At 41.9% G+C, this 144,179-nt stretch overlaps 2 protein-coding genes and 1 long non-coding RNA gene across 7 annotated transcripts; all 3 read left to right on the top strand.

Moving 5' to 3' along the window:
• Positions 1–2,314: 2,314 nt before the first annotated feature.
• On the top strand, positions 2,315–3,384 carry LOC131667391 (uncharacterized). The gene is made up of 3 exons (XR_009302193.1): positions 2,315–2,536; positions 2,666–2,764; positions 3,119–3,384. It is a non-coding gene; the product is annotated as an uncharacterized LOC131667391 (long non-coding RNA).
• Positions 3,385–5,050: 1,666 nt separating this feature from the next.
• On the top strand, positions 5,051–6,513 carry LOC131667385 (omega-conotoxin-like protein 1). Its single transcript, XM_058940766.1, has 3 exons — positions 5,051–5,185; positions 5,704–5,818; positions 6,194–6,513. Exons 2-3 carry the CDS (start codon positions 5,723–5,725, stop codon positions 6,332–6,334), a joined length of 237 nt encoding a protein of 78 aa, XP_058796749.1. The 5' UTR covers positions 5,051–5,185; positions 5,704–5,722; the 3' UTR covers positions 6,335–6,513.
• A 19,646-nt stretch (positions 6,514–26,159) lies between these two features.
• LOC131667345 (homeobox protein prospero-like) lies at positions 26,160–124,629 on the top strand. 5 transcript variants are annotated; one of them, XM_058940686.1, is made up of 8 exons: positions 26,160–26,891; positions 38,442–38,514; positions 55,567–55,606; positions 99,840–103,321; positions 103,446–103,922; positions 105,475–105,629; positions 120,608–120,752; positions 120,960–124,629. In XM_058940686.1, exons 4-8 carry the CDS (start codon positions 100,565–100,567, stop codon positions 121,137–121,139), a joined length of 3,714 nt encoding a protein of 1,237 aa, XP_058796669.1. In that variant the 5' UTR covers positions 26,160–26,891; positions 38,442–38,514; positions 55,567–55,606; positions 99,840–100,564; the 3' UTR covers positions 121,140–124,629. The 5 variants fall into 5 exon arrangements, with proteins under 5 accessions (XP_058796669.1, XP_058796668.1, XP_058796671.1 ...); XM_058940685.1 differs by having other exon boundaries at positions 120,608–120,764; XM_058940688.1 differs by having other exon boundaries at positions 103,434–103,872; positions 105,470–105,629; positions 120,608–120,764.
• The last annotated feature ends 19,550 nt before the right edge of the window (positions 124,630–144,179 follow it).

The raw sequence follows: 144,179 nt of genomic DNA, 5'->3' as shown, positions 1-144,179 counted from the left end.
TTATTTAAGGATCGTTCATAAACTATTTGTTTTTTTTACTAATCAAATTTTGAGTTGCAAGCTTCCAGGATTTATTATAAAATTTTCACACGTCTATACATACACTATCCATCAATCACTTTTACTATATCTATAACAAAATTAGCAGAACTATAAAGTTTTATATTAAAAAAATTATTAATTATTACAAAAAATTGTTATTATCGAATTTGAAGGTAATGGCAAAAGCTTTCGTTTAAAGTCAATAGATAATCAAGAGATAAAATTGTAGTTTTACGCCTAAAAAAATGAAGTCAAACATTTTTTTTTCTATCTCCATTCAACTCTACGTCAATTTAGACGCAGTGTAGATAGGACAAAAATTGCGACAGAAATTAAAAGGTATTTTCCTTCTCTTTCAAATGTCATCTTGCAGGTTCTCATGCGATTTTTTACTAGTTATGAACATTTTTGTAAAAAAATCATACTGTTTTAACTGTCTACATATCTTTAATATAATGGAATTTCAGAAAGAAATGTTGCTTTTTTGTTTGAAATATATGATAATAAAGAAATTTAAAAAAAATTTCAGTTTTCTAACAATTGAAAAAAAATAATCTATTTCTTTTTTCTTAATTTCATGAATAGCTGTTGAAAAATATTTTAAATAAATAAAGTGATGATGATAAACTATTGTATTAGAAACAACTTTTTAAATCTTTAGAAACAAATAATATTTATCTACATATATAGTGATACATATATTGGTTTCACTACACTCTCAACATTGGGATAATTAATTTGACACTTCTTTTTGTTATTCATCCAATACAAATTTGTATTACGAAAATTACAAACTCTTTTGTGGATTGGATTCTTCCATATAGCAGTGACTTTCATTTTTGGTGCAATGTTACTATTTTTGAACATTCTAATCATTTTCCTACAATAAGCGCATGTAATATTTGGTACCCAATCATATTCCTCACATTTTATTTTAAAGTCGAATAATTTTTCATGGAATATCAATATATTAGCAGATTACTGCTGGTCCTTGAAAAAAGATATACCATCAGAACTTAAAAAGAACGGAAGAGGAATCCACTTCGCAGATCACTTCACAACAACGTTGTTCAATATAAAAATAATCAACTTGAAGCAATTTTCTATAATTTCTAAAGGTGCAAATCTTCTTTATCGCTTGAAATACAGCTAAGTATGATACATTTTGAATATGTAATATTAATTTTGTTGTTGCTGTTATCACTCTTTGGATTCTGTGTTTTTATTTTGTCTGTACATGCCTATGTTAATGTATAAAAATATAATCCGTCCCTTGGCATAGCTTATGTGAGCACGTGTCCGACTATGTTTGTCTATTTATGTCGAAGACATTAAAATGAACTTAAAACTTACCCAATAATGAAACCGACTTCAAATACGAAATCAGCTATTCAAAAAACCTATAGATCCATTATTACAAGTTTTATTTAATAAATTATGTGTATTTGACTGTGAAATGACCTTGAACATGATGTTGAAGGGTTAAACTAACCCCGGATTCGGATTTAGCAACCCGAAAAACCTATATGCCTGCTATTTCAAGTTAGTTTTCATGAATTCTGTAGATTTGAACTTGAAATGACCTTAAACCAATTTTAGATTCAAAATCAACAACCTCGAAAACATATAGGTTTCTTTATATATTTTTTGGTACTTAAAATTTTTTTTTGTGAGGCTGTATTATTGACGATATCAGTGGGTTTTTTATGCTTCAATATTTAGATTTTAGAAGATATAATGTTGCATACCATTTGATTATAATCCATGAGCGGAATGGTCCTTCAACAGGTCCAGGTCTTGATGGTATCGTAGGTAAAAACAAATTATAAATTTAATGTAAATTTATCCAAAAAATATTTGTTTCTATCCATGTTCTACTAGATTGATTATATACCTTTTAACTATTATCTATCTTTTTTTTATATTTGTAATAATTTACTGATAAGAAATTTAATAAATCTTAAAGGTCTATAAGTACATTTTTATTTTTCAATTATACATGTGTCATTCATCATTCTAATAATACACTATTATATGTAACTCTATCTCACTTCACATTTACGTTTACAGTATTCAAAAAATTTTTAATTTTTATTGCACTGAATGATATAAGCGATCAAGCGTTACCGAAGCCGATAATCATGCCATGTAAAGATGGGAGAGTTGAATCGCAAGTGTTGTGCGACACACTGCTTTGGTATAAAAATATTATGCCACAATTTATATTCACAATGCTTTTATCTTTTAAAGAAATAATTTTATCTTTTGAAGCATCTGTTTGAATTGTATCGCAATAATATAAAATCTGATTGATATAGAGCTAAACTAAATCAATAAAGATAAATGTTTACTTCTTGAAACATGTATCTTTCTAATCAAAATGAGTTTATCTCGACAAATAACGTATATAAAAGGTGATCGGCAATCTTGAAATAGTCAGTTGTATTAATCTGAAGAAAACGTTTTGATCACATTAAGACGAATTGGAAATCATGTGAGTACAATGCATTAAAGGTTATATTATGTTAAAATTTTGTTGTAATTTTAGTACGCAACAATTGACAATAAGAATAATTATTGATCCTAAATTAGTTTTGATGATGAATATCGATTTCGTTTTCAGAAAAAAATGTCTAAAGTGATTGCATTTCTTTGCATTGCCTTTTTGGCAATTAATTTGATAATGGCTCAAGAGCCAGTTTGCAAACCGGGAGGTGTTGTGGTAAGTAAGCATTAAAATCGCAAAAATAGATAATTTATGTATTACTTTTACTCAATAATGATCCTACATTTTGTGTAAATTAATTTTCAAATTTCCAAACAGAAAAACTCAGAATATCTATATTAATAAAAATATATATAATAGCTACTGATCATTTTTATACAGTGATGTAACGAGTTTCGATTTACATATCATAAAAATAATAACGAATTAAATAATGTTGCATGTGATAGTTTTGAACGACTTGAATTCTCTTTCTCTGAAAATCGTGATTATAAATTAGAACAAAAACTGTATGTTTTATTTTATGTATGCATTAACATTAATTTGATTTTTATAAATTCCATATAATAGTGCAGCTCAACATCTGAATGCTGTACTGGACTTATCTGTAATCCTTGGGCTGGGCGTTGTACGAAACCTAAAGTAACAACTACGACTACTGATCCCGATAGTAGCGAAGAAATTTCTGCTACAACTGAAGAAGATCCAGAATAAACAATTTCTATCGGAGACATTCATGATGAAAAGAAAAATGAGATATTTATACAATTAAATTATATATAAACTCATTCATGCATGTACATAGACTATTAATAAATTTAAATTTTTCAATATAATTATTTTTTTGTATTTATTTATTGAATATAATTTATTTTGTTTGTGTTTTATATTTCCATAACACTAAATTCAATAATGTTTTAAAATTTATTCAATTGTAAATATTTTAAGATTATGTATACATAATTTTTTATGCATATTTATATCAAGCGAAAAATCGATAACCAACTTCCCTACATAATATTATGATTGTTAATTTTATAAAATTATAAAAAAATTAGTTGTATCAAGTAAAAGATATCTCAGTTTCCCAATCGAAAAGTTGTTCCATATGGATTACTGAATATTAGGTCATTTTATTATATCAAAAAAGTTTTAATTATTGTTTGTATTTACATTTAAAAATATATTTCTTGTTTAATTATAAGTGATAAGAATTAATTTAAATGATCATTATAATAGTATAATAGTCAAAAACTTATTTAATCGCTAACTGCTGATTACATGGAATTATTCATGCGTCAAACTATCCCCTCTACTCTCGGCTGAAACGAATCTCTTTTAAGTGCGAAACAATATAAGTAAAAAATAGCAATTACAAGAATATTTGTTTTTCTATTTAAAATATTTGTATTGTAAGAATACATGAATTTCGACATCGACTTGGAAAATCCATTCAATGAGCAAAATCTTTTTAATTTTTATTATTTTATCTATTATATTGTGTTAGAAGTTCATTGAAAAAATTTAATTTTTTTTTTAAATAATGCGACTGGGGATTCCAAATGATTTGATTTGGATTTTTTCAAACGCTTTATGTATGAATCGTACTTTTTATTCTAGATAAATATTACTGCGTAATATCAAAATCATAATATTTTTACATCCACCGCTCACAATAATGCTGTTGATAACGACTGTTATAGCTCAAGAGAAAACTAAGGAAAAATCTTGCTGTGCACGGTTAGGATATTTGAATATAAAAAATAATGCCATATAACTTATAATTTTTATTACTGAATGCACAGAGTTGTTTATACGATCACTGACAGTTTATATACACTCATAGTATACATAGAACGCTGGAGAGGTCCTAGGTACCTGTAGACATTAATCGTGGTTCCCTATAGTCATGAGTTTCTAGACCTATCTCCCTCACTGCTTTTAGATCGGTGCAGGAGGAAATTTTTACATACATCATGACTGGACCTATAGTTTAAGGGGTAATCCTAACCACTGACAAAATGTGTATCAATAAATGGCCTTCGAATCCCTAGTAAATATAAATGACCTATCGGGAATAGACCTTTTCTTCCAAAAATACAATATGATCTATGTAAAACCATAAGGCCTAATTTGATTGAAAATGTAATTAGATAGCTAATAAACTTTATATATATTGCGCATTCTTTGATAAAATAGAGTATTTACTGTATTTCTTTTAATTGTAATCTAAAAACTGGTTTTCATAGTAATTTTTATACTAGTTATACTAATACAATAACAATGTCTTATAATATTAAGCTACAGTTATCGATAAATTTTCTTAACCTTCGATCCAACTTAATAATTACATCGTCTATTTAACAAATACGATATTACTGTTGAATTAATGATGAATTAATCGTAAACAAAGATTTTTGTTAAAACATAAGTAAGTTCAGGTGTCAAATAAAACACGATACAGTTAATAATAATAACAAATAGCTGGATTCAGACTATAGACGCAGATGACAAAGCGTAAAACCCGGAACGAAGCCTTGATGGTATAAGAAGGAAAGATTCAACGCGAGAGATTCAGTTGAATACGAACTACTGTCGAGATAGTGTCTCATTTCTTTCGTTTTCACAGTTAAACTAGTGAGTACAAATTAATATATACAATTGCTACTTTAAAACTTGTGTAGGCAATGTAAGATGTATATTGACGTTGAATATGTTTATTCATTATCAAATCTTAACAAACGAATTAGTTTGTGAATAGTGTCATCTATATTTATGCCAATATATTACAACAGAAGATTTTGAAAGTTGAAAATAATAAATTGTTTTATAGCATAATACGTTACTCACTAAAAAAATATTCAGTTTTAGTATAATTGTGTTAATATACTAAATGTTTTTTTATATTCACCTTCAACGAGCGTGATTTTAACCTTCTTGTAGTATTTTTAGAAGTATTACGTGACTGTAGCATTTTAAAGTGCGCTGTAACTATACATTATTGGTACAAGTGATTCTCCCTCATAACTTAAGCAAAAAATATTTATTGTACTAATATAGTGTCTATTTTATAAATAATGTAGAAAAAAATATAATAATCAAATTCGTAATAATTTGTTTCTTTTTGTTATTAAAAACTTGATTATTTACTGTAGAATACTTACATCAAGCAAAATGTCGAAGTTCATGATGTTTGCATTGGTTTTCTTATTGACCACAACTCTTATCTCAGCAGCTAGCAAAGACAGATGTGGTAGACATGGTGATTCGGTAAGTAAACGCTATTTATTCAAATTAAAAATCGCCTCTTTTCGATAAGAATATTTCATAGCTCATGCATATTAACTAAGAAACAAAGTTTTGTTTGTGAAACCGAAATTCACGCTTTTTAAAATTGCATCAATTTTATATTATATGAATTTGGAGAGCGAAACATTGAGATAAAACTTTTTGCGTGTGCTAATAAAGTCATATCACGAAACGTATACGAGGCCAAGGACAAAAGTTTGAAAGTAAAATTGGTAAACAATGTCAATCTTAATTCGGAAAAATATTATTTAAACATATTAAATTTAAAAATTAAAGCTTTTTGAGCAGAAAAATAACGAATCCAAAAATTTTATAATATTATCTTGTTATTCACAGTGCATTACTGTTTCGGATTGTTGTCCAGTAAAGCAAATGGCTTGCAACCGTTTTGCCCACAGATGCCAAATTCAAATTACCGAGGACGAATTGATGGCTCAACGAGAGAAAATCCTCGGACGTAGAGGAAAAGACTATTAACGTTAAAGATCAACTCTAACCATGACAAAAATTCTATAAATATACAATCTAAATTTTTTCAACGATCTGTCCTAATTCAATAGACTGATGACTTTTATTTGTAAATGTTTTTTGCTTTTGTCAAGCAAATTTTTTAAAAAGTATATTAAGTAATAAATTTATAATTGAAACGAAAATAAGAGTATTTTATTAAAATTAAAACCTGGATTTGAATGACTCTTTAATTAACAATAGAGAGTTATTGAAAAGTTACAAAAGTGTTTACAGAGTAAATGAATATCCATAAATCATTTAATCAACTGTGATCTGACCGAACAAGATTATAGGTACGTAGATATTACAATAACAGTGATACACTTGTTTACAATGACTAATATGTCCTTGCCATATTCACACTTTCTCTGATTCGACATCATATGTTCGACAGAGGACGTCTCTTTTATCTGAACTCTGGCGATTGTAGTGTTTATTTCAACGCCTACAATTTAGTCGAGGCAGTCAGTCGCTCTATAAAAGTTTTTATTTTACGACTTTTATTCACACACACATACATGGCAATATAATTTTATGTAGCTAATGAGATATAATACACTAGATTATCAAAAAAACGGTTTTATACATGTTAGTGTCAGTAGCAACTAGAAGAAAAGTTTATTTTAAAAAGAATATTTTTCTCGTCAAAAAAACCTCCTGATTTGTAAGAATTTAAGTCCTCTTTACAAAGTCGTAGATCATAACTTATTGCCGGGTAATCTCTGTCACTTGTGAGTTTCTCGAGGTTTGTATAAAGCGCGACGGACGAACAAATTACAAGCGTCCATTCGGAAGTCTTTTTAAAGCGGAAAAGTAGCTGGACTTTAAAAGCAAAGACTAAAAGCTCCTTCCGTTGGGCAATCCTCTCTTACTCTTTCTCTGTCTTTTTTCTTTCCTCGTTTTTCGCTCTCATTAACGCCGGCTTAAGTTTAAGCGTGTCGCGTACAAATCTTTTTCCCTTTTGAGACTTGACCGTTGTGTCCTTCTACGCTTAACCGCTTGGCTATTAGTTTGCTCTTTCTCGCAGTCCTATGTACTACGTAAAATATTACTAAGCTCAAATGTACTCTTTCAGTATTCATGCGACCTTCTTTGACTCGTGCGTTCGCTCACGGAAACTCTGATTTCTTTGTCATTAATAGGCTGTGGACGTACTCACCTGTCTTACCTTACTTGTTTGTGGATGTTTTTATTATTAACTGTTTGAACGAGGAAACGGAAGGAGCTGATAGTAGATTTTCCCAACTGTTATATGCTTTGTTGAAAGTCTTTGGGAAAAACCAAAACAAACAATACGCAGATTGCAGTGTGTAATTAAGTGTTATCTAGGTGACACGTTTCGGAAATGCTAGTTGCCTAATAGTTCTATTGCCTTATCGAATTCTTTTTGTTCTTGGACACAAATGATAAATATTACATCATTCATCGACAACTGATTGGATACGAAAATTCATTCATTATTGTGAATTGTGTAATTATTATTGGTCAAATGACGACTCTAATTAATTGCTATTCTGTCTATAGTGTCTCCACTCTTAATAAATGCACTTGAAATAGGAATAATAGTTTTAAGGAAAAATATAACCAACGTTATCAAAATAAATTATTTTGTCTGAATTGTGTAAAGTTTAGAAAATAAAATAAAAAAATTAGTATTGTTTGTGTAAATTAATCGAATAAAAATGAATCCGTGCTAAAGTACTAAGATTTGACAAGTGAAGGTATGAAGACGCAATAAAAAGAGCAAGTAAGTGTGTCGCCTTAATTCGGCATGTAATTCCCGAGCAAAGCAACGCGTCAAGCGCGAAGTACGACGCGCTTTTAATCAGGAGAAAAAGCGCAGCAGCTCTTACAGGGCGGCTATTGTCACAGCCAGGGTCGCCATAAAGACAGTGAAGAGGCTCGCGGATGCGCCTCGAGAATCCGTCGTTTACGTCGCCGCATGCGCCAGACACGAAAGAGAGTGGCGCTAAGCGCGTTGCTCAAGTGGCATTCCTTTCAAGTTGGCGTGCGCTCGCTTGCAAGAGGGCTTTTAGAAGGCACGCGAAAGAGACACGCACGCACACACACACGCACACACACACACCTAAGTTACTCGAGCTGCTCGCAAAAGCTCGCAAGCTGAATGAACGACTGCAAAAAGAGAAGGAAAAATGCAATATGAAAACAGAGCAGAGCAGGGCGCGCAGAGTCTATATGTAAGCCGCGAGTCACACAGCAATGTGCTGAGAACGACGAAAAAAAAGGATGTGTTTGCTCGTCTGCGACGGAAAAAATACGCACTGTTTATGAGGTCATCCTGCGCCGCGCCGAGCTTCAATCCTTCTCCTAAAAGCAATTACGCGCACGACGTTCGTATTCAAGCTGAGTAGGGGCGCGAGCTGACATAAGCCAACCGGTCGGCCCCACGGATTTCGCGGGCTGCTTTTTTCGGCAACGATGCACGGTCTTGCCGCTCTCTCGTGTTTTTCCTGCTTTTTTCCTCTTTATGAGGCGGAGATTATGTTAGGACTTGATTTGCTTGTGTTCTTTTCTGCGAAAATGTTTCGCGAGACTTCTGGCAGGCTCTTCCTTTCTTTTGTTTTTTTCTGTGAATGAGCGCATGTTTGTTAACAGGGTCTTTTTGATTAGTTTACACTGCTGAAAAATGGGTTTACCGTACGTAAAATTTCTCTGATGCATCACGCTGTCAGCATGTTTACAGAAAAAAAGTAGGATGATAATTGCATTACGAAGGAATTTTTTGTTATGTTTGTATGGAATTTCAGCGTTGCGACATATAATGTACCTTGTTAAATTTTTGTAAATAAAGGAAAAAGCATGAATATTAAAAGTCACTATTACTTTGAGTTTTTTTTATTAAATAAGAAAATATCAGAGTATATTATGTAAATCGTATAAGAAAACAAACTATGATTGTACTACCCTGCACAAATGTTGTAATAGCGCAGTTAAAAATAACGATTTAGATTGCGTGCATCAAATTGCTGAAGCAAATGACTACTCTAGATCGATAACCGTGCAAGTATTTATGAATGTAGAACACTAATAAATTAATTTGGTACCCATAAAAATATTTTAATGTAACTTCCTATATCGTAATCCATTATAGAAAGAATGGTAAGAGAAACGATAAATTCCAATTGATCAGTGATAAAGAGACGTACGCGCTCACCACACGTTATATCCCACGTACAAGTCGTGAAGCTTTTGGGGAAGGGTATCGCTTGGCGATCAAGCAAAGGGTATTCGCTCGAAGAAAGGCCTCGGCAGAGTTGGTTAAGGCAAGCACACATATACATACACGAATAAGAGAGAAGGGGTTGGCTCCGATATCGGCCGCTGCGCCTGACAATGCAAATACCGAGTTACTTGAGTGAATGCGAGGGTGTGGTAGTAGTGAAACAAGGACAACCATTCCTGATTAAACGATATACCATAGTGCAGCTCTCTCTCCCTCTCTACCTCTGGTCACGCGATTGATCTTATCTCACGTTGACTTCTCTCTCCTAGCTGTATCTCTGTCTAGCTTACATGTTCAAGCACAACGCTTAGATTTTGCTGGACTATACTACGACATGTACGTACATGCCTGATTTGAACATGGTTTTGTTTTGCTCGATTTTGTGACGCAAACATTTTCTTATTAATTCAATATTAAGCTGACTTTCGTGCATATCATCAAATATTTCAAAACAGTATTTACAATTCGTAAACCGATCAGGGTAAACTGTTTGTTGAACTGATTGAAAAAAATTCAAGATCTTAGTCATTGAGAAAACATTAATGACTTGACCAAGGTTGATGTTATTCAATGAATAAGTAGTCGATTGAGTTCGGACGAGTCAACCACTTACAAGAATAAACTTTTGATATGTTAGGAAGTTGAATGAAAAGCTTTGTAGAATCCAGATGATATTTTTTTGCAGAAGTGAGGAACAATAAAATAAATACCTATGTACATTGCTCGAATTAATATAGAATAGATCTCTGCGGACTAGTATGAAGACTCAGTAGAAGTAAGCTCTACCCCTGGGCAAATAAGTAGACAACGGAGTCGCCGAAGAGACGAGAGAGAGTCTTATCATGATTAGCATAAATTCATAGTTTGCAAACCTCGGAGTATCTTAGAAATATATATACGTCCATTTTATTGACCAAGTTTCAAGGATTATAGTCTGCTCACGAGTTTATAGCTAGAAACGGAATCTTATTGTTTAATTGCAAAATAATTCGCTTACGGGATTGACGGCTAAAGAAAGAAGAAAAAAGATTCCACATATTTTTTACAATAGTTCCTCGAAGAATCTCGATAAGAAAAACATTAAATATCTTAAGTTCACGAGGAAAAACACTAGGCATTTATTGGGAGCATCGAGTGAGAGAGTTAGTCATCAAACGATTGCTATATCAATCATGGAAAGCGTGCAGCATTATCTACAATCCACTCATTACTTTAAATTACTCAATCGAATGCGGACTGCTTTATACATTCTTCTCGGAACTTATCAGTCATAATGTGCAAGTATATTTCCAACGCGCAACAGATAAATTTCTCAAGAAAATTGTTACGTCAAATACAAACCATTTTTCGTATGACATCAACATCATTTTTCGTCTCCATCACACCATCGACATGATAACGTTTCCTTTGTATCTAGAAAAACGAGAATTGACTTTGATCAAAGAACTGCGTTGACGAAATATTCAAGTGGCACTCAACTCAAAGTTAAAGATGCATATATATACGCATCGTGTAATTCAAGCGTCAAACCATTGCTTGTATTCGTCGTATTCGGTGATAGAGAGTCTGCGCGTGACCGCAATCGGTGCATTGGATCGAAAAACGCATGCGGCCACTGTAAATACGATAAATATTATTGATGATTGGTTGAACGTGTATATACACTCATGTTCCTATGGCAATTCCATTTGGCTTGGCTAGAGAAGCGCTTTTTTGTAATGTTTCCGCATCGAAAACCGTTTGATTGGTAAAAACAAATGAACTTTCAAACAGGACAACAATTTTTTTTGTTGTCTCCAAAATAATTTCATAATTTTTTTCGTATTCTATTTTCTTTCGTGTAATGATGCATTGATTTAACCGTTTTTTCCCTAATTTACTTACAAATTGCAGTTAAATCATAAAATAACATTTAAAAATCTACGGATTATCAATGCACACACTAAAGTAAAACAAAAACTGGACATAGTCAAAGTTTTTCGTAAAATTACCTCAAATATGATTACTCAGGAAAATTAATCAGAAAACTCACGATCGACTTCTAGTACAGCGCGACACTGCAATCTCTTTACCACCACGCGCAATGCGCGTCTACCCTCGCGAACTCGAATAAACAGCTCAGCGACGAATAAAAAAGAGAGAGAAAGAGCGAGAGAGTAAGAGGTAACGTTTCGATTTTTTTTTTTGGGGCCGGACTTTTGAAATCGGTCAGCCTGCTGAGTCTGCAGTCGATTGGCCAGCCCCTACGTCGTTTGATCTCGTTCTCATTAAATGAGCTTTGACGACGCTGCAGTCATTAGGTATGGATTCGAGAGAAAGAGACAGAGGGAGAATTAACAGCGAGAGGGATCAAGAGAGAAGGGGATAGCAGGTAGGCTGCGACTTTGCCACGGTCGCTTCTCTCTTATCCGCCGAAATTCGGACTGCAGCAGCAGCCGTATCGAGGGTGTGAGGGGAAGAGGAAGAGAGAAAGAGCGAGAGAGAGAAAGAGAGAGATGCAGTCGTCGCGGGGGTGCAACGGCGGCAGCAGCGCCGGTGCAGTCTATTGCCATGGTGACCCGCGCTGGACATCCTCGTCCGGCGGCGGCGGCGGCGGCGGCGGCGTCGGTGCTCTCTCTTCTCTTTCTCCTCTTTATCGCGCTGTCTTTCCCCTTTCGCTGCAAGCCGCCAGCAGCACCGCCAACGCCGCCAGCTTCCACCCCATGAAGCGATGATCCTGCAGCATCCGACCTCGCTGTAGCAGCAGCCTCGAGTTCTCTCTGTCACGGCTAAGCCGAGCCAAAAACACCGGTCTCTTATTAAGTCGCTAATCCCGCGAATTGTCTTCTACCAACTTGCTCTAATGCGTCCGCCTATACTCTCTCTCTCTCACACACGCACACACGTGCATATGCGCGTAAAGGGGCTCGCGACCGCGACCATGAATATGAGACTTGACTGCTACCGCTTCCCAACCACTTTTCTAACGACTTCTGCGGTCAAGATGTTTTCACGAGGATGGGATGTAAAACTGTCTCGTGCTCTCTTCTCGATTGCAGGATACTTTTTCTCCTATGCTGATTGCTCGACTACTCAATTCATTGATGCTTTATTTAGTTATGCAACTGACGAACTACCCTTGCTATCTCTACAAGCTTTATTATTAATGATTATTTACCTCACTATAATCACTGCTATGTGCTGTTAACGAGTATATGCTGATTGTTATGAAGCATTTTTTATTTTTTGACAATTATTGATAGGAATGTGTGTTAATAAATGAATAAATCACCTGTCATTTAAGTAATGTATATAAATATTAACAGTTTACAGATTAGAAATGATAAATAATAACGTTTATTCCTTAATATGATTAGAGCTTATGAATGAAACGCGTGTTCTAACAGTGCTTGTAGTTATAAATTTTATAAAGAAAAATAAATCTTTAATAAAAGTAAGCTATTTTCCCCTTTTTCTTGCGATCACATTCTTTTTAATTTACAATTTTTACCACAAAAATGGCTGATACCATATCTACGATAACAAATACCCTAACAGTTAAACTTTCGACTTAGAATTTATAATTCATGACACAGGCAAAATATATAAATTCTTTACTACTTTTCGCAGTTTTATAAATGGATGGTAAATTTTATATTAAAAAGGTAAAACTAGAATTAGTTTATATTCGTTAAAACAAGCAAATGTGACTCGTGTATTAAAATACCAAAAATAAACTAATATTTGAATGTCCATACAAAGTTATAATTTATTTGTCAATCAATTAAGAAGAAATGAGGCGCGGATCAGCTGAGAATATAATGCAAGTACATAATATTCAAGCCGATCGATGCCAAATCACACCCCTCGTCATTGTAACCCTTGGCAGAGTGAGAGTAGATTGATACTGCTGGCACAGTGACCATGGCAATGCTGAGGCCCTCCGCAAAACGGCCCGTTCACTCGCTCTCTCTCTCTCTCTCTCGCGTTCTCTCTCATGCGTATGCGCATCTGTGTGAATATATGTGCGAGCACGTGTACAGCGAGGTATAACAGATCGAATACCGAAGATTCTGAAGCGAGCGTTTGGATACGTATCCTCGCGCGGGACGCCTGTTGCTGTTACTATATGTATTCACACAAAACGATGTCCCATACAGAGAGAGAGAGAGAGAGAGAGAGAGAGAGAGAGAGAGAGAGAGAGATTTACCTGGTAAGCTAAGTATCGCAGAGATGGCTAAGTGGAATTATTAATCCGATAGTTACATCACCACGGTAAACATTAAGCAATGTTTAACATTGGGAAACGAACGGGAAAAAAGGGCTTTTCCAAGGGAACATTCAACCTTTTAAATTACGTAACAGTAGCGAGTATTTAACAAGCCTTAGTTTGATACATACATGTAGGAAAAATATTACGCTATATGCATAACTAGATGGACGGTTTAACACTTCAGTTAGTGATGCGCGATTACGTGAGCCACATCTATAAATAACGTCGTGCTAATGAGTGTCTTAACAAGGTGACGTAAGATCCCCAAGCGTTTGCTCGTGTGTACGGTCGCCTGTCGAATGTTATCCGGCTATGCATTGGCGCATGCGTGCGTCACGTAACTCAGGCACTTTCTGCACGGCCAATTGGAGCGTTCGCGTTATACAATGCAACTAATATGGCGAAGGTATAAATAGTTCTTTTTAAAACAGAGACACGCGTGCGGTCCCAGCCATAGTCGCAGTCGAAGTCAAATTTGGCGTATGGTTCCAAGTCCAAATTGGTGTAATGAAGTGGTGCAGTGCATGGCAATCAGTACACGGTAATCACATGCAATGCATTTACATGTACACGTGTAGCAGGGACCACTGTTTATTTTACAATCATACGATTCATAACGTTGTTATCGACGACGACTCGTCACCCTCGCGTGTACTGTATTCTGCCTTCAACAACCGCGTCGTGGTCATTACCACTGCTTGAACCCTTCCCCTTCGAACATGTAAATATGTGTATGTACCTGCGTTCTGAGTGACCCACTGTGACGACGTTGACTTTTGCTTGAAAGACTCACTATGTATCAGTCTGTATCCTGATTTTCTGGTAATTATGAAATTTTCATCTGACCAATAAAAAGATGAAAGTCAATTGTTCAATGCCATCATGTAGATCATTTTTATATCAATAAAAAGGCCTTTCAAAATAAATCGAACAAGCAAGGAGAGTTGGTTTATACAAAATGTTTATATGAGAAAAACTCACTCAACGAATGCCACGTATCACTCAAAAAATTATCTATTAGAACGCATAACGCAGTAATAATAAGTTTAATAAAAAAAGCCACGGTGATTCAATAATTGATCTTGGTAATCGTCGAAAGCTCTTTGGTATTAAAATATCGATGTGAAAAAAAAGTGGATTAAATACCTTTTGTAAAAAAGAGGGAGTACAAGGCAACCATACTCTGTGATTCTCATGTATACGCGCGAGTAGCTTACAGGCGTTGAGTATATTGAGTATATGTAGAGCGATAGGGAGGGGGAGAGAGAGAGAGCTTTGACTGGACGTGCGATACGCTGATGCGTTTGATTTATTGTGATGGTGCTCGGTTGTCGTTTGTAACTTGATTCCCATCAAGCGTTTTTCCAGGGAATCGAAACTGAATAAGGGGGCATTAATATCTCATTGTCCGAGTTGCAGGCAAATGTGTACATGCGCGTGTTGTCGACGCTTTTCTCGTCCAGCTTGCTCCGCTGGACTTGCCCATCGATCTGTTTCCGTCTCCATTGCTTTCTCTCTCTAACTAATTCTCGCGCTTTCCCTCGTTCCCTACGCTTTTCCACATCCCCATCCCTTTCTCTTCCTACCTATCAAACTTTACTTTTTTTTCTTACTTTATTTTTATTCCCGACCGATTAAAGTGAGTGCAGCTTTATCATGCCCAGACGAGACGCCCACACGTTATTCTCGCTCATCTCGAGAGCATAACGAAGAGTGCACATATTTTTCGTATTTCAAATTAAAATACGTTATCAACGCCCTCTCCGGTTGTATATACCTGCCCAGCGATCTTCCTGCTCCTTCTTTTTACCAAACGCCTATAATTTTATGCGTTATCAACTTATTTCCTTCCTAATTGAATGTTTCAGATTTCCTATCGGCGCGTATTCTTTTTACGCGAAATATTATTGAGCATTGTTCTCCAATGCTCTCCTTCTTTTTCAATTCATCGTATTACGAATGATCGACAGATATAAAGTTTATCTTTCGCTTTATATAATTGATCCAATTCTAGTACACAAGTTTATCCGAAGTGCAATAATACTCTGATAATAATTGCAAGATCCTCGAGCAGTTCGAGTTTATACATATACTGGATATGCTTGAGTAAGGGTGGAACGAAGCAAGAGGCCAAGATTTCAATCAAGATATGACGCTTCTCTAGAAGGACTAACGGCGAAGGTTGAGCAGTATCTTAGTATCGTGTTATCAATGTTTGGCCATCTTCCGTCTCAATAACCTGCGCTCGAGATTCGCCCACTGTTCATTGTTCATTTACGACTAACGAATGCACATGTACAACCAAGACAATGCCATTTATTTATATATTCTAGTTTCTTTAACTTTTTATGTTTCGATATATTACCTGCAAATTTATATTTTTTTATTGAATATTCCAACTTTATTTTCCAATTCATTTGCGTAACATCGTAGTATTTCGGGCCACATGTATATTCTTCACATTTTCACATGAATGACAATTAATTTTTTGAACGACTTTCAATCTTGACAAATGTTTTTCACGTTTTAATACAATAAATATCCCTAAGATAATCGCAAATGAAAGAGAAGACACCCAACCCACTAACTGACAAAAAGCCGAAGAGAGAGGGAGAAGGAGAAATGAGGATCCTTGCCAGATGATACGTGGACGTCAAACAGATAACAGCCTTGACCACGCGTTGAGAATCCAGGCTCGTTAATCGAAAAGGGCATTAAAAAACAGCATCACCTCGGAGAACGTATAATACACATAGCACGCTTGACACGATCTTTGATAGACTATCGGCCACTTAATGACTCACCACCCTCCATTGGTTGTGGGGTCGTCGTTAATACGAACACATACCTCTCTCCTGAAAGAGAGAGAGAGAGAGAGAGAGAGAGAGAGAGAGTGAGAGAGAGAGAGATGGAGGGGAGGAAGCTATAAACGGATGCCCAACGGTTTACTATGAGGATGAATTCTTCGCTCGCTTCACTTCGATGATGATGCACTTTTTTCTATTACACTTCTCAAAAGTTTGTCCATCTGTTTGACAGTTATAAATTTTAGCAAGAATACATATTTTTTACGCTGAAGAAGTTAATAATTGATTTTGTGAAATACCGATCGATTTTCGTTATTTCATATTATTCGAAAATCTAGTTTTGAATTAAAAATACAGAAAATAATTCTTTTCATTCGTAAAAATGAAGAGGCTGTTATTGAAAGTATATTTCATTGTTTGCAGTAAAACAGGTGCACTATTGAAGGAAACGAAATTTTAATAGTAGATAGAAAAAATTTTAATTGATTCAAATTTGCTATTTTTATTTAATTTTAAGATTTTTAGAGGTAATCGGTTTTAGAGCTAAGTTATTTTAAATCAAATAATATCTTTCATTTTTTTCGTGAAAACAAAACTAAAAACATTCAATATGAAAGTCGATGATGAAAAATTAATATCGTTGTTGAAGCTATTCAATATACGTCTTTCAGAAAAAAAGAAAGAATAAAGAAGAAAGAGATACAATCCGAAATAAGTGACAGTTATAGTTGAGAGAAACTAAAAAAATACCAGAAAATGAACGGGCGACGGTACATCCTTAAACGAAGATAAGGCAAGAAACCGTTGGGTATTGTACTTCGAGGGGGAACCTACGACGAAATTTTTCGTTAAGAAAATCATCGAGCCGTAAAAGTCCGCACGAGCCACGCACGCGAGCAAGTAAGGGGATTGACTACTACACCTGTAGGGGGGCCACTCGCACCGGAAATGAAAGGGGGCCCTCTAAGACGTCGAACTTGATTATTTAAAGTGCTCGTTTTCTTTACACAGTGAGCCTATACTTACTATACTTACACGCATACGCACAGGAAGAAGTACGTATACGATGTGTGGGCGATATGACTACCTAAGGTAAGGGGGCATCTGCCCGTTCTTTTCGGCGCTGTGAGCAGCAGTAGTTTCTTTAATGGCTTTTTTTGCTCCGTTTGCCTCGCCTATATACAGCAAGGGCGAACGTCACGCTTAAGCAACAGATGTGTATAGGGTGTTCGGGGTTTATTGTTTGACGTTCGATTGAAAAGTTTCATTGGACAGCGTGGAAGTAACGCTGGATGACACGATAAAGTTTCTAATGGAACTGGCCGGTCTCTGATAAAAAATATTGAACTTTTCTTGAAACGGCATTCGTATAAATGAATGGAGAGGAGAGCAGTTAGTTGTTCGCTGAAGAATTCAATGGTTTGCAATTGGATTTCTGATGTCCGGTGCGCGGGGTGGCGAAATCTAGCGGTGCGCGCACACAGTCATTTTCGTCGGAAGTTTGGGCGTCTCGAGCCTGGCAGCCCATTCGCGCTCAATGCGCAGCGTAACGTGTACGTATATACATGTGGCGTTGGCGCGAAATCGCTCGGTCAAGCCATTCGGGGAATGCACAGGTCTATGGGAGCGCGTCCACCATTGGATTCGGACACGCTATTACCGCAGTCATTGTCCGGCGGAAATCATTAAACTAAAATCCAACTGTGCCAGTCAATATTGTCGCGGTCGCCGACGCCGCTCGAGAATGCCTGGTCTATTCTGAAGCCATTCAACAAGCCGCCCACAATTTCAACGCCTCGGGCTTCGCGACCGTACATTACTCTTCATTTCTGTTAAGAAACGCTCTTCTGTCGGACTTGCATACGCGTGCTAAATTTTACCCTGTAACGTCAATAATTCAAGACAGTTCAAGTGTATATTGCAGTATATAACTTTCATCAGTCTTACACAATTCTTTTCCCTTTACTGGCTTTCAGATTTTAATATCTACAAAACTAACAAAGTTTCCACTGTTTTATATTACATTCATCTCCGCGAGTAATTCCATATATTTTCAAATTCCTAAATAACGTCTATCTTCACAATGAGACGTGGTACGTTTCTATAAACAAGCGATATTCCATAAAAATTATTTTTAATTCTCCGAAATGAGAAATTTTTTGCTATAGTACATACACAAAGTATTAACATTTGTGTAAAAAGGTTGGATATTAAATTTTCTTGTATGCATCAAATACGTAATAAGCGCGCGAAGTATAAAAACGAAATCATTCCTCATTTTTATCAAAACTTCATTAAAAAAATTTTCCGTGCGTATGCATCGCCTCGGAGCGAAAAAATTCGCACCCCCTGACAACAATTCCTTCAATTTGTTCTTATTACAAGGGAGAGAGATACTCTGTATCCAACGTGACAAAAACAAATTAATTAATTACTAGTAGAAAACAAACACAAATACCAAAACAGAGGCCTGTATGAGTGTACGAACATAACGGACCGCGCGAGCAGGCAGCTGGTTTTCGTCAATGGAAAAAAAATTTAATTAACTGAATAATGAATGCGCTCTATTTTGGCGCATCCTCATCCCCAGAATTTTCTGTATTTTAGTTGACCGTGTTATAATTTTTCTGAAAATGGAGCAGCCGCTTGGTGTAATAACAATATCGATAAAAAGAGAGAGAGAGAGAGAGAGAGAGGAAACCAAGTCATTCGCGTGCGTGCTAGTAAACAATGGAAAAAAATTGACCTCGACAAATCTTTTGAACACGGGACAGGAATAATAATAAGGAAAACTTGAGTTTATATCAAAGGGGCGCATGAGCGTCGGTAGAAAAAGGGAAGCAGGAGCGAACGCGTCAACGCCCCGGAAAGAATGAATTTTAATAACAAAATCCCGGGGACACAAGGAAATTGGCCATCAGTGATGCTTAAACGACTCCGGTGACTACGACGATGCCTTTGATTGCGTGCGCGGCTGAAAAACAGAGCGCTTGCGTATGAGTGTGTACTTTCTCATTTGGCGAGATTATTATTACGACTCGAGTGCCGCGCGTTATGTTCCGTACGAGGGGGTGAGAGAGGTTGCTAATACGCCGCCTGTCAGCAGCAGCAAGCCATTTTCTAACACACATGGAAAGAGGTACGCGATCGCGCGTCTTCGAACAATATTTCATCTATCTATAAATATGATCGGAGAGTGCAATTGTCTCATATGTGATGAGTGGACTCTCCGTTACTGTTGTTGCTACAATGAGTTTTGTATATTATGAGAAGTCGCTAATTTATTAGTTTTCAGTCAAACATATTCAACCGCACGCGATTGGCTTTTCACAAGTCGTAAATAATCAAGTTATAAGCGATGATCTTTATAGAATTTTCCAAAAGTTATCCCGCTAACCCAAATGTACATTCATTTCATTCCTAGCTGACACGTTGTTAAATTTTCAAATAATGTACTCAATTATTCGTAATGGTAGCGAAAATAGTAGCAATACATACGCGTATATTTTTTTTAATTTCCAATTTGCGGGAAAACCTAGTTACCTACATTAGAATAATTGCAACATTCTAGAGCAACCGTAAATTGACGTCAGCGTAATTGCTCCAACCAGCTTCTTAAAACCTTTCTCTGCAATTCAAACATTTGCGATCCAAATATACACGCACCTTATTAAAACATTCGCCATTGTTGCAACGCTAATTATAATAATAAAATTTTCGCGTGTAACGCGAGCAAACAGTATTCAAGTGAAGGTGAAACACACTCAGGTAAGTTTATATAGGGCCACGTGCATTTGATTATTACAGTAGAAATCCTCGATAATAGCAGGTCTTTGATTCAAGTCAAACGTCATATATTAAGTCACTGCCGCGTTTTACATAATCATAGTGTCGTTGTTACGCTCCGGCTCGCTTTCCTTCCTGATTGGGGTTGGGTGATCAGTTCCTTCCGTCTTGTAGCTTGATGCTTCTGACGCGTGCTCAGTCACGTGTCTCGCTTCTCCAACCGTCAGTTATTACTTCGACTTTATGTCGGGTTTTACCTTCATCCTCATATTTATTACTACACCGCGACTTCGACATTTTGGCATGTAAGTAGTTTATAAAATAGAAACATTAACTTATAATAGTTGTGTATGACATACTCGTAGCAAACTTTTTATTCGAGCACATTGATTTTCTATGAATCAACAACGAGAAGTTTTTTTATAGAATTTAATTGGGCCAAATATATCCGTAACGATACTGCAAAAAATATCAGCACGATGTGCTTACACAAGCAGTCGTCGATGGCCTCTCTAGAACAGTTGAAAGGACTGGCTCTGGGGGATTCAGTAGAATCGGTGTAGCGTCCACCGCCAAGCCAGTCTCAATCTATGGCAACTCAATGCTCGCAAATCAGTCTCGGTGCAGCTCTCTATCTTCTAGTACCTGTGCTTTTGCTTCACGCACGCGTGTACTCGTGAGAGACTGATGTGCACAGCCACACATAGATCAAGGGATATATATATAGAGATCTGGCATAACACGTCCTTAAATGCGTTCATTGCATGAGATATAGCCGTTATGCATTTGGATTGATTTGAATTCTAGTGTAAGCCTGTTAGTATCAGTTTCCTTCCGAATCAACTATCAAGCGCATCGTAATCAGCTCATATCTTTTCAAAGCGAATTCTTCCTAAAAAAACTGAAAAATTGGGAACTATTTTCATATACGGTTTGATTTATTTATAATACTATATTTAAAGCGCGAGTTTGTGGAGTCTTAACGCGTGTTCACGAGCACTCGAGGTTCTGCCCACCTATGCGCGAATTATTTACAGATACCCCATCGATACAGCGTCTGTGTACTATCGCGCATTCTGTTTTCATTTTTATTTCTAAGGGTTATACGCGCGCTCACGCACCTAGTACGCTCGTGTATATACAATGCGTCTGTCAAACATACATACTATGCAATAAAAATCTTTTTTTTTGCGCCTGTGTACACTGAGCGTCAAGCCACTACCACACCGCGATGTAAACTTGATGAACAAGTCAAATAGCTGCTAAAACTTCGTTACGATCCATTAGGAGCATTTATAAACAGCCAAATACGCGTTATATTTATGAGAAATTTTAGAAAAGAAATACCTGTTCATTATGCGTGAAGAAGAGAAATTTTATGAATCTGAAAATTCACAATTCAAATTCACGCGAGTATCTTGTGCTATAATTGTTGTCTATCTGGATAAATGCGCTCATTGAATCAAGATAAATTATAAAATATGATTGTATGTTAATTGAAATTGAATCAAATCTTTAGTATTTAATTGGAACTGAATCAGATTTAGAAAAATGAAAATTTTATCAAGTTTTCCATAATTATTCGTTATCCGTTGAAAATTAAATAAAAATTTGTAGCATTTGATATATTAGTACATAAACATGATTAAAGATTGTTAACCTGTTGTAATTTGAATAATAAACGCATTTAATAGAAAATTATACATATGTAAAAACTGCTGTGAAAAGGAAATCACGTCATAAAACGTCTTAAGATGAAGACAGTAATAGAATAAGTAACAAGAAAGTGAAAGCTCTAAGTAAATTAGAAAGGCACATTGCGAGACAAACAAACAATGCTCACGCACAACGCGTTTCAAAAAAGGGATAACATATTCGGTGCAGGGTCAGCGAAAGCTTAAAAACGACAACTAAAACAAAAACACAAAAATGCAAAAAGCCAAAAAGAAAGAGCTGAACAAGCAAATGAAAAAAGAAAGAAAAGGAGCATGAAAAAAGCCACAACGCGAAATCTGCGCGAGAGCAAGCGAAGGGCGCGAAAAAAAGTGACGCGCTGGTGGTGGTAGAAATGAAATCGACAGGGCGTTCACCTATCGGTCCAATGTGCTCTCTCGCTCTCTCTCTCTCTCTCTCTCTCTCTCTCTCTCTCTCTCTCTCTCTCTCTCTCTCCGCGTGGTGTGCTCTGGCCGATATATGTGCGTGCGACTGCCACTGTGCTGTGCTGTCTTTGTGTGTATGTGCGCGCGCAAGGCATATACGTGCAAGCGCTCGTCGACATAACTAAACAAGCAACAAGTGACCTTAAAATCTGCGAATAAAAATGTGTATGGACTTTGGGAGAAAGGGAGGGGGCAGAGGGATACCCGTCGATCGACTGTATTGGAGCGGTGTGTACTCGTGCGAATGTGAGCTGTAATATGTAATCTGAAGGCTCATCATTCGCTTACTATACCGAAATCTAAATTAGATTGTATATCAATATTTTTATACTTTTTTACCATTGCAAAATTTTTCCAAATTTTTCTTTATTTACTATTGGCAGATATTTTAATAAATACTATATTTGAATATTCACAATGCTATTTTTATTGTACTGTAATATATGTATCTGATATATTACAATTCATTTTTTCAAACGATCATCTCTTTTAATTATTCGGAAAGCTCAATTTTTAGTTTCAGAGCCAAATAAAATAGGGTAAATACAATTTATTTTGAAAAGGCTTGGCCATACATGTGCATTGTTAAATTAGAGTGTATTTATTTATTAGTTAATAAAATATTCGATATTATAAGTAAACAAATCTTGAAAATCTATATAAAATCTATCTACAATAATCATACTAGTAAATCATTCTGCTGCCATTTAATTACCGCGTCTCTGGAGGATAGTAAAACGATAAAACATACGAGCTCGGTTTAGGGTCGCGTGCGAACAGTATAAAAAAGGATGCTACTCGTTCTTTCACATGAGTGCCACAGAGCACACACAGCTTGAAAGAAAAGGCAACGAGCTCGCGCGCGCGCGAGAGAGAGAGAAAGAGAGAGAGAGAGAGAGAGAGAGAGGGGAGAGAGAAAGGAGCAAAGAGCCCGAGCGAGCAGATTAAAAAGCAACAAGTGACCTTAAAAAGTACGAAGGCGGGGATAAAAATAGCAGTGTCGGAAGGTACAGTCGATCGAGAGACGATTATACAGTCAGCAGAGCACAACCTACAGAGGTGGATATAAGGTGGCTTCTGTTTCTCTCTCGAAAGGTTGCGCGTGCTAAGAAAGGCTGCTTGAATTTTCTGGCTGAAGGGTGCAGCACGATCTTGAAGACGTATTTAGCAGTCTTTTCTTGATAGCTGGTACGATCTGACGATATTTTGTTGTTTAAAGCGAAAGCTTCTTATTAAGTTGAAAATATTATGTCGGAGTATAGCAAACAAAGTGATACGAAAAAAGAAAATAAGGAACACAATTGTGTATATGAATTAGAAAAATAATGGACGATTAAATATGAAATTGTAGGAAAGATTGTATTGTCAAGTCATAATACTGCAAGTACTCAAAAATTCGATGGATAGAGTCAAATAGGAAGTTGAAATAAATCCAGAATATGAATTCGAAACTGATATGATTTTTCTAGAGAAAAATTCACAACATGCATGATCAATCCGGTCTATTTCTTTATTTTTAGAGAGATATGGTTCTGCCTCCACCTCTGTTTTCTGTGAAAATTTGTGAATCCATTTTAAAATTTTTTATTGTACTATCCGAAAAATTGTATATGGCCATTTTTTGTATTTAACGCTCTTACACTATTAATATTCTACCCAATAAAGAATTGAAGCTTGCAAGTACCGTGTGCTATTGTTCATTTTTCTATCGATAAAATTTGGTAGAATCTATATTAAAATTTATTTCAAAGATTTTATACAAGTCCTAAAACTTTGAAACGAATAAGGAATTTGTAAGCATGAATGTGTTGCTAATTATTTATAAATAATAAAAAATAAAAAAATAAAATTGAAGCGCTGAAGCCGAATATTCACTGCAGTCGTATGGTCAAGGAATCTGGAGTCTAGTTCGTCAATTGGCCACCTAAGCAGCGAGCTCGCCACTGTCCGGCAACCCTTTTGCATCGTTACCCCTTTTGCGCGGGGTAGTAGTAGTAGCGCGCATACTCTTCAGATATACCACCACCAGTAAGCGGTGATTTTTCTTCGGGGTCACCAACACAAATTCACCGCTAGCCCCTTCACTACCACATGCGAGCGCTAAAATTTCCCCCGCCGCCCACCAATCTTTACCCCCTACATCGTGTTCTTACGTCGGCGCACGAGAGCAAAACGACAACCCATTCTCCGCGACCTTTGCGCATGATCGGAGTAAAGCGCGCATACATATGCGTGTGGGTGAGGATAGATGGCTTTTTCCTTTTTCGTCCGCGGTGATTCTTTTTTGTGTGCTTGGGGGTCAAGAAAAAGCGGAAATGAATGATTAAGGCCGTGGCTTTTTGTGAATGAATCATATGTGCGAGGGTTTTTTGATGCGAAACTTGCTGAGATTAATAGGTGGAAGGTTGAAAATTTTTCTCGTTTGCTTTCTTTGCATTATGTGATTTCTCGTGCTGTCTCTGTAGAACTCAGTTTTTGCGAAGAGATAAGAGGATTATTTTGTCATAGAAAAACCGAGATGCATTCGAAATAATGTGGCGAGCTTTGGAGTAAGTGTAGCTTTGTCATCCGCGAATTTCAAATAATATGTAACATTTAATTTTTGTACAAAACAACTTAGGTTTCATTTCTAATCCTAATACCAACATCCATGCAGTTTAATCGGTTTTCCGCGTAAAAATGCTTGATACTTTTTTTCTAACGAGGGAAAGTGAGTCAGGGTTTAGCCTTGAAACTCGAAGGTAGATCGTTCAAAGGCCGCAAAAAAAGCAAAAGAGGATCGCAGCTCCTCAGCCACGAAAAAAAGGAATAAAAGTAAGAGAGGATGGTAGGGCGAAGGGGTAGAATAGTTCTTATCGCTGGTCACGTCTTTCTCCGTCTCTCTCCCACTCAGGCGTCGCCGCGGATGCCCTTCGGCAACAAACAGGTAACAGCTAGAGTAGTAGGACGCATGCTGCCACCACCACTTACACCAGCGACGGAAGCAGCACTCCCAAAAACGTCGTGGCTGTTTCCTCGGGATCTCTTTACCAGCGCAGCGAGTTAGGGTTGGCACGTGTACGTACACGTGCCACCCCTTGCTCATCGAAAGCCGCACACTGGCTTACACGTGCACGTACACGCCAGGCTAGCTCGAGGAGGCGAAACCCCACTTCGCTGCTCTCTCAGACCCTTTCTTAGCTGGTCCGGTCAGCGTGCTGAGCAGTGTCGGCGGCAGCCCCCGCCACTTTCGCATGTAAGCTTGCTATGCGCGGCCGTCCGCTTTCTCTCCTCGTCGGACACACAGCTCACAGGCGGAGAGCTTGCGCGCTCGGTGTGCTGGAGGCGCCACTGTACGGGTCTGCGCGCGCTCCACGCGTGCTCGCTTTGGCTGCTACTACCGCTTTTACAGCGACGAGTGGCGGCAGCGGCGGCGGCAGCATCCGCGATCTTCTCTCCACGTCTCTCTCTCTCTCTCTCTCTCTCTGTCTCGCTCTCCGCCTACGCGGCTGCCGGCGGCGCCTGCACACCTCCGCCGCCAGTTGCGCGCCCGCAAGCCCGCAAGTTCACGCGCTCTCTCGGACGCGGCGACTCTCTCTCAGCGTTCCAGCGAGACGACCTATAGGTCGCCCACGCTCGCTCGCTTACCACCCGAAAGCCAACGACCCACGCGACCGCATACTACCAAATCGACTGGCAGAGCCAGCCGGCAGAGAGTGCACAATCTTTGATTTGTTCTTCGGGCACCGGCACAACACTAGACGCCGACAGTTCATTGCAACTTTAATTATTCCCAACGTCATTTCAAACCAAATGCAGTTTTTATTGCAACGCATCGGGCGACGAGTTATGTTTCATGTTACGCAAGTTTTGTCAAGATATTAGAGGAGGCTGGCATACAACGCCAGTCGCCAAGGCGTACACGAGCAAGAAGGAACAAGTGTGAAATTACTTTTGCTTCTAAGTTTGGCTTCAAGGTCGCTTAGTGGAGCTTGCAAGTTTCGTTGGCCACCGGCTGGGCTCCATCGGCCTTTTTCCGTTTCCTTAGATTTTCGTTTGATGTGCGCGCCGCCGCTCACGTACTGTGGAGCCCGAGCACAGCTCTATTTGCTTGCACACAGACATAGTGAAAGCATGACTCGTGAGCAGTGAGTTTTTTTATTATGTTCTGATATCTTATCAACGCAAACGAGCAAGTGCAGTTTGGCTCGGCACGATAAGGGACGATTATTCACAGCTTCAAAGGTTCGTCGATATTTCTGCCTTGGTGCGAGTTTCGTCTCGCCGATGGAGAAAGGTGAGTTTGCCATGATTTTATGATCTAAATGCACTGTTATAGTGACAGATGCTTAATAAGATTATAATTTCTTTCGTTCATCCCTACTGTTTTTGTAAGTAGAATTGAATCAGTGTGCCGTGTCAGGTTCAAAATAGAATTATATAGTCGTGATTGTAGTGATAGTGTGAATATATTTTATGTAAGCATAGAGACATTCGAATACGAACCAGTGAATTGAATTAGTAAAAACATAGTGAAATTTTACGAGTTATTGGGTAGCCGTGAGTCGTTAAAATGACTTAGAGCAGGTTTCATCTTCATTCTAATAAATTTTACATCAGACTGATTAATTTTTAAGGAATTTCGTAATTGAAAAATTAATTAATTATGATTAAAATTTCATGAGCATATTTAATAATATTACATAATTAATTTCAGAACATCTGATCAATAAACAATAAGTACTTTGATTTAACATTAAAAGTAATGATACTTAAAAATTTTGACGATTCAGTAATCTACTTCCATAAAGAATATAATTTAAAAAGTGATGAGTGGATGATGCAAAGAAGTAAACATTTCAATTGTTTCTTCGTATTTCAATAATGATCATTTCACAAATAAACGCTTTCTTTTTCTAGAAAGTAAAATCTTTATTGTGCGTTTTTGCAAAAATAGACTTGATAAGAAAAATTCGAAATAAGTGTATTCTGAAGTTTCACTTTTCACTTCTTGAAAATCAATACTCGGTGTATGGTGAAATGATATGTTAAACATTTTTCGTTTTGCTTTGAATATTGACAGCTTTGAAAGAGTGAAGTGTTATAGTGTGACATAGTTAAACAACAGTGAAATCAACAATGGAATTATGGAAGTTCCATAACTTTGAACAGCACAAGTCTGACTTCCGCCTCACTTAAACTCCTTGGAAGTAGATAAACGCCAGGCGTGTCAGGCGGAATGCACGAGGTGATCGTGTTGCTGTAGGCTTCTCCTGCTGTACTACTGCGGCGAGTGGTCATAGTCCGACGGCTGACGTGTTTCTGTACTCGCTGACATTTTTCGACTTTCGAATCGACGTCACGTTATACTTTAACGGTTTATATTATCCATTGCATCGATTTTATTTTGTGAAAAGAACGTTGCTGTTATTAACTTCAGTTATTTAAAATAATTTAGGGCAAATAAATAATCTTTGAATATTTTTCAACGATGCAACATTAGCGAAACGATATTAAATTAACCTTATTAATTCTCTCATATAGCGTATTAAGATTGCAACAACGCTATATCAATTGTGATGAACGTAACGGGAAAGAACATCCGAGTGTAAACGCAACATAAAAGCTTATGTTAAAAGCTATTTCAATGTCTAAATTATTGATATCACTGCACAAACATTTAAAACAATCTATAGAAACGAAATGTAATAAAGTGAACGTAATGACAACACTGATAAACGCACGCTACGAACGAAAAAAACCAAATTTCAAGCACTCTCTTCAATAGCCGAACAATTCGTACAACGTCCAAGTGTCCTGTGTTCTTGGCACAACCGTCTCTTCCGATTGAGTGCAGCACACTGAAAGTTATCCATAGTCACAGTCGGCCCGCGGCTAGCTCCAAGTTCCCGCAGCCTGTCAAACCGACCAAACCGGTCAAACCAACGATGTAAAAGAAAAAACAACGAATGAAGCAAACGCAGTCCTGGCACAACAAAAGAGAATTACACTAAATGGGCAGAGTGCGTGAGCCGCTCGGTTGTCGCGCGCGGACTACAAATGCGTTGGGTTTTGCACGATCGATGGCCGCAGGGTCGCGAGCGCGCGTATAAACAGCTAATAAGCAAACGAATCGCCTCATAAACAATTGGAGCTCGCCACGAGAGAGTCGATCGATTGGAGCTGGAAGGGGGAATCGTGCACCGCAAAAGTATATGAATGAGTATCGAGCACATACGTCGGGTGGGGCAGTGATTTTCGGTGGGGGTATCAATGTGTATATATGCCACAATTTGTTTTCACGCGTACGTGTAGACGCACACACGCACGCACACTCGTCTGGCTGTCACGTGTAGGTAGGAATTAAATTGGACAAAAATTTATTTTTGCCAGTCAAGGATCGACGTGTATCCCGCGAGGGATAATTAGGACGTGTGTGTGCACATGATGTGCCCGATGCTTTTCAAACCATGCACTTTGTTGGCGAAGCGACCGCTTTGAAGTGGCTTCAACTCGTAGTTTAGTTTTCGAGAGACTTTTTTCAATCTTTTCATTTTGAACTGCTTGTTGCCGTTTCTGCTGCTCGCTGGATGATACCTGCAATGAGAACGAGCTAGTCCATTTTTTGTTTGCCAACAGGTGTTGAGCATATTCAAATTTCATTTAATTTTATTCCCTTATTTTAACGGCCAAGTTTCACCGCCATATTTTTATGAATGCCTTTATGGGCTTTAGCCCCGTACGAAGCTTTTGATGTGTCTATGTATGTTGGCGTTTGCTTGTTGTTATTACTGTAAATATAGACAGATGTATAATCCAAATTATTTTATGCATGCCAAAAACAAAGAATCATCTTGTTCTATCAAAATCTATACGAGTTCTAGATCCCAATTTTTCAGAATAGAACTTCAAAATCAAGCACATAAATACAAGGTCTGCAATCCCAGTAGAAAAGTAGAAAACTTACATTCAAAACTCTGCAACTTTTTTCGTCGATTCCTTTGAAACTTGCAAAATCATTCATAATAAGACAATCTTCATGAACCTAACCCGTCTAACAAAAAAAAGAATCTAAGCCGGCTCGTATTAATCAGATCCGATTGAGGGTCATCGGGCTAGTCAGATGTTGGTTGTTGGTATGATGGCGGAGAGGGGGGGGGGGGTACAAGCACGTTGCACGAATTCGTCACATGCGAGATCGAACGCGCAAAATAAAAGCGACACATATAGGCTCTCTCCCGCGCATATCGAAAAGTTAGGGAGAGGAGGGGGAGGGTGGTTGGTTGGTAGAGCACTACAGTGTATCAAGAGAGGAACGAGCATAGTCAGACACACGCCGAAGTCACCGATATGCGGAATACGCTGGCGCGGAGAGATGGGCACGTGAAAAACAAAGACTAGCGATGAATATAATCGAAAGTATCCGACTGATAGTCTCTCTCACTTGCTCGCTTACTCTCTGTTTGTGGATATTTTTTCGATGCGATGCGCATTTGGCTGTGTTCACTCAAGTCTTTTTTCCTGTTAGCGATGAGGACATTTTTAGATTTTTGGATATAGCGGTCGATTAGATATTAGTTTTTCTCGTTTGCAGTTAATATCCATTTATAAATTATCTAAATAGACCAAATTATTTTAGATAAAAGTTTTGCTTAGAATTTACTTTTATATTCAGTTTAACCGAAAACAATGCTTTGACAGGTTTGTACCGAATAGAAGAGCTGATTCTTTTTAGTATTTGAGAAACTTGTTACTTTTGAATGTTCCAAGAGTGAGCACAGATTGATAATGTAAATTTTAATTGAATAATGAATTCCGCTCGACAAAAGAAGTAGCGCTTTTCAACTTTTTTTGCACGCGTGGAAAGAGTAATTAAGCTGCTTGTATTATAAAGAACTGTAAGTTTGTCATCGCTTAGAACGGCAAAAAGGGGTTTTCGGTCAAGTAGATTTAAATAGCTGGTAAGCTGATTTGACTGAAGAGAGTGAGATAGAGAGAGAGAGAGAGAGAGAAAGAGAGAGAGAGGATCTATTTAGAGTTTTACAACGTTTAAAACTCCATTCTTCTCATGGTAGTCCACCAACTCATTCAGTTCATCCCCGCGTTGATTAGTTATAGAGATTGATGCATATACAAGCTTCGAATATCGTTCACAGAAAAAAATCAATTGCCGTAATCAAGTTCAACGTCCGCGCTCTTCATACGAAATTGAAATGTCCTCCTCCCCATTGCTATAAATATGAATTCGCGAGAAAAAATGAAATCGGCAAACTCCTTGAAGAAGAACAACAAGTGAGAGTTGCTCGATTCGTGGTTCGAAAAAACTCATCGTCGAATTGAATGGAACAGATGAACGATGCGGAATCAAAAAGGCAGAGATCGAACGATGAAAGAGAGAGAATCAGGAGGTAGGGTTTATCGCTCGAGTGGGTTAACTTATAAAACCCGATTGTCCGTGTTTTTATCTTAAGACACAGATAGGGTGGGGAAGTTTTGGATGCTGCATATAGCGAATTAGTAGCAAGAGAGAAGGGGTTGTTTGACTGACGGAGAAGAAGCGCAAGAGAAGAATGGTCCGGTGGAGGGAAAATCCGGTAGGGGTAGAAAGAGAGAGAGAGAGAGAGTGATAGCGAGCGCGCAACTTGGTAGGGGTAGTGGCTCGGGTGGTGGGGAGATACGGTCGAGGTAGGGGGGATAAGACTACCCACGGTGGAGGTGGCATAAGGGTTGTCGGCTCGCCGTCCACCCCCGCGGAGAAAGAGCGAGAGCGGCTCTCTGGTGGGGAGGCTAGCTCGCGAGAAAGAGAGTATGCGAGAGCGAGTGAGAGCGTGAGAGAAAGAGCGAGGGAGAGAGAAAGAGAGAGTCGGTTAGGCTGGTATCTCTTGGGTTCTCTCCGTCAGTAGCTAAGCGGCGGTCTTATCAGACGGAGCGCTCTCTCTCGTCAGGGGTGCCCTGTCGGGGCTTGACCAGCCACACATTTACACTCACACCTTCCTCCGAACACGTGAGAGAGAGAGAGAGAGCGAGAGAGGAGACACACTTAAGACGCCCGCATATATATATATGTATATGTATATATATATGTACACACACACACGACACCCCACCTACTAGCACCCCCCTCAAAGGAGAACAAGCGCCGCCACCGACCACCCACTCACGTGCACACAGAGAACGAAGGAGACGTACTCTGCTTGCTTGCTGCTTTGCTGCAAACGAACAACGTCTCAAACACACGCCGACCGCCGACTAGTTGTGACCAGCATCTTATCAGTGTTCCCTTATATTACACTTGACTTTCGCATCAGTGCTGCGATTATTTGAATACGACAACATGAAGCATGGAGAAGAAGCTGATGATCATTGTCGCGCTACAATTCAGTGATCAAGATACAGTCATGGATTTGACCGGTGCCAGGACATTATCGCTCGCAATTGTTTGTTGAGAGCAGCGGGACTTTTTTATTTTCTACATGCTCAACTACCGTCGACTTCGTCACGCATTATCAGATTTTCTGCTTTCAAGGATTCACCTTTCGTCGTCGACGTTGTTGTGACTGATGTGATTTTGTCAGATGGGGACAAAAAGTGTACGGTATAGACGATAATGTGATAAACGGTGCGCTTCTCACTTAACGATTGATTAGTCGGCAAGTTGGACTGTACAGTCCAACTGGTTTTCGGAAAACCAACGAGAAAAAAGGACAGAGCTTTTTGGGTCACAGAACAAGTGTTAATTTTTTATACCGGAATAGACACGGTTTCATTTCTCCATCCAAACAACTTTTTCGCACTTACAATAATCTGCCGGGTTCTCAGTTTTATCATCTCACCAACAACACCGCCAAGTAACAGTGAGTGTATTTCGACAAGGCCTGTGCTGCGACTGCGACTCTGTGTGCACGTGTTTCAAGCTCGGCAGTTAGCATATTCAAGCTCAAGGTAAATTCAGCAAATCGGCACAAGTGCAATTTCTTTGCATTTTCTCTTTATCTTTCGTCGGCAGCGATTATCCCTGCTTGCCAATCCTTGCGTTACGCTAATTCGATGTATTATTATTTTTTTAATGTTTGCGAATGATTAGCATTATTATTATTGTTATTGTTATTATTATTTAGGATGCGACGCTTTCCCTGGAGATTTTCCATTGAACTTGTTTCAGTAGTGCGGCACCGACATTAGTCAGACTTCACTTAACATTTCCATCAATCATGCTAATTAAATAACTTTCATGCATGATTCTAAAACAATGTAATAATGAAAAACTTCAGACTAGCTAATATTTTAATTATTGGTTAGTTTTACGGTAATTTACATGTAAAAAACGATAGACATTGGCAATATTAAACAGTGATCGGTATTTTTTACCAAATTATAAAAATTCAGCATATTGATATTGTGTGAAGGTAAACGCGACGGCGGCAGTGTTGACTTTGATGGTCAATGAATGAAAAGCCTGTACATTATTTACCGGCAATTTATTGAAATGTAATTCGATTGCTCATTATACGCCTGCGCTCTGAACGTATCTCTGTTATAATGAACCGTTTTAATATCGCTCCAATGCATATATCATGTCTGTGTTTTACTTTTGTTTTGAAATATATATCTTGGATTTTGTGTTTTGTTTATTTTCATATTCCTGAAAACCTTTCCATTAGAAAATCCTCTGCATTTCATCGGCGATTTTATGGCTTGTTGTTAATATATAAGTTAGTTTATAGTTTGAATATTGTATTCGTCTGTAAAAATTATTGCGTAAAACTAAATAAGTAATACAATATTTAAACTAGAAAACAATGTGCGGAATATAGGCATGTTTAAAATTATAGCTATAGAAATACCATCATTTCGAAAAGCCGTTAGTTTTAATCATTCTTATTTGCATGAACACAAAATAAATTGAATATTTTGTATAACTTCTGAGGAAAGCTTGTTTACTGATATACACTTTATTTTATATAGACTTTATGAAATCGAACTGTTAGAAAGAATTCAACAACATTATAAAACCAAAGCTCTTTTATTCATTTAAATATACTCGAATATGTGAAAAGATTAAAGTACTGAAACAATGTTGATAGCACATCATCGAAAGTTTTTCCATATAAAGTTTCTAATCCACTAAGACTGAAGAAAATTACCATTATCAGAATAAAAGTTAGCAAAAAGATTATTCCGGAAATATTGCGATAATGTGACCGAAACATAAACCAATTACAATTATAGTATTTTCGAAAATCATGGTAACGCGATAGAGAAGAAAAAATAATGATCGTACTTATCAAGAGTAAAACTAGACGCAAGAGGCCTTTGACCCGTAATCAGTGTGCAAACCACTCATCACAATACATGCATATTCGTAGATGACAGCTGTTATACTGTCTCTTTCTCACTTATTTGCTCTTATCATGCATCTGGTCGTAGTTACTACGCACCTAAACAAATCACACTCCCTTCAATTGCATAAAATGCCAAGCGTACAATGTAATCTCCTTATCGCTGCAAAGACTCTCAAATATTTGCTTGCTCGACGTTTTCGTGTATTTATATATGTATATATATCATATCGTCGTCGTCGCATTGACATCAGGGCGGGCCTTTCATTTCTCCCCTTGTATATATGATAAGAGCTCTCGCTCGCGTTCGTGGTGCACCGATATTTACACATTTCCGCTGCGCCCGTAAAATTTACCAGCGGCGACGGCGACGGCGTCGACTGCCCAACTGTCTCGCCAGTGCATCTCGTTGATGTAACGAATGACGAATTTTCGAAGGGAGCTAGTCAGCTTATTATTGACGGTGACTGAGTGAATTTAAGATAAGCTTATGCATTGCCAGTCAAGGATAAACTAAAAGAAACACTATGGTAGTCTTGAATACTAATCAAAGTAAGCTCATAAAAGTGAAATTAAAGGAAGAATTGCTGTACGCAAGAGTTGATATAGCTAGGAAGGCGGATACACTGCGAAAGTGAGAGAGAGGAAGCTTGGAGAGCCTTTTGAGTGATAGATCGGCGACAGAATTAAACTCGGCGACGCGGCGTCTCCATTACACAAAATCATCTTAACTCTCTTGCTATTTTGCGCTTCCTTTCACTTCTTCCGTATCTCTTAATAAATTTTCCTGAAGCAATTAGCCCCGCGAGGATATAGATGTCGACAAATTAGAAAACTTGATAGCTAAGCCTCACCGGAGAGATTTCCAGCGCGTCACGCCAGTTTCTTGATTAACTGTATTTAGACGAAGGGATATTCCCACGATGGTTTACCTCAAGAAACTTGTCTGCGAGCTAAGATGTCGTTAGAAATGTCAGACTGGGCTTAAACGGCTCGGCCGACTGTTCTGAATGCTTAAAAATCTTTAGTGCGCGAAATGACACAATCGTGAAGATAAGCCTGTAGAGCTAGACTACGCGTGCGGTTACGGGCTGACTACAACTGCGAGAGAGAAAGAGAAGCAACTAAGGAAATAGACAGTCGAGCGAGGGTGTAACAAGTCGAGAAGTAATTAAGGAGTTACGTCGCTGCTAAGTGCCAGGCAATATCCGTTCTCTCCGTGCATTATGTCTCATTTCTTGTGCCAAATTCACCAAGTTTCGTCAACTCGCGGTTGTTGGTAAAGTTGTCCTTATACTTTCGCTTTAAGTCAGCGATTGCGAATTTCTCTCGACTCTTGGATTTTCATTGAGTTTCAAAAGATAGAATTATTGTTAGATATATTTTATTTTTAAACAATATAACTGATGATTATCGAAATCAAATATCTTAATCTATGCATAAACGCGATAAAAATGAAAATAGGAAACGACGCGGAAAAACTCGTACGAAAGAAGAAAAACATGGAAATTGACAGCATCATCATAATTGATACGAGTACTTGCGCAAGAGTCATTATACGCTATGCAAGAGAGAGCGAGTGAGTGAATATAACGACTTCAAAGGTCAAAACGTTCTGGCGTGGTGTGGAGGTTTAGATATATATAGAGCATAGTGACACTCATTGCAGAGGAGGAAGATTCGAATTTAATTAACGCAATCAAATGAAAATATTCGAGTTAGTGCGCGCCGGTGCATTGACATTCGTGTACAGCAGGCTTTCCTCATACACACACATACACACACACACACACACACACACACATCGTACGCGCGACTATACTGCCGCCGGCTTATTATGCAAAAGTTCGTTGAGCCACGATATTCGCGTTCTCTCTCTATCACGTTTTCAAAACGTGGCATTGACCCAGCACCCGAAACTCGCACTCTCAATAAAATGTCCCGCTTTTTCAATGATTCGCACCGCTAGTGAGAGTATGCTATACGGATAATGTGAGTGTTTAAAGTAGAGCGCTTCATTGGTAATTTTTTTCAGTCAACAATTTTCCGGATGCTGCTTTAACGCTGGAGAGATACCACCAAGTGTGGTATACATTTATATGAGCAGAGGAGCTTGCTGAATTTGGTGGGTTCGTTTCAAGGCCAAATTTATTTTGGTCTATTGGATATTCAAGTTATTCACTGTTCAGCTGTTTTTATTCACTCGCGCGGCCGATATATCCGAAGATTTATTGTTGACTGAAGAGGCTGAAAAAAGAATCGCGTATTATATCCTTTCATAAAAAATTCCATCACTTAACGAAGTACTGCCTTGAAAAACTTATATTTTCAGATAAATGTTTTATTATTCGGGAACAGGTTCATGATAGTACCATGAGACAATTCAACCCAAGTAATCATTTGTTAAGCGTATATTCACTGTTTATTCAAATATAACACTCGGAATAAAAGATTTCGCATGAGTAAAATTCAGAATAGCATTATATCTCAAGCTCAGCATCGCAGCAGCGGAAATGCGTCCTATTCACATAAATGTTGCTGAAAAAATATAAATAAAAGAGAAGAGGCATTTGGTTTGGATTAGATCGTGAAAATTTACACGAGAGGAAAGTACAGTTGATTTCTCGTTCAATGGGCGACGCGCTACTACAGCGATGTAACGAAAGCCGTATAATAGGGTTTTGCGTATAATGCCTGTAGGTGGCGTGGCAAGGACCTCTCTCTCTTTCTCTCTCTCCCTCTCTTTCTCTCACCGAACTACAGCGATGAGAATGCCTTCCAGAGCTCGCGTTTGGTGAGCTACGCCGATTGGTAACCGCCCCTTTAAACGTTTGCAATATTCAAACTTTTTATCAAACTCTTTTACATCTTTTGTGAATCTTCAATTATTTAACCAGTTTAAGGAGGAAAAATATTATTTACTTCACTGAATCTTTCACCTAGCATAAACGTTATTTATCAATGAGCTTCATTCGCTAAATTAAAATGTTGGTGACGTACTGAGTACCAAAAAAAGAAGGAAGTTGATTGAATAAAAATAAAAGACAAAAAGCGAAAAGGTACATGAAAAATATAGAATAAATAAACAAATTAACAGAGAGATATTGAACCGAGTGCGAATCATGAAAAAGACCACGCATATGAAAACCGCGGTGTCTGTAGGTGGTGGTGCAAGAAAAGTAAATAAGATAATGGAAAACGGAGCGTTTTAGGAGTAAAAGAGCAAATAAAGAATTTGCTCTCGCGTATAAGGGTATCCACTTGTGTATGCACGAAAAATGGAAAAATCACGACAACGGGAGAATAGTCATCGTCGTTTTTTTTCAGTAAGAAGTAGGAGTGCGACGACGATAGTGCCATTGGTAATCGCTGTACTGTCGAGATGCATACTAATTACCAGAGGGATTGTTCTCTCGTTTGTCCTTTAAAGATGTAGCGCTAATTACATCGCCAAGAAGTTTTACACGCAAAAGAGAACGAGAGCTGACAAGGGTGAACAAGGCTAAGCGTGAGACTTTTTCTCTGAATCATGTATGCACTCATTCGGAAGCTTTCTGTCTCCGTTTGCGCTTATCTCATTTTCACCAAACTGTAGCTTACTGCTTCGTCGTCGTCTTGTGTGCATTTTCTTTGTGCTTGATCTGAATTAGTCTGCAGTAAAATGACGCTGATGAGTTGTCTGCGAGTGCTGATGCTTCATTAGATTAATTTGTAAATTTATCAAATATTTTTAGAAACTATTTCGAGATATGATAGATCCTCAAGTCATTGGCAGAAGCAATTGACTTTTGTAAAAGAACTAATAACGACAATTATCATGCAAATGTAAACGACACGAATAAGAGCCTATTACAGCTATCACAGCACTTGGCACACGCCTAATAAAGAAGAGAAAATGAAAAAGCCCCTTTTGGTTTGCTTGGATAGAGGACAGTTAATTTGCGACAATTGAGTCGGCTGGTGGTAGTACACCCTCGGTAATTGCGGCCCTCACGCGCATAGAAAAACCGTGGTGCGGTGTCGTTCTCCTCTCTCTCCCCTTCGTTTGGAATTCTAAGGCGCGAGCAACGACGTCGACGACGACGACGACGACAACGACAACGACGACGACGACAATTAACCCACCTCACACGCTCTCGCTTATGTACGAGCCAACTGAATCATTCACTGCTTGATTAATACGCATGCACGCGCACTGAAAAGCTGGATGACTTGCGGCGACGCCGACGACGTCTACGATGACGACATTTCATGAAGAGACTTTCTTTTTTCTTTTTCACTGAGTCATATGGCAGCAGAGATTGGCTTGCAGCAGTTACCCTTAGCAACGTCGCAATTATCGTCATCACTTCCTTTCTTTGGTTGTCATCATGAAGAACATCTTCCTCTCTTATGTACGGATTTTCCCTCCCTTCGTTTAATTTTCTGTATAGTCTCTCGTTGTCCACTCAAGCGAACCTTGCAGCAATGAAAACTAATGACCGTGTTTTCTTTCTTTTTCTGCGCAGATTGACGAATATAACGCCACCAAGGCGAGCTGGCTGGTCCGCTGATACACCGCGTTATACGCAAACGAAAGAGGTAAGTCATTATGCACGTGATACCTTTTCTCCGAGTCCTTTTTTTTGTTATATCGATCCGTTTTTTTGAAAAGCTCGTATATTATTCTCCGCGAGTGAATTTTTAATTGGCTGTATTGAAGAGTAAGAAAAAAAGTAGCAGTTGTTATTTTTGTTTTTGAAGTCATGGTATAACCGCAGAAAACTTTTGTAAATATCGGTACTTTGTTGACGTCCATATTATCGTAGATTACTTGAAAACCGTTTGAAAGATGATAATTTTTTGTAATAAATTTCATGTGGACCTTAAGTTGGTTTTCAAAAATAAGATTGTGTTTACTTTTTCGTGGGGGCAATTGGCTCAACTATAATGAGTACTCCTTGAAAAGCTGACGGAAAGCTTCGAATCATTAAATGATGAAGGCCAAAAAGCGGAAAGGAAGGGAGGTTCAGGTAAGCAAAGCGAAAAAAAATCTTGACTCTGGCAATTTGAAGGACAAGGGAAAACAATGCATCGGAATGAAAAAGTCTGCGGCTGCGTCTGTGGCGGCCGGTATGCGTCAGTATTGCATCTCGCTTGACTCACCCTCTTTCGCATTTCTCGAGGGGGTCGCGGCATGCTCACACATACAGACACACGTAGATATATAGGTACGCTATGCGCGTCTTTATGAAGGCACATCTGAAGTAGACAAGTGCATTAAAAACGGCTCGGCGTTAGTTCAAACTTTAAGTGGAGGCTGATGCAGCAGGGATATGAAGGACATGGTGGCGGAGCCAAGAATAACGCCGTACAAAGGAATGCAAAGTAAGAACCCTCTCTTCCTGTCTCGGCGAGCTTTTCCGCGGCAGTATCCAGCCCGTCGCATTATCATACAAGACGCGCTGCTACCGCTACTCTTACCTCCGATCCTCCACTCCCCTTTGTACCCACCCTCTTTTTCTTCCTCTAGCAGCGCTCGAGTGAGCGCGCGGATCGGCAAGCTTAATTGTTTTTCGCGGGGACAGGCCCCTCGAAAAGTGCATGAAGTTCCAAGCTCGTTTAATACTCCCACGCTCGTATCGCAGCAGATAGATATAGACAAAGCGCAGTTATGAATCAGCCAAAGTATTTTCCTCTTTCTCTTGTTTTTTCTACAATTTCTTGGCTGAACTCGTAGGCTAACATCGTGGCTGATTCGACGTGTAGCTTGACAATCAATATGCTTCCACTCGAGAACGCATATTACGGGAAAACTCGGTTTCGTTTTCTAGCCAATAGCACGTCACGGCAAGTAAAAGAACCTTTGTAAAATACTTCCAGGAAAGAATTTTCGCGATTGCCAGCGAAATTTAGGCGGACAAGCTTTATGATCCTCTGCCTTTTTTTTGAGTAACAGCCCTTAAAGCGATAGAGATGACGACGACCAAGCTTCCAACGCTCGTAATCGTAGTAGTTTGTATACGTGAGCAGGCTGCGGCTAAATAAAAGCGAAGTAGCAAAAGAGGTCGAAAAGAGCTGCTATCTCGTTCTCTTTTGCTGGCCGCTGATCAAGCGACAACCTTGGCGTTATCCTGTCTCTCTCTCTCTCTCTCTCTCTCTCTCCCGCTCTCTCTCGGTCGTTAATTAATCTGAGCGTTCGAACTACTACTGGCGAGACAAAGCGTACAAAAACAAAAAGAAGAGCGAGGAAAAGAACGAAGCGGAAGAACGCGAGTGAAAGGAATCAAGCGATCGAAGTAGAGAGAGGGATTCGCGAATGATCGAGGCCTTTTATAAATGGCCGTCAGGCAATGGCGGACAATACTCCTTCCGCTATATATACCAACGAGAAAATCATTGCGAGTAGAGAGAGGCCGGATCTTCGCTCGCCTGAGTACCTGCCAGATCGCTCGGCCAATCGCGGCCTCCAAACGTTATAAAGGAGTGCTCTCCACGCGAAGAGAACAAGAGAGGACGTACACGCGCGCTTGAGAGGTGGGTCGCGCGTATAAGGCTTCTGTGTACATGCGCGATAACGCACGACGATTATTGATTAGATCAACTGTGTTCGCATGCAGTCCTGCGTCATCTTACTAATTTTCGTTCGACAAATCTAGGCACTTTGTTTGCGTACCATGCGTTCTGCAACCATCACGAAAATATCACTTTGAAAGCAAATGGCGCGATGCCGATTCGCGAATAACGATGTTGAAATATCTCTTGGATTTTTATTTTTGTTTGCTATCGAAGTTCATCTGCATATTTAATTTAGTACAGACAAATTGACACTCAAATTCGTGAGAAACGAGACGCTCATTTGTGAAAATAAACGTTAATTTGAAAAGCAAAAGACAGTTCAATAGAAACAGAGCAATTGCACCTACGTCGATATTATTTGAACCCCATGACAAGCCAAGTAATTATGCTTGTGGCAGTTAAAGTCACGCGGATCCATCCATATTTCTATATCCATCAAGAGAGCGCCTGCAGCAACGCGACTCACGCGAGAATGCCGATTGTATGTGTTGTATTCGTAAAAGACGGCTAATTTCATAGAAACGGGCCGCGCAGGATAAGATCATGTAACTCCGAGGCCGCGTTCGCTCTACTTTGCCATTATGTCGCAAAGTATTTGCGCCGTTGAAGCGACACGTAATCGAGCGATAAAGACCACCTATATGCACGTTGCAGAGATCACGAATCTATCGCATGTCTGACTACTACTGTTTCTATGCAAGGTATTCTGCAAATGCTATAGGAAAAGAGACCTACTCGTTGGGCTTATGAATTATTCGCAAGATTTACAAGATTGCGATTACACTCGAGTATTTTTTTTATACTTTTCATAATCGCAATTTTATTATTTCTTCTCCATTTGCTAACCAACTCAACTGAATCGATCAAATGCATTTTAAAACTTACAATTTATAGTTTTCATCAATTTTTTTTCATTTATTTATATAGCAACTTTTATTTGCAGAATATTCATGAGTTCGTTGAAGGTGCTCACAGAGTGCTTACATTTCCATAATTCGTTGCTTTTTATTTATTGAAGCTTCGAACTTACATACAGATTGATTTGCTATACAAACTTGTCGCTTTATAAAGTATAGGAAAAGAATAATAGTATCTCGATTCAACTTGTGAATACAATGACACTGATCAGAAGGAATGATTTGTATCTATCTAAACAACTGTTAACGCATTAGGTAAAGGTATTAAAAGATCTTTCCTTAAAATTATTTAGAAAACATAATTATCTGTGATGCATTGCAGTCATCTTTGTCATGCCAGAATGCAAGCATCATCGAGTCCATTCTTGTGAGATAGAGACACAATCGCGACATCCGGTTCCTGCTCGCAAGGAGCGAGAGCGCGCGTGCTTTTTCTCGATAAATCTCTGTTTATCTGTCTGTCAAACGACAAAGTTTCGCCGCCTACTTATCGCAAGACGGAAAAGACAACGAAGAAAGATTATTAAAAAAATGTGAAACGCCTGTGCGTGTATGCCCTTATCTTGAACACTCGTTGTTATTTAAGGAGATCGGACACAGGCGGAAAGAGAACGTTGATAGCGTTAATTAATTTTTTTCCATTCCGCCGTACACTTAAGTGCGTTATTAACTTAAAGTTTTTTTTTCAGAATTCACGATAAAGCATGCATTTCAAGGAAATTCTGACCTGTCAGGAAAGAGACTTTGATAGCAGCATTAATTAATTCTTATTTTTTCCTTTTCCTTTTTTCTTCATTTTGTCGTCGAGTTGACGTAAACGATATACTTGGCACAAATAATCAGAGTGTCGAGAAACATTAAATCATTCGCTACGTAAAAAAATTAATGTATGCTCCATTGGAAATATTATCGAGCGACGAAACTCGAGTGCAGATTATCGACCTGGTCTCTGCGTCTTTCTCTCAGAATGCATTTTTTTTGTCCAAGCACATCTTCCGTTTACATGTGCGGGGGAGAGGAAGAGAAAGAGAGAAGGTATAGGTATAAGCCAACAGCAGGAGATGCATTGTGCTGGTCAAAGTTTTCATCGTTCATCGCTCCCTTTTTCGATCGCGCGCACACATCTGCATGCGCCCGGACATCTCCTTTTTCTCCAAGCCACCGCCGCTACCTTTCCGCGCCGATAATTATTGCAATCCGACTCTTCAATGCGCCCAGTCTCTTTCTTGTTTTCTCTGTCTATCCCGCTCGATTCTTTGCCGACGACTGTTGGTCAACGGCGGGGTTAAAGGCTCATTCTCTCTTGTGGCTTTTATAATACGACGCCTGCCTGGTATTATTGTGTTCTTGCGATACACACATACAGTGCCTAGGAATTTTTCAAAGGCGAACCCACTGAGTTGCTTGTTTATTCAAGCTTTACAGTAAAAAATCTCCTAATCGAAATACATTTATAATACATATTCCAAAATTAGATTATTTTTCCTTTTTAATTTCATGTATTAATTTCAGTATATATCCTCCGAAATGAAGAAAAATAATTCAAAGTTTTTTTTTTTCAAGACTCGCCTTTGAAAATGAATAAAAAAATTGGTCGAAACAAGAAATAATAAGAAAACTTGACGAGACCTCAAGTGCATGCGATTCATAGACTTTTCCAAACGAGCCGTATCCGCTCTTCTTTTTTCACTGCTGCTGCACTCATTCAAAGCATGTACTACTCGACTCTTCTGGCTTTGTAGAAGTTCATTCTTGTTAAACGGGCAATCCTATATCTTCCAAGTAGCCGTGTACGAACATCGCATGCGGCCGTGATGTATGCGTTTTCACGTGGAATTTGAAAAATTTTTGGGAGAGTGAGGAAACGAGCTACTCTCTCGGACTTGCCTTATGTGCCAGCATGCTATCCCGCCCCAAAAAGTACGTCCTTACTAAAGACACACATGTACTTACGTATGCAGAAGCCCGACAAGCAAATCATCCAGATGGAAGGACTGCTGCTTTTACGGATCTCATATTCGCTGTTTGAAGTGCGCAATTGGCCATGTTGGCAATGCTTCCCTGGTTACTTTCAAATTTTGCGAATCGGTCACTTCTTTTTCTTCTTTTCTCAAGAATCTCAACGATACAAGTAAACATGCGAAAACAGACATGGTAAATATGGAAAACCAAAAAAACAGTAACGGATAATATTCAGTTCCTGTCGGATACAAAAAGTACAAAGTACATCGTAGCAACTCGTGCACACAAACAGAAATTACGCAAAGCCATGGTAAATCGATTATCAGCTCGTCTCAATACCGATTGCGTTTGACTTACCTCGCGTGTGTGTGTGTGTGTGTGTGTGTGTGTGTGTGTGTGTATGAGCAGTGCACACGCGCAGCTTTGAAAATAGTTCCGGTTCCCGAAAACCCCTCGCGCACACACATTGCACGAGAAATAGGGGAAAAGCAAAAGAGCGGCATTCTGGGGCTTATGTGGCGACGACACCCCCGTACGATAATTTATTTCTTGCCAATTCTCAAGCACGACCACCGTAGGGTCGCTGCGCATAGGCGTTAATTTTCCAAACTGTCGTCTCATTCGTCAGACCATGCGGTTTCTTTACGTGTGTAGGTCGCAAGGATCCTGGCAACTATTTCGAAATCAATTTAACTTGCGACGAATCGCATCGTTAATCAGAGTCTTCCTTCTACCTATTGCTTAATAATATAATGCTATAAGTGTTTCTTTTATTTGCATATGCATTCTTATCGGGGTGATTAACCATTCAAATGCCATTTTTCATAATGGCGGGCACATAAAATTTCATGAATACTAAACAAACTTCTTTTATAAGTCATTCTCCTGTCGGAGGAAGTACAAAATGTAATCGTCGCGCGCATACAATGCGAAACAATTAACTTTTGCCTTGTATAAACAAGTTTAGCTTTGAATATCGGAGACGGCACATTCGATGACTTTTCCACAATACAACGTAGCAAGCGCATGGCCTTTTGTTGCAAGATCATGCGTAAGGCATGACTGCTACGGCAACAGTACTTATACACTAACGAGTCCACAATATGAAACGCGTTTATGCGACCTACGGGCAAATATCGTTTTGGAAATTTGTACCGGCTGGCGGTTCTGCCACTAAGCGAATAAATGTGCAAATTTGACGATTCGATGCACGGAGAGCGAGGGAGCGAGTGAGGAGGAGGACTCTGTTTGCTGTAAAACTCGTTGCGTGCTAGGCTGCCGTTCATGCGAACTGATCAAAATCTAACAATTTTGGAGGGAAATTTCTCGTCCCTCGTGCTCTTTTTCGTCATTTTTATTCTTTCGATGAAGTTTTCATTTAATTTTCACCTCCAATTTATTTAACAATCGGAATCAAAATGAACCTTCCAACAAACTTGATATTCGACAAGACGCATATCTAGTAATATCACATTGTCGTGCGTCATAGATTTGCTGATTTCTTCATATTTTACATTTATGCATATAATGACTTCTTAAAATTGAATATAGAAAAGATGCAAATAACTGTCCAAAAAGTGCAGTTCAATTAGACACGCGTACATTCGAAAGTGCAGACACGCGTCGCTTCTACGAGAGAGTCCAGGTGCGGTAGTTGGTATACGTAGAGTGGTGCGTTCGCGCAGGTAGCAGATGGCCCCTTCGCGCTCATCGCGCTCATCTCGCTCATCTGCGTCGCTCACCTGGAACGAAAACATCCTGGAAAAAGATCTAATTTCCTTCTCTGCCGCGTGCTGCTCTAGCCGACAGATAGAAAAGTCGGATCGAAGACGCTTAATGGGATGTCGATTGGGTGATTGTGTGTGTGGGGGGAGAGTGCTTCTTGCAGTATATATAGCTAAGCGATTGAGGAACTCGAGGTTAAGGTCAGGGTTTCGAGGCTGTAATAGGATATGGCTCTAAGTTTTATGATAGAACGTTTGGATGAGAATGGTAGGATTTGATTTAGTAGAGTAATTCGGGTGCCGGAGTTATTTATGATTTTTAAAAGCAATAAAGATTTCATTAATATAATAGAAATACAAAACAGTATGTATAGAAGAAAAGTCGCTGTTACCCGAGATAACACGTGTGTGTTCATTCGTGAAATCTCAGTCACATTTTGAAAAAAGTTACCGTAGAAAAAAAATTGAAGAAAAACGCTCGGGCGACCCTAACAGAAGCAAAAGGGCGAGACAGCGCACAGAAGATATGCTTCGCGACAATTTAACGCCTTAAACGATGCTCGCAAGGAGGTTTACCATTGCAGAGATATAAAAAGCTTTTTTCCATGCCGTGAGCATATAAAGACCCGGAGAAAAAAGGAGTCGAGATGGAAAATAATAACAACAAAAAAAGTGCAAGCACTTTCCACGTTGCGGCAAAGTGAGTGACTAAGCGACGTCTCTCTTTCTCTCTCTTGGAGTCCACAGGTGTCTCCGGACAATGAGAATGACAGTCCCTGGCAGCTCTCTTTTTTTAAAAGCACGCACGGCAAGATCGGAGGGGTGGCCCTTAATTTCCGCGAGACAAAATGCTCTGCGCGCGTATATGCTTGTGATAAGGGTAAGAGACGGCGAGTCGCGCTCTTCTCACGTGTTCGCGGAAGAATAAACATCTGTGAGTGTGTAGTATGTATAATGCCAAGTGTCGTCTGGAAATCCGAGTTGGAGCAAAAACACACAATTATCCTGACCGCGGTGCATTGAAAGGTAATTTCGGGTAGAAGGAAGGAAAAAGAAAAATTATTTCGAGAGCATCTTCCAGGGGCGACTGCTCTCGAGTTTCCTTATCTTGTCCCCATTGTTGGCGGATCCGATCACATCTGCCTCTCATTGCACTATAGCGTGCGCAAACATACGACGGCACAGACTTTCTCTCGAAAAACAGCCTAAAAGGTGCAGTGCAGCCGATATTCTCGAGTTACCGTTAAACGCCCACGCGCGCTCTCCAGAGCATCTCATTCTTCTCTCTTCTTCTCTCTTCTTCTCTCTTCTAGATGATAATCGATCTGCCGTGCACACAACAGCTAATCCGCGGTTATACCGAGAATGAAAACTGGCATATTGTCGGTAAACAGGCTAGCTCATCCGTCTCGCAGCAGCCTTTTCACGTCGCGCCTTTTTTTCCATTCTCATTGTATCTTCATTATAATGCTCTTGTGTCGTGTGCCGTTATGCGATCTGTATATTTTTACTTTTTCGCATAGTGCCTATTCTGCATGTAGGTATAACGTCGATTTTCTCTGTTGCCCTCTTCAAGCGCTCTATTGTCAAAGGGAGCTGGAGAGAGAGAGAGAGAGAGAGAGAGAGAGAGAGAGAGAGAGAGAGAGAGAGAGAGAGAGACTGAAAAAGAGCCACAAGCCGCAATCGCTCGCTCAAAGGTCCGATGATGATCGAGAGGCGAAAGGATGTGTATGCGGGATCTCCTCTTTTTGCGTACGCGCGTATTCTCCTTTAAATATTTATCCGACTTCCGCCGCCGCTCGTCAACCAGAACAGGCGCCAAGCCTCAAGGCATCAGCACTCGCTCTGCAGGAGTTCGCGATTCTTTTCTCGTTGGCTTACACTGATGAATTCGCCGCGGATCCTTGACACTTCTTTTGCGTAGGCAATAGAGTAGGGTTCTTTTCTTCTTTCTTTTGCCAGAAGAGAGAACAAGCCAGACAAGTTCGCGACGAAAACGACGTTCATCTGTTACGCAAAGACGATGAAAGGGATCAAAGGAGCTGCACAATAATACCAAAGAAGATGAAGATTTTGCGCGGACTCTTTTCCTGATTATGAAGCAGTGAGAAATTACACATTTTTCGTGAGAAATTACACTATATTCGACTAATCATGGCCCCGAGGAAGGCAAAAATAATATACACGTTTATCCTCTCAAGCATGATTGTGCGTATACGTTCGGTTTATCAATGAAAAGCAAGCACCACCCAAAAAAAACTAATCTGGCATTGTCAACGTTGACGTCACTGCCTCAAAATCAGACGATAGAATAAAGCTATTTCTGCGATATATCGCTCGAGTTGTTTTTACATCATTGATGACGACGCTCACACTCACATCCGCTTCCGTGCGAAACGATCGGAAAGAAGTCGATAGTGCACGCAGTAAACGCCTAAGAAAAGCCATTTCAAGCCTTAATTTTATCACGGCTGGTTCGTCGCTTCCGCTAGCCATTTATCGATCGAGCACCAGGAGCAGCAGCCGCCGCACCACCACGCCGTCGTATATACAGCGTGCGCATCGATGACCACGCCATTAAGAGGGCGACCTTTGCAAAGCTCGCTCGTCAGCAGCAGCAGCAGCATCATGTCAATTTTCCGTGCGCGTGTCGCTTATTAGCGCAACGTCAAAGTGGCGCGATCACCGGCATGATAGGAAGACTATAAATAAATGTCGATTGATACAGTGGTGCGCGCACAATTAACAAGCGTATAAACACACGCGCGGGTACCGTTGTACAGCGGCGAAGAGCAACAGTTGCGGCAATTTATGTTAAACACTTAAGCCCAGTAATCTGCACGTAATCGAGTCCACGATAGCAGTCAATTTGCCTAAACAATCAATCGCAACAACCCCCTATTCGAGGCGGCGCACGCAATCTAAAGTGACGAGAGACAGCGAGAAAGAGGGGAGCTTCCGCGCAATTTCCTCGGCAATTTTCTTACGGGACGCCCTCTGGGAAAACAAAGTGTCGACTTCAAAGCAACCAAGAGCCAGAGAGTTGGGAAGACCCTCGAAGAAGCAACGCTAAGAAAGCACTTTGCGCGCGCACCCCTCGTCCCATGGTAGGCGCGCCAAGTCAAAGAAGAAGAGCTCTTCTATCTCTCTCTCTCTCTCTCTCTCTCTCTCTCTTTCACACACACACTCTCTGTACCGTCTTGCAAGATCTCAGCAGCGACCATTAAGACTTTCCGGGCTATCGGAGGGAACCAACTGTTGCTCTCTTTTTCTTAAGAGGGTTGTTTTCTTATCGCTGTCTTTTCGTTCGCAGACTTTCTGTGTATACAGCTCCACTCCGCGTTAAGAATAAGATATCAACTTGTTGCTCCTACGCGCCATTCGCCAAGATGGGACGTTTACGCCCTGCTCTTCTTCCTCTTTCTTTCACTTAGCGTGACACGCTAGACGAGCCTGTAGCACCCGTTTGTTTGGTTTTTTTCTCGATAAACACAGTGCAGCTGCGCCAGACTTTGCTGTTTATGACATTAAATTAATTAAGTGCACGACGACAGATAAATTAATACTAATGAAAGTATTTGTTTATTATTATCGATTGATTTATGACATTCAGAATATATATATATATATATAGTTTTACGTATTGACTTATTGGTTTCCATTATTTGATATAGTTTTATGAAATGATTGCTAATATCGCGTAATTCTATTTGCCGACTAACCATTTAATGGATTGTTGAAAGCACGACTCAGTTATTATCATGGAATGGAATTGTTCAACTTTTCCTACCTAAAGATTGCAATTTAATGTCATGTATTCGGCAATGATAATTTTGCTCGTGTTTTAAAAGACCGTTACATCTATAATACTCAAACGTGAACTGACTTGAATAGAAAATTGTGAGAACGAAAGCCTTTTCATCTGATTTATACAATTAAATAAAGTCACAATTCTTATTATTGCGGTACAAATTCGAAAGTGAAAGAAATATCGTTGAGTGTGAGATTGAAAAGTCTCTCGCACTTATAAGAGGCGTGCATGGATAATTGGTCCATAGCCGCAAGCTCTTGTCACCACCCGAAAGGACGATCAAATACAAGAATACGTCACAAAGAAGCGTAAAGGCGGATCCGTGGTTGTTGGGCGTTCAGAATTAAATTAATCTTTTGTTTAGTAAGAAATGATTTCAACGATTTGGTCTTAGATACTTTTTAGCTGTTAAAAACCAAACATCTATTAAAAAAGAGTTTGTCTGATTTATTTAATTATTAAAACAAAGTTCTCAATTGAGAATACTTATACCACCATGAACTTCACTGCGTCGTCCTAGTTTTGGGTGGTTTAGCCACGTGTCGCTTGGTTAACATCGAAGGAAACCGATGCGTGAAAGTAATATCAGAGGTGGTGGCTTGGAAGACACTTGTTGAGTTTCGGCCTCTAAGATTGTCCTGAGACAGCGAGCTAAGAAGCCACTTGTTGCTCTTTGTACACTCTGAGAGGGAAATTCTGCTTGTCCCGTCTCGGAAACACTTAAGACACTCGCCTTCGGCCTGAACGGCAAACCGCCTCCAGTCACGCGCTATTTCCTGGATACCTTTACTTAACACCGTTTGCTTTAATATTAAAGAAAGAATTGACAGTCTAATTTGATAATTAGATATTGGTAATTCAATTAAAATTATTTTTAAACTAAACATGAAATTATTTGTATGGTACAAGTTTGCACTATCGTCAATCAATAAGCTTTTTTTATAAAAGAATAATATCAATGAAAGTGAATAGCAGAAAGATATATACGTATCTGCTAGCGATAAAAAGCATAATAATGAAACTTTTCCATTCTTGTCTTTTATGTCGTACATATGCGCGCGCGCATACGCGCGAGTCCGTATAGTACATATGAGTACACGTGACATTGACGTGAGTAGGCGAGTTCGCGAGGCAAGATTAGATGAAGGGGGCGTCTCCTGAGAACGAGGGGGGCCACGTGTTCAGCTTACAATTACGACTGTCTTCTCGCAGACGCCCACATCCGATACGAGGCTCTAATCGATTCGTTTGTCAGTTCCTTCTATATAAATCACACTTGCTACTGTTGCCTCGCTCTCGCATTTGATTTCTTTTACAACTTCAAATTACACTGTGAACAATCGGTCTTTGTAATAAAATAACTCATCTCTCTCGATTAATGCTGTCCAACTTCGAAGTCAACCTCGATACATTGAATGTTCTATAGATTCCTCTTCTCTTTGTCAACAAGATTTTTTCTTAGCTAAAATTATATTAAAGCATAGATGGATTTTAATAGAAAGAAACATGATATATCAGGCAAAATATCGCGAAATGACGTAATCAACGAAACGAGTTAATGCCAGAGAATATTTCAACGACAGCAGCGCGACGGCCATACTGGAAATTGCAAAATCGTTGCTATTTCGTCGAACAAAAAGCAGTGCGATCTCTTATGCAAACACGAAACAGAAGAGCACCATTTGAAAAGAAACGAGGTAAAACAAAATTAAAACGAGAGAGAGAGAGAGAGAGAGAGAGAGAGAGAGAGAACGCGAACACAGTAGACATGACGAATCGCTCGACGTACAATATTCCGAAGCGCCTAAATAAAAAAAGAGCGGAAGTGAAATACGCGTTGATTGATATTGGCCCAGACCCCGTTATCACTACGCGATGTCCGAAGGAGGAAGGGAGTGAAAAAGACTGGTTTCCATGCACAAAGCGACGACGAGTCGAGTTCATTGATTCACTTGACGCCCCTGAGAGCAGCAACTCAATAGATGAATTTCCAGTCACTTAACACGACGATTGCGATTCGCCGAGGAAAATAAAGCAGCAGCGGCGAAAAAGAATGCCGTACAACGAGATCGTTAAGAGAAACCTGGAGGTGGGGCGGTGCGCGCTTACGTAATGACCTACGACGTAACTCACTCCGCTCATCCTAGGTGATCGAAGAGAAATGTTATTGAAGTATCGGATGGCGGAGCCTCTACCTGAACATTGTTAGTAAACTGTTTTTATCGATTCTGCGATGAGAAATCGATCTTCTCAGAGATATTAAAGTTGTTTTTTAGAAAAAGACATTTTAATGAAAAGTTCTCAAGCTTGATTTTTTCAATCAGAATCTCTAGTCACTATACCACTATCATTAGGCCAAATTCAGTTAAGGAAGCTTGACAACTGATTACAAACCGAAGCACTCGTAAGTAGCTCTCAAGTAAAAGCGTACATTAAAATCCCAATGACAAATAGCACCCCTGGAGTAGACTTGGTCTCACGGTTATTCAGCTATAGTGCTACTGCGTGGCAGGCGGCATCTCTGACAAAGACAAAGATCCCTAACTTCTGGACAGTTTCGCAGAAAAAAAAAGATCACGAGGGAGGAGGAAAAAGACACGTGATTAGATTCTGGCACGTGGCCCATTGTCGGTCCTTTGCTTGCGCGTCTATATACATACGTACAAGCGTCAAGCGCCCGAGGTTTAATCGCCTGTGGATACGAACGCAGACGACGTCGAGTATGTAGCAAGGCGAGTCCGAAACTCAATATATATTGAGGGGGTTCCCTATTCGTTGCGTTGGCGCCCTTTCGATTTCTCTCTCTCTCTCTCTCTCTCTCTCTCTCTCTCTCTCTCTCTCTCTCTCTCTCTCTCTCCTTCTTTTTCTTGCTGCAAAGCCTAAGAATCGAGTTTCAAGGACCGCTTAATCGACACTAAACGACACCGAACGAGCTTTCTACAATCGGATTTTCGTCTTACTTTGCCAGAGAAATTGCGAGCTTGCCGGAGGGACTGTTCCACGATTGTTAATTCGATTAAGAGTCTTAGATAAAAGATTCGTTGATTGAAGCGAAGCGACGAAGGATGTGCTTGTTTCTGCAATTGTCATATTTCATCCTGACGAGTCGATTTCCTAACGATTTTAATGATTACGTGTACATGATAATTGATGAGTCTTTTTTTAATAATAAGCTATAGTCAGCTCTGTTGATAATAACTTTCACCAATAATATGCCAAGCGTAAAAATCAATGCAAGTCGTTAGAGCAAGATCGAACCAGATGCAGAAAAAAAACTTCCGAGAAAGAGAAAATCAATCGTAGACTAGCGCAAAGATTTTATTAGTCCGAACCCCTTTGAAAGATGCAGCATGCAGTTCTTGCGAGCGAACGACATATACATATGAGCTTTTATTGGGTTACGCTTGTACGTTATGAAAAGCAACGGCGTCTATTTTCTCTTTGTGTAGTCGGCCATCTGTCACCCTCTCTTACGACATATAACGCGACTTTTTCTTTATCTCCTGCGTTCTCGCTGTCTTTGTTTCTCCCCCGCGCGCTCGCACCGCGATGCGCGATGAGAGAGAGAGAGAGAGAGAGAGAGAGAGAGAGAGAGAGAGAGAGAGAGAGAGAGACCCCCCTCGATCCGTTCCATACTTATCATGTAGACTGTTGGTGCGGTTTTCTCTTTATTGCGTTTTCTTTCATTGTTACACGGGACACACTTAGTTCTTCTCGGGCGAAGAAGTCGGTTTCAATGGAGACCTCGTGCGTACGGTATTGTTAGCATGCAATTGCGACAATGAGTTTGTACAATACTGAAGGATTGTCTAAGGGTACGAAAGATGTATTGATTTCAATTATTTTTCAAACTGGAAATTTGATTGAAGCTGACCTGACTTCTTTCTTCAATTTGGACTTCTGATTCGATTCGAAAATTTCAATGTTATTTTTGAATGACATCATATAATTATCAATTCGACCCCTAACGTTATTTAGAGGAGATAAGCATTGATGTGAATTGTGTCTACCTTTTTTATCGACGTCAAAACCCTTAAAAATAATCTTGCACGCATGATGACGATATTATGCCAGAACGCTCTTGGAAAATAAACAACCTAGCGTGTATATATGTTCTAATAAAATCACTTCCCACCCCATCACGCCTACAAAGCTTACAGTCCCCATCCTAAAGATCGAACGTAGTGCATGCGTCTTCGTGGGAAATAGATGCGTGCAGGTTTCCCCTATCTCGCTCGCGTGGGAGGAGAAGCAGTGACCAAACCTTTATCAATGTGCGCGTTTTTGACGTGCGCATACACACACACACACACAAACGTACACGGGCAATAGCGCAGATTATTATCGCTTTACATAACACGATAAAGGGAGCCACTATCACTATCGATTTGTTGCCTCGCGACCCGCGACTTATCGTCCACGTAGCTTTTACACGATATTCCAGGTGTGCATTTGTGTATTTGTTTGATCTACTAGAAAAACAACAAATGTTAATTGAAAACTTTTAGCAGTACGTCTAATCAACGTTGATTAAACAATAACATTGAGCTAACCGAGAGCGAGAAAAAAAATACAAAAACTCGGAGGCGTTGGCAAACGAAATGGACTTTTAATAACTGCATGGGCAATGTTGACGCAACGAAAACTAGACAGAGTACCCGTTCACTGCGCACGCGCAATTCATTGCGTGTAATGTATAAGAGAGAGAGAGAGAGAGAGAGAGAGAGAGAGAGAGAGAGAGAGAGAGAGAGAGAGAAAGGAAGAGGTCGGACCCGTGTTTACGCAAAATTACCGAGTGCTATCGTTGCGATTGTGCACTGGCTGCACATACATACACGCGGGGATATCGTTTGATACATGACCCGTAGTCGTAGCACAATCATATTTTGTAGCCGCGGTATGCTCTTTTATGATTAGAAGTTTCTATTTAGTTGGGCAATGCCGTTTTCCCCGCGATTTTTATTAGCTTTGAGATCGAAATGAAATGATGAATTGGAAGAGTAGCTATATACGCGGTGGGTTTTTTGATGAAATCGGCGCTGTTTGTGAATTGTAATCACATGTCATAACGCGGAACGAACTAGCTAAACCTTTTTTTTCAATATTTGCAATTCCACAAAGTCAGAACATACATAAAACATTTTTGACATCGGCAATTTCGTCGGGGCAGCAAGCCACGCAGGCTAATGAAAGTACAGCGGGGAGCTCGCGAGCCATTAAAGGATTACGAATCGTCATTATTTCAGGTCGATTATCGGATTGACTAATAAAATGTGCGTACATTTAGCGTGGCACTGAAACGAGTGTCGCATATACGTACATCTCGCACGCATTGCCAGGATTATTACGATGTGCGACATCCGCGCACACGCGCGCGCGTTGCTCTTTCCCAGAAATTTCCTTGTGTTACGATCAAATTCTGCTTTATCATTCGCGGCATATAATCATTTGTGATTACAACGCAGCACAAGTACGCTGTGCGCGCTTATTTTTTAGATGCGTAGCAGTGTTTTGGTTTTACCAGGACAGCGATCAATCGTAATTTCAAAGTGCGCCGCGAGCATAAATGGGTATCGCGCGCGTATTTTCCACTACTTCGGATGAACGTTGTTGATTTTTTTTACAATCGATACTAGCCGTAAAAACAGAATAGCCATTAAAACTTGGGAAAATTTGCAGCGGCGAGAGAGACCAGGTAGTTTTGTTGCTGTAACAGCAGAGTTAAGCAAACATCGAATGTATACAGTAAGTTGCATTTTGGCCGTGACTGCCAAGTCAAGAAGAGAGATATACAGAGATAGAGAGAAGTAAGAGGGAGGAAGACGGTTGCACATAGCTAATACATCACAAACTTGGAGACAAAGAGAGGAAAGCCCTGGGCTTTCGAAAGCCCTACTCCGTGTAGAATCCGCCCGAAACTTTACCTATTTGTTAAGTCTCCAAAACTGCCTCGGAGATACTGCACTCCGAGATTTGGCTGTACGCGACTGTATCGCGCGCGCCAATCGAGGACAATGCGACGACTCCAAGGCGTCGCAAAGTTGCACGACGGTTGCTTGCTACTGCTACTGCTACTGCTGGCCCCTTTTGCCCAGGCTTTTGCGGACGGTGTTCGTTTGAATATTAGCCAAATTGTTAGCCAACTAGATTAATGAGCGTCGAGCTTTTTAAATCAATCATAATCCCTTGAACAGTCGTTTCAGCTGACCATTTTTGCCAGATAATAGACTTTTGAACGTTTGCCATTCGAACGGTAAAACCCGCGTTGGCGAAACTTTTGAATATCTCCCTTTTCCGCGCGCGCCTGGGGTACGTATACGTATGTGCGACGTGTTGTGCTTCGCGAGGTAATTGGAGTGACTTGGGCACACACGCATCCCGCGCTACGCGCCCGGCACATCTTCGTGACGTGTGAAAAAATAAGGATACCGGTGGGATGCGGAGAGTTTCATTCCCCGACGACAATATCGCCTTGGGCGACTGCTAGTGATGCAAATTTTGCGCACTCCCTATTCCAATCCGTTGCTCTTATACGCGCCCATACGCACACATCGATCACTGTGTTTCTCGAATTCGTATACGTGTTATTCTCTGTCTTTTGTCTCTTACTTTTACCTTGTCGCTCTACAGATCTACAAATATTTTTTGTTCTCTGTTTCAGAAACTTACATCTCGAACCGTCAGCCACGACTGCCCAGATTGTAAGTACGATAGAGAAAATATAACAGTACACTCGCTCACTTACACACACACACAATAGTTTTTCACTTAGCGTCACGCAAAAACGTCGATGTTCAGCTGTACAAGAATCCACAGCAGCGAGAACACATTCTAAAAGGAACACATCGAGCATTGAATAAAACGCGACTTTTCTCTCGTCGTCGACGTCGACGGAGTATCCGCGAAAGGGCATTAGCGCGCACTACCTACGACAATACCGACGACGACGACGACGACGACGACGACGACGACGACGACGACGGCATACATTTATCCCTCGTGCAAAAAGAAAGTAAAGCTTGCGGGTTAGCAAAAAAAGCAACAACAAAATACGGAAAAATACGGAAAGGAAATGCGCGACGTATTTTTTTGAAAAGAAAAAATGGCAAAGAATAGAATGGCGCCTGTATAAGCAAAAAGACTCGAAGAAGCGAAAGGAAAAAAGCAGAAAGAAAGGAGTAACATTGAAAAGGAAATCGAAGCATGCGCTATAACATCGCGAGAGCATACGATGCACAATGCACTCAGTCGTAGCTCTAAGGTACATAATCATCATTCCTTCCCTAATAAAAGTCTCACTGTCAGTCGCGAGCTCGCGCGCGTGATTTCACAAAAGCTGCACACCCTTTCCGCCGATATCCCTCCGTACACGTATACTCCTTCGTTGCACCAGTGCTGCTCACTCTCTAACCGCGCCGCAGAGCCGCCTGCAGCTAAACTGCATACAAGCGCGGATATATAAGACAAAGAGGAGCCGAGAATTACAAGGGATACGGGTCAGAAATGCTTGGCGATGCACCATCTGGAATTGCACTTTTTTTAATTTCCAAGCCCGCCAATGCGCGGTGTGTGCGTACGTCTGTGTGCTGACACTACGTCTGCGTATGCGCAATGCACGTCGAAGGTCGACGCTTACTTGATTCTTCTCTTTCGCTCCGCTCTTCCTTTCCCTTTTTTAGCCCGTGCCATGCGCTTTCGCTATAGACTCGATGATTTGACTGGCAGTTGCGCCACCCGCCCGTTTGTCAGTCTGCCTTTCGAACATCGCGTCCAATACCAGATCACTCTCACTCACTTTACGTGCGCTATGTAAACTTGTCACTATTTTTATTGCAAAATCAAAAAATTTATTGGATTTCCATCGAGACATAACGATTTGATTGAGTTATGACACCCCATAGAATTTGGTAGATGTAATAAGGCGAAAACGTATGAATTAGAAAAAAATACCTACAAGCGCCTAATAATCCAATTAATCTAGCGTCTCTCACATAATCGCTCATGAAAAGAAAGGCCCGACGATCCATAAAGTCAGTCACGTCGTACACCCTCGAATTAGACCACGTCCGATCACACACAATATACGAGTAAAGCAAATCGTCTCAGCGGGAAAAAGAAGCAAACAGTGAGCCAGAGAAAAAGGGAAGTTTGAAAGGAACTCCGAGGAGACTATAAAAGCCAAGCCAATATTTTCTTGGAGCACACGCGACAAGCGCGCGATTCCTCGCATTAAAAACACGCATACACATCCCTCGCATTAGATAGCTATATGTAGCGTTCTAGCGTATCGTATATCCCATGAAAGAAAAGGTAGCAAGGGCGTGGGCTGTTTAAAGGGCCCTTCTTACGAGGTGTTTGTTAAAAGGAAAAGAAACCAGATGGTCGAGGTAGTGGGCTCCAGTAATAAGGTCTCGAGATGCTCGCTCGCTCGCTTTTTTCTCGCGGCATATGCGCACCAACGGGATTCTTCTAATCCAGGCGCGACCGGATATCGACAAGAGTGATCGGAACAAAATGCATCGTTAAGGAAACAGAAGAGACTCCTCTGTGTGGAGCACCGTGTGTTTTTTGTTGCGGCACGCGCGCGCACACGCGTCCCCGAAACGCGTTCTCGAAACGCGTCCCCGAAACGCGTCCCCGAAACGCGTCCCCGAAACGCGTCCCCGAAACGCGGCGCTCGGCATATGGGATTCTTCTTATAAATTGGCAGAGGGACTTCCTTCGTATGCTATGCCAACCTTTCGTCCATCTAACTATGAATTAATGCTTAGTAAGCTAAGCTAATCAAGCTTTCGAAATTTTTTACTTTCAAATTGTACTTGTAAATCTACAATCGCGTTCATTTTTTCAATGTTTGATGATGACTTTTTCAATTTTCCCAATTAAACCACAAGATATCCGTACTCAAATCGTGAACACCCAACATCTAAAGGAACAAGATTCAAAGCACAAAAGCAACGATCTACAGTCAGTTCACCGTAAAACTTTTCAACCAAACAACAAACCTCCCCGTCTTACCTCCGGCCCATTACATAATAAAGGTACAGTAGCACAATGTAAATACCCAGCTTATTGTCGACTTATCCACGCTCCGATCTGCGATTTCAAGAGAGAAAAAGAAAAAAGAGCCGTCCTGTGCTTGTGCTCGCGCCTTAGGTTAAAAGTCAATTTCACTTTCGGTCGTCACTTTACCACAAAAGAAAGTCGAGGATTGAATAGACAACAATGGGTATCTCTCGATACACATCCAACCGCCCCCGCCGGAAATTTCCAGCAGCGATGGCGTCTTTTCGAGAAAAAGGCGACAAATTGATCGGTCTTTAAGGAGCATTTAACGCCTTGTAGCACATGTATATAACGACAACCACGTCTTCTCTCTCTCTCTCTCTCTCTCTCTCTCTCTCTCTCTCTCTCTCTCATTGCCTTGAGTAGGGACAATGCGGGCAAATAGATTTAGTTATTGCTCGCTTACTCTCTCTGGGAATTGGTTTTGTTATACCAGGAAAATCCACTGACGCCAAGTTTTTCTATAACGAGAGATAGCTGGAAAAAGCTACACAGTATCATGTTCTATATATTCGCGTTTGCTTCTTTATTCTATTTTTGGAATGCGAATCGCGCGCATGTTCACAGAAATGACAACGTGCATGCAAATAATATATTTTATTTTTGACGAGTCAATGTTAACTGACGACCACGATGACAGACGACACAAAACACACACGCATTTGTATGTATATATACATATAACGGACAAAGTCGATCGATGAACCATTCGTATCGATAATGAGGTTTCTAGTTCGTCATCTTTTTACCGTTGAACCATTTAAAATTGATACGTACCATTGATATGTACTTTATGGATCAAGATGAAGGAGTGTAGTCGTATAAAAAAAGGAATATCTATTTAATCGTATGAATGCAAGGTCTCAATTTTATTTTTCTGTATTTTTCTGTATTATTAAAAAAATGTATTGAATATTTATGATTGGAAGTAAGAAAAGCGCGAGCAAGATTTAATATTTTTTGGTTCGATAGTAATTGAATTTTTCTATTACAATATTATAATTTCCAAAAGTCATACAAATACGGATACGGCTATCAGTCAAATCTAAATATCTCAAATTTCGAAGCAGTAAAAAATTCACGCTTAGAAAAGGCAAATCCAACACGACGAAATCAACAGATGCATAATATAAGAAAATAAAAGAATGCAATACGAATCGCGTTTACAAAGAGCGAAAAGAGTGCAAAGCCAAAAATCATTGAGCGATACACACATACATAGAGAGAGAGAGAGAGGAAAGAGAAAGATAAAAGAGAAGAATACGCGAGCGCATTCACCGGTGGAAGAAGAGCCACTGTTGTACTATACATAGTCGCCGAGGGGGTGAAGCGTGCACAAAAAGAAATAAAAGATTACAGAGTTATATAGGCGGAGAGACCCTCGATAGTTTATCCTCTAATGGCTAAAAGTAGTACGGCGGGCTACCTGAGCAGTAGCAGTTCAGCAGCAGCTGCTGCCAAGTACGTACAAGCGCATGTGTGCACTTTTATCTTCAGCTCTGCTGGGGGGAGGGTGAAGGTTCGCCAGGTATTTCTCTTCGCAACGTCACGCTTCAGAGGGGGCCCATCTGCTTCCTACCCTTATATCCTATACGTACGGGCGCGCTACTGTACGTGCATCGTTAAGTGTGCGTGTGTGACGTCAGGTGTGACGACGACCAAGATACTGTTTTAAGGGCGTATGGCGTGTATATATACCCTCCTTCGTACTCAATGTGCTCTGTCTTTTTAGCTTCCTGCCTTCATAACCCACTAGTTTACACTGTTGCCGAATTTACTCCTTTTTTTTTAGTTATTTTATAAAATAGCTATTCAGTCCTATCGGATAATCATTTTCGAACAATAACTCAACAAAAGTTAAAGATGCATAGTTTCGATCACGTGTCCGTGAACTAAAAAATCCACTTAGAAAATTTAAAAGAAAAGAAACGTCGATTTGTGAAAAAGTAAAAAACAAAAACGAATGCACTAAAGATTTTTCCTTATCAAACCTGATTACTTGAAAGCATACAATCTACAAACGACGTTCCCCTCTCGACTTGGCGTCAAACAACTTCAACTCGTTAATTATTCGCTCACAACATAATTGTTACCTTGCAAATTTCTTTCTATCTTAACTTACGAGTTGGAAAAAAAACAAGCGTCCATTTTAATTGGAAGTTGTTTTACCTCAGTCTCTCTCTCTCTCTTTCTTTCTTTCTCTTCTGTGGTCGAAATGCAAAGAAAAAAGAAAAGAGACGAATGAGTATGAAAAACAAGAACGTCAAGTCGTCGTTGGGGGGCGGCGACGGTGGTGGCAAGTGCGAGACATTAAAGAATGGCAACGCTGGGGCCACTCGACATTCCGTTGTGTCCTCGCAGCGTCGATTGCGTGCGCTGTACTCGCGCGGAAGTAGGGATAATTGCCGGCGCGCACACCGAGTTCCTGAGCTCTACGCTGCCGCGCCGGTTAGAGAATTACGTAAGGGCCAAAGGTATATATGTACTCCCCCGTACGTACACGTATGCTCATTTCTCGAGTAGAAGTGGCAGATAGATAGGAGAAAGAAAAAAGAATGAGTGGAAGAGGGAGAGAGAGTATGTACATGGTAACGACCGTTAGAAATTTCGTTCGTATTCAAGTGGTTCTTCTCTCGCGCGTCTTATTCTTCTCTCGCTCTCGTTTTTCCGACCACTTATCGTACATTGCAACATAGTATGGAAATTTTAAGGTGCACTGAAAGAGCAGAAACATCTTGCAACTCGGCGTAATTTGTGGGTTTGTTCAAATGTATTTTTTGTAATTACGCGAACTCGAATTATTTTTGCGCTTTAAGCATCGCAGCCAAACTAATAATTATCGGTTCATAGAACAAAAATTGTCTCGTATATACACGAAGCGTCGCCGACTCGTGATAGTAGGAGCAATAGATTACGAGGCTAGCCAGATTGCTTCTATTCTGGTAGGCGTTTATCCTATCAGGAGCAAGACCGTTAAATTGCTCTTTATCGCTGCGGGGCGGCATCTGAAGATACCGGCACATGATGCGCTGCAGCTACTCTCGCACGCGCATATATAATGTCCCCTGCGCTCTTGTCTCTCTCTCTCTCTCTCTCTCGCGCTCTTGCGTCGTCCGCACTTATGTCATTCTCGTTGGCAAGGACGCGCGCAATTACTCTCGGAATCTCTGCGCGTACACGTTCTTCAGAAATAAATCATTTAGTGCGCTTCTTTTTTCATATGCGCGCGTCATTATAACATTTTTTTTTGGTACGACGAGCTAATTTTTACTTGGACAATTTTCAACGAGTGCACCTCCTTTTTTTACTTAATGTGGATAATTTGGAAAGAACGAGAGCTTGATTATTCAATTCCTTCCTTTGATTTTAATTATTCCCTTTTGCAGGATGAGTAATAAGGGAATCTTATTTTCCATTCGGGAAGCGAAATGAGAAAAATTAACGTGACAAAAAATTGTTCAAGCGTGCAGAGTAGATGAGTTACGTAAGATTTTCACTTAGGATTGAAGTCCTGTTCAATAAAAAGAAATTAATATGGATTCCAAATTGAGAATGAAAACTATTTATTCGCCTGACGATTTAACGAACCGTTGACGTACTGACATACTGAAATTCAATCTATAACACTGCAAAAAGCTTACACATGATAATCTTGCTTCGAATCCCGTATCATAACATACGCGCGTCTAAGACCCGCGTGCATACAGTAGTAGCTGATTTTACCGCTACTTTTTCTGTCCGAGGGGGGGAAAAGTGGGCTTATGCCCATGTGCGCTATGCTCGGTATCTGCACATAGAGAAACGTCACGAAGTGAGTGAGAGAGAAACATCTGCCAGACGGGCCCCCCGCTCGAGACGAAGGGTCCTTTTGAGACAAAGAAAAAGTACGTATATGACGCGCAGCTGCGTACGCGTGCCACGCTTCTGACGTATGGCTCCCCCCTACTTCTCTACACCTATATGCACGGCTAAGGTGAGCTTGCCATACGTATACACACACTTACCCCCTGACTTGTCTCTCTCCTCTCTCTTCGGCGCCCTACGCTTCCCCTTCTGCGACATTGAAAATCGCAGATTTATCGTGCATGCGTGCCCGTGCATCGGTCCGCAAGGTCGAGCTGTCTCTCTGAAAGGGGAGCCTAAGGAAAGCTGAGTTTTCCCGCTCAACCATCATTTCCCGCTCGCATGTTCAACTTATACCGACGCTCGTACTGCTGACTGTTTAGCGCTTTATACGGATTATTTATTGGTTAGTCAAGTCTTTTTATTTTCTTTTTTCTCGAAGACTGCCTTTTATTGCCAACGAATGCATGAGTTTTGGCGCCAAAATAGGTTCAACAATTTTTCGAGCCATATTAGCAAAGATAGTTATCGCGTCCCTGAAGCTGTGTGCACGTTAATGGCTCTTCCTTATGAATTCGCGAAATCAATCAGTAATTTTGCAGCGCCCCGAAAGCGTACAATCAAGCCGCATAATCGTTCCCTTGGCGTATACCAATTCATGCCCCAACGGTAGCAGAGTAGCATAACACAAGCGCCCGAGTGGGCGCTCTTTCACATATGAGCGCTTCGCGGAGTAAGGCGCGCGCCCGCGAGGACGTAAAAACAAACATCGCCGAGCGTATACACACGTATATGTATACATACGTATACCGCAGTAGGTAGCGTAGCGTCATACGCTTTTAGCTGGGTGCCTTTGATCATCGCTCGACAATAGCCCCGGCAAGTGGCCCGAGTTGCCGCGAAAATTGGCCTCACTTGCGCGCTCAACATCGCGGAAAACTTAATTCGCCGCGGTCATCCTGACGCTCAGCGATGATAGTTTTTATCTTTTTGCTCCCTTATTTCAATAACGCGTAGCTATTGTTTCATTTTTTGCGCTACCAACGTTTACTCGATTAACCCCGCGGGAAAATGATTTTTTCGTCGTTTGTTGCTGCTGTTGTTACCGCGCCTGTATGCCGAGCAATGATTTGGAACAATACTGATCAAGAGTGAGTCATATAAATGCTCGCTTTTGTTTCTTTTTACTTTTCTGACAACAAAACTGAGAATCAAATTACGGTATGATTGAATCTACGTCAAATTCTAAACGACTTTTTTGGGTTGGCAAAAAATTATGTTGCGGTCTGTGATACTGTATAATGTTTTAAAAAATGTTTCGTCGATAAATTTGTGCAGACGTTGGCTCTCCTATCCGCGTTCTACTCTTCGCAACCCTATTAGCACGGCGGATAGTTGTACCCTGAAAGAAACTAAAGCCCATATCCTCAAAGCTGAGCAGACCGTCGGACCACTCTCCTCGCCGGCGCACACGGGAGAGAAAGAGAGAGTGTAGAAAGGGAAGCGCGCGCCGAGGCAAAGCGCGCTAATCTTTCGAGTAGAGCTGCTAATGAAAGCGTGCTGGCGTGCTGCTGTGCTACTGGACCGTCTCTCTTTTCCGCGTTTACTTTCTTTCTCTCTCCTTGTCTTTTTTATTTTTCTCTCTGTGTAACTTGAGCCGGACCGTCATTTTTCTTGAGTACGATTAGCAAACTAACTTATGATTTCAGCTTTTTGTCTCTCGCTCGATTGCACTGCTTTCATCTGAGACGTGAATTTCCGTTAATTTTCAGTCCTTTTTATTTTGATAAACGGTTCGAGTTGTTGCATGCGTTTACCGAAAGTCTTTAAAAAAAAATTGTTATTTGCTTCGAGAGGGTTTACAGTCGAATTCGCAAAAAATTAAATTCGAAAATTCGGATGAAAAAATCGTATTATAAATCACACCAATCACGATACAATAACCTTCCGACTGCTTCTCCTCGCAGCATCTCGTAGCATCTCGCAGCACCCCGAAGCCACATTCCACATAGGAGGCAGGCATATGCAGGCCACACGCGTCGACATGTCGACATTTGAATAAGTTGCAGCAGCAGTGCTCGCGTGCGCGCAAAAACACCTCGTTTTTGCGCTCGCGTACGCACGCCGCGCCGGTTCGTATAATAGGGGCCACGGTGACTCGCTCCTTATTATTGCCCGATGGCCCTTCATTCCAGGCTCCCCGTGCAAGCTTTGCCATCGCATCTGCCACGCGACTCGCTCTCGCTACAACGTACACGCACCCCGAAGAAAATAGCTGTGCGCGTGCGAGCCCGCTTTCACCTATTTAAGCCGTGATCTGTCGAAGCCCTCTGGGCTAGATTTTTTTCTAACATTAGTCGTACAGGGCTAAAGCAATATGCTTCTCGATAATGCGATTGGCGTGGTGGAACAAATTATTGTGTTGAATTCTCGGTTGTTAAGTGATGCTATTTTCTCACAAATATTCTTCCAAAATCGAATAATCGAACAATCGTTAAAAAATCTGCCGACGAAAATAAAAACGTCACGAAGCCGATAATTAATGGAATAAACAGTAAGAGTAACAAACTCAATGCTTTACAGATGTGAAACAATGGGGGTTATTGACCTAATATGTCAATTTGCCGCCGATAAATCGATAATGCCATTATTCAAGTTGATATATTCATATTCTGTCGCGGCCGCTACATCAAAAGCGTTCGTGCTTTAATTCCATAAATCAGTAATCAGTTGTTTGTGCATTTTTGCTTGCGCAAATTATTCACTTTTAGTTTTTGGAGGATTTAATTAGCATCCGTCCCGGTAAGTTTATATAAATAAACATTTTTGGCATTTTCCATGGCGCTGTTTGGTGTCGTGCATTCAAAGATGAAAAGGATGCAATACACGAGTGCTCGCAAGAAGGAGCCTCTGAATATTAATCTCGATCGTTCCTTATGCATTCTCTTTTTGTGATCGATGACGGGGAAAGGGTGCAGCAGCAGCAGCAGCAGCAGCAGCAACAGCAACAGCAGCAGCCGTCATCGTTTTTCACGTCGTTTCCCTCAAAACCCTTAAGCGCGCGCGCACGTATACATTTTCGCTCCAGATTGACAAAGAAAACGGCGAAAGGATTTTTGGAGCATAAGGGTTGTGTATTCTTTGAGGTTCGATTTCTCTCTCTTTCTCGCTCTCTCTTCGACAGATGCATATTCAAAAGCGCATTATAGACGGACTCGAGCGTGACAAAAGGGTTGCTGCTGCTTCTCCTCGCTTTGCATCTTGTCTCACTACTACTCCACACCAACGCACATGGCTGCGGAAAAGGGGGCATTTTTCACTTTTCTTCCCAAATACAGATGTCCACGGTCTTCTCTCAAGTGTGCACGCATATATTTTCGATATGCTCTATTTTTTCGTCAGAGGGTTTTTCTGATCTAAGCCAATCCCAGCTGTCTCACTCGCTCGCCTTCCAAGATCGATCACCTGCGCGCGTTAGCTAGCCTCTCCAATTTCTTATGCTCGCGAAAAGCCTTCTTTCCTTCTTTTCTTATTTCTTCTCCTTCCTTTTTTTTGTTTGTTCCCCCTTTTTAATGGTTGCTGTCCTTCTTTTCCTTGTTTGTCTCCGAGATGCTTTTCTTAAGGTCGCATACATACATGAAAGGATGCGCGAGAGTGTTCGTGGGTTTTCCGATATTCAGATTTTCTCACGATATGTTGTATAGCTAGGAAGAAAGGGTGTTATCCAGATATATATTTGAATACGATCATTCATTTTTTAAATTGGACTGTTTCGCTTTTTAAGAGGATTCCAAGAAAAACGCATTCTTAAGATTTCTTTTCGTGGATCATTCGATATGAAATACTGTATCTTGACAATTGACATATTCATTAGCCACAGTACAACATATATTGACTGAAAATGCAAATGAATTGATTTGAAAACTAAAAAGCTTTACAAAAAATAAAAAAGTCTTATGCATACAAAAATTATTTAAAACTAAAACTGCTTAGTAGAAAAAAAGTAAAAAAATAATTTGGGCGTTCAACGTTCGATATATGCGCGGGTCAAAAAATGGCTGGTCAAGAGTTCAAAAACCGAGCGATAAAGTCCTTCCTTTGAACGGGCAAAGGCTGCGGCCATCTACCTGCGAGCGAGCGAGAGAGAGAGAAATTTTTAGCAACGCCCCGCGTGCCCTTTTTTCATCTCTCTCTCTCTCTCTCTCTCTCTCTCTCTTTCTCTCTCTCTAGCGTTTCCTACGCGTCACCGCGCGGCCGATCAATGAATTGAAGCGTCCGTTCGTCTCTCTCTCCCCTTTTTTGGTCAGTTCTCTCTCTCTCTCTCTCTCTCTCTCTCTCTCTCTTTCGTCCTCGTTCGACGCATGGCCCCTGCACAGCAGCCGCTTTCTCGTTCTACCCCACCACTTCAGAAGCATAGCGACTGATGCCGCTGCACTTTCTCGCTCTCGGACATTCGTCACGCTCTCTCTCTCTCTCTCTCTCTCTCTCGTTTATGTACAGCAAGAACGAACGGATTGAAGGTTCCCCTCGTTCTCCCTCTCTCTCTTTTTTCAATCCGCGATGCTTGTGTTTGAGTCTGCATGTGTGCGACAGATGTACAGATGCACAAATCTCGACGTCGTTTGCGTATATTAGATAAAGGAAGAGGACGGCTAAAAGAGAGAGAAGCAGAGAGGTTGTATGCGTGTGCAAGGGAGGAAGAAGCTGTAAAAAACAGAGTGGGAGAGAAAAAAGGGTGAGAGGGGACGCTAAAAAGGCGCATGCGCTAGTTGAATCCTTCGGTTGCCGCTCTCCATGTTGTCCAAACGGATACTTCAGCTATATAGTCTCCATGTTTTAGCTCCTTTTTCCAGTACATGCGCCGCTCTCTCTCTCTCTCTCTCACTATTCCCGTTTGTTTTATATAAATCTTTACCTTTTTTTGTTTCTTGAAGCTTATACATTTTACGAACGCTTAATTGAGCTAAGGACTGTAAACTTATGGCCTCTTGGCTTCCTTTTACAGGTGCATCTACGTAAGATTTTAAATTCATTCGCAAGAGAGATTGAGATAAAAAAATCATGGTTGTTTATTCGATTCAAATTCGTTTCTGACGATTCGGTAAACAGCTTTCTCCATTTTTCTACTCGAATGATAACGTGTTAAAGGTCAAATTATGTGACTCTTCAACTTAGTACATGTGAAGGATTAGAATCCGTTTATTTGTAAAATAAAACGCGGTTATTAGCCATGAAGTCTGTTTTATCTGGCAAAGCACTGAGCTCGGACATGTGCCGAAAAATCAAAGTTTAAAAACAAATGGAAACTTGATTATAAATACCTGAGGCATAAAGCGCGAGCAAGTACATATACGTAACGACAAAAAAACCCGTAACGAGGAAATGTAAAAATGTTTTGCCGAAAAAAAACGTGAGCGCGCGAGAGATGTGTATGCACGCATTAGCCTTTTGTTCAACAATAATTCTATCAATTTTACGTCTGTGGGTGTCGATTTTTTTCTTGCATGCAAGCGAATCCTCGCTCGTTCGCGCCACTACTCCGCTTTAAATATATTTTTCCGTGGATGCTAGCTGAACGCTTTTTTCCATTCCTCTCTCTCTCTCACCCTCTATTAACTATCTATCTCTCTCTGGTCCTGGCGTTGGCAACGGCAGTAGCAAGACAAGTTTATTCATTACGTCGTCGAGCGCGTGAGAGAGAGAGAGAGAGAGAGAGAGAGAGGAACTGGCAACTCCCTCAAATCCCCGCTAGTGGCGGCAAATAAAATCGTACTTTATCCCTTTGCCGGCAAAATTTTGTCCTCCCCCCTCATTGCAAGCTCGTACATCAAAGCTCGTCCGCCGCTCCCTTGCGTCTCTTTCTTCACGTCCACTCCCGCTGCACATGCAGTTTCTACCTATGAACAAGTGTACATATATATCTGTATGTGTCCAGTATTCTGGCAACCCCTACCGCCACACGCATATATATATATATATATATATATATATATATATATATATATATATATATATATATATATATATATATATATACGTTGTCCTGCCTGTTACCGAGTCACTCGTAAACTTTTATACTGAAGCTTTGATAACTGCGAGGCTAACTTCCGTCAACGTCCTCTCGCTTGCTCTCACCCCGTATGCGTGCGTCGATGTGCTTTCTCTCTCGGACTTGAACTGACGAGCTTCGTCGATTTTGCCGAGCGAAGCATGAATTTTGAACGCCCGATTGTCTTTTCAGACGGGATGAGTTCTCCGCTCGTTCTCTTTTTTCGGTTAATTGTTCGCACGGCCAAATCATCGCTCCGCGCAAAATGACGATTGTAACTGTTGTGGTATTCTTTTTCCCCAGCCCCCGGCCTATTCTGTTTTTTTTTCAATTCGTAGCAATTTTCCCTCGTGGATATTAGCTAATTTATTAACAATGAATAAAAAGAGAGGGAGGGGAGAGAGAGAGAGATTCAAAACAACACTGTCAGAGCAATGCGCAAGTGTGCGCGCGTTACACGTACATGCGCCCTTCGGCTTTACGACTCATTTGTTTGTTGCGGACACGTATACTAAAAAGGCATTTCCACGTTCATAAAAATCGAAAATAACGTTCGAGCCTACGCGTGCGTTCGGCAAAATAGATATTTTTTTATCCCCTCATCACGTCTCCACTATACTCTTTGAGAGGCCCACATCGCGAAAAAAATTGAGAGGTAAAAAAACACATAGCAACATCGAACAATCATTCTATGCACATATACGCATGTACTCTAACGCTACCTACATACATTCAAAGTAGAAATGATTTCCATGGGAGAGAGCTCGAAATCCAACGGTTCGCTATTTATTCCAAGCCTCCCTCTCGCCGCTGCTGCTGCCGGTGCTGCTGCCGCTGCTGCTGCTGCTGCTGCAAAATGCAAGCCCCGGCGCAAGCGGCGAGTTAGCTGACCGCCGGTGGTTTCCATCATATAACTCGATTAGCTCCAAATTCTATCCGTTTTTCCCTGCGCGCATACCACCCTACCTCCCTCTTCTCTCTCTTTCTCTCTCTCTCTCTCTCTCTCTCTCTCTCTCTCTCTCTCTCTCTCTCTCTCTCTCTGGCTCTTTTTTCTTTTCTTTTTTTGAACAATCCTTTGTCTCCCGACTAACTCTCTTTGCATTCCGTGCTTTTTTTCTCGCCCTTCTCCCTTTCATTCTCTCTGCTGCGCGTATAATTCAGTGGAAATGCAATTTTCAGTAATTGCAACGGCGATAAAGGGTGATGGAGAGACAGAGACTGAGGAGCGAAAGAGAGAGGGGGGAGCGGGTGGATCTTTACGAGCGCACGGAAATTGCGAATGCAATTTTAGGTAATCGCAAAGCCGACGCTGCTGCCGTCGTGTTCTCACTCGTGCGGACGACATTGTCCTGTGCGCAAAAAGAAAGGTTGACGGCTATTGGTAATTCGCGAAGTGGCCAATCCTAAATGCATATCTTTCGCATTAACTTAGTAATTGAACACGATTTTGCAGACTATTGATTTAATAATGCGCTCAGTGACATAACGACAAGCTATCGCCCAACTGTCTCAAGGCGAAGCCTTACTTGAAAAGGAAAAATCTTCGACTCATCGTTCGGTCGCATTAGCGTGTCGCCTAGTCACGCCAAGAAACAAAAGGCAAAAGTACCGTCAGGTTGCACGCGTACGCGGTTTTCCGGTGAATTTCCGCGTTTCACCAAAGAGAGGGAGAGAGCGAGCGCATAATTGTCCGCACTTGAGGTAGAGTTGAGTGGGAGAGCAGATACGAGTGAGCAGTTTGGAAACTATTTTTTAATTGGGAATTTTTACAACTGACGCACTTTTCATGAGCGCGCGAGCGGTGATGGATGATGCGCATAGCAGCAGCAGCAGCAGCAGCAGCAGCGATGAACCGTTTGGAGTGCCTTTTATTTTCTGTTACTATGAAGATTTATGCGCCCACGCCGGCAAATTGTGTCGTTATCTGGGCAAAGCACGAAGCATTCCGCTCTTTTTTTTTTATTGAAAGATCGTGGGGTTTTTTCACCGACGGCCAATCTTGTGATAATACTCATTACTATCGGATGGCATTGATGAATGAAAGTGGTTGTATGAAAGACGGTCGAGGCATAGCAATATCAGAACAATCTAATTAACTCGAAAAAAGAATGCCCATAAGTGGAAAAGTTTGCATCCCTTGAAAAATTAACGTACTTGACCACCATCGCCGCGCGGCTGGCAGCACCTGATCAGTTTCTCTCTCCGTGAGCTACGAAATCCTAGGCTCTCTTTCTCTCTCGCTCTCGTTTCAGCTTTCCATAATTGAAAAGTAAGTTAATGCACTTTTCTCGTCTGCCGCGTGAAGCCCTTCTAATTTCTCTCCTAATTACGAAGACGGACTCGAGCGCTCTTTCTTTTTATTTTTTGTTTCTTTCGCTATTTTTTTTTCAGCTGGACCCGCAGTATATAGCAGTGGCTCACGCTTATCGGTCACGTCCAGCGCGCGCAAAAATCCCTGCTACGCGCTTTAATGAGTGCACGTACGCGTCGCATACGTATGAGCCAGACTATACGTGCCTGCATTATGCACGAGAAAGATGCGCACGCGAGTGTAATCTCTTTTTCGCGATCATCGCAGTACTACCGCCGCGAGTGAAACGGAATGGCAGATGTCACCGCGCGCACCTTTTTTTTCGGGAGATGCACGCACACACGCGGATAAAAAAATTGTAGAGAGAGAAAGAGAGAGAGAGAGAGAGAGAGAGAGAGAGAGAGAGAGAGAGAGAGTGAGAGGAAAGGATCTGACAAGCGTGCAAAAAAAGGGCCATGAGTATCGTGCTCGAAATGCGACGAGGCCCGGATTAGCACTGATATGCAAGAGTCGCGCTGGCGATGTGAAAGGGAATCCCGGAAGACTCAGAAATAGTTATCATTGTGTAATGAGCCAAGCTTGCCTGTGCGTCAATGCCAACTGAAAAAAAATCATTCCCTTTAGTAATATCAATCAATGCTGCCTCTTTGTGGTACGGTCAATCATAAAGCTTTTGCAAGCTTGACTGTGTAATCCATAATCTTCTCGGAATGGCCGGCCACGGCTGGCTGGTTGATGCAATTACATATTAACTCGATGATGGGTTTTGATGATACGTAATGCTTACGCGCTTACCCCCCTTTTTTAATGCTCACATCGAATTAATAAAAAGAGAGCGCGAATGACATGTCTTTTTACCGATGAGCTTTCACTGCAAGTCTCATTGATGAGGTTTAATACCTCATAATAAAATCAGTTAAGCACGTAAATGCTGGAAAAGAGTCACGAAGAAAGGAAAAAGAGAGCCAAGTTCAATATACCGTCAGTCTTTGCGATAATACTTGTTACGCGACGTACATTCGAGTCCATTGTATTGCGAAATGAATGTCAGCCTCGTAATTAGCTGTCTAATTACGAATTGAATGTTTACACAATAACGGCTGCGAACATCAAATCATAATTAAGTCTCGGGCTGTTGTACTCTTTCTCCCCCCCCCCCCCCGCCCCCGTTCGCGCGCGCGCTTGCGTTGGAACGTGCACATATCGGGCAGTACAGCGTCAATTCATAAATTGTCCTCGAGGCGATTCCAATCAAAATTGCATCGAACTCTCGTAAAGACAGCAGCCAAAGATATTCCGAAATTCAACCCCCACAGCGCTTTTCGCAAAATAAAACGAGGAATGAAAAAAATGCATAGGCACAGAGCGCAACAGACGTAGGGGATAAAAATGCACATGAACGAGTAGAGCAGAGAAAAATAGGGCTTCCGCGAAAGACACGAAAAATATTTGGGCAGACAGGGCCGATGATCGCTCGTCATTGCACGCACGAAATGAAAAAAAGAAGAGCAAAACACGAGGAAGCCGAGCGTAGCGGTATTATGTAAATAAAAAGAATGGGGAGATAAGGGCGCGGACGCGGACGCAAGGCGTGCTTGCAACGAGATAATGCAAAAAGCTGGTGGTGGTGCAGTAGCAGGCTAGCGCTCTGGCTGGACCTGGCGTCCCTCAAGAGGGAGTCTGGTACGATGGGTGGGCGGCGGAGGCGTGGCCAGCAGCCTACCGAAAAGCTCGCTCTCACTCTGGCCTGTGCATGTATGTGCAGGCGTACGTAAGTATACGTAATGCACTTGCACACGCGGGAAAAAGCGAGGGAGAGAGAGAGAGAGCACGCGCGGCTGCGTTATCGAACGAACGAACGGATGAGCGGACGAGCGAACGAACGAACGAACGAACGAACGGGAGGAAGCGGAGCAGGAGGAGGAGGGACAAAGGGGGTAAAAATCATTGCGCGGTCCGGCGGCGGCAGCAGCAGCCTCGAGGCTGATCGATGGTCGGCGCAGCTAGCCGGCCTCTCTCTCCCTCGTCGCAGCAGCCACCCCCGGGAACTCACTGACTGGCCAGACAAAAAAATGGCCGGCCCGTGTTTGATGACCTCTCCCCTCCCTCGCGAGCTCGCTCACCCTCTAACCGCCCTCAGCCAGCGCTCGCGCTGCCGCTGCCGTTGCTATCGAATCGATGACGTTGGATGATTGTGCCGAGCGTGGCCGAGCTGCTGCGATATATTTTCCTGCGGCTCACGTTTTGGGAGTTGGCCCCGCCGGAATTCGCTCGGTGAATTTCTCTCTCTCTCTCTCTCTCTCTCTCTCTCTCTCTCTCTCTCTCTCTCTCTCTCTCTATCCCCTGTGCCAGCCTTTCTCTGTCGGCCTGTGCACGAGTGTACGTGCGTGCAGAGGCAATCATTTTCTATTTTGCCCGGTGCACCCGGCGCCACAGACCAAGCGCGCAAGCTCGCCAGTTTTTCTTATTAAAATATTCAAGCGGCGCTGTTTCGATGCCCCCACCGTCAATTATTCAATTTCCACGGGCTCTGCGCGAAAGCCCTTCGATGTGCAATCTCTGTCGTGCGCTCGCGCTTCAACCATTACCTGCAGAAAAGAGTCGAGCGCGTCTCTTGAGAGATGCTCTCGCTGCGTGAATGCATCACGCGTTCGCTGCATTGACTTATTGGCTAACGTTTCACAGCGGAATTAATGTTAAGCACGTGCGCGCGCGACCGCGTAAAATTATTGGACTGTAATGCGATCATGTCCAATCTTTTCTAGTCGAACGTCTGTCGGATAACGTTATATCTTTTGCCGATGGGAATATGCAATGTGCATAGCTTTCATATTTTGCGTAGCGCATTCAAAGCTTCGTACTGATAGCTCAAACTTTTTGTTTTTAGATGAAAATAATTTTTGCGCCTATCTCATCAAATTTGTTTCACTGATGAAAGGGGAGTACGCGAGCACTATGTGCTTTACGGCAGATCTTCATTCCGATACAAATACTTATAATATTGCCCTTTACAATTCTGATGAAAGAATAAATTGTGTACGTGTTCTAACGCGTTAATAGTTATTTAGTTGGAAGCAAACAGAACCACGTTATCCTCGCTCGGTCGCTCGACAGTGTCCCGTAGAAAAGAAAAACGAAGGTGAAAATCTCAAGCTCGCGAACCGCGCGCCCTCCGCTCTCGCGTTCTTCGCGCCGCGAACAAAGAGGAGAAGAAGCGAAGAAAAAAAGGTAAATTCCGTTAGCCGCGGGGTCGCGTGCATGTATACACTCGGTTGCTCTCGATGCAAGACAAAAGCCTTGAGCGAAAAACAGAGTAAAAACAGCGTGCAAAGAAGGTAAGCACGCAGCAAGCGGTACAAGAGAGTAGTGCCTTTGGATATGGAGCGCGAAATTTAGCGGTATTACTCCTTGAATAGCGTCGCGACAACTCGATTTTCGCAGGCGCTTAGAAATCTCGCGCGTTCTCGCCTTAATGACGGAAGAAATTCTATCACGCCGGCGCATCCGTTTAGGCCCTAAGGGGGATCGCAGCCCTTTACTTTTGCTTTTTCTTTCTTTTTGTTAAAGCCTGCTTGTTCGGTAGCGAGCCGGAGGAGGCGATCGCTAACGAGGCCGGAAACGTGTCATTGACGGAAGAGTTTGCAGCACAAACGTTCGCGCACGTTACTGTATTTCTATCTCACTCTTCTTTTTGAGACTGCGATCTCTTGTGAACGGCTGAAGGGAGTTCACATACAGGTCGCGTAGTCTTAGAAAAGGAAGAGAGGTACTCGCAAGGCATTGTGACGAGGGAGGCCCAGGCAAAATGTTTGCATACCTTGACTGTGTACTGCAACATTACTAGTGATATTTTTTCTTTGCTACCTTCCAACTTCTTTGGCCTCATCCAAGTTTCCAACAATAATATTCTCCGTCTAATAAGAGCCAATTATGCCTCCATGCTTGCTATTCTTACTGTTGCTTTCAATCAAGTGTTTTTCAAGAGTATTACAAAACAATGAGAAACTTTTCTATCGAATATCATTAAGATGATATTTTTTCTAGTAAAAACTAGCTTAAATTAGTTTTAAATTATAAATTCCTTTATATAAAAGCCACTCTCAAGTAACAACGTGAACGGGCACGTAACCTTGTCTCGAGTTCCTTCATTGAGCTTGCGCCTATGTACAGACTGTCGCGAATCGCATCGCATCAGCGTTCCTCGTCAGTGCTATGACGCATCAACGTAATACAATCGAGAACCCTTGTCAGACGTGCACGATGCAGCAAATTAGTGCCAATAGAGCAAGCGAATAATCGCAGTGCAAAAACTTTCATTAACGTATGATTTTAGGCTGTTTCTGCCACTCTTTTGTAAATCCAAAAAGCGAACGATCCTCAATGACTTCTCATTATCCGAACAGCCAAAGAGAGGGGCCTGACGGTCATTGGAAGTCGAAAAAAAGTGCGTGTACGAATGATAGAGAGACAGAGAGAAAGAGAGAGAGAAACAGATACTCACAGAGGCCCCAAAGCCACAACCTACCCCAACGCGCGCGGAGATAGACATGGAGATAATGCCTTTGACCGGAGCGTGTGCACGTAGAAAAAGCGAGTCATCGAAAAGCTTTGCTGCGGGGTCATTGAATGGGTATTACGCAGGGCGTGTGTGTAGGTAAAAAGGAGCGCAAAATCATTGAAAAGAGAGAGTAGCTCGGCGCAAGGACTGGTGCGCATCATCGAATGACCGTCTGCTGCTGCCGTATGTGCAGGGGGAAGCTTTCATGATTCCTACTGGAAATTAGCCAACTGGCTAACGACCAAACGTAGTCTCTCTCTCTTGTGTTCACCGCTTTTCATTTCAATCCTACCTCCTTCCTATCTTTCATTTTCGCGAAATCCGATGATTCCACACACACACACACACACACACACACACACACTTGCTCAATTCCGAATCATCGATGGATGACCCTTCTGCAAGCCGATTGAAAAGAGAGAGACAGAGCACGTCAGTTTTTCGTATATATAGCTTGTATAAATGCACGACGAATATTTTTTTTCTATATATATGTATGGATGAGCGTCGGTCATTTCCGCAGCTCGCGGCGGTGGCGGCGGTGTCGGTTTTTTTTTCATATATGACCAATCGCCTTTTTTTCTCTGTACAAATTCCTCCGTGATTCCGAATTCAGGTGATGATTAAAGTGCGATTGGCTGCGGTCGATATATAGACACATATGCAGCAGTGTGCGATGCGCGACCGTAAATTTTATTTATCACGCACTTTGTGATATGTACTATGATGTGTGTATGTGTGTTTATATGTTTTTTTTTCATTCTGTTTGCGCTCGTTCGACTGGATACCCTATTGAAAGAACGTTTTTTTTTTCACTTTGTGAGGGAGATGAAGTTCAATGAAATGTGACAAAAAAGCTTACTTCAATGACTTTTGGGGATCGTTGCGTATCAATGTATCTTTCATAGTTTTGAAAGATTCAATTTAAAAACAAATATATTTTATTTTTCGCGCGTAAAACAAAAAAGGGAGAAAAACGTTTCTGCATATCGTAGCTTTCTGACACGAAACTTTGGCTCGAGCTTGACGGAGCGAGCTGCAATGAAGAAGAATCGTTGCAAGCGTGTCTTGCATTGATTAATAAGTCGAATGCGAGCGGTGTTCAAGTCAAGGAAAAAGGCGTTACACAGGCATTGGTTATGCAAGTGTGTGTGGTGCACATGTAGGCAGGTAGGTAGGTCGGAGCTGAAACAAAAGTTTCTCTCTCGCGATCTCTCGTGATAGAATGATAGACATTTGTTGGGGAAAGAAAAATGCAAGATTCGTTGCAGTCACGAAATGGCAAATTGGAGTTGAAACTTCACCCCTTTTCGACTACTGAGGCGCGAACGCGCACGTGGCCGGCCCCGAACTTTCGAGCTTTCGCTTACGCCGTACGAAAGAGAGTACACACGTACATACGCTGCCTCTACCGATCGTTAGAGTTCTCTCTCACTCGCTCTCTTGCTGATTTGCCACTACTAGCGCCGCGCGCTACCGCCGCCACCGCGGCCCGCTGCTTTAACCGCACGTACACGCATGCTTAATGACTTTTTTCCCAGTGCCGAGGTTAAAGAGCCTCGCGCGCGCAACCCTCGATTTCTCTGAATAAAACGTCTGCCCACTGCGGTCGAATTCGTTTTGCTTGATTTTACTTTCTGCCAGGATTTGTACGAGCGAGTATCATTGTAGCAGTCATTAAATAAAATGAGCTTTATTTGTATTCGAAAAAGCAAACTTTCCTAGCTCAGAACCATAAGCAACTAAGTAAGCAACTTGAAAATGTCTTAAAATTTTTACTGCAAGATAAATCAAATTTTCAATCGGAAACTATATATAAAATGAAAGTAGCGCGAGGAGGAGCGCATGTTAGGCGATATTCACATGCAGGTCGTGGTGGTGCAGCAGATAAGCCTTGCGAAAGAGAAAGCAACGTCGGCTGGCTGTGCCCGGCGGCGTGTAGAACGAAGGTTATAGCCTTTGCAAAGATATATGCGAGTAGCAGGAAAGCATAGTGAAATACTCGACTTTAACGTATGCGCGCAAGCATGCAAGCTGCACGCTGGCGCATTGATAAGAGTATTCGGAAGCTTGCACACACAGGTCTGCTGCTCCTGCTTTCTCTTCCTTTTCATTAAGCGATGGACGCGGAGAGCAGAGAGAGAGAGAGAGAGAGAGAGAGAGAGAGAGAGAGGTTTATTAGTCGCTCGCCAGAGTCACGGCAAGGAGAGAAAAAAAATTGCCCGGCTACACGAAGATACTTGACTCTGCGCGAAGCTGAATGCAATGCACAACCACCATTGGCGAAGGATCATTAAAAAAGAGGCCGAAGTTGTAGCAGTTAACCCTCATCGCGTTGCGTATAAGCAATGCATTAATTATTCATCATTGATTGGCGAGCTTCTGCTGCTTTTTTTTCATTTTTAGAGACGATGATAAATTGTTAGACCTTCCCCTGGTGCTGGCCAGTGAATCCTTTTCATTTGGCGATGATGATGATGATTATTATTAATACTGATATTGAAAAAATGCAGGAATGCAGCTTAATTAATAGTATGGGAAAAAACTTTCGACCCCGGCTGTACTTATTAAAATCGTCTCGGTTTCTGCTATGTGCTCCCTCGAGGGTTGCAATGCGCCGCGTCGACAGCAAGCCACCCCTGCATCAGCAGCAGTAGCAACAGAGCAGCTGAGGAGGAAGAAGAAGGAAGCTCGAATGTAAGGAGCCAACGGCTTATACTCCCTTATTTATATCGCCATTTGAATTTTATTATCCTTTTCCCTCTCGTCCTTCTCTCTTTTTTCTCTTTTTCTCATCCTTCGAGAGGGCAGAGAGAGAGAGAGAGAGAGAGAGAGAGAGAGAGAGAGATGCGAGGGGCAGAAAAGAGAACAGCGACGCGTACCAAGGGAATCTCCTTTTTTCGGGGATTGTTTTTTGAAGCCGGGCTCTCTCGGGCTTTTTGGAGCGGAAGCTTTGCGCGAGTATGTATTTGCCACACTTAGCGCGACAAGCTCTCGATTTATCAAGGGTTTCATTCGGAGGCGTTAACTTGCAAATTACGATTGTATCTCGATCAAGGTACCTATTAATGAGACGAGTCTATGCCAGCGTCTATAAATATAAAAGTAGCTCTCTTTTTTGTACTTTCTCGGACAAACACGCACGCCTGTCGAGAAATAAGTTTGTTAAACACGCCTCATATTACATTTTAGTTTAGACTCCCCGAGTTCAGTTCCGTGTAAGTAAGTTTCGAAGGCCCTCGAAAAACTAGACGTTGCTCAAATACTCGCATCTATTGAATTGTTTCCTAGAATGTCTATATTTTACCTCTTCTCTTTATGGAAGAAAAAAAGTCGACCGCGTTGTGGTAAAAGCTACCAATCATTTTTTTAATGACGTAAATTTTAGCATCGACGCAAATCCTGCTCCCGAAATGATCTCGTTCTTTCAATATATTATCTCATGTCGCATAATCATTGCAAAAGGAAGAGAAAGCGAGAGAGAGAGCGAGAGAGAGAGAGAGAGCAAAAAATCCATAATCACGCTTTCGCGATTCACCGGAAAAAACGGGTGTATCTTGGAAATTGTGCACTCGGGCTTAAGTCGAGCGCGAGAGCAATATTGGAAGATTCATTCGCCGAGGAGACAAGACGAGCAAACAAAAATACACCGCGAGGGCGAGCAAGAGGGAAAGAGTTAAGAATCAGAGGAAGGGAGAGAGAGAGAGAGAGAACGAAGCGCGCTTGGCGCACATTGCAATGATATCGATTCCAATGCTCCTTACTAGACGACGTCGATTCGTTCTTTGTCTCTCTCTCTCTCTCTCTCTTTCTGTTGGGGGTAGTCGACCCCCTTACTTTTTATCCCTTTTCCTCGCGCAACGCGAGTATACGTGTGTACGTGTATTTCCCTTTCCTGTACCTTCTTCTTCTCCACTTCACGATCCGTCCGTCATCAGTTTCTCTCCTTTTTCTCTTACTGTTTCTCTCTTTCACTCTAGCTTCCGTCTTTCATTCTTTTTGCCAATGCTTCAACCCGGTTGTTAATGCTCGAGGTTTTTAAATTTTTTCACTTGCCGAGTATAACGTGCGGTTTATTAAACTTTTACGTTTATCTATCTAAAAATCCAAATTAGTCTTTTCTATGAACCATTTATTTTTCGAGAGGTTCAGTATCTCAGTAAAATTAGAATTGGCTGCTATACCGGCAGCAGCGCAGTATCGATATCCTTGGAAATATTTTCTTCTCCGAAAGGCAGAACATAGTTGGACTTGCAATGCAACGTATACTGGCCGCAAGTCCGATTGTCATACAGTCGGAGTTGAGTATCCGAGGCTGGGACACGCGTATTTTTTTCATCTCCCTCGGCGAACTTCTCGAAGCGAGCGGGCGGAGTGAAGCGACAGGTCCGAGTGAGCAAGAGAGAGGGAGATAAAAAACGAGCTGCTCGTCGTCGTTCAAGTAGGATAGAGGCGAGGCCGAATCAGAAGATCCGTTGATTACTGCGGATTCCGTCTTTGCCGTCGCCACCATCCCTCCCTCTTTATCCTCCCCCTTCTCTCGTCAAAACGAAACCCTTTCATTCACTCCTCTTTCGTTTTTCAAGCCCCGGCCCAAGACTTGCCTTCTCTTTTAAGCTTACTCGCTTCGTCTCTCTCTCTCTCTCTCTCTCTCTCTCTCTCTCTCTCTCTCTCTCTCTCACTCTTGCTCGCTCACTCTCGCCGTTACGAGCTCCACTCTTCGTTTAATTGATTTCTTAAGACCCGAAGGGCTTCACCCATCGAGCCGTGTACGTGTTCAGCTCTCTCTCTCTCTCTCTCTCAGGATGCAGTTTTCCCTCCGGTTCTTTTTCATGTCTTTTTCTATACTTTTTCGCGCTACATCGAAGTCTCTTTCTTTCTCTCGAGTCTTGTGAATTGCTGGGATTCGCAAATTAATCAGCATTTCCGTTGTATTTTTCATTTTTTGTGTAATTTGGTTTTATTTTTCTTATTAGAACTGTGATTATTTGCAAATTATTTGTAAAGTATAAATCTATAGATAATATTGAGCACAGTATGAGTTTTCGATCAGCTTGAAAGAGTGATTACTTCAGTTGTCACGGTAGCGACACATATAACTTGGCAAATTAATCTCTGCCTGAATCTGCAGTAAAAGCTGACAGAGCTGTTCCAAAAAAGCAGTAGAAGAAGACAAAGGCAATACGACTGGTGCAGATGAAATTCGTGTCTATCTCTCTTTCTTTTTCCGGACAAATAAGACATAAGGGGTTGCTCGGTAGAGTGAAGAAAGGAAAGCGACAGATGAGAAGGGAAAGAGAGAGAAAGAGTGCAAGATATTGCAGCCCCGTGGGAGCGCAATCTCGGCGAAGTCTGATTTCAATCCCGAACTGTGCTCTCTATGTCTCTCTCTCTCTCTCTCTCTTCTTCTCTCGCGTGAACGGCCCATTCTCCTTAGGAAAATTCCTATCAGCGCGCGCTCTCCGAGCTTTTCCTTTCTTTTTAATTTGCTGGCAGCGCCTTCCGCATCGGAGATTCAGTCGACCGCACGTCATCGTTGTCGTTTTCTTTGGCTTGCTTGCAAAGAGAGAGCAGCTCGCTTTCAATCGACGCAACAGACAAAAAAAGAGTCGTTATGCTCGTGTATTGCCTCAAGATGCAACGTACACGTAGTAGCTCTTATTGTTTTCTCCGTCAGGCTGCTCGCTACTAATTACAGTCTGTCGACTAGAACATGATTTCTTCTTGTTGTTCCCATTTTTATCTACATTTCTGGAATATGAGTTTCTTTCCTTGGCTTCCCCTTTGCCATTGCTCACAGTTACGTATAAATCTTATATGCACCGTAGAAGATGTGCATGGTCGTCACCCTAAAAAACTATGCCTCGCCTCCTTGCACTCTTTGTTCTTAGGTCGTAGAGAGATCCCCTAGGGTTATAGTCTTGGCACCCTATACATCCCCTCAAGTGCAAGTGTATCCTTGAGAGAAAGAGAGAGAGAGAGAAAGCTAACCCCTCCGTGCAGTTCCGCTAGAAGTCCTTTTCTTCACAGCAGTATTATGTAAGGGACGGCGACGAAGACGACGCCTACTTTTAGGGTGCCAGCCCGAAGTAGGATCTCTAAGGAAACTGCACGACGCCTGCATACACGCAGGACCCGCCATATAACACTTGTTTCTCGACTCTCCTTTACAACCTCGCGCGCAAGCAGGCGACTTTGTTTGATATGCGAGAATGTTGAATGCTTCGTGGCCTTTGCCTCCTACGAAATTCTTTAGGGAATCTACTCTCGCTTGTTTTATTTTCGAAGCTGTTTAAAGTTTTTTTATTTATATTGTAGGTTGTGCTTCTGGAATGCATTATCTTTGCATTTTTTACTATGCTATGTGGTCTCTAATGGTTATACGAATTAACAGAATACATTACAGAAAATAAATTCCACTTTGATAGTTATAAAATGAATTAATAAAACTTGATCAAACGTCTTAAGCCAAGCAGACCGATTTAAAAATTGTCTCGAAGACTTTCGAAAACATAGCTGAAAACCCAACCCCTTGCAGAGAAGATACCCCAAGCGTGGTCACTTGAATATTCCATCTCGAGGTGGTGCATCGAGACAGGGAGAGAGAGAGCGTCGACGCACTCGAGTTGTAGCTAAGGGGATGGGAGTGTAGTCATTGGGGGATGGCTGTCTTGGGCATGTCATCGTCGTCAAGACTTGAAGGCGACCAACGATGCAAGAAGGGAAGATCAAGTGGCTGCAAGAACCGTCAGAGAGAGAGAGAGAGAGAGAGAGAGAGAGAGAGAGAGAGCAAACCTTATTCTTACGCCACTCTACCGCGAAAAGATGCGAAAACGCGATGAGTGTCGTCGTCGTCGTCGTCGTCGCCGACCAACCAACCCCTCGACTATGTCTTCGTCTGCCTCTTTACTTTCTCGCTTGCATAAGAGGGGAGACTGTGCACTTGCTTGAGATCGTCGCACTCAGTGAAGGTTTCTTTTTTTTAAAAACGTAAATGTACCTTGTGAAAAAATTCAATTACATTAAAAAGCGTGGTCGTTGTCACTCGTAATAATGTACACATTTAGTCGATAGTTGGATGCATATTTAGTTTAAAGAAAGAGAGGGTGGGCTCATGCACCACTTGTGTGCGCGCTCTTGAGTTTAAGAGGGAAGAGTCATTAAGACAGCAACATCTTTTTAGGAAATTGCCACGCGGTTGATAGGTGCGCGCGACAAAGGTAGTACGGATTAATCTGCTTTTGCCTCGCTCGCTTGCATATTCTTGTGCGAAAGTCGTCACTGTAATAATCTCGTCTCGTCTTCGAGTCTCAAGAGGCTCTTTCCTTCGCTCACTGCACGCGTCGCGATGTCATCGTTGTCGTCGTCGACTACTACTTCCTGCTACACATGCGTATACGACGTTGGCTGATCCCTAGTTCTATGAATCTCGCATGCGCACTTTCTTTCGTCCATAGTCTTTGACCTAGTTATTAAACAAAATGTATCGCTCGAATGCATTTTCCCAGGTAATTAAAAATGACTGTTGTCATTCATTTCAAATAGACTTTGCAGCGCCTGACAAATAATCTCAATTAATGATCGAAGTAAAGAGAATTGATAAATTTGTGGTGTCATCGCCGTATCATGAAATCTATGGGTTTGAGCCATTGCCTCTAGAACGGTAACCCGTCACTGGTGCCTGCGAGCGGTGGAAAATCAAAATCGATCTTTACTGACACTTGCACATGAATCGTCAGCACAAGTATAACTAATGAGTTCAGTTGACGTCCAAGAAAAATCTTGATGGTGGTATAAATACCCAACGTGCATGTATTTAGCTCGCTCTTCTCGTCTTCTCATCTTCTCGTCGCGCCAAGCGAACGTCCGCGTGCCAGGTAAGAAAGAAGCGTCGAGACGTGAAAGAAGCTACTTGTGCTGCTTGCACCCTTCGCTCGAGAGAACGCGCGCGAATCTCTTAGAAAGCATTTCGTGTTTGAAAAGGGAAGAGTTTTGTCGCGTACACATTGTTCGCTCTGGCTTCAAAGAGCAAACAATTGGAAGGCTTCTTGGCGATGCGAGAGAGTGCTACTTACAGAAATCAGAACGCTACAGTTTGGCTCTCTGTGACCCTCTCTCTCTCTCTCTCTCCTCTCTCTCTCGCTCTCTCTCTCTTTTTTCAATGCTCACCCTGGACAAAAACGCGACTTTATACTTCCCCGTGTGTTTTGCGCTTAGTCATTCTTCTAGGCAAAGCCGTGCTGTCTTATTCTTACCTTTCTTTCTGTAAAAGGCTTTCTCGGTCCTCCAAGTAGGCGACTACATTGCTTTTTATCTCGACAATGAAAAATTGCCTGCAGTAAAAATTTTTTAATTGATCATAAACATATTCAGAAATTTGGGAACCATAGTGTATTGCAAGTATAATATTATAGAAAGGTATAGCTTCATATGGAGATCTAGTTAATAAGAAATTGTCGATAGGCGAGTATCGCGAATAGTCGAAATTGGAAGTCAATCACTGGATCAACTCTTCCTATGAGTTTGTGCGTGTGTTCCCACACTACTCGCTGCACTTGTAGCTTTCGCATACCACTGCAAAATGCGATAGTTCAGAAATGTGACTGTTGTTGAGATGATTTGTTCAATAATCAGAAAGCTTGACGGATATCACAATGCACCATACTGTCTAATAGAGTTGAATGACTTCCCCTTCTCCGTTGCAGCATCGACGACGACGTCAATGCGGTAATTCAGGTATATATCTCGCATTAGAAAGTCGCTACATAGAAATTCACGGAATCGACCTATTTTCTAGCTAATTATTTCATCAGCGAACAATGACAGATAGAAACTCGTTGACGCGATTCGTCGACAACTATAACAAAGAGCTGAAGCACAGAAATAAAGAGCAAACAAGTAGGTGTGCGTGCGCATGTGTGTCTGTGTATATGTGAGAGAGAGAGAGAGAAAGAGTGAGAGGAAGAAGGAAATAAGGGAAACAGAGAGAGGGGAATGCTACGTACGCGGAAGACGTTTGAGGGTAAAGTATGGACGTGGATACCTGTGCGACCGCGGTACGTCCGGACGTCCGTTGTTTTGTTGCAATCACGTATCGGGCGCGCTCGTCGATTGAAGAACCGATCGCAGGATGTGAAAAAAACAGCGCTTGAGTGGACACGTTTCTCTCTCTCTCTCTCTCTCTCTCTCTCTCTCTCTCTCTCTCTCTCTCTCTCTCTCTCTCTCTCTCGCTTCGCAGGGAGTGCCGAATAATGACATGCTTCTCTATTTAACCTGGTGTGCAAGTCCAAAGAACAAAAACTGCTTGGCTTTATAATTGATACTATTAAAAGTATATATAACTTTAGCAGGGAATAGGCAATTGCTTGATGATGATTGTAATAAAACGACATCGTATATTAAAACAAAGGAAAACATGTTTGTAAGCGGCTTATTTACAAATTGTTCGTTATATAGCAGCTCATCGATTTCAAAAAGTTGCATATCGTAGCCCGAGAGTCATGTGTGCGGTTTTCCCTTATGTCTTTGGACTTCAATTTTCGCATAGAATAAAACAGTGAAGAAAAAACTTTGTTTTCAATTTCAAACAGCACACACACATGGTAATCAAATCGTAAATAGCAACTATAGAAGTTCCAAGTGAGTTATCCAATTCCTCAACAAGTGTAAAGTAGTAATAATAGATTTTAACCCTTTTAACGGGAAGAGAGAGAAAGAGAGAGTCTACGACCAGTTACACTTGTCAAAACCACAGCTGATCAATCACGTAATAGTATGTAGTAATCTTGAGCAATCTAGAACTCTACGCGGGTATATAAACGCGCGACCTCGCGCGCACTTTAAACGCTTCTCGCTTTACTTATATATAATAGATCAACGAATCTCAGCGTAGTGACATAAACTGAGCACGTAATCGACGTCGTCGCCGTATCTTCTCTCCTTTAATCTTGGAATATAAACCGTTCCCTTCCTTCCTACTACGACACCCTTCCCATGTCTACAAGTTGTTCGACGCCAGTGACGACGACGTTTGCTCTCGTTATCTAATTATGACTAACGACGACGAGCTGCTACTGCTATTACTTCTGTTTTACTATTTATGTTTCTGGTATGATTTAATTTGAAGATAAGTGTGAGAAGCTGGTGGATACAGAATACAGACTCAATTGCGTAATGCTCGTTAATCATTGATATATTTACAACGAAATTTGAGCGAGGTTCAATTAAAAACTCATAGATACTAAAAATTCATCGAACGATTTCAAAGACGAATACTCTGAATTGTGCATGCTTTTGGGTTGCATTCGTAGATCCACCGAACTATGTTGGGGGGGGGGGGGGGGAGAAAAAGAGAAAAGAGATGGAGGGAGAGACAGACAGACAGAGACGGTGGCTCAAGCACATCAGGCGAAGACGGTTGTGAAGGGGAGAACGGAAGACGCACGCGGACGCAAGGCGTGCGCCTATATGGAATAATATCGAGGAGTATCCCTCAGACGATGTAAAAATCGATGAGTTACCCCCACGGCGGTGTATCGTACGCACTTTCGTTATGCTCCTTTGCAACCCTCTTGCAACCCTTCGTTGTGTTGTCTTCATTTCGGAGAGAGAAAAAATACGAAGACTTGGTGATATCGTTGCATTGATTTATACTATTAATTTTAATCAAAGCCAAAGTAATTTTCCAGACTTATTCAAAATATAAAATAATTGGAGCTTCTTTTAGTTCGTTATCAGGTCTGAGATTCGGATGGAGACATGATGATTAATCTTGAGTGGTACTATTGAGCCTTCAAAAAGATGCACGTTTTTCACGTGGTCCAATTAACCGTTAATTTTGCAAAAGGCCTATTATAATCTCGAAGAGCTACCAAGATCTGCAGAATATTTAAATAAACGTATGCGACATTACATCGAGCGAGATCCATCACACTTTCCCCCTTGCTCAATTATTTACGACGATTCTATAAATAAAAACGTACATCCATATCAAACACTCGATACAAGATATAAGAGATAAAAAAAACAAGTATACTAGTATATTTAGAGACAAAGATTTACGCAGGCACACGACAAAACTTAACTTACGTAAAACTGTAGCTTCAGTAGCGTCGTAAAATTGATTTCGCACGAGTGGGAATTGCCACGTCTACTTGGCCGTCGCGCGCGGTACAAAACATGTCAATCGAGGACGTTTCCCGCGAGCAAGCGCGAAAGAACTTGAAGCGCGTGCTAGTAAAAAAAGCGAGGCGCTGGTGTAATAATAATATGCGCGGTGAGTGTCGTGCGAAAAGCCGTTATAAAAAACATTTTTATCGTTCGCGGAAAAGTTGGTGGTTGCGACGCTTACACTGTTTATAAGCTCTCTCCTCGTAATTCCGAAGTGTTTGCGCGCTTGCGCATGTGTATGTCTCCGACGTAAAACAAAAAAAAAGAACGGAAGCGAGTCGCGTGAGCGCTTATTTGTCCAGCTCAAGTTTTGAATGCTAGCTCTGCGCGATATTGGTCTTTAAGTGCGTGTACGCCCGACACTTTTGTAAAACTCGCGAGGATGCCCTGTCCTCTTATTTTTTGAACGACTTGCGCGTTCCGCGAAAGCATCGAGATTGCGCTGCACGCAGCGACACGCTTGAGCTATCAAAAATTATAATATACTCGACATACAGAGGGAATCTATCGCGCGCATGCACTTTCAAGGGTGTCACAAGTCTCTGCAACAAGTAAGCAATGCGCTACTCGTCGGAGGGCACATTACAAATGCGATAGGCATGCACGCGTACACCCGTACACCCGTACACGAGCACGCGGAGCCTCGAGTAAATCGATCAGAAAGCAATTATTCCTTCCGAGGTGTTCCGCCTGTGTGTATCGCGTCCGTATCCCTCCCTGCACCGCGCCTATAGACAGAGCCGTCACGTAAGTGCGTAATTATCACTTAGCTCCTATCACAGACCCAGAGCTCCACGCACGAAACCACCCGCCATCGCCAACACGCTGGATTTGTTTGATTAGAGGCTCGAATGCCTCTGAGGATTGCTATAAGACGAAATCCCGACGATTAGCAGCTAAATGAGTGTGTCAAGGTTGATATCTTAATTGGTTACCAACAATGCACTCAACTTGACGTTGTCGATTTACTATTTTCTTGCGGTATGACTTAAAATTTAGCAATTTATCGTCGTAAATAATTGTCAGTAAATTTAACTGCTAGATACAATGTAAAACGGGTTGATGACAAGATGGAAATTACGTGCCAAAACCAAAGGAATACGTAGCCACAGATCGATCGTCACATGTATACTAAAAAAGTGTCTCTGAGCGTGAAGTAAGAAAAGCCACAAAATCCCATTGAAAACCCGTGTGAACCTTGTCGCCTTACCTCTTACAAGTGAACCTGCTATATCTACAAAGTAAGACTATACAGCGGTAAGCTACACCTTTGCAGTGGCGACAAGTGTCCGCACAATACCCTATAATACGACAAGTGCACATAGTAGTAGTACTCTTCTTCTTCGTCGTGTCCTGCACCTTCAAAGAGAAGAAAGGCAGAGCGGAAATAAGATCGAGGAAACATCCGTGATGACGTCGACGACAAGTTTATGTAGTAGTGTAGCCTCTCGCTCGCAAAATTGAACGAAGGGGTAACTCAAGACGGGCCTAAGTGAGTCTTCCTGCCGCTCGACAATGATAGCCCTGAGAACTGACCCGCCGTGCTCGCGCGCTTCCTCTTGCTCTCTTTCGCTCCTACTTCTGTTCTCTTCCAGTCCCCCGCGACGTGTCACAACATCGTCATTTCAATTATTGCTCGTGCGCGCGTTATGCGTTTATTGGCGGCGCGCGAAAAAATAAGACATCAAGAAGTGGTGTGCGTGCAATGGTTCTTTCTCTTTTATTATAAAGATCTACTCCAATTAATTTAAAATAAACACATATTGCGTTCGTAAAGATGAATGATGTTGACCGATTGGAACGTAAAAGGCGCGTAAAAGACGTATCCTAATTTGTCAGCATCAGATGAGAGAAAAAATTGGTTTCCCAAGCAAAGGGGGACAAGGATGACGATGGCTCCAATAGAACACGCGTCATTAACGCGCGGTCTGGCATCTTATGTAAGCTTACACCGTTGGTGAGGGCAATGTGGCTGAGATTGCGTCCCTCTTAATGACGGCGAGAGACAGCTCGCGGGCTGTCTTTTTGTCTTCCATCTCCCAAGGCAAACAATTTTCTTGTCATGCGTCTACCTTTATTGTCTTTTAGTTAGATTTATTGAGCCAACTATTATTTATAATATGTCGTCTTAATTAACGTAATTTGGCAAAAAAAGTAAACAAAGCCTTTGAACATGATATGGTAATTATGATTATTGATGTAGATTAACGACCTCGGACCCAAAGTCAATAAGGAAGCATAGCAAGTAAAAAGAGTAATTTTAATTTCCAGAAACATGAAAAGAACGACTCAAAACAAGTAATCACGCTTGCGCACAATGCAATCCTATTAAAAAGGATAAAAGAGGCGCGCACGAAAGGTAGGCACGCGTAGAATAGGTGTAATAAGTAGTCTGACAATAAAAGCGAGACAGGAACACTTCCTCTATAGATACGTGTAAGTCCGGCCCCGTGAATAAGGAGTAATATGGTTGCGGGGGGTCGCAGGAAAGATAGCATTGTAATATTGGCGCGCTTGAGTCCGAAAAGCGTCGAATCCAGATCGGAACCGCGATTTTCCCGCGGCGACAGTGCGCGGCGGCGACAGATATCTTTCCACGGGGCGAGAGTGCGTGACGCGCAGTTCCGATCTCCTTTCGGAAGCTAATCGAGGAGACTTGGTCGACTGAGCACGCGCGGCGCTTAAGCTTCGCCCAAGTGTATCGCCTTCCGCGGCTTTGTTCCGTATATACATATACTCCGCTTACGCGCATATGTCGCAAAGTCCACGCGCGAGATTATGCATGCGACAGGTGTGCCTCTGTGTGTCTGTGTGTACGCTATCAATGCGGAAAAGTCTGAGATTTCACAAGTTTTAATCAATCAAGTTCGACTCGAGTGATCGATCAACTTTTTTAGGTTTCCGAAAGAACCATAAGAATTCGATGACCTGCAAATATAATTTTATATAATCACGCGAGTTCGATGGTATGTCTACATGGATGGACATTACTTTGCGCGTTTAAATTCTTTGCTCGGACGTGACGCATATTTCTATGCAAGCTTCGAATTTTTGCTTTATTTAGCCCCATCCCTCGCAACTTTGCTTTTTTTCATCGAAGGATTCGATAACCTGCTTGCCCATAAGCTCCTCTTTAATTAACGCGCCCGTGCATGTGAAAGGCGAAACCTGCTCAGGAATTTCCAATGCAGCGGCAGTTCGTGCATACGATGAGAGAAAAATATCTCTTGAAAAGATATTCATCTTCGTAGACGTGGATAGCGAAAGATTGTGCGCTGGTTCTGGTTCGGTCTGGGCTGTGCAGGGACTAGATCGAGGAGTGGATGCAGTGCGAGGATGCACTCGAGAGAGCGAGAGGGTGAGAGAGCTGGCGCGCCACCGCCGCTTCCCTTATTCCTTCAATCAACGTCGAGTCTAGTGTGTACCCTGGGCAAATACGAGTGTCGGCGAGCTGGCGGCCGATGACTGCATCAGTCGCGTACGTTATAGGCTTGCAGCTCTCTTGCCTGTGCACATATTCACGCAGACGCACATACACACGTAGTCGCCGTCATCGAATCGATTTTCGTCGGCTACCGCACGGCCGGGTAACTTCATGATGCCCTTTTGAGTGCATTTTCGTTCACGGCGGCTATTTTTAAGTGGCCTTTCATCCCATTGATTTTTTTTTGCGATGCCCAAAAGGTCATTTGCCAATTTCTAGCTTTTTCTCTACCTTCTCATTTTTTGATTAACCGATCGAGTGGGAGGCACAAAATTAAAGCGACGATTTTCCAGTTTCTCCAGTCGATCTCGTTTAGATATTATGAGATATCTCGATGACTCGAGGTTCGTGCAACGATGATATTGCCTTGTATCTCGTCTGTCACTATCGTAGCTTAACCGCACGTACGAACATTTTTGTTTTCAATTTTGCAATCGATATTATTTTTTTCTATGCAAACTAGATTTCTATGCAAACAGGTCATATATGTGCTTTTTAGTATTGGAATATAATCGTGAAAAATCATTCACCGTAAAAATCAATATCGAAATATTCGCTCACGTATCTGTTTGAAGGGGGAAATTCTGCGAAAACGGATATCCATAAAACTAACACGCGATCCACAGAAAATCGTCATTTTCTCCCAAAAGAAAGAAAATATGTGAAATCTTGCGTTTGAATAATGTATTAAAAATGCACGTCGCATAGCTTGTCTATTAGTTTTATATAAATAAATAATGGTTCTCGAGAAGGAAGTATGATACGAGGACGACGGAAGCATCATCGCGTAGTACATATGCATCGTATGGATCAGCTAAACAAGCTGTTTAGACGACTTGGAGCCTAACCCAAATTGAATCAATTGGATTAACGGAACTGTTTCTCGCGCGCGCGCGCGCGATTCCAACACTTGGGAACAATGCACGCCTTGTGCAAACACACAATAGGAATAGTACAGTTGGCCTTGCTTCTCATGCAAATTGGCACAACTCATTCATAAACGCCGCGAATTAATAGAATTTACGAGTGCGAGAGCGCGAGCAAGTTGACTTTGAAGAAGCGATGTGAAAGACTTTCCTCGCACATTCTCAAGCGTTTTTCACGAATGGAAACACCTAAAGAGAAAGAGCGTGTATTTTACGTAACGCGAGAACGCGAAATTGATCACGGTTAACTCGCGCGAGTTCTCTTGGATGTGCAAGTTTATTAACTTGTCCTCCGGGACTGTGTGACGAAGAATCATCTACGTGCACATAATACATATAAGGCTCTCAACCCCATAAATGCATCTGTCTCTCCCTCGCGTAGAGATCCATAAATTACGAAGAGAGACGAGAGGTTAGCCACTCTCTTTTGAGCGGAAGGCTGCATCAATGGTTCTCTTCCGTGTGTGTCTGCGTATACGTGCATTAGCGGAGGCGGTGTCGACGCATCATTCGGGGTCGCGTGCTCTCTCTCTCACTCTCTCTCTCTCTCTCTCTCTCTCTCTCTCTCTCTCTCTCTCTCTCTCTCTCTCTCTCGCTTTGCAAAAAATAAATTGATCCAGAGACGAATCAATCCAGCTTCCGTCCGACATACTTACATATGTATATGTATACGTAGTGTCAATTTGTCGCCGCGGAAGGAACGTGAGTAGCGCGCGAGGACCAATTGGCCTGTCCGCTCCTTCTTCTGCTGCAGCGAGTGTGTATGAAACGAGAGAGCGGCGAGATATCGTCGGAAGTCACCTTCCTCATTATCGAAGAGAGAAGAGGAGAGGAGCCTCCGTTGCTGCTGCTGCTGCTGCTGCTGCTGCTGCGTCGTGCCCTACTGACGACCTGCAGACACTGCACGCTCGCTCCTCTCTTTTGACCCCTTATATTTCATGGAGATCATATATCACGTCAGGCTTCAGTCGTGATTGACACTACATTGTCTAGTGCCTTTCTAAATTGAGAACAATATCCTACAGATTAGTCTTTGGATCGTTTGAACAAGCTGGCAATTGTTTACTTGAAGCGATTCCATCGAATTAAACGAATGCCAACGTCTTGAGTTTTTTGCGGCGCCTCTTGTTCACGAGGTTAACCAGTTAACATAAAAATTGAGCGTTTTTGCGGACAACGTATGTTGTCCAGTGCGCAAGCCTGTAGGCAAGGCCGGACAACAAGAAGAGTGCATCAGCTCGTTACGGAGCTCAAATCGGCGAAGGCCGCATCGCTGCAGTCGTGAGAGCCGCTGCAGTAGACACGACCGGGGGACAAGACGCAAGTCCATTACACTCAATCACGGCGTGATTGGCTCAAACGATCGGACCACCGCTCACTCTCTCAGCTCTTCGCGCGCGTTCGTGTGTACGCGAAGCTCTCTCTTGAGGCTAGACCGCGCGGCGTCGTGTCGACGCAACGCTTGCACAGGTCTTCCGTGCATCTATAAAAAAATTCTTCGCTCGCGACCAAAAAATCATCAAACGCAATTGCACGAAAGTTGCGACGAATGATCATTGGCAATTGCACTATAGACGCAATAATTCATATCGAGAGGTCGCCTGCTCTCTCCTCTTCTCTCGTTAAACGAACACAAACAAGCGTTTGGCAACGACACCGTCATCTCGCGAGACGATTGCGCGCTTTCCAAGCAAACTTTGGCTATTGAATGTAATTAAGTAGTCCGAACTTCTAGCTGGCTGCTTGCCACATAAGACTCTTGCGACCATTTGCGCTATATGCCAATATGCTGTGCGCTACTATGCAAGAAGTTTAAACTCGCGAGCTAATAAAAGACACGCGCCAGAGCCGCACCGCCACCTCGTTTTTTTCTTGCTGCGCTGCCGCCGAGCCGCCACCGTCGCTGGATTATACTTTCGCCGCCGAGTACGACTATGGTCGTTTCGAAGTTTTGCCCCGTCGCCATTCCGCCCCGCGGCAGAGACGTTAATGCATCGCTCTCGAGATGCATTTTTCCTCGCTAACTTTCCAATGTTCCTCCATTATACCAAAGAATTATTGGGCTTGTTCTTTTGTTGGATATATATTAGAGTTCGGTGCACGATGTTGGCATTTTATTTCATTCAATGAGACAGCTACTCGACAAGCCCGCTTTCAACTTTCCGTCGAAAAATTTTTATTTTTTTTATTTTACATTCTTTTACATGTCAAGTTTCAGCCTCTGCATATGCCATGTCAATTTTTGCCTGTTACGATTCACTCGGTCAGACGTTGGACCTGATTATACCTTCTCAAGTTGTTGCCAACGAGTTTTACATCGCGTTAACTGATAATGTTCAACTTTTGAATTTGAAATTGCTATGTTCCCAATAAAAAATACATAGAATAATAGTAGGCTCTTTTTCAAATGTCCAACGGCATTAATTCATTGAAAAGATTTGAGTGTTTAATCATCTGATCATATAAATCAAAACAAATGTAAAAGAAAATCCAACAAAGAAGAAAAAAAAGCAGCCGCAGAAGATCAACGTCTCATCTTCCAGGATTTCCGTTACACATCTCACCCCAAAACCCGCCCATTTGGCTTAACGCCACGATTACCTTCTTCGCCATAAAGATCGATTGGATGTTTCTCTCTGTCCCGCCAAATAAGAAAAGAAACTCGCTTACTTACGCACGCGCGTCAGAAAGTCCGTTGGCTGCTCCTCCCCGGTGGGCAGTATATTAGTTTGCGCTCGCGCGTGCCAGCACTCACTTTCTTCGTGCGCCAAGACGCGAGTAGTTCCCTTTTCCCCTTTTCTTAAAGACGTTGGGGGGAATTGCCATGCCTTGGGGGACACGACACAATGAGCGACAAGAAGCTGAAACGTCGGTTACGCCAGCTGGCACGCGACTTTCTTACGTGCGCACTTTATCTATATCGTCAGGGGGAAATGGCAACGAAGCAGAGCGAGACAGAGATAGAAAAGTCTCGAGGAGTCTTGAAGGGGAACGTTTTCGAGCTATACCTGGGCATTTAAATCGTATAGGTCACCGGCAACCGGCACACAAACCACCTGAATCCATCGGAGGGGGCCCTAGTCGTCGTCTTTTTTTTCTCTCTCCGTCTTATAATGGCTAAGGGTGCAGCCGAGAAGGGTCCCTTTAAATTCACAGGATCACCCGGCAAAGACGTTACACGCGAGCACATATATACCACACGAGGCGCTGCGACCATGGGAAAAATCCGAATACTCATATTTGCCAAGGAGACGTTTCTTCAGTTTGTTTTTCGACCAGAATTATTTGTTTTATACAAAATCCATGGGGAAATCGCTTATTGTCTTAGATCATAACTTTAAGAAGATTTTAAACATTTTATTGCACATACAACTTCAGCGTATATTTACAATTTCCGATTTTACTTTTGAAAAATAATTCAAAATGAGATTTCCTTCAGTAAACAGAACGAATAGCTCGAGATCAATTGAAAGTTTATGAGCAAAAATAAGTTTTGGTTATTTTAAATTAAATAAAAACATAACTTCTTCTAATGCTTACAAACATCAGTTAGGAACAACCAAGCAAAGGAAGAACATTCAATTTTACTAAATTACTTTACTAATAATTTTGCTTGTAAAACGAAATGATCTATCGATTAGAAAAAAGCATTTAAATGCCTTGAGATCTAAAGTGCAAAACCGTTAGGAATAGTTGTACCTTCAATCATTTTCCGAAAGGTAGTATTGCATAAGAGAGAAAACCTGAGTGTAAAGTCCCTTGCACCGAGCGGTTTGTATGGATTTCCTTCCTTCCGTTTCACTTGGGGCGGTATTTTTTGCAGCCTTCAATATCAGACGTTAGCGTTTCCCACAGAACAAGAGGGAGAAGTCATGGGAACCCGCTTGTACCGCGAGCCCCTATAAAACTAAGAAAATGCTTCCTGAAAAATCTTTCAGTGGAGAGAGAGAGAGCGAGAGAGAGAGAGAGTCGAGGTACATCTCGCACACACCTTGGGAAACAGAGAGCCTCTTATTCCACGATCCCGTGGCAGACGGTTAGCAGCACGCGCACACGAACAACGGCTCATCTTCGTTCTATCTTGTTTCCCCCTTTTGAGGTGTTACATGAACAATACGCGAGGTGCACGCAATATGCTTTTCCAAAAAGTACGTTAAAGTTTCGGAGATGAGGAAAAGACAGATATGACGGAGAGTGGTTTTTACGTCTCAGTAAAGTATCCATTATAATGACGCAAAGAACGATCAAACTTAAAAAAAAAAAGAAAAAACAGCCGTAAACGGTAGTATTTAGGACATTTTCAATTTCGAAATGAGTACACTTATACTATAAATGATCGTAAAATATGAATATTTAAAATTGCATAATTGCAAAAAAAATCAATCACTCGCAATTTCATTCATCGCAGAAATTTGAAATCCGATGAAAAAGCGAATTCGCTCTCAACAGAGAAAGGTCAAACCAATACATCAACGTTTAAAAAAGACAAAATATATACACTGATCGATTAACGAGCTCGGGCTCGAGCTTTCAATGTTACGCTCTTTAAATCGTCATAACGAAATAAACGGGTTAAATATGCATGGCAACAAGCGTTCGCGCATATATATAACGTCAGTTTGGGTTCAACAGTCGCGTGCGCGAATGAAAACGAAAATGAGCTGCTGCCGCCGATAAAAGCGAAAGTGTCGCTTGTGCTCACTCGCGATAACAATAATGTGATCGGAAAATTGCCTACACATTCTCCACGTTCTCCCTTCCACTCTCATGAAGCCATTGTTTATATAAAATTCGTCGATTCATTGACGATGAAAGCGATCAAAAGCTGATGCAATTTGGATAAATGACACCCCCGCACGCCCGTGCTCACTCTCTTTCTCGCGCGTGGCGCGAGTACGAAATTTAACGAGCTATGAATTATGAAAACATGATTTTCGCGTGCAAAAGTCGTTGTACCGCGTTGGGCTCAATGCCAATAATAAAATCGTGGCACACGCGTGCAGTGCGCTCGCGCATTAACGCAATTAACCTCCAATTAATAACACATCAATTGACACCGGTCAACTTGTTGCTCGCTCGCGCGCCAGCCCCGATAATATGCCGAGCAGCAGCAGCAGCAGCAGCAGTGGCGGCGGCGGCGGCGGCGGCAGCGGCAGCAGCAGCAACGCAAGCCCTGCCACCGTTTGTGTGCATAATTCGACGTGTGTGCTGTTGCTTCTGCTACTCGCACCCCCGTATTGTACTGTTCACACGTACGCATCGACACAAGCGTACCTATATACAGACACAGAGCATCGAGCTTAGGCCTACGTGCATTCTCTAATCGCTGGCGATCGATTTCACGCGCGCGCTTTCTTTTTGCTAGCTCGCTCGCGTTTTTTTCTTTGTTTCGCTGCAATCAGGTGAAATGCAAGGAAAAAATTACTGCCAATAGAAAATGAAAAACGAAAAATAATAGATTGCTGCTTGTGTCGTGCTTTCGGTGGCTATCCTGAGATATCGCACGTAGCTATATTGCGATACTTCAAATCGTCAAATATACTTTTATTATTCTTACGATTTAGTATCATAAATAATTACTACTTGGCAATAAATAGAATAACATTGTCGCTTTCTGTATTTTATCTTTTTACCTCTATACATATATACCTATAAGTGCTACATTTTTTCTACGCTTATTTGAAAAATGTAAAATTTCAAAGTCAAATACGACCACGCAGCGCAGGGCGATCGATATTATCGTGAGCATCGTGAGCCCTAACAGGGAAGAGAAAGTTGAAAAACAACAAAAATTGACTTGCAAAACCGTAGGCGTTTGAGAGGAAGTGGCACATTACACGTAAACGGGGCCCCATTAGGCATCGCATTTGTATACGATGGACATGGACCGCTGATTACTATTGGGTTCCCATGACCACTCTTGGGGGGCCCCCTGCGAACCCTCGAATGCGAGGCACGCACATGACGCGCCTACGCTGCCGCGTTGGGGGTAGCACGCTCTTCTGTAGATACATCGCGAGACATGTGCATCGGCACGCATAGCGTCATTTGCGCACCAAGCACGCCATGTGCCTTCACCAAGTGCTCTGAAGAATCGTTCAACTGTCAGCGAGGGTGGACGGCTGATGCGCTAGTAAGCTGCAACAATTAAAATGTTTTTGTAATCGGTGAAGCAATATTCTCGGTTCTCTTTCGAATTTTGATATTTTTTAAATTTTCTTCTATGAGCAAGATAAGCTTACAACGATATAAGCGTTCTCCAATGCTCTCCAATGATCGACAAAGCTCGAAAGTTTCAATAAAGAGGATCCAAGTTACGAAATGATGGAGCAATGTCATTAAGATAATTAGGAATAATAGCGACACTTGACAATGCTTTTCTTCTAAAAATAAAGTTAGTTTGACTAGATAATTAAGTGAAGAGTAAATGTTATTCCAATGCTCAATGCAAACAAAGTAGACTCGAACCTAGATATTATTCAAATCGGCTATAAAATCCGCAGTCGTGGAAAATGTCGCGCACAATCTCAACTAATCAACTAAGCATTTCATGAAAAAGGTGTTCCGTGGAAAAACCACTCGCACAGGCTTGCCGGTAAACAGAAGAGCGTGTGTACGCACTCCTCGTGATGGGCGAAACCAACGTTCAAATGAGCTGTCATTGTCCGCACGAGAGACGGATAGCTGTAGAGAGAAAAAAAAATCCGAGATAGAGAGAAAGGCGTATGCGACGGAAACAAAAAAGAGCACAAACTCGAGCCCGAAAGAGCGAACAATGAGGCTGTCTCTCTCGACGCGTGGAATTCCATCGATTCGTCGAGGCGAATCACACACATAGGTCATCCGGAAGGCAAAGCGCGTACGCGTACATGCACACATAGGTCGGCGTAATTAACTGACTTCCGAAGTCCTCTCTTTTTCCTTCCGTGAAACGCATCAAGGTATATAACGAGCCTACCAACCACTAGGGAGGGGGGCCCCCCCTCGAACTCGCTTACTTCCCTTTGAGTGTTTTCGACCTTATCACTGGTTTAGTACCATATGGCGAGCGTGAGGTTACACCTTGGTGCGTTCGTGTGAGCTGCGTAGTGTTTCGGTTCCGCGGAAGCAAAGATAAAAAGCCGATGCTCAGAGAGCTTTAGATAGGCTTATCGCATGAGACTTGCGCACCCCGATCGAACGTTTTATCCATATCTTTGCGATTTCGTTCACGCTAACGTCGAGTCAAGCATTTAATAATCGCTCGATATAGATTTAATACAGGTTTCAATATTCCATAGTAAAAATTTCACACGTATGCTCGACTTAATTCAAGCCTAACGGAACTATCCTAATAGATTCATTTTCAAATATTTTTTTAGTTTTCGATCAACCGTTCGTAGAAAATCAATTAATCTTAAAGTACGTCAATTTTTCACGCAGGTTCGATCATAATTAAAAGGAAACCAGCGGTTTCAATGTGGATGCGCACCCCCTTTGGAAAAATTCAATTTTTCTTCAATTTTACTTCCGACTGGTAGCGGCAAAATTTCCCGGTTCTAGTAAAGATGAGAAAACCGAAATAATAGGTATAGCATCTGGGCGAACGAACGCGCGCGCTCGGCACGTGGGCGCCCCTTGCATCGAGGGCAGGTGCTTTAGCGTTGCCGCGCGCGCGCGTTGCCTGCCGTAACCGCACGCTCAGCTGTTGCTTCGAAGTATACCTATACAAACTAAACGCGCGCCAGACGCCAAAGCGACGATTTCGTTTATTGAAGAGGCGTATGCGCTTCTCTGCATCTGTACTGGAAGAATCCACCAGGAAAAGCTTTTCCTCTGATAAACATTTATTGATCGGTTTCTTATCAGGCTTTCACGTACAAGTTGCCTTCTGTCAGCGATAGGTTTCGATCTGCGACCAATGAGACTAACTCTTCGCTTATCAATTTTCCTTTTATCAAACTATCTTAGTAATATATTATTTAAGCTTTCCGAGGGAGTTGAACACCTAATTTTATTATAAATTTTCAAAAATAAATTGTCTCGTGCTGCAAATAGGTTTTTTGCTAAGATATTAATGCCCCTTTTGGAAGTAAGAAATAAAAAAAAATTAGTTTATCGGCTATTAATGCCGCATGCTTGACATGCGACGCTCAGCTGCTCTCAAAGACGGAATATTTGAAAAAAGTCACATATTCTCATGTGTAATCCGCAAGGCACATAAGCATACCTCCTTGTGCTTTGATCCCTTAGCGTCGGTATAATATATGTGTGTTGGAAAACATTGTTTGCCGAGACTCTATCGGGTCACACGTATATACTACTTGGCGATTCTCGTAATGGGAACGCATGGGAATAAAGTAGACGCGCAAACACTAGCTACGACAAGCTCCTCATTCGCTTTCGCTGCTCAAGTCAACTTGCCGTGCTCCATACATGATGAATAGGCATAGCAAACGATTGTCGCAAGGCGAGGTCAGCACTGCGGAGAAAATGTCGCGCGAAAGCTTGTCGAGTATTTGACGTAGAGCCGCTCACCGATCGCTTTCTTTATATCTTCAGCGGGTATTCATCTAAGAAAGAGTGCAATTAAGCGGAGAAAAAGAATGGCCCAGCCGTCGCAATTTCTTTAAAACTGGCGCAGACGAACGAAGGGAAGAAATCTCTTGGATTTGAGTCGCCGAGACTACTCGACTTGGCGACTCGAGTAGGTATCGACTGGCCAGCGCTAAGTACTCCAGTCTGTTTCTGCTCGTCCGACAGAAAGAGTTATTCAGAGAGTAGCCCTCGAACTGCTATATACTGTATAATATCTCTGAGCATTGTGATATAAAATGCTAGGCCTTTTTTCCTGTTTCTTTTTCATCATCGTAAAAGTATAGGGTCCTGCTCTGCCGCGGTAACTCCTTACTGTAATTGGCATCGATATCTGCCTAAACCCTCTCTCTAGCGTAAACCGCAAAAGAGTCGGACTGTAGAGGAGAGAAAAAAAGGGCTTGTTACTCGCAGTGTATAACTTTATTGTCTTTATACCTGCTTCGCTTAGTTCCCCTGTTTTATTGAGAGAATTATCGAGTCGATTACGGGTTAACCAATTGTTTCGTGAATACAATCATTATCTTATAATTTTCACTGGATCGAGGAAATTGCATTTTCAGCGAATTTTGAAATAACCTACCAGTACTCGGTGGCGATGGCAGACGTCTGGCCAGGAATAAGCAATGAGATTCGTTTGTGCGTTCGCTGCATCTGTCCCCGTCTTACACGCGATGCACAGAGCATGCTAGGATTTACTATAAATACGCTCATTATTGAACTCGTACGAGCATAAAGTGTACACGTAGCATCAAGCCGTTCGAAAAGTACTGTCATTCAACTGGTTGAAAAACATTTCCGAAGTACATGACGACGATATCATTTGACAATTACTCATTGCATTTTTCAACTGAAACATATTAGCAAGTACACAGATGACGCAATGTTAAAACGATTTCTTTTAATTAATAGCGATGAATTGATGAATAATACGCGGATTCGTTATTGTTACAGACACATAGCAGCTCGGCAGCCGGCTCTGGGCATCACGCCGAGGGAGTGAGGGGCAGCGAGCCCTTTGGCGAGCTCGAAGGATGCAGCTCCCAAGCGGGAGCGCGAGGATACCGGGGTCGCGAGTCGCGCGAGGCTTCAACTACCTCGGCTTGGCCAATGGCAACGACATCATAGACAAGTGCAATAATAAGGTTAGCGCAACTACAAGAAAGCGCGGCTCCCAAAGTGGTAGCCGCCCCCAGCTAGAGGACGACCTAACGAGGCTCGATTATCGCCGGCCCAAGTTGAGGTCGTTGACATCAGGGCGGAAGCATCGGCCCGCCGAATAGTAGAAACGAAAGAGAAGGGAAGCAAGGAACCAAACGACGACACCGCTCAACGAAGAAGAAGAGGAAGGAGGAGAGAGAGAGAGAATCTTGGGCGAGAGCTGTGCAGCAAAGAGTGGCAAAGTGGGGGAGCCCGCGAAGGAACGACAGACGACTGAAGCAGCTGTGCGGCGGCGAACGAACTGCGCGCCGAGTTGGTTGGAGAAGGGATAGCAGCACGAGAAGAAGGGGAGACGGCGCGTTTCTCGAGCTGCTGGCGTGCACGAGGGGCCGTTATATCCGTAGCAGTGTAAGCAGCGTAGCCCGAGTCACTTACTGCGCGAAGGGGAGGGGTGAAAAAGAAGCCCTGGCGGGGAGGGGAAACGGAGGCCTTCGGGGGGCCGACCAACCAGACGGCCGATGATGTCATCGGAGGAGGAGACCGACTGTTTCGCCCTCTACGGAGCAGCCACGGATAGCAAGCAGCAGCAACTCCTGAAGAAGCAGAAGCGCACCAGACAGCGCGTGGACGCCGGCGAGCCGCGCAACAGTTACTCGAGCATACCGAACTTCAGCTCGCGACCCTCGTTTCTCGGCGGCGCAAGTCTCTACGGCGCGGTGTTCAACCCCAACCAGCCGCCGCAGTCGCAGCAGCGCCAGTCGCCCACCGGCCAGCAGCAAGCGCACTCGCCGCCGCAACAGCAGCAGCAGCAGCAGCAGCAGTCTCACTCCAATCAGCTCCAGCAGCAGGCTGGGGCGACCACCGGTACAGGTCAAGGTCACTTGCAGGCGGCAGGCGCCACCACGACAGGCACCACGACGACCACCGCCAGTCAGCAGCACGCGGCGGCCTTCGGCTTCTTCGGGGCCCCGGGCTACGGCCCGCCCACCAAGATGCTCAACGAGCTGTTCGGCCGCCAAGTCAAGCAGGCCGCCGACGCTACGGGCGCCTCGCCCCCCGAGGCGACCACGGGCATGACGGGCGCCACCGCCATGGACGTGACCCAGGCGGCCAATCCTCTGCAGCCGGGAGCGGTCGTCAACTGCGCGGACGATCCCGCCACGGCGCCCGAGCTCACCCAGCACATGCTGCGCGAGATCCTGCAGGGTCGCAAGCTCAGCGCCCTCTCCGTTCAGGACCAGCCGACCAACAACAACAGCATTCACAACAACAACAGCATCCACAGCAACAACAACAACAACAACAACACGACTCAAGAGCTGCTCAAGCAGCAGCAGCAGCAGCAGCAGCGAGCCGACGCGAGTCCCCAGCATCTGAGCAGCAGTGACTCGAGTGCGCGCAACAGTGCTAACGCAGTGCAAAGTGGCGGCGAGGACAGTGCGGACGGTCACAACGGCACCGCGCCCAGCCAGAACGGCGAGCGCGAGCCGGTGATGCCCGCGGACGCGGACGACAGCGCCGAGGACGCGGCGCGCGCCATGGAGGAGGCGTTCGCCGAGGCGGGCATGGAGCCGGGCGCCAACCTCGACGGCTCCGACTGCGACCAGAGCTTGCCCTCCAGCCCCACGGGGCCGCGCTCCGGCTCCGTGAGCGTCAAGGAGGAGATGCAGGACCCGATGAAGCGCTCGCCCAGCAACTCGCCCTGCCCGGTGCTGCCCAAGCAGGAGAGCAGCAGCTCGCCCACCACGGAGATCAAGCGCGCGCGCGTGGAGAACATCGTGAGTACCATGCGCAGTAGCCCCGCGCTGCAGCCGGCCGCGGTGAACGGCTGCAAGAAGCGCAAGCTCTACCACCCCCAGCAGCAGCACGTGCACCACGTGCCCCATCACAGCCACATCGTCAGCGACGTGGCGCTACTCGACGACGACGAGGAGAGCGACGAGGAGGAGGACTACGCGACCATCCGGCAGAAGCGCGAGGAGAAGGACAACCTCAAGAACCAGCTGAACCGACTGTACGAGCAGGTGGCCGTTATGCAGCAGAAGTACGCCGAGCTCTCGAGCCGCATGGGGCCCGAGAGCAGCGAGAGCTGCGACGCTCCCACGAGCCCCGCCCAGCTGCCGACTCACCGGAGCCACCGGGCCCACGCCGCTCAGGTGGCCTACAACGGCGCCCTGCCCGGCACCATGCCCCACGATCACGCGACCGCCGCGGCCATGTACCAAAAGTTCTACCTCGAGCAAGAGAGGTACGCCGAGCGCATGAAGCAGCAGCAGCAGCAGCAACACCAGGAGGCGCTGTCCATCAGGCAGCAGCAGCAGCAGCAACACCAGCGGGAACGCGAGCAGCGGGAGCGAGAGCGCGAGCGCGAGCGAGAGCGGGAGCGGGAGCGGGAGCAGCAGCGCAGCTCGCCGCAGCCCAGTTCGCAGACGCCTTCGAGGCAGGACCCACCGAGTGCTCCCCCCACGCCGCGCATGCAGAAGTCTCTGCAAGCGCCGGTTCGCGACCACAAAGATCGCGACTTCCAAGAAAGTTTGAGCGTACTTCGCGGCGCCGTGGAGGTGGCCAGCTCGACGCTGCCCAACATCACGGGAGCCGACTTGGAGGGCCTCGCCGATAGCCTCAAGACTGAAATCTCGTCCTATCTGAACAACCTCATCGACAGCATAATCTCAAGGTTCGTGCAGCAGAAGAAGTCACTGGGAAAGCAGTCGGAAGCGTGTCAAGCCGCGGCCGATCAGCTCAGCAGTCTGAACAAAGATCTGATGCTCGCCAGTCAGTATCTGGAGCGCAAATCGCCCAGGACGAAAGTCGTGGACAGAGGAGCGGCGCCGACGCCGATAGGTGGCCCAAACGGGCCGCGGGGGCCCCTGACCGGCGGGCCCCCGAGCGCATCGCAGGCATCGAGCTTCTCGCCCATCGGGGCTCTCGGCTCGGCTGCCGGAGGTGGTTCCCACTCGACCCACGGCGCCGCGGGACTGGCTGAGAACAACCTCAACCAGCTGAATCAGCTGCCACCACACGCGAGATCTGGAAGCGGCCTCTTCCAGACGCCCAAACCACCCTCGATATATGCTATGGCCTCGATGCAGCAGCAGCAGCAGCAGCAGCAGCAGCAACAGCAGCGCGAGCAACAGCAAAGAGAGCAACAGCAGCAAAGGGAGCAGCGCGAACGCGACCAATACTTGAGAGCCAGCGAGGAAAGAGACAGCCGAGATTCCGAACAGAACGAAGCCCTGTCACTCGTCATGACACCCAAGAAGAAACGCCATAAGGTGAATATTAAATCTTATCTCAGTACGTTTTGTTCAACAGATTTTTATTAGTCATAAGTTAGTACGTAAGACCAAACCTTGTTGAAGGAAAGCATTCAATAGTAACGTTTAGTTGTTCCCACAGGTGACGGACACTCGGATCACACCGCGCACCGTATCGAGGATCTTGGCGCAGGACGGTAGCAGCTCGCAAGGCGGGGCAGAATCGCCACCGCCACCTCCGCCACCGCCGCCCAGGCCCTACCACGCGCCACCGATGCTGCCGGTCTCGCTGCCAACGAGTGTAGCTATACCGAACCCCAGCTTGCACGAAAGTCAGGTGTTCTCGCCGTACTCGCCGTTCTTCAATCCTCACGCGGGACACGCGGCTCAAGTGCCGCCACCCGGCTCCCACCATCTCTCGGCCTCGCCGCCCGTAGCCGGTGGAGTCGAGCTGCGGGACTCGCCACCTCTGCCTCATCCGCCCTCGATGCTGCATCCGGCCCTTCTCGCCGCAGCACAGCACGCCCAGCCCGACTACGGTCATCTCAGGATGGACAGCAACGATCGAGGTAGCGACTGCAACTCTGGCGAGATCAGCTACGACGGCATTCAGCCTACAATATCCTTTGTCAATGCAATATTTTTGGCCACTCGTGCATCTAGATGCGTTTGAGTATTGGGGAAAATAGCATTCGCTTTTTCTATTATTTTATTTTAAATAACTTGATCCGACCGAATATCGATTCGATAACTATTGAGCCTGATTCGAAATAACGAGAATCTAAATGCTTTAACAGCTAAATTTTCTATTAAACGAAAACAAAGTAGTTGCGCAATACACAGTGACTCCGAGACGCGGTAAGAAGTGAATTCTCGGTAACCGTTGATGTCTGTTGAGAGAAACTAAACTGTTGAGGGCAGCGGATGCGTAAAGTCAAGTCGAAAAGATTGAGAAACTTTGGTAACGTCGTTCAAACATCCGGGGGAGAAAGAGGAAGCCCGAGAACCGGAGGTTCTTCCGCGAGCTGCGCATACACATACGCGCTTGCATAAAGTTCACCCTGGAGTTCCTGTGAATGTTAGATTAGTTGGGCCGGGGAGTTACGCCAACTTTGCTTCGACTGCTGCTGCTGCTGCTGCTGCTACTGCTGCTGCTGCTGCTGCTGCTGCTGCACTGACGCATAGTTCAAGCTCGAGAAGAGCGAACTTCGCTCGTACCCTTTATAGAGTTTCGCTTGCAGAGAAAAAGGAACGCCAGAGTGAAAAAGGTCGTTCACGGTGCACTCGAAATTAGCGTCGTTCCAAACGACTTACCTATACCTTGCTAATTGGCAAAAAGATGCGCGATGACGTGCATGGGGTTGCAGCAACTGCACATAGGAGAAACCAGGGGGTTCGACCGACCGAACTTTTCTTTGCAGCGCGTCGTTTTAACTGGTCTCGTGTGAAATCAATGCCTCTGTTGTGCAATGCACGAACTCTCTCGACGACCGTGTTTGGAAAATATACGTATATGCCGGCAGCATGCTTTTAAGGCTCTCGCTTTCAGTCTTTTCAACGATAACTCTTAAAATCTGCCAAGTACTTGTCTTTCTTGGGTTAAGGCTTCAGCGGAAAACCGATCAATAATCGGAAGGAGCGAAGAGTATTGTTTTTATTTAAAATAAAATAAAATGCGTACACAGCAGCGGCGAATAAGGGATAGGTTGCAAAGAAAGTCGTCGCGGCGGATAAAATGGCGAAGAATGCAAATGAAACCACAGCGCGGAGATCCTATTACAGATAAGGAGTAAGTAAGGCTTCGGTTGAGGATCCGCGTCGCTTTCAATTGTCACGTTCTCCACCCTCTCGCATCGACGACAGCTTGTACGATTTCTAATCCCGTTCGATGCACTAAAAGAAAACACGATTAAGTCTGAGATGTCCTCAACTACGCGAAGAAAGCTTTGTGGCCTCGGTTTTGCTTTACGTTGCACTGCTTCTCTGTGCCACATACAACAAATAAGCGAAAACAAACATAAAATTACTGAGAATAGTGATCGCGAATAGCGAGATAGAATATCGACTGCGGCTACATTAATTATTTTTGCAGCCAGAGCAAAATAATGTCTTGCGATTGAGATTCTTGTTTGGTTATATATCGATAGAGTATTTCCTTAACCACAGTGCACTCGTCGACATTGACGCCGATGCATCTCAGGAAGGCCAAGCTGATGTTCTTCTGGGTGAGGTATCCGTCCTCCGCCGTCCTCAAGATGTACTTCCCAGACATCAAATTCAACAAAAATAACACGGCGCAGCTCGTCAAGTGGTTCTCCAATTTCCGGTAAGTTCAGCCAGCCATTTAAACATTTTCAGACCGAAGCGTAAATTCACCTAGCCTTTGAAATGTGTCGAATAAATTTTGATAGCCTCGAAAAATGTTTGGTACGTTTCAGTCTGAAATCAAACAGTCATTGCAAAAATCGGCGAACACGAACCATTCGAATTCACAAGCTCGCTCGTTTATATGAAAAGCGATGGATTCCAAGTTGGGCAAACACGAAATCTCGAGGTGTATGCAAACGAGAACGCGGACTAGAGCCACTCCCAGGCAGAAAGACACGACCAAGTGGTCGCGCAGGGTGTGTCTGAATCTTAATTATCCGCCTCCCCGTAAGCGCGCGGTTGGCTCTCTGCTCTGATAAGTAACGTACCTTTGCGAACGAATGCGCGCTCGCACATAGACACACGTGTGCTCCGGGCACTCGTTACTGCTGACCAACGCGCGCGAGCGCGAGAGGCATTAGCCTGATTATAATTAGGCTGAGTATGCTCAGATGTGAGATATAAGGTGGCCAGCCACACTACTTGTAATTCACGCGTTATTGCTGAGGTCGCTTTCTTATCGTCTTGGACGATTCATAACCCACCCTTTCCCTCGCATGCTCACTCGTGGAAAGGCAATATTTCGCTCTTTCTCTGCCTTTTTTTCGTCATCGGTCTCGTAAATGAAGGCAACGTCGTGAATATTTTAACCTACAGTCCATTAAGAAGATTAAGACATTGCCAGTGCTGCTTCTAATCGCCCGCTTGACCAGTTGCTGCTTAGTTATTATCAGAACTGATGTGTACTGCCCCGAATACTTGTTACGCGCACGCTGTGGAAGCCAATCGCAAGCACATCAACCCAACCCTTCGGAACGAGCGCATCAGCAGTTAATCCCTCTTTTCATTTTATGAGGTCGAAACTCGCGTATAGTACCTTCCCTCCGCCGTGTGCCAAGTCCTTTTTCCTCCATTTTTCCGATAGACTGGTCGCTGGGTAAACAAGAAATGCACTCGCCGCTGCGAGTCTAAACAGTGCAATTTTGCATTTTTCCGCATGAGCATTTGAGGAAGTTTAAGGTTGCCTGCTCTCTCTCTCTCTCTCTCCTCTCTCCCTTTTCTCATTGTCGGAGTCATCGTCAACGCGCCGAATTAACTCCGAAAACGCGCCACGTACATTCAATTGTTTTCTATGAAAAGAAAGACAGCCTAACACGTTAGCCTCTTATTATCTCGAAGCGGTTGTATCGATTGATTTCAAAACCCACGTACACGTCGCAAATGAAGAGGGAGAGAAAACGACGCCGATCTATAAAAAAGACCTGACACGTGCTTATTTAGACGGAAATCGTCGGTCTAATTTACGATGCAGTGCGAAGGGCATGTCGATTTTTCACGTAGTACTACCGTGCCTCCCTCATAGGCTAATCGCGATCCAACGTCTTGCGGTCCTAATCACGCGCGTAAGGCCGCGTGCTCGATCAGATAAGCTAATGCACGGCTTCCGAGGCGGAAATGCTTTGCCACGCCATCCAACCCCTTTTGTCGTGGACGCGGAGATTATCAGCTAAAGGAAAAATCTCGTTTTTTTGTATCGCTCGCTGGTACCTCGCTAATTACGGCTTTACGACTGTCTGCAGTTGTTTAGCGAGAGAAAGAAAATTTCAGGTCGATGTGAATCTATGGGCTCTGTTAACTTCAAACTATTTCGCGACATACATGTTAGCGAGCTTATGAATTAATAAAAGGGCCCTGAGCCAACGTTTTTTTTCCTTCTATTTTTTTTGTTATTCTCAAAGGTTTATACGCGTACGTGTCGATAAAGATACCATTGAGCGGAAAAGGAGTGCACTTCTCATCCTCTTCGATTTCACATAAACTACTCACACTCTCGACAATCGTTAATCGTCTTAAATTCGCTGTCTCACGTACACCCCAATTGTCATCTTGTCAGTAGCGAAGCCCATATACACATTCGCATATCGGCAAGCAACTCATCAGACAAAGCGCGCTTCGATTGGGGTCGCATGGAAAATAGAGAGGCACACACAGAATGCTACGGCAGGAAAGGGGGTAGTGATGGTGGTGAAGTCTTTATCAGATCATAGAACAGAGCACGCGACGTCGCGGCCAGATCTTATCTTGTAGCATAGAAGGAATTTTATGTCGCGTATATACTAGACGTATATACACTTGCGTGGACAGTTGTGAGGTTTGGCGTTCGCGCATAAAAGCCGCCAATCGCCCCTCCCCACCCCCTTTCTACGCGGAGACCGACTTTTTCTCCCTGTTTAAATATTAAAGCGGCGATTTTGTCTGGTTTTAGCCCCATTGTATTTTGGAAGATAAAGCAACGGATAAGTTATTCAGAAATAACAATTTGTTTTTCTAATATTCGCCGAGGGTGGCTAAAAAATAAGCAGCTAAAATTAAAAAATCAATCGAGTTTCATATCGATCAAAGCCCTTATTTAAACAACATACGCAATACTTGTTTCAACTGTCTAAATGTGCTGGATTAAATAAATGAGTTGTTCATTTGACGTAATTGTGAAAAAATACTTTAATTTGAACAAATTAACTTATAGGCGCGCAGTCTAGACTTTACACGATTAAATAAAAACTAGCGCGTAAGCTTACAGCTTGCAAGCTCGTGAATAAACTGCAACTTTGACATTTTCGGAATAATTCGAAAATTACTTGATGATCTTTCCGATAACTCACTTGAAATGCAATTCTTCAAAAGTGAATCGGTCTAGACTCGCACATTGCAATGAATTTTGAAAAGAAATAAAATGACCGAAGTGGATGGTAGAAGTAAAATACGAGCTAGTGGACTAAGCAGCGGTGGAAAACGCGAAGGAAAGAGCAAAGAAAAATAAAACAGGCCAGCAAAAAAGAAAGAACCGATATTCGTCTACACATCATATCCTTGTTCGTATCTCACACATGCGCAAGCATGCCGATATAATCGTCGTTACCGAGGTTCTTCGGGTGGTAGGAGCTTTTCCTATCAGCACATTCATCTGTTCCTCAAAGTGGTAACCGGGGCCGCTTGGTCAAACAACAGGTAATGACGTGGTAATTCCGTAAACGCAAATTTCCTTTTGGCCGCCTACTAGCACCCTCGATCGCGTGACTGTCGGCTGCCCAAGGAACATGACTTGCTGACATTAAGAGAAGAGAAACATTTCAAACCGCGCATTTATCAGCTTGCTAGCACCGAAAGAAAATGGGTCGCTTCATTGTCTTCCTATGACTTATTCGTCATAATAAAATTAGCCGTAGCAAGACGAGGAAGGAAAAAACCACTATACAATAACTCATACGGAAGACGGCGATCTTCTTGGCTTGAGGTTATTAAGCTAATTGAAGTCCACTCGTGACGGCTAGAGAGCAAACATTTCCGCGCAGAGTCTTACTTAAAGCTGCGGGGAATTTCCGGAGCTCTTTGCATATACTCGCGCACAAGGCGTCTAATTAACAGCGCACAGCTCGCCGGATTACCGAAATCTTGAGTGCAAACGCGACCTGAGAGAAAGAGCCAGTAGCAATCTCCACACGTGCACACTCCTTCTGGCAGCGTGCGATGCTGTATTTTTTAATCCCTCAAGATTGCGTGGAGTACTGGCGGAGAGGGAGAACGAAGAGAGTGGGAGAGCGAGAGAGAGAGAGAGAGAGAGAAAAGGGCCATTTAGCCCGTAGGTGTGTTTGCCCGAGCACACACGTCACTTTTTGCCTTATTGCGGAGAAATATAAGCTGCTTTCTCGCGGGAAATTGGCGAGTGTAGATGAGCGAGAGAGAAAGAGAGCCTTCTCCTCCCTCTTTCCTCATCCCGCAGCGTATATGCGCACACATGTGGGCGAATCCGGCCTCGGGCGTGTGCCGCATATTATATGCAACCCATAGATATACACATTCTCGCGCTTACTTTTATGTATGCACGCGCGCACGTAAGGCACGAGCTAAGCAAAAATCCGCCTGTTGATTACTGCCGGCATAGATGTATAGCGCGCGAGGTTTTATAACTTTTTTGTCTTAGTTTCGGCGAGCATGCGCGAGACATGAGATATTATGCAACAGAGTAGGTGCGCGCAAATACTTTATTCGACCCCATTCATTTTTGAACCCTTTACGTCGCGGAAGAAAGAAGCACTCATCGAACACGGCCGAACGCGCCCAGGCCAAGCAAATTGAAAAGAAGACTCTCGCTCTCTTGCCGTCTTTTATCCTTGCTCCAGACCGCCCGTGCTGATATCCGTTTTCTTCTGCTACCGGCTGTCGAGGGCGAGTTGACTTGTCGTCCATATATATATGCATAACACAGCAAAATAAAAGAAAAGAGTTATAAGTACTCAGCCGGCAGAGACACGATACTCGAGAAAGAAAGATCCGCCGGCGAAATGAACGAGAGAGCATCCTTTGAGACAAAAGCTCCTGCAAAGGTCCCGGCCTGCTCGTCTTTCAATCTTCCTCTTCCTCCAGTCATCTTGTACTTCGGGTGCACTTCCTCTTCACTCGATTCTCCTTTTCTCTCGCCGACATCGCCGACAAAGTCGTCTTACGTGATATTTATCTTTCTCTCTGATATGCAGTGCCGCAGAAGAAAAGCCGCCCGCCGTCTACGTGCACGCATTCTAGTCCTCCGTTGAAAACTCAGCGCATGGCACGATGGAGTGGCGACTCTTTTTGCAACGGACGTCGATGTCGTTAACGAGTCCTCCAAAATTATGGCTTAGTAACATTTTCTGCCATTCTCGGTATCGGCTTCGATTAGCAGCTACCTTGTCGAGACTAGCGATAACTAGTGCGGCATCGTTGTCAAAAGATTAGTTCTAATTAAGCTGGCACGTGTCTCATAGAAAAATTTCGTTCATTGTTCGCGGCACAATGCATTATAGTAAAAGATTAAATGGCGCGTGGGCGTGCACACCAAAATAGAAGGGCTAGCGCTTTTATGTCTGAGGTGACGTCGATTTGTACTACTAGTACTGTACACTTTAGTAGTTGCCTTCGCGTAAAATCCATAATTGGCGCGGGTGCGCACTCGCGTTCACGTAGACTCTGACCTCTTTTGCCACGCAGTAATATACACATACAGGGAGTGAATTTATTTTCCTGCGACTACGACTTGTGGAAGAAAGCGAGAGAGAAGGAGGGAGAGGGAGAGACGCAGATGAGAGGCCTGACCTGTGCCCGCAGTAAACGCCTTCACGGAGCTCTGCCAGTCACTTAATTAAAAATTACTTAATTACGTTCTTGGCACTAATTAGTGGTGCCGCTCCGGTTCACTCACTCTTTCTTTGCTCTCTCCCGCTCTCTTTTTTTCCGTCGTTTTTGCACTTTGTCTTCTTGCCTAGTTGGTACGCTTCTCAATGAACTTCCACAAAATGTCTTTTCGAGCTTGCTAGGCCTTTCTCCTCTCTTGCCCTCTTTGATTTTTCGATGTAAATAGTCTTTCTTCGAGCTTTCTTGCGCGCTTCGAGCTGCGTTAATTGGCGCCTGGCGAATTCACTAGTGCACTCGCATTCAGTTTATTTTCTGGAGACCTACGAACCTTGCTTATTTACAAGTCAATTTCCACAAGGCTGCTTAACAGAGATCGCGTGAGAATCAAAGTTAAACATGGAAAAAAGAAATTAAAATATCGATCAATCACCACAAAAGATGCAATAACGAAGGCCTTGCCAAGCAATCTTTAGTCATCCAATTAATGGCACTCCGCAAAGAGAGCAAAAGGAATGAGAACGGGGAGAGGAACGTAGCAAGAAAGAGAGAGAGAGAGAGAGAAAGAGAACACCAATCCTTTTCGCTTTTCGACCCTCTCCTTTTTAAAAGCGAAGACGGGCAAGCATCAGTACTGCCCCTTTTTCTTGGGATCGCCCGGTCCCGAGAGCGATAATGAGTAGCTCAGCGCGGCATTGGCCGGGCGACAGACAATGCCAGGCCGCGGGGCTATCGAGCGAGGAAAGAACGAGCGAGATCAAGAGAGAGGGATGAGACGAAGCACAGGCAAAAGAGTTGGGGTTGGCTCTGTGTTACTTTGTAAGAGGGCTGCAAGGCTAATCCCGCGAACGCTGTGCTTGCAACAAGCCGTACACTCGATGTCAAAGATTTTCAACTTTCCAATTCTTGCTTAATAACCCAGAGTGGAGCTTTAACTCTTTTTCAACTTAATTGCTGACTTTCTTTCTTCTCATTCTTTAATGATAATTATTATTTTGGAAACTTAATACATAACGAACGCACTTACTAATAATCAAACATAAAATTACAAATATAGAATAATAGAGATAGTCTTTCAAAAATTATTTCAATTCAATAAACTTTACTTTTCATTGATACATTCTGAAAAAGCACATTTTTCCTAATAAATTCTACCGAAAATAAACTCAAAACTATATGCGACTGAAATTTTCACGACGGCAAAAAGAACAAGCAAAAAATAACGGGATTGCCACGTAAAGACTGTTGAATGAAAACAAAACGCGAAAAAAGGTACCAGGAAGAAAAAATATAAACAGAAAAAAGGGAAAGAGACAGAAAGGTGGGATGCGTTCTCGCGGAAAATCATCCATTGTCTGAGCGAAAGAGAGTGCAGCGTCGAAGTGAGTGAGAGAGAGAGAGAGAGAGAGCATGAGCGATCGGACGACGCGGCGGTAGGGTTAAGTTAAAAAACGTCAAATGATAATATGTTTCAGTCTAATCGGCTTTGTGTATCCGGGCGCTGCCTTTGCACTCGGTTGTTGCGAGCAAAAACAGGGGGTAGAGCTATCCTCCCGCTCTGCGTCTCTCTCTCTCCCTCTCTCTCCCTCTCTCTCCTTCTTTCTCTCTCTCTTTCTCTCTCTCTCTCTCTCTTTCTCTCTCTCCCTCTCTCTCCCTCTCTATCCTTCTTTCTCTCTCTCTCTCTTTCTCCCTCTCTTCCTCTCTCTCGTTCTCTCTCTCTCTCTTTCTCTCTCTCAATTTAATTTGGAGCTTATCTCAACGACGAAAGGATTTAATTTACAATAGCAGAGAGCTTGCACGCGCAAAACAGTTTATCAAAATGAGTTAGCTTCTCCTAATTAGCCATTGCCAAAGCATGTCTTTACACGAAACTTTTTAATTTTTTTAACTTATGGAGAGATAGAGAGAGAGCGAAAGAGAGATATTAAAAAATATAGTAAGTGTAAATGCACGAAAGCTCGTTCTCTTTGTCTCTTTTTCGATGATTTATGTCAAGGGTCCTTCTCTCTCGTGCGCGAGTGCAGGCAAAAATGAAATTTCGGCGCCTGCCTTTCTGTCTCTCCCTCTCTGTGACGCATCGAATGGAAAGCGCCGGCGTGAAATTACTGCGTTTCGGCCAACATTTACTCGGATACAGAGGCCTCTGAATTGATTTCGTTTGAAGCGCACAGCAGCAACGGTTCTCTCTCTCTCTTTCTCTCTCTCTTTCTCGCCCTCTCGGTTTATCCGTTCGTTTGCCTCTCCCTTCGCTAGTGCTCATCCCGATTTCCTCTCTCTCTCTCTCTCTCTGTACTTTGAATTTCGTATGTGCACTGCAGACGGAGCGGAAAAAATGCAACTTTCGGCCGCCGCCATGCAGAGACGAGATCTCTCTCTCTCTCGTTCGCTTGCTAGTATTGCCCATTGTTTCGGCGTTCCCGAGCTTGCAGTCGACCTACCCTTCGTGCGCTTTTTCGGATAACAATGATTTTTAAAGGCAATGACGGGGAGTGCGAGTACTACTGCTTTATCAGACATTTTAAAATAAACGCTTGAACTCTCTCTCTCTCTCTCTCCCTCGTGCCTGATGATGAAATTTGTAAGAGAGGAAATTAGATAACGCGACTTCTCTGCTGTAAAAGGTAGCAGTAAAGCAATTTACTTTAAGATAAACGGAGTTTACTTTATAATGCACTCATCATGCTGCATTCACTAAAATTTTTGGTTATTATACTTCTTTTCGAGTAATGGTCCCAATTTTCTTTCGTATATCGATTTTGTGATTTGAAGGGAAAAAAGGTAAATGTTGGAAGCTGCCTCATTCGCGAGTTGTAACTCGAAAGGGAAAAACTGAAGGATACTCGCCGATAGAAGTAGGTAGAGAGAGAGAGAGAGAGAGAGAGAGAGAGAGAGAGAGAGAAAGAGAGATAAAGTACTATCCGATATTTTTGTCATCAAAGCGATATGGAGCTAATTGCATCTGTCCTTTAACGTGAAGCCCAGTCAAGAGATTAAATGAAATCGTCAGCGCGTGATTAAAACGCTTCCTTCACCGGCTCCTCCTTCACTGAGTTCTGTTTGTTAGAAAACCACCAAGCGCGTACAACTTTAGCTGAGAAAAGAAATCCCGTTGTTCTCTCCCGCTGGTGTCTTACTACTTTTAATTTGGCGGACTGCCAGTGTCCGGTTATCTTTTGCTTTTGCGTCCGATCGGCACAAGGTGTACACCAGTTTCTCTACATCTCGTGTAGATTCGTGTTATCGCTTACCATTTGGCCTGATTAAAATCGAGAACAAGAATACACGTGTAAATGTACGCTGTCGCCTCCTGTCATTGCGACTGTCAAGTCTATAAAAAGATCGTAATTAAAAGTGCGACTTTGTGAAAAAAAGTTAAACATTTCTTTTATGCTGGTGACTCAAGTATATAGCGTAAATGTACAGTTATATTCGCATAAATCGCCCATATACGCTTGTGCGCGGCGAAGTTTGTCTCCCAAGTACGCTCGAAATGCGCCATGATGCGGGCACAAGCCTCGCCGACACCAAGCAAGTGAACTTCTACGACTATCTTAGGCTCGGGCGTCTCTTATACGGGCGACAAGTAGGCCGTCGAAAATATTCATTGCCGAGTATACATATACATGCAAGTAGGGGGACAAGCATTGAGTGAAATTAATTTTTGTCCTCGGAGGCATCGGTGTAATACGTAAACGAAAATACGTATATATACTGCATGATTTTTTTTATCAGCTCGTTCAAGTGCCATCTGTTGATTTCGCTCGATTTATTTTCATTTATTTGCTTTCACGCTTCATATGCTAATCGATCGACTACCTTAAACTTCGCTATTGTTGTGATGTCGCAAAGCGACAAGAAAAATTAAATTATAAGTGTTTCTGTAAATTGGTAAATTTATCTCATCTAATGTCAGTATTGTATTCATTAGGCTGGTTGAGTGTACCTTCAATACGCAACTTTCAGTTTTGCTTAGCTGTTTTGCTCTTCATTGTCGCCAACCTTCTCGGCATCATTTGATTTTGTACATTTTAACATATTTATGGGGTATCACTGAATCGAACTAAAGTGCAAAGCAGTAAAGCACATTGTAAATTTAATGCTGCACGTATATGCTTATCCATTATCTGGATTTCTCTCGCGACAGTCTAGCAAATCCTACTTACTTTGTTTCTCTCTCTCTCTCTCTCTCTCTCTCTTTCTCTCTCACTTTATCTGTTTCTCACATGAGGGTGTAAGCGCAGCCTAACATATACGTACGTTCAACCCCTAACCCACTGGCCTACTCAATCTGCTCTCTCGTTCCCGAAAAATGCTGTGCACCACCCCGTCTTTTTCGCCTGTAACGGTCGTCTCTTCTTCAACAGTCCTTTGTATGCTCTACAAGGAATACCCAAGTAGGGGAGAGATGATCGAATGAAAATATTGCACGATAGAGAGAAGGGTAGCGAACGAAGAAAAAGTGCGCAGCAGTCGCGTCTTTTCGATACTTGCAGGGGGTCGACGTTACTTCATTTTGACGAACAAAGCGATTTGCTACCACTGCTGCAAGCGATTCAAGTCTGGAATATCCTTGTTGCTGATCATTAGTTCAAGTATTGACAAAGTGAAGCTTTTCCTCAATTGCTTGCACACAGTTCTCTACACTTTCTTTTATAGTCTCTCTCCCGTGCGCGTTTTTATTTTTTACCGGCTCTATAAATACTCAAGTCGCTTGCGTAGCTTGATGCGCGCTTGCAAGTTCTATTAGCAAGGCATTTACAAATGTTGGTGGTATAATCAAAGCGGTCGATTGGTTTGTCCTCACATAAGCAATAAAATTAGAACGCTCAGGCTAACAATAAAATTGTTCTTAAAAATTATTGTCGGCAAAGCTCAAACGGAAACCCTGCTTATTATAGCATAAACTAGAATCTTGTCTTTTTTTAAGGTCGTATGAATAGTGAGAAAAAAAACAAGTCAAATAGAGCATCCCTCATTCATGCGCACACTCACTCTTGCAGACGCCGCTCGCGTAATGCGGTTAAGCGCGTAGCGAAACAGAGCACCCGCCCAAGCCTATACCAAATTCACTTTCGTTCTCGCTCAACAAAGAATTATCGATTTTCCATCCGGTTCTTTTCTTTTGGAGTTGAGCCACCTGCGCGTCAACTTAAATGCTCACACTGCTTTACGTGTGCAGATTAATTGTCATACTCGTATATTCAAGTTTACGATTGGCGGGGTGCAAATTTCAATGCAAAACCAAGCTCATTCATCTTTCAAGAGCCGCGCACATTTTTTCAATATTTTCTTGCCTTCGGTAGTTACCGTGAAAAAAATTTGATGAACAATCGATCTATATATAAGCTCGTAGTTCGTAGTGACTCAAAAAAAGTAGCAACCATAGTTTAGGTAGAGCAAAACTATCTTTAGCACGAAATCCCTTAACGCTCAAAGGATTATCCGAGCAGTAGCAGCAGCAGCAGCAGCAGTCTACCGAGTGCATAAAAATTGAAGCCTGCATTCGAGCGTTGTATAGAGAAAGAGACTTTCACGGGCGTTGCATCAAGCTGCTGCCGCTGGTCAGTCTAAATACAAGCGCCACCGGAAAATTCGCCTAAGAATGCATCGCGTTAGAGGTGCATCGATCGATCGGCTGCTGCTGGCGGGCCGATGATAAAGAGAGAGAGGAAAGGAAAAAAAGCACCGACAAAAACTTCGTCACCCGCCGAAGTGCATGGCGGGCTGCTGAAGAGTGAAACCGCTCAAAGCAGCTGCACGATGCAGTCAGTAGCAGCATATACACGCGCGCGCTCTGCTCTCCCAAGAGTTTGCTCTCTTATATATACGACAGAGTGAGACAGAGAGAACAGCTTTGAACGGAACATTCGCGCCAACGACCGTTATGGCCGTGCCCTGAGATCATTCGGTTTTCTGTCAATTTTCTCCTAGATTTATTTCACGTTTGACCGATCGCTTCACGCTATCGAGACCATTTATTTATCTCATAAATTCGATCGTTTTCCATTTTAATTTACTTTACCATTTTCAGTCTTTCTCTTTACATAACCAAAACCGTAACTCGCAAGTTTTTTTTATATCTCTTGACATCTTCAAAGAAGCAACCGCATCACTTGCACGATCGCTATAATAAATTCAGCAAACGACACTGCCTTATCTTCTCACAGAGAAAAACGAAGGCTGCACGTGTGCATCGCTGTAATATTGCCGCGGCAAATAGTAATGAAAGCGTACGTGTATACACAGCAAGTAAACTCACGGGCACCGCAAAGAGCTTTGGGGGAATCGGACCAAGGGCTTCGGCCCTTCGAATCTGGAAGGGGAGAGAGAGAGAGAGAGAGAGAGAGAGAGAGAGAGAGAGAGAGAGAGAGAGAAACGGGTCTTTGGCTTTTTAAGGCAGCCAGATGCAAAAGGTATGGGGGGGGGGGGGGGGGCATACGCGAAAAGTATTCATAGTAAGATTGGCGCGTGCGCCCCTTTTCTGCACACGCGAATATCGTACGAGACGCGAGATCGATTGTAGCTCGCATGGCTTGTAAGAGAGAACGAGTAAAAATAGGGGGAGGGGAGGCTCATTGTCGAGGGCACATCTGCTCGATTGTCCAGAGGCTTACGCGTCTCCTCGGAAAAAAACGCCGCCTAGTCTCTCAGCTGCAATCGCTTTTGGAAAAGTGATCCCAAAGATATATGAACATCCTTGCGAATTTATTGCACGTCCAACGTTTGAGACTACGATTCGTTTTCTCTCTCTCTCTCTCTCTCTCTCTCTCTCTCTCTCTCTCGCTCTCGCTACGGATAGATGAAAAACTTGCGTCAAGAAAAAACAGTAAGCAAAGAGAGTGAACGAGTAGTTATAAACACCGGAACTGTTCAACTTAATATATTCATCGAGCGGCTTGACTGTCCTTACACGATAATGAATTATTGAGTGGCTGCAATTAATTTTGTCTCCAGTTACTTAACCCTCTCTTTCCTTTTTTTATCGCGAAATTTTTGTTTTTTCTTGATATGAACGGGAAATTGCAAGATAAGTGCATGCAAACTGTATTAACTTGATAAACATGAAAGTAATGGCAGCATGCCGACAAACAAAGAAACGATTGAAAAGGCGGAATAATCCGAGACATAGCGCAATTAATTTGGCGCGCTTCTCTTGACTCTGCCAGAGAATAGACGGCTAGCGTAATTGCCGTTCACGCGATGCGTATTAATTTAATATTTTAATTGCAGCGATTCAAAGAGTTGGCCGTGTGCGCGGCGCTAATCACTTAATAAGCATTCGTGTTCAGTCACACGGATATACGCAAAGACGTACGTGTTAATTACTAATTAAGTAAGGGTGCGCGTGAACATCAAGAAGCCGCGTGTTTGAAAGGTGTTTCTTTTTACGCGTCTTCTCAATGGCCACCTTCATGCCTCGACGCTTCAAGATGCTCGCCCCCGCGTACGTTTTCCTTTGAGGAAGCCTCTCTCTTGTTCGGTTCGTTTTAGCGATGCTCTTAATTATGCAGCCATTAATTTTGCGCATCGACAAATAAGCCACAAAGTCGCGAAGGGAAACCGAGATAAGAGAGAGAGAGGAGAAGCGTTTAAGAGAAGCGGCCAGTAGACTCGGAGTCTTTACTTTTCCTTCCCCGAATCTATCGTGGGAAAGTTGCGGGCAAGAAACCGGAGAGAAGGGCAGGGTGGCTCTGCTGGTCGAGTATATAACCGTCGCAGTGGCGCGCGCGAGCGCGAGGGGCCGGATTGTCGAACGAAAGGTAGCGAGCTTTAACAGCGCGGAGGGGTAACTCAAGACGCAAGCGTCTCAAACGACTTTTCGCCCTTAGCTGATGACGAGCAGCGAGAGAAAGGAGAAAAAAACTGTAACCGCTCTTGTTTCTTCAAGGGCTCAAAGAAAGTTAACCCGCTTGGCTCGCCCCTTTGCCTTCCGAACGTCATCGCTGTATAAGCTTGGGCGTTTTTTTTTTTTTTTTTTTTTTGAACCGGGCCGTCTAGCCGACGAGAGGCAGAAATAAAATGAAATCTTGATTCGGATTTGGCGAGGAAATTCACCTTCCCATTGTTGCACATTGTTGCAGAAAGCCGCCGCCGCGGCCGGCGCAGTATTGTGCTCGCGTCTTGAGTAACTCGGGCTAATTACTCATTATTCCGTTGCTCTCCGACCGCTTGCACACTAGCCTTGCCAAACAAACAAAGAAAAGCTTGGAGCAAAGAAGAAATGCCCGCGAGGCGCCTAGCTCGCTGTATATAGGCCCGGCAGTGAAAAGAGAGCGCCGAGAGCTGAAGAGTCGTAATTGTTTTCTGGCGCGCGAAGGAGCATCTCTTTTCCTCGGGTGCAGCAGCGGCCGACAAAAGGGCATGCCTCGTAATTAGATGCTAATAATCGCGCGAGCGCCCCGCAAGAAAGCCTTCGAGGGTCCCAGTCGTCATTGTCCTAATTATAGTATAATGAAAAAAGTGGCATCTCGCCGCCGCCCTCCGTATATCAACGAAAAGGAGTGGCAATTCTAGCACTCGCTCATTCTCGCAAGTCTCCGCGGGTGTCTGCTTTAATTAGGCACTCAAAGAACGCACGCGTTCACATACACACGCGCTCTTGTCTGGGCGTTTCGCTGCCAGTAGACGATTCTCTTGGCAAGTCTTTTCGCCACTTCATGTCGCGCATTGCGCACGGATTGTTCTAATTAGCGCATCCAGCAGCCGCATACTTTGCGCAAGTCGCATTGTCATCTTCACTTCTAGAGTGCAAGGAATCGTTGGAGCGTCAAGCCGAGAGTCGAGCTTGCGCAATTTTTATGTCAACAAATATACGTGGGTCGAATCAGTCGCTCGGAAGCAATCTTAAAAAATTGCTCCCAGCGGCGCTCGAGCGTATCCGTGTCGTCCCTTGTTATGCCTGACGATAAGATGTGCTTCTGCGCCTCACTTCTCCTGTCAATTAACCTGCTGTCGGAGTTTCCCATTTTAATCTACAGAAGCATGGAAACTCTCGTATTTGCACAATTGTTTCGGTCGCCGCGAGTAAACCTCCGCTAAGCAACGACTTTTACCTTGAACAGCTAATCCATGCACGAAGGCAAATGCATCTCGGTTGGCTTATCTTTACTTCTTTCTCTCTCGTTCTCGTCTGTGCCCTTGCTCCCTTTTACTCGCTCAAGGCACGAATGTGTCGCTCGCTCGCTTGCCACGGCATCGTCTACGCGCTTTTATCGATAGGATATCGCTGGGGCTCGAATTGATTTGCCTCCGGCGACGACGAGAGACGCGCGTCTCTGTATGCATCGACTCTTTGCAAGGAGTGCGCGAGAGAGAAGGGGCGGGGGAAGGGGGTCGGGAGAGGGAGAGAGAATGAGCAAAAGAGAGCGAGAGAGGAGTGCAAGCGGAACGCGGGATTGAATGTCTTTTCACCGAAGGCTCCTTTTTTCGAACATTGAAAAACTGTCTCTCGGCGCGGCACAGACACGAGTTTTCACTTTAATTTATTGTTTGAGTTTATTAATTAGCGACGTTGCGGCGAATGGCAAGTGCCACGACAACTTTATCTTTTACGCGCGGAACTTTCCTTCGTGTCTTTATTTACTCGGCATCAGTGCCGTCTCTCTATATATCGATCGCCAATTAATTAACGACACTTCTAAGTTTATCGAGCTGTGTGAATTCGAAAAGATAGCGCGTGCTGAAAAATAGGTAGCTCAGCGCAGCTAGAAAAATATAGAATCGATATCAACTCCAAACTAACGACTCGGTGTTTCATTTATGTTTGCGCAGAGAGTTCTACTACATTCAGATGGAGAAATACGCGAGGCAAGCTGTCTCGGAGGGCGTGAAAAGCGTCGAGGATCTGCAGGTCGGCGGCGACTCTGAGATTTACCGAGTGCTCAACCTTCACTACAACCGCAACAACCACATTGAGGTATGGAATCAGGTGCGCAGTTACGCAGAACACACACATGCATAGGCAGTTCTCAGTTATTTTAGTTTCTTTGCTCTTTTTTTGTAGCGTGTGTTTGTGTAGTTGTACGCTCTCGCGAGAAAACCATGCTTTCGGTGTGCCCAACGTAAACGTCGAAAGGAGAGACTCTGACCCGCAACGTCTAATTAGATTGTCGATCCGTTGCAGGTACCGTCGAACTTCAGGTACGTGGTCGAGCAGACGCTTAAGGAGTTCTTCAAGGCGATCCAAGGTGGTAAGGACTCGGAGCAGTCGTGGAAGAAGTCGATCTATAAGGTGATCTCGAGGCTGGACGACCCGGTACCCGAGTACTTCAAGAGCCCCAACTTCCTCGAGCAGCTCGAGTGAAAAGAGCCACGTCGCTCTTCGCGGTATTCTCGGTTGTTACCACTGCCGACGGCTAGGAAGCAAAGTTCCACTGCCGTCTGGTGAACACGCCTCTCCAACATCGCCATGCGTTTAACCTCGCAGTGCGAGCGGCGTGTGCAACTACGAACAGCAATTAACGCAAGAACAAACGCAAGCCCCCAAGACACTGATCCGATCAGGGAACGCAGGTATCCTTAAGTAGTCATAAACAAACATATCGAACCCGAGAGTTCACTAGCGAGCGAGCGAGCGAGCGAGCGAGCGATATTACGACAATATGACAAAGTTGTACTGCTAGAGACGGAGAGACAAGTGAAGCGCGCGCCGCGACACGGCGACACTCGGGCGATGCAGGCCGGCTAGCGAGTGTCAATTATTAACAGCAACAAATCGCAACCGATCGTCTCAACAATCACTGCTATTCCCTTTCGATCGCTGGCCGTTCGCCAAAGTGATACGATCGCACGAGTCGATGGTCGTGCGCGCGCGCAGAGACGAAGAGGCTGAAGAAGAGGAACTCAGTGCACACGACTCGACGACGAAGTGTAACATTTGTTCATTGCGACGACGTGTATACCTTCGTTGTAGATTGTAGAGAGTGTCCTGGCGATTCAAGTGAAAGCGCGTTAGATGAAGATGAACAAACCGTTCGTTATTTAAGGCCAAAATAAGTACACAATTGAAAATATTACAAAAACTTTGCAATTTATCGATGCTGTGTAGCAGAGTCGTCATTTTCAAGGATACCAAGCTCGATCTTCACCTGTTTCATCCTTTTCGTTGGCGTTGACGAATCCCTTCTCGAAATTCCTCATTTGAGAATGTAATCGTCAGTCGGTCGGGCGCATTCGAAAAACAACATAAATTAATCCAATTTTTACACGCTGTAAAAAGTAACGAAATTACGCGTACGTGCGCGAGTGTGTGTGTGTGTGTGTGTGTGTGTGTGTATGTGTGTGTGTGTGTGTGTCCGTGTGTGTGCGTATGCGAGTGTGTCTGTGTAGAAAACCAAATAGACGTCGGCAGCGACGTATGACCAATGGCCAAGCCCTTCGTTCGACGTCGCTGCCTCGATAAACGATCTCAAAAACTTGAGTCAAACTGAAACAAAAGAACTTTTCGTACAAGGGCACATGTAAATTGTTTCGATGTAAAAAGTGACTTTCGTACTGGAGTAAGGATGTGCGCACGGACTGTGACAAAAGGACAAAAAGAAACCGGTTGGTCGAGCTTGGTACCCGCTCTGCGAAACTTATTATTATTAGATTCGCTGTACTCGGGCTGCTGTGCATGCTGCTACTGCTACTCTCCTCCACAATGCAGCGGGATCGCGAGGGAATAAATGCTTCGTTCGCGTCGAAAAACTAGATGACGTTGATACTTTGCGAGTGTCGAGATTAGAGACGTCGAGCATCTACACAGGATGCACGAGAAGCACACTTATGCCTCGTCATTCGCGCTTTTTCTGGTCACTTCTTTTTCACACTGCTTGGGAACGAGCATTTCTTCTCTTCGTCTCGCGCTTCGTTCGTGCGATTGAGATGGAGAGAGAAAGAGCACAGCACGTTCGAGATGCATTGAGACAAAGCATAACCAAAAATATGAAAAAGCAAATCAATCGTGGAGAACCTTAGGTTCCTAGGCTGTACATAATATGTAGTTACGTTCTGTATAGATGTGTGTGTTGGCACGACGCGATTTTTTAGAAATTCGAGATAATGCGCGTTCCGGCGTCTCTTGACGAGAGAATAAGACATATGCTAAGGTGACCGATGGTGATGTTTATGAAACGGCCGCTTCTTTCCTCGACCAGAGACGTCCGACGCGGTTCATGGGCATGACGACACGACGATCTACGGGAGGTTATTGATTACTCGTCGTGAATTTTCGACGCGACGCATCAATTAGCTACACACTTCTCAAATAATCATTTTACACTTATCGATTAACACACTCGACACGTATGGTCAAGGAATTGTACTTTTTTCAGTCATTAGTTTTTTAGGTGGATCGACTTAAAATCGAATGAGTTATATCGAAATTGAGCATTTTCTTTATTTTTGTAAAAAAAATACCGTGAGAGTGCGATCGATCTAATGTTCAGTGTGCCCGCAAAGATTTTATCAATGAAATACTTCGCAAGAATTATTTTGTTGATTTCATAAATTTTTGTATACTGTTTGACCATTAGATTATTAAAACTGCTCTCTCAAAGTATTCAGTGTGCCGCAACTCCAGGCATATGGCTACTATAAGAAACGTTAAGATCGAGAGAAAAAAGTCAAAGAATTTTTGAAATAAGTTGCTGTAGATGAGTCAGATTATAATAATTAAAAAACCGGCGGCGTCCAGTAGGTGTGGATGAGATTAGGTAAACAAAAAAAAACACGTGGAGAAAAAATGTATACTAACTAGACGCGGGTACGTATCTATATAGAGTAGATTATATGAAAAAGTAAATATATATATATATACATATATATATTATAAATAAATTTAAAAGTGGTCTATATTAGAATCTCGAAACGGCGAAACGAAAGGAAACACGAGCTCGTCACTTTGGGATACAAGCCTCGTCATGTGTCGTCGGCGTATTTAATGAAACTTTGAATAAAAAAATTTAGTATATCGAAATAACAAGCACAAAACACAATGGCATAGAGAGAAACACTTGACACCAACACACACGAAAGCACTTACCGGAGCAAAAAGACGCTTGCGCGAGCAATGTCGTCGGGTACACAATATATGCCGTAAACTAAAAGTCGATCCCTCTGATTTACCGGGGGATCGTGCAAATTGTAGATAGAGTTTTCCTTAAAAGACATATATATATATATATATTTATTACAAGATAATGTGTCCCGCGAGATAATGCGATCCCCTCTCTATAAAAAATATATGATAAATATATGCGTTGCGGCTATCGACAATGGCTTTTTGACGAGTTTCCGAGAGCGCTATTGTCGATTGCAATGACCAAAAAAGAAACAACACCACGCAGACACGTTTCAGATTATATAATTATATTTTATTGCAAGCATAATATAGTTAGCGCCATCCATTGTCATTTACGTTAATTTAGTTGAAAATGCGCAGTTGTAGTTTTTATGATTTCCCATTGCAATCGGCTTGTTCCTTTTACCTATAACATATTATGTTGTCTCACCTTTGTCATCCCTTTGACTTTTCGTTTTGTCTTGAACGCCCCAGCGCCACGCTGTACTTTTAGTTTATGATTATAATTAAATATAATTGCATATTATTTATACAATATTATTATAGTGATTGAATAATATGATTTTACTTAGCATACCACCACGCGTTATACACTTTCTTTTGCAAATGGTGAGTCTTAACCTAGTCACGAGTCACTATATTTTTAATTAATTACGAGTCGATTTATTATTATTTAATTTATTATTATTATTGGTATTATTATTATTATTATTATTATTATTCACACAAATAAAAAGAAAACCATGAATATAGTTTGATTATGATTTTTCATCCCTTTTTACCTCAACAGCATTATCCTGCAATGATCAACTTGTTTTTGTTCTTTTATGTAACAGCTTGTTATTGTTGCGTTTTACGGAATATTTTGATTTGCTTTATAAAAACCTAAGATATACAACGGATCTCGTGAAGGTGAGGAGAGAGGAAATTCAAAATTCAAAAAAGAGAAAGTAAGTCGGAACTGATTTTTTGAAAAGAGTTTTCAGCAACGCTGCTTCGTCCGCTATCGAAGAACGTCTCGGCCTACGTTTTTGGAATCGCACACGTCTCGCGTCCAAGAGATCTTCGTCGAGAAAAAAGTAATAAGAGCCACGTCGTTACCGTCGTATACGACCTTCGAAGTTGTCGCTCCGCGTCGCAGAAAAAAGATACTATTTAAACTATTTTACGAAAACGTTGAAAAAAGTCGCTAAAAAATTGCAAAAAATAATTCCTCGCTCGATTTTGGCCTAACGCGAGAACTAAGAGATAGATATTCCACATTTTCGGCACTACTGGCCTATAATATAAGTATTGTATATAACATGCCCGGCGTCATGGGCACTTTCGTCGTTTGGTCTAAATTGATACAATTTCGTGCCTGAAACTATTTGCGTGCGCGTGCAGTATGTCACATGATATGAAGGGAGTCAGGACGGCAGCTAGACGTTTCGCACGCGCGATTCACACGTCGACGAAGAAAAAACCTGCCATCTTGCAAGTATTCGTCGGTTGGTCTTTTGGACGTGAGACGAGACGGAACGACAGTTCGGCTAAATGTTCCTACAAATCAAAATTTATTTATTATGAAAAAAAAAAAAAAAACTACGATGATTGTGATAGACGTAAAAATTTTGTACTCGGCAGCGCGACGAAGTACGTTGAGTGATTAGAAAAAAGGCTTGGCAGTTCGCATCCACTCCGGGTCAGACACTGCAGAGACACGTTGTACACATTACCCATGTAGAGAGCATCATTATTTAACCGCGAAAATCGTGATTGCATCTTATTGAACAAAGTGTTGTTAATTTTAAATGTGTATGGACGCCGCCTTTAAATTATTCAGTGTATACAATGACTCATCGGTGTATTAGATTATTGGGTTATTATGATTATCGCATGTCCATCGTTTCGATGTTTCTTTTCAAAACGTCGAAAATTGTATTCGAGTACTCGAAAACAGCGATGGTATTTAACTTTCTGTGCGATCGAATGAAAAATATAAAAAATAATTAATATCGTATCGCAGAGTCCAACGCATCTGATTCAGAAATTTTGAAAGCCAGAATCATAAAGAACGGTCAACCACAAAATAAAGATTAAAGAACATTTACACGCGCGATTAAATCGCTATGCTGACACCCTCAAGCAATCACGAGTAAGGTGTAATTAATGGAAACAAATCGATTGGAGTAATCGATTTCAGTCGCAAAATAAGTTTATCAGACAGACGTCGTACGAAGCACGTAACGCTCTTCTTTGGCATGCTCGCGAGGCTAGAACGATTGAGGGCATCGCAGACCATGTTAGGCAATGATCTACGAAACAATAAAAAATTCGGTCATGTGCAACGGGGACTGAGCTACACGTTCGGCTCGAACCATGTCGACTCGATGGTAGAAAGGAGAAACTGCAAGAGTGATGACGGTAATAAAAGGAAAAAACCAAAGCTTTTTTTAAATACGGAAGCGAATAGCGAGGTCGTATAAGCTTTGAAGCTACAGACAGAGATTATTTTAAGCGTACGTACTAACCTAAACTCTTAAGCAGAATATTAAGTAATAGTATCTAACGTTAAACACTTGCAAACTATTAATTATTATATCACGATAAACTAAAAAATGAGGAGAGAAATGAGAGAATACGAGGCTAGGAGGCATACCTACTTTAAGGTGAGAAAAAAACTAATAAACTAAAAAAATGATTACGATAATTATTATGATTCTTATGATAAACTATCAAGTTTTTCGAGATTAAGACGTGATAAACAATTTCAGAGAGGCGATGAATCATGATATCAGACAGGGGAACCGAAATAGTAGGCGAGTCAACGTAAAAAGTTGCGGTAATGAAAGACGGAATATTTCGCGACTATTAAAAGCATATGTAAGGGCAAGAGAACAAGTGTTGACTAGCGTGATATCGTACTCAGTACGAACTTGCAAGTCGTACGTTTGAAAAAATACGTGATTGAACGTGGCGAGCGACGATTTTTCGTTGTTTTTTTTTCGTAGCATTTAGGGCTAAAAGCAAAGCGTGAGAGAGAGTATCGCCTGCCCACGCGTGTCCACAATTGTAATTGCTTCGAGTATAAAGCTGTGTGATTGCTTTTAAGGAAAAATATAAAAATAAAATAATAAAACAAAAAAATACACAAGAAAATAAATAGAGCAACAGGATAAGGGATTAAAAAAATCATTAGTAAACCAAGAAAAAAAAAAATTATAAACGTGATGTATGCGTGTGATTTTTTTGAGAGATAGAGAACACTGAAGAATGACACGACGAGTATATAAATTAATTTAAAATAATAATAATAATAATAATAATAATAATAATAATATTAATAATAATAATAATAATAATAATAATAATAATAATAATAATAATAATAAAACTTTAGATGTGCGCTCGTGTGCTTATTAATTGTGCGAGAATGGTGATGATGATGCGTGATATTTAAATGATGTGACTATAAAAAGAAATATTTCGATGAAAGAGAGAGAGACTAACAGTACGTTTTTAAAACAAAAATAAAGAAAATTTGCTGAATTAATAAGATAAGAACGCATACGAAATCGCGTGTGCACCGTTACGCCAACTGATTGTTGACATCGCGTGAACAATTTTTCCTGTGTGATAATCTCATTGCGCAAAGCGTGAAAAAGAAAGAAAGAAGCAAGAAAAAAATGAAAAAATAAAGTCGGATGTGGTTAATAACGTGACATTTCAGGTCAGCCGAGTGAGTTTCATTGAAGAATGGTTATGTTTCTCGATCGCGAGTTCAAGAGGTTTCTTTTTCTCCACACAGACGACTAGCAGAACAAAGATTTTCAAGCCCATTGAAATCGTAACGAAAAACACAAAATAAATCCCTCTTTTTGATTAGTAGAATATTACGTATATGGAGAATGTTCATTTTACTATTTGAATAATTCGAAGATCCCACTGAAACACGTAAAATGTTACTTTCCAAGAGATTTGTCGAGTACCGGGATTTATGCATATTAAGTACTGCTTGTTTTTCAGAAAGGTAGGAAGCTAAATGGACTGTCGACTGCTCCGGTCCTTGCTTTTTAATCGTTCTTCAGTAAGCTGATTACATAACTCTATACTTGTCCGCTGATTTGGCGATGGACGACGACGACGACGACGACGACAACAATGAACATAAGGAGCTCAACTCTTTGACTTCAAAGATAGGCTGTTCTTTTCTCCGCATTGTCGCGCGGACAGTTGATACTCCTGCCGTGGACAACTCTTTCATAACGATCGTTACTTTTGTTTACAGACTACTTTCATGCCAAGAGTCGATACTCCAGCTCTTGGCAACACTGCCACATAACTCTACTTCAAATTCTTCTTACCGATTGTTAAATAGTTGAGCTCCTTTCAATAATTTTATTTCCAAATTATTTTAATATTTTCCAGAAACAACAGATAATTGTACAATGTTAAAATTATATGCTACCTTTTAAGAACACTGTGATATTCTAATGCAAACGGCTGCTTAGAATTTCTATAAGTTTAGAATCAAGGTCGTCTTCGTTGATCCCCAAACTCCATATATGTTAAAAATGACTTGAAGTAAAATGAGTACCGGATAATAGAGAAAGAGAAAGAGAGCATCCTCTTGAATTCGGCAACGAAACATTGGATGGGATTATTGTAGAAAATTAAAAGATGGCACCCACAAAATGGAGTAGATCTGAAAAACGAGGAAGACTGCTACTTTCATTCGACTAAAGCGGATGGTGCAGAAAAGCGTAGGGAGCCAAGTGTCCTTGATGCGACCGTCGTTGAAGCCGGAAATCTCGCGATCTCGCCGCGATCAAAAAACAATATACCGTTCCCAATTAACGTAATCGCTGTATAAATAAAATAAGAAAACATCGACGTTGCATTCAAAAGAATAACTTAATAATTAATTAGCCAAACGTAACAAGCGAACAAAACAAGTAATCAGCGATTTCGGACTGAGTTCGGAGCCACACGGGCTGGAGACGTTCGGCGCAAACCGATCCTAGATGAAAAAAATTTCGAGAGAGTCATTTTTAAAAATTTTTTTAAAAATGAGGAAGAAGAGAGATGAGCTAGTGATAGTGTTCAAATGAGCGAGCGAGAGTGATGACGCGCGAAAGGCATTAAAAATTTTTAGCAGCATAACGCGACGAGTGAAAGAGAGGGAGAGCAAGAAAAAATAATAAAAAATTATACAGAGAAATGCCAACCTCCTTGCCTACCGGGAGGTTCGCTGATATATTGTAAAGACTACTTTAGTATGTGAATAAATTAAAGAGAGACGAAAAAAATGACGATGAAGAAAGAAAATTATAGTGTCCGTTAAGTGTAAAGTAAGTTGAAGGAAGAGGAGGATGAAGAAAAAAAGAAGAAATTAAAGAAATTAAGATGTTAAAGTTATTATCTTTCTTCGTGCACGAATATTCTTTGGCAGCTCTTTTGGCAATATAGAATGAGAATAGAGACACATACACACATTCATACAGCACAACTTTGGCGAAGAGGTGAGTGCGTGCGAGTAGTCTATGTTTTACAAGTTTGCGAGTGAATGTTTGATATTATGATGCAAAACCGTTTGGAAGATCTGAATGCTGAATGTGATGAGTGAGTAAATGTTTTTTCAAGTGTATCACGGTCCCGACGTCCGACTCAGTAGCGAGAAAAGAGAGAAAAAAGGAGAGACGAGTGCACAACAAGCTCATAACGAGAAATCAAATACCAACGCGACACAATGCAATCAGGAACAAGACTCAGAAGCAAGTATAGTTCGACTGACTCTTTTGGGAGCGTTATTAGCCAAGTTTAAGCCAATTTTCAATTCTTTAATCAAGGAAGAATTACGAAATTGAAGGTTTCCGCGTGGACCCTTGTTTATCCGAGTCCACTAATCATATCTTATACTTTCTCTCATTTTCACTGCAATAAAACTGGCAATTACTGAATATTTCATTTAATCTCCGAGCAGAACTTGAAAAAAATGTTTTTTTTTCTGAAGATCATCACAGTTCTAATTTGCATATTAACTATGAAATTTTATAGAACCATCTAATTAGAGGTAAAGTCACGCAATGCGAATAACGAGATATTTGTACAAAGTATTATAAATCGCACAAGACCACGATGAAGAAGGCGAAATATAAGTAAATAAAACAAAGGAAACAAGTAATGTTCACACGAAAACTATTAGTGGAGATATAACGCGTCTCAACAAGCAGTGGGAGTAGCATATATGTACTTTTAACAATAGAAAACTCATAGGGGATAAGTTTAATAATTAGAATGAATTGAAAGAAAAAGTAAAGAAAAGAAGAGGGAATACATAAAAGTGAAAAACGAGCGGAGCAGCGACCACGTTGATGTGTCAGGATAATCCATGATAAAGATCACTTGAAATTTCGAGCATTATAGAAAGTCCTCGAAGACAACGCATACCCTCCGGCAATTGTAATGTTACATGTAATAAAGAGGAGCAGACAACTAACCACTTTTATTTTTCATGCACCTTCGTTACATAAATAAACTTCATAATAAGAAAACGTAAAAAAAAACTGCAAGAAACCGACTTCCTCTTTGTATGGATCACTCGATGAAGATAGATAACAGTGAATTGTTAAATGGAGGATCGTTTTTCAACGAATTGAAGTATTGAAACAACCAAGTTCTCAGAACAACTTGAACATCAATAACACAACGTCAATATTGCAAAACTCTCGTTCGCTTCTATTGCAAGCTTTTCAGAACTCTCTGCCATAAGGAATATTAGCTAGCAATGAAGTGATCGAGGTGAGAGCTCCATATATAAAGATTGTAGGAATTGTTTTTCTGCGCTCCACGGGACTTTGGTACAACTTGAGTCCACGATGGGGCATCATTGTTATAGCAACGTACTTTTTAAACTCTAGTTCCATCGCATCTTGTCTTTGATGTAATCGATCTGTTAATCTTGTTTCTAGATTTTTCCAGATGACTAGGGTATTTTCAATCGAAATGCAACAAGTAACTTCATTTCTGTATGACCTTTTATAAAAGGTACAATTTTTTTTGCATTTTTGATCTGTAAACTACAATATTTGATCTACAACGTTTGTCAATTTGAATTTAATTTTATTCTTTTTAAAGTATACATCACATTAAGAGAATAGTTAATGTGACAAGTTTTGATTGAAAATACCGAAAAATGTACCACAATATCGCAATAGAACTGGATGACACAATGTCTTCCCTCTGCACAATAAATGTATAAACAGTCTTTTTAAATAAACATTACAGAGTATTTTTTACTGAATATTTACATACGTTGCAATAGAGACTTGATCGAGTACCAACGCTCGATAAGTACCATATGATAAACTCATAACAATGAACGATTTTCAGAGAAATTATTCTTAAGATAAGTGCGATGGACCACGAGTTAAGCCTGTCTACTTTAAGGAACACATTACAATAATTGAAGGAACTATGTATATATAACATACCGATTTCGACGTAAACCGACTTTGGTTAAAGTTTTCCGGCATTTTTTCTCGGTTCGCTTATAATGAATAAAAAACAAAAAAATAACATGACTTCCTTTTTTTCTTGGTTGCGCAGAGACGAAAATATGGAAATGAAAAACGACTTTCAGACGAGTGAAGTTGGGGTTACAAATACCAAAATCAAGAAGCATTTAAAAGGCAACAAAAATTCCGTTTTTCGGCATACACCAAAAAGTCATAATATACTTTACAGAGAAAACTTCATACATTATTTACACATCATATCACAAAATATTGCAGTGATACCCGAGACATACACATTTATACAAACGCACACATTTACGTGCACGCATATACGCATACACATGTACACGCACACGTATACACCAATGCGAAATCTTTCAAACACAACGACTACTTTACACACTTTACACGAGAATATACACGCGGGAAACACACGGAAACACGTAGTTTCGGCCCGAATCTAAAGGACACATCAAGGAAAAAAGTACAAGTTTTCACGTTTGCGCCTTACATTAAAATGAAAAGTTGATCAAAAACGTATTCTTACCAAAATCGGCCTTAGTATACACTTTTCCAGCGGACGGCGCATCGCCGCCGGGCAGGTTTCGCTCGCGCAATTTTTCAAAATTACATTCTAAAAATTAAATCAGATTTGATCTACAGAACAGAACAAAGTCAAGTTCCAAGAAAGGCCTTGTACTGACCTCGCAGTAATATTTCAGCAAATTAAAAAAAAAAAATAAAATAAAAACAAGAGCCACCGAGCATAACCTTTCTACTTGACTTTGGGAGTTCTCGAAACAGCGTCTTCAATTTTTCGGCACAATCAAACAAAGTAAGAAACAATTTTAGAATAATACTTATAAAGGTATAATGATGAAATGACGCAGACGATTATGACGGAAATTAATGTGCGAACCCGCCCGCGCGGTCTGTAGTCGCGCGTCCCGACGATCCCAAAATTTTAACGAAAAAACAACCACTCCGAAGCGACCCTCTCAGTATTGAAAAATATTTCGTCTTTCGGTCTGGGAGGAAAAAGAGACCTTCGAGAAAAACATTTCCTGCACGTCGACGCGAGTGGACGGGTAACCCACGACAAAATAGGGACACTCGTTGTAACCAAAAATGCAACAGCAACAATCAATTTCAAAAGAAACCATAACAACGGAGTAAAAACCGGAAGACCAGCTAACTCAGAATCGCATGCGCCGATCAGCTAGAGGTTTGTCAAATACGGTCGCGTTGCTACCGATAACGTCGCGCGGATTTTGAAAATATGTGCACGCGGTTGCGTGACGTGATCTTGATATTCAAAATTCCAAGAAACGCGTATAGAGCGGACCAAATTCAATGACCGGACTCTTCTTGTGACTCAATAAATCATTTAGAAATTTGATCGAAATATATTATAAGAAAAGTGAAAAGATAAAATTTAAAGGGTGTTGATTGACGCGTTCTCGGTACGGTTTGATTATGTCTTTGGCAACATTTTTGAACATAGAAAAGAGCAAATCGATTGATTCGGTATAAGCCTGCACAATATGAAATTCGGGTGCGCGTTTGGGCCAGCTCGTCCAGCTCACAGTCAATATTAAGCGTTTAGAAACGATGTAAATAAGAAGGTGACAGCGATCTTCGTATCTCGTTACGTCTGCATTTGATACGAGACATAACTACTTTTATTGATCATGAAAGCAAAACTTCGTCGTTGCTCCTATTCGAAAAAGAGAGTCAAGTGTCTTTTTTGAATGCGAAAATGTGCGTATGAAGAAATTCACTATATTATATCAATGTCCGCTAAGGATAACAAAAACAGCATAACAAAAATATAAGAAAACAAGCACACGCTCTTTATACTCTTATACTCCCAAATCATCGAACAGTTAAGTAGTGCAACATCCTCAGAAACCAATCAACTCCGACAGAATTTTCAAAGTGCAGTGTAAAGAAAAAATGGACACAATTATAACTTTATAAGCATGCAATATTGAACTAATAGATATGAAATGTAAAACAGAAATAATAATAGAAAAAAACAAAACAAAAGAAGATGTACAGACGAGAAATCAAAACCACGAACTACGAACTACCGCATCATCAGCAAGATCGTTCTGTGACTCGGTGTTGACTCGTGACACAATACGACAACCGACTGTATGATTTTCCAATGGATTCTTGATAACTACCACGGTGAACACAGCAAACTAGTTTTCAGTTTCAGTAGTTGATTGCCAGTTTACATAAAAAAAATAAATAAAGAATAGTATCGTAAACCTGCAGCCCGCAGGTTTTCCGTTTATAATTATCACCACAAAAATCCACGATCCTCCGGATTATCAGATTATTTTCAAGCGAAACCGTGCATGTTTTGATGAATCAAGAAAATCTAGAAGCAGCCTACAGAGCCGAAAGTCGATCTTTCAAATAAACAAAAAAAAAAAAAAAAATGCGCTAATCGCAAGCGAGAAATAAAAAAGCAAAATAAAAGTGTGGTCACTAGACTCAGGGCATTTGAAACTTGACAGATACTGACTCTTGTGAACACAGCTAACAAGAAAAAAATAGTATGTTTATGTTAATAAGATATAGCCAAAGTCTCAATGCTCATAATCGTAATCACCCGTGCAGATGATTAGAAGATATAGAATGAGTAATTAAACGAACGTTAGAGAGAAAAAAAGAGGTAAAGAAATGAAGTTGGATGTTGGATGGATAAATTTTTACAAGTGATCGTTTCAACTCAAACAAAAAAATAAGATAAAAGGTGTATGTTAATTGCCAAGAACGGAGGCATGAGTATTATAGCGAATCGCCAATGATAAATTTGCTAATTTTTGTAGGTTATTGTACGGGACTAAATTGGTCCTTATTGTCAAAGCAGTAAATATTCTTCTTAAAAATAAACATTGATCCTCTAACATGAACAGAATGACAAAAGCAATCTCAGAATATGCCAATGCTCTCGCTTTACCGACTGAAAAAAATGTAAGATTTGCTTCCACGTTCTCTCGATACCCTCTAAACTATAGCCTATCTAAAAAATAGTATTAACCAGGTAAAAAAAGCTGATTATGAGAATTGATTACGTGAATGAGGAAAAAAGATCAACATAATTAAACTATTATTATTATGATTATTACACTTATTATTGTACGATTGAATGTGTATGATAAAAATGCGCTAAATGAGCTAGATTACGATTTGAAGTGCGAAGACAAAGAATGATCCGGTACATGGCTAATTAATAAATAAAAAATAATAAAAAAAGAAAGAAAGAAACCGCCAAAATAATATGAATAAACCATTCACTGCGCGACACGGTTCTGTGCACCGGTTCTAACGGGTGACCCTATAATCGACATAGGTCTACCTCTGATTTGCCGAAACATAAAAGTAAAAAAATCATTACAATATTTTTCTTTCGTGGATCGCGCGACGACACTAATGTCACGTTGCGTTTCTCCTCGCTTTATCGTCGTATATATCCTTTTTTCAAGGGACAAAAAAGGAACGAAAACAAAACGGCAGATTTTCGTAATAATATGAGCCAAAGAAAAATGTGTCGACGATCGAGCGCGAAAATCCGTCGAGCGAGCGCACACGCAAGGCGCCCTGTATTTAGCACCGGTGGGGATGCAACGTTTTTTGGGAAAGTGGTTGTTTCTTACCCATCATTTATACGCTAGCTTTTAACGAGACTTCTAAATGTAATGAAAAAAATGAAAACTCAACATTAATGATATCTAACTATAAAAATATATATATAAATATATAAATATGATTATATTATTGATATAACTTACGATTATGAACTATTCTAGCGGTATTATAAACGATGATAGTTAATTGATCTGTTTAATATTGAATGTCTGTAGACTACGGAGCGTTTGGAACTCTATGCTATCCGTTGATGATAATCCTTCCCTTATCCTATAATACATTATCGTGATCGACACTAACAAACAAAAGAAAAAAAATAATTACAATTCGCAACAATGTTAATCTTTCTAATTGTGAATGCGACGATAGACTGGAATAAAACAAATATTCTAACGTATAAGAGTAGAGGACATTATAATATCATAAAATTACTAAGCCAGAAATGATAAAAAGGATGACTGACTAAATTGAAAAAGATCGAAATTTAATGGGCGAGTTCGGTCGGTAACTAAATTCCATAGCTAAGGTCGATCACATGGCCATAAACCAAAGCAAAATTCTAGACAAAATGGTTTTAATTTTCAAAAAAATTTAACCGCATTTTAATGAGTTAATAAAAAATCTAAAGTGCCATAGTCCCTCAGGAGGATTTTCTGGATACTCGAAAATCCTACATATACTCGTTCAGACTTGACAAATTTCGCGTTAAGTCTGAATATTAGTTAGGCAATTAACAAGTAGAGCGCTAGTGCTTTACTATACTACATATCAAACAGATCGAAACTATTCGAGTTTGAGCAAGAACTCGAGGAAGCTCGTTTTCGCGAATAGGCAAAAATCTTTGTGAATATTGTAATGTAATATGGACTTTTTGATATGTGAAATTTTTTTTATATTTTCATAATCAATTGGTATATAATATTATACGATTGGCATATGTAAGCACGAAGTCCAAACCCTCTGCCTCTGTTTGTTTGCATAGCGAGAGACGCCTCTCGACAGAGATTGTTGAGTTTAAGTTTTTCCTTAGCTAGTGAATTTTCTTCATTGTTTGTTTCCTAACTTATTGATATGTTTTTTCGATAAAGGTGTAGGGTTAAAAATGAAAGCACGCATTATACCGTTTTTATAATTCTCTTCATTCTTATTGGATAATAATTTGTTGCGCGTTGTAAGCAAATGACACACTTGCTCGAACCTGTCTTTCATCGATATTATAAGTATGAAACTTACAAAACTTCCAGGGAATCAATGGCGTGATACCTCGCGATTAAAAATTTTCAAATTTGTGAATTTCTAATAGTCTAACTATGTAGCCGAACAGGGCTGTGCATTGCCAAGAATGAAAGACAAGATCGACCTCAATGCTTATGATGATTAGCCACTACTTTTACAATTTTTAATACGAATCGTGCAGTTATTAAAGTCTCCCGACTGTTGATAGTTTGCTGTTATCAGAGGGTGTGAGGTCAATAATAGAACTAAAACAGTATTAACTTAACGATGTGAATTGCGGAAAAGATTTTACGTTCTTCCAAAAAAAAAAAAGTAGAAGTGATGTTTCTCTCCTTCAAAAGGATATATCCCTAAATGTTCTCCCTCGACGCAATGAACATGTGATAAAAAGAATAAAATAAAAAACGATCAATATAAGGAAAACCGACTACCTATGTCGCGTATCCACATGAATGAATACCTGTAGCACACACATACAAATACCCACAATTGACACATAAGTAACACGCAGGCTCTTTTGATATTAAAAACCCCTTGCGACTGAATCTATTATTTACGTGGAAGCAATCTCTTTTAGCGATATTCGTGATATGCACGGAGCGAACTTCATTGACTTTCATCGAAACTTTTATTATATAACAAGTAACTAGGGACTAATAATGAGATTTCATTTCAAAATTCTCCAAGAATCAATGGTAAAGCAGAATATAGCGATATATCGTTATTAATGCATAACATTTGTTACTACACGAAATGAAGAGTAAATAATTTATATACAGATACATTTACGAGCGGTTACTGCGTACCGTGCTGCTCGTCCGTTGCCTTAGACTGACTTGCATACCGGTCAGTCCTCACAAATCATAAACACGTACACATTGCCCATAGTTCTATATGTATAATATGTATATACAAATATCTGCTTACCATTGAGATGAACCATGACAGCTTCAGAGTATACAATCAACGTGTACAACAGTTTTTCAATGCAACCACATTGTCGAGACAAACACACCGATTCTTATTTTCAAAATCTCAACAGCGCACCAGAACGGGTACAAACTGATGAAAGTCCAAGGTCGAAGTTTTCTATCTAAGCGAATACCTCGTTAAAAAAATTGCAGTTCCACCTAATAATAGACGAAACACGCAACAAACGTACTTGTCCCCAAGTTTCTTGAAAGCTTTGTTACTTTAGTCCCGGGTATGTTTAGGCGAGCACTGGTCCGGCTCTCAATTTTGAAATAGCCATTTCGACGAGAAGCGAAAAAAGTGAACTGACCCCCAAAACCCGACGCAATAGAGGAAGGCAACCGGATCAAAATACCGCCATATAAAGTAACAGTCTCTCGCGCGGGACCCGGCCGCGGCAGCCGCTTAATAATAATAATTACTATTAAAAAAATACTATTATAGAAAAGTAATGATAACGATAACGATTGAATATTCTACTTTGTGAGTATGACCCTTGATCTTACCCGCTAACTCCCAACTTACCCATCCCAACCTCCATTTATATGCTGCCTATATCGCGCGAGCCAGCTAACCCCAAATAAATAATAAACTAATGTGTTACACGACACTGTAACGCACATGCGAATACGTTAGACGTGATGATAAAGTCGATGACGGGAGTAAGTTATGATGATGGTGATGATATATGTCTCGGCTTGCCGCGGCGATGCAATCCGCATCAGTATGGGCCCCGCGCCCAATCTCACTCACAGCACACACTGGGCCGACTCGTCCGATAGAATGTGCCTTCAGTGTTGATTTTATACGAAAAAAAAATACTAAAATTATACAAAGGGGCCCGACATAGACCGAACGCCCACCCAAAGCCTGACTAGTGCTTGCCAACTGCCCCCAGTTAACCATCAGTCCTATAACTTGGTCGTATAAACGCTCGACAACATATACAGAAACCAATCAAACCTTAACCGACAGACGTCATTTTCAGATACATTAATATGAATGCAATTGGAAAATCCAGAACAGCATAAGATAAAGTCGCATACGATTGGTAATACGAAAACGAAAATTGGCAACCCGAAAAATATAACACTACACGCATACATCACGCACTCACACTACCCCTTCGTGCTGTATGCATTCACACGCATAAGCATCCAAATAGCGAATAAGACATCGAGGACATTTTTATTTAGGCAAGGAGTTCGGAACGCTACTTAATTAAACAAACGATACGATTTAAGAAAAAGTATCTCGAGTAACATCCAATTATTATGCTACAAGTATACTTACATAATATTAATATGTGTACTATGGTCTCTCCCACTCCCCATTTGAAAGGAACAATGATTCCATCCCGGTCGACGGTGAAAGGCCGATCGACGCTGACAGAGGCGTCGAGCGATCTTTTTGTTGCCGTCGATAACCCGTGAAAAAACGTTAACCTCTTGACTTTCACCCCCGCCTCCCATCTACTCCTCATCTTCCGCAAAAAATTTCCCCTTCATTCCAAATACAAACGTAGATTTTAACCGCAATTAAAAATAATGCAAAATGATGATTAACGGCGACGATTGACGGAGTTACGTAAAAGCTAAACTAACTAAACTACAAGTAAACTTATTAATTATTAACCATTAACAAGCAGTAAAGCAGTATAAACAGTAAAGAAAAAAACTCAGTAATCATTGAATTGTGTGTCGACAACTACATACTACTACCTACCGTATATTGAAATAATAGCCGTATGTAAAAGGAAAAAAACTTGTATTCTATCAGGTGTGTCAGCCATCCGCTCTAATATGCAGCGATTAAAGATTACTCTCCCGGATTAAAAAAAAAAAGTAAATTACCCCAACCCACATTGATGATGGAAAATGCCCCTTTGAATCTCCACAAAATTCCTCTAAAAAAATCCATCCCGCCAACAACACAAACATAAAAACTCCCATTTTCCGAATGCAAACTTTTTCTCGACATCTTCTTGAAACCCGCTATACGAAACCCAGCACCATGAAACCGGAACACTATCAATTAATGAAAAAATCCCGCCACAGATATAACCGATATAGCCGCGATAGTATAAAAAAAAACAGAAAGCAAAGCACACTCGATCAAAGCAGACCAAACAATAGCCGCGACAACAGCAAACCACGTTTCACAAAAACCAAAGTAAGAATAAAGCAGCATTTAACCGTATCAAAGCATAATTATTAGTGATCGTAGGCAGATTGTAAAACTTTGTTCACGTTGTATGTACATGTGTGGGGAGACCATGTAACTTTAGCTTCACCGCCTCACTCCGCGATCGACTCGCGCATAGCTAATATTCAATATATGCGCCCGTGAGCCTATCGACGTGTGTTATAATCCGCAATCGACAGTAACACACGCACGCGTGGGCTGGTGCACATCGAAAACGAAAATAAAAAAATAACATAATAATAATGCGAACGAAAAATTACACTTTTTAATCGTAAGGATTTATAAGAGAACCAAAAAACTAAGAGGCTCAGCCTGCGCGTTTCAAGAGAAGAAAAATTCAATTGAAAGCGAAAATAAATTTTTCTCTATCGAAGGGTCAAATATACTTTCGAGACTGTAACCTAAAAAGAGCATAAGATATCCCGCCCGCAGCATCCTACCTCTCTTTTTCCCAAATCCCAAAAACTTCGAGACGGAATCCCCTATCCCTCGCCAGTATCCTGATTACCTACGTGTTGTATTATTCGTTATTTTCGATATAATAATTATATAGTAATAATGATATTTAATGATAATATGACGACGATAAGGTCCGGGAAGATGTTTGGTCACACGCTGTAAAAGAAGTAAGAATAACGACGATGAATAAGAGAAAAAAACAAAATAAACGTGAAAGGATATAGGAAATATACATGTACACGCATAACAAGCAAAGCAAAACGCGCGACGATCCTCGACAAACGAGAAGGGTAATCGTGAGGCTCGTCGCGCGTCCAGCCTCTCACTCAAAAAACACATGTAGTCCGGGTTTCAGTAATATTAACGTAAACAAAATGCGAAACTAGTTGCCGTGCAGTTTAACAAAATAACCTACATACACATTAAACACAACAGTAATAAAAGAAGTAAAAAGAGAACAGATAAAATGCAGAAAGCATCAGGAAAAGAGTTAAGATTTATGATGAAAAGATGAAAAAAAAGAAATCAACCACCGACCTACCCGCGGGTCCGCTTCGTTTTCTTCGCCTCGAACGGTCAAGATCGACGATGTCTATTGCTCTTGACACTTGACTTGTGCCAATCTTCTTCTTTTTCTTTTCTTTTCTTTTCGAAACGAAAAAAATAAGCCCCGCGTGATAGAACTTCTTTTCCGTATAATTGTTCGTTCGGCCATCGAACGACGGTGCTGTTACTGTATTCCTATATGAACGTGATGGAATTAGAATCCTTGGGGCGCTGTTCAGCAAAACACGAAGAAGTATACGAATGAAAGGCGTGTACAGAAAGCCAAAGAAAAGGAAAGAAAGGTCGGCCGTACGTCGAGTGTCAATAGCGCGCTAGCAGATCGCTCGGTCTTACCAAACAGGGACGAATGTTGCCTCGTAGCTGAGCATTTTTGTACAGGATGAAAATAAGCAGATTGTAAAATCTTGAGTTACAGAGCAGCACTATACATACAACACAGAGGATGTATATATTTTTACGTTACAGAAAATATGCCCGCGCTGACTATAGCGTTGTGGCGCCATAAGACTGGTTCTCATTTCCCACGAAACAATGCGTATATACAATGCCGTAATTTATTAAACATATTGTAATGTAAAACCTAACGATATTTGTATACAGTGAACGGGTACCATCGGACGACAGATCCATTGGTCAAGCACAGGAATTTTAAGTAAACACAAAGCAAAAGCGAAGTACGAAATAGTACGGTGATAAAACTGGGGCTGGCTGACGCGAATGACAAACACCAATTGCCAAGCGCGACGCACCAAGACGAACGATTACCACTGGAAAAACTCAACAAATCAAAAGTAGTAGCAATCAAAGTGCGTAGCGTTAATCGTCATCTTTGTTCGTCGTGACTGGCATCGAATATAATAAACACATCACCCAATCGGCCAAAAACGAACACGCGACGAAATTCGCTTTACTATGTCATCTTTCTTCGACTAAACGAAATTAACATCCTGATTTTCACTTTGGGCTCTTTCTTAAATAGCGGGAAAGCACAACGTACTTCGGAAGAGAGATAAATTCAGCGCTAAAATTCGGTGCGATGTCGCGCGGCCAGTTTAACCCCGAAAGTATTAAAAGAAGCATAACGCGGGTAGGAGTCTCTGTAAAAACGTTCGAGGCTCGGTTTAAGTCTCGAACGCAGGAATCAATCCTAAGTTTCTGAATCCGTAAATGGTAATAAAACAAAAAATACTAAAAATAATGAAATACAAAAAACTGTTCAACGGTGATAAGCGTACGGCTGTTGACAACTGACGCTCGTCAGCAATTCAACTCAATTGAAATAACCGAATTGTTCGTCTCCAATTAACTTTCAGAGATCTTTTAAAGACACAGTGAAAGGGCCTAAACGAACGCTCAGTTTCGTAAAAACATAAACGAGATGCACACTACGATTGATCAGCGTTAACAGCCGTCGTTTCTCATCGTCAAACATCAAGACACAAGTTTTGAGTTACAGTGCAAGCGAACATCTGTAGAGCCATATACGTATAGTATGTTGTTGTATCTTACCCATATTTAAAGAAAAAAAAAAAAAAAAAAACATAATCTTAACAGAACACAGTAAAATAAAAAGCGTAGTATGTGTACATTTGACGAAGGATTATGGTTGCTTTTCGAACACTGAAACAAGCGAAAAAGGAAAAATAATGGAGAAAACCAATAGAAAGCGTGAGGGGGATTTTTCTGCAAAAAAACACTGACAGACAGATCAAGAGGGAATGTGCGCGCGAAAGAGAATAAGTAGAGGATAACGAAAGAGGGCGAGCAAGTATATGCTTGTGTGAAAGATAACCGAGGAAAAGATAAAGGAGACGAACGTTATAATGTGAAAGGCACACAGTCATTGCCGTCCCGTCCAAAACGGGTGCAGGTAACTTTAGGTGTATAAAAAATGCTATTTCTCGTGGTTTTAGGATGTTTCTAAAGAAAAAAAAAATTATTGTAAAAAAGTTCTATCATAGTAAGAGAAAAAATTTAACGGGAAATTCAAGCTCGAATGAATGTTTGCATGCACATTAAGTAAATGTTACGCATAAATGTGAGGAAAAATAAAGTTTATTGTAAATTTTTGGAACGATCAGGTCGCATAATGACTGTGTGTCCTAATATATAATCACGATTGACCGTGATGAAAATTCGATGACATTTAATCATTGAACGAATAGTCTCTTTTTTCTTTTTCTTGATGCCGTATAGCTGATGCAAAAACAAACAAACAAACAAACAAACAACTGTTCAACAAATATGCAAAAACGCGTGAAAAAAACTACGAACATCGCTCCCCGGGCAAACAGCGTTTAAAAACAACGCGATTTTTAGAATAACATAATGTCCGACGCCCTTGCTTATTTCGAAGGGAGAACGCATCTCGGTTTTTATATATTTTTGGCAACGATATCTCGATACCTACAGTAAGATTTAAGCGCAACAAAAAAGTAATTAAAAAAAGATGTCTAAAGACGAGGGGTAGAAACTACGATGCTGTCACATTTGTAAAAATTTCGACAGGTCTCGAAAATGATGATGCTGAAAAAGCAAAAAAAAAGGATAACGAAAAAAATAAAGAAAATGTTATGCGTGGGACAAGAGGGGGGTTGAAAAAAAATGCGACGATAAAGTTTAATATTTAAATGTTCGTATCAAAACAAGAAATGTATGAGGGCCTCGGAGTAATACCGGCTAGCGGCGATGAAGACACAGATGAGTGCGTGAAAATGTAAGAGGCGCGAATGAATTTAATTAAATATGGAAAAAATATTAACATGGAGAGTAAAGAAAAAAAGTGGAAAAATTGTGAAAACCAAAATATAGGTGGGGCCGAACTACTAAAAAAATATTTATAGTATATGGCTACAAGTACAAATTACTTCGATTACTGAGCGTAGGTGTATTGATGTGTGAACAAAATTTGGTTGGCCGGTGACCGTTTTTGGAACCATCATACTGCGTATCAAAGTATGTAAAATTTATTGAATAAAGGCTAGCGTACTAACGATATAATGTAATCTAATAATGTAATATTGTAATGACGAGTCTAAATGAAAAAAAAGAAGTTAATTTGAGCGCAAGCGTGAGAGTGCACATGTGTGAAATAATGAAAAAAAGATGATAAAAAATGAAGACAAAAGAGGTTATTGTGCATACGATCAAGAGTTTACGTATTTATTTGTCTTATTATGGATATACGGTCACGATGCCTCACTGTCATTATTATTGTATAATTATTCCATAAATCATTACGTGATTATCATTGCGGTTACTATGATTCTCATTGTCATGATTGCTATGTCGAATATTATATTTATAAAAAAAATATTGTATATGACGTCAAGAGAGATGAAAATGCGAATATGAGTTGTACACACTTTCGAGAATACAAAGATACATTGTATATGTTTGGATGAATACAAAAAATACTACCGGCAAGACATTCAGGGAGGGAAAGTAAATTCACATAAAAAGATAATTTAATGCAAAAGAATAAACGAAATTTAAAAATAAGCGTCGAGAGAACTATAAGTGAAATTCACACTCGAAATTATCTGTACGAGGACTAAGCGCGGCGGCTGACGGCACTATTTATATATAAAATATAATTACATTGTGTATAAAAAAAAAAGAATATTGGCACATTTCCGTGTCGAGATCTCGTTTGACTCTCTTTTCCAATGATTGTTCG

Source organism: Phymastichus coffea, unplaced genomic scaffold (assembly GCF_024137745.1).
Source record: "Phymastichus coffea isolate CEN01 unplaced genomic scaffold, Cenicafe_Pcof_1.1 PCOF00065, whole genome shotgun sequence".
NCBI classification, from domain to species: Eukaryota; Metazoa; Arthropoda; class Insecta; order Hymenoptera; family Eulophidae; genus Phymastichus; species Phymastichus coffea.
Note: the sequence above shows the minus strand (reverse complement) of the source record. Positions and strands in the feature narration are given on the sequence as shown.

Bases quoted from the DNA above. Each gene is read 5' to 3' on its own strand.
- LOC131667385 (XM_058940766.1), top strand. From the start codon at position 5,723: ATGTCGAAGTTCATGATGTTTGCATTGGTTTTCTTATTGACCACAACT. The intron at 5,819-6,193 runs GTAAGTAAACGC...TGTTATTCACAG, and splicing joins GTGGTAGACATGGTGATTCG to TGCATTACTGTTTCGGATTG.
- LOC131667345 (XM_058940683.1), top strand. From the start codon at position 100,565: ATGATGTCATCGGAGGAGGAGACCGACTGTTTCGCCCTCTACGGAGCA. The intron at 103,923-105,474 runs ATATCCTTTGTC...ACCACAGTGCAC, and splicing joins ACGACGGCATTCAGCCTACA to TCGTCGACATTGACGCCGAT. The intron at 120,765-120,959 runs GTGCGCAGTTAC...GATCCGTTGCAG, and splicing joins ACATTGAGGTATGGAATCAG to GTACCGTCGAACTTCAGGTA.